The sequence below is a fragment of the Arachis ipaensis genome, chromosome B7, assembly GCF_059453495.1.
Source record: "Arachis ipaensis isolate K30076 ecotype BB chromosome B7, ASM5945349v1, whole genome shotgun sequence".
NCBI classification, from domain to species: domain Eukaryota; kingdom Viridiplantae; phylum Streptophyta; class Magnoliopsida; order Fabales; family Fabaceae; genus Arachis; species Arachis ipaensis.
Genome location: NC_142442.1, coordinates 130,111,388 through 130,255,566, shown reverse-complemented (window position 1 = coordinate 130,255,566; position 144,179 = coordinate 130,111,388). Strand labels below are relative to the sequence as shown.

At 35.5% G+C, this 144,179-nt stretch overlaps 6 protein-coding genes, 1 long non-coding RNA gene and 5 pseudogenes across 13 annotated transcripts; 4 read left to right on the top strand and 8 right to left on the bottom strand.

Moving 5' to 3' along the window:
• Nucleotides 1-10,044: 10,044 nt before the first annotated feature.
• Nucleotides 10,045-11,719, bottom strand: LOC148554127 (uncharacterized). The gene is made up of 5 exons (XM_088495001.1): nucleotides 11,513-11,719; nucleotides 11,222-11,445; nucleotides 10,714-11,104; nucleotides 10,410-10,533; nucleotides 10,045-10,160 (listed from the first exon to the last, which is right to left on the bottom strand). The coding sequence occupies exons 1-5, from the start codon at nucleotides 11,717-11,719 to the stop codon at nucleotides 10,045-10,047; spliced, it is 1,062 nt and encodes a 353-aa protein (XP_088351127.1).
• A 20,712-nt stretch (nucleotides 11,720-32,431) lies between these two features.
• Nucleotides 32,432-34,792, top strand: EMB1796 (Pentatricopeptide repeat (PPR) superfamily protein). The gene has a single exon (XM_016307838.3). The coding sequence runs from the start codon at nucleotides 32,700-32,702 to the stop codon at nucleotides 34,605-34,607; it is 1,908 nt and encodes a 635-aa protein (XP_016163324.1). The 5' UTR covers nucleotides 32,432-32,699; the 3' UTR covers nucleotides 34,608-34,792.
• A 391-nt stretch (nucleotides 34,793-35,183) lies between these two features.
• LOC107605899 (E3 ubiquitin-protein ligase SINAT5) lies at nucleotides 35,184-37,691 on the bottom strand. Its single transcript, XM_016307837.3, has 3 exons — nucleotides 37,020-37,691; nucleotides 35,998-36,384; nucleotides 35,184-35,799 (listed from the first exon to the last, which is right to left on the bottom strand). Exons 1-3 carry the CDS (start codon nucleotides 37,239-37,241, stop codon nucleotides 35,437-35,439), a joined length of 972 nt encoding a protein of 323 aa, XP_016163323.1. The 5' UTR covers nucleotides 37,242-37,691; the 3' UTR covers nucleotides 35,184-35,436.
• Nucleotides 37,692-39,928: 2,237 nt separating this feature from the next.
• LOC148554126 (uncharacterized) lies at nucleotides 39,929-40,975 on the top strand. The gene is made up of 2 exons (XM_088495000.1): nucleotides 39,929-40,566; nucleotides 40,672-40,975. The coding sequence occupies exons 1-2, from the start codon at nucleotides 39,929-39,931 to the stop codon at nucleotides 40,973-40,975; spliced, it is 942 nt and encodes a 313-aa protein (XP_088351126.1).
• Nucleotides 40,976-43,021: 2,046 nt separating this feature from the next.
• On the bottom strand, nucleotides 43,022-45,657 carry LOC107605896 (uncharacterized; annotated as a pseudogene). The gene is made up of 2 exons (XR_015892322.1): nucleotides 45,525-45,657; nucleotides 43,022-45,103 (listed from the first exon to the last, which is right to left on the bottom strand). The product of XR_015892322.1 is annotated as an uncharacterized LOC107605896 (transcript).
• An 8,487-nt stretch (nucleotides 45,658-54,144) lies between these two features.
• On the bottom strand, nucleotides 54,145-59,195 carry LOC107607685 (uncharacterized). The gene is made up of 4 exons (XR_015892323.1): nucleotides 58,713-59,195; nucleotides 56,509-56,586; nucleotides 55,206-56,077; nucleotides 54,145-54,531 (listed from the first exon to the last, which is right to left on the bottom strand). It is a non-coding gene; the product is annotated as an uncharacterized LOC107607685 (long non-coding RNA).
• Nucleotides 59,196-67,697: 8,502 nt separating this feature from the next.
• LOC110264357 (pentatricopeptide repeat-containing protein At4g17616 pseudogene) lies at nucleotides 67,698-98,139 on the bottom strand (annotated as a pseudogene).
• On the top strand, nucleotides 82,841-84,728 carry LOC148554125 (pentatricopeptide repeat-containing protein At4g17616 pseudogene; annotated as a pseudogene).
• A 5,500-nt stretch (nucleotides 98,140-103,639) lies between the features above and the next one.
• LOC148554124 (uncharacterized) lies at nucleotides 103,640-116,821 on the top strand (annotated as a pseudogene).
• A 1,066-nt stretch (nucleotides 116,822-117,887) lies between these two features.
• LOC148554123 (uncharacterized) lies at nucleotides 117,888-120,465 on the bottom strand (annotated as a pseudogene). The gene is made up of 3 exons (XR_015892027.1): nucleotides 119,906-120,465; nucleotides 119,146-119,656; nucleotides 117,888-118,315 (listed from the first exon to the last, which is right to left on the bottom strand). The product of XR_015892027.1 is annotated as an uncharacterized LOC148554123 (transcript).
• Nucleotides 120,466-121,417: 952 nt separating this feature from the next.
• On the bottom strand, nucleotides 121,418-128,516 carry LOC107605895 (pentatricopeptide repeat-containing protein At4g17616). Of its 3 annotated transcripts, XM_016307833.3 has the most exons (6): nucleotides 128,169-128,516; nucleotides 125,677-125,792; nucleotides 125,502-125,592; nucleotides 123,930-124,237; nucleotides 123,417-123,723; nucleotides 121,418-123,329 (listed from the first exon to the last, which is right to left on the bottom strand). In XM_016307833.3, the coding sequence occupies exons 5-6, from the start codon at nucleotides 123,681-123,683 to the stop codon at nucleotides 121,632-121,634; spliced, it is 1,965 nt and encodes a 654-aa protein (XP_016163319.1). In that variant the 5' UTR covers nucleotides 123,684-123,723; nucleotides 123,930-124,237; nucleotides 125,502-125,592; nucleotides 125,677-125,792; nucleotides 128,169-128,516; the 3' UTR covers nucleotides 121,418-121,631. The 3 variants fall into 3 exon arrangements, with proteins under 3 accessions (XP_016163319.1, XP_016163318.1, XP_088350224.1); XM_016307832.3 differs by having other exon boundaries at nucleotides 121,418-123,723; XM_088494098.1 differs by having other exon boundaries at nucleotides 121,418-123,723; nucleotides 123,930-125,592.
• A 771-nt stretch (nucleotides 128,517-129,287) lies between these two features.
• Nucleotides 129,288-143,426, bottom strand: LOC107605898 (CLP protease regulatory subunit CLPX1, mitochondrial). Of its 3 annotated transcripts, none has more exons than XM_088494054.1 (15): nucleotides 142,565-143,258; nucleotides 142,409-142,470; nucleotides 142,171-142,274; nucleotides 141,754-141,833; nucleotides 141,599-141,649; nucleotides 141,077-141,151; nucleotides 140,906-140,983; nucleotides 140,697-140,753; nucleotides 140,517-140,587; nucleotides 140,324-140,423; nucleotides 140,119-140,223; nucleotides 139,720-139,782; nucleotides 130,084-130,206; nucleotides 129,643-129,795; nucleotides 129,288-129,559 (listed from the first exon to the last, which is right to left on the bottom strand). In XM_088494054.1, exons 1-15 carry the CDS (start codon nucleotides 143,081-143,083, stop codon nucleotides 129,491-129,493), a joined length of 1,710 nt encoding a protein of 569 aa, XP_088350180.1. In that variant the 5' UTR covers nucleotides 143,084-143,258; the 3' UTR covers nucleotides 129,288-129,490. The 3 variants fall into 3 exon arrangements, with proteins under 3 accessions (XP_088350180.1, XP_088350179.1, XP_088350181.1); XM_088494053.1 differs by lacking the exons at nucleotides 129,288-129,559; nucleotides 129,643-129,795; nucleotides 130,084-130,206 and adding exons at nucleotides 138,529-138,904; nucleotides 138,988-139,140; nucleotides 139,427-139,549 and having other exon boundaries at nucleotides 142,565-143,426; XM_088494055.1 differs by lacking the exons at nucleotides 129,288-129,559; nucleotides 129,643-129,795; nucleotides 130,084-130,206 and adding exons at nucleotides 138,529-138,904; nucleotides 138,988-139,140; nucleotides 139,427-139,549 and having other exon boundaries at nucleotides 142,171-142,266.
• Between the last annotated feature and the right edge of the window lie 753 nt (nucleotides 143,427-144,179).

Here is a 144,179-nt window from a genome sequence, read left to right as displayed (position 1 = left end):
TAGGGCATCAACTGTGCTTTTTATCTCCAACAAGTACTCGCTCACCGAACCAGAGATCTTGATCGAACTGAGTCTGTTCTTGAACTGCATCACTTTTGCCTTAATGTGAGAAGAAAAATGTGCTTCTAGTCACTTCCAGACTTGATGCGTGAACACACACCCAACCATTCTTGTTGTAAACGGTTTGGTCATGGAAGCAAGCAACCAGGACTTCAACAGTGCATCATGTCTCTTCCATCGCGTATAGTCAGGATTGATAGATTCAGAACCAGTAAGATACATCGTTGGAATGTTCTCACCGGTGAGATGATCAAGGAGTTCGTTTCCTTCAATTGTTGATTCAGCTTGATCCTTCCATTGCAAGAAGTTGTTTTCATCGAGCTTCATTGAAATTGGTACTCCTGTGAAAGTGTTTGCTTGTGCAGCAGAAGCCATGGTATTCAGATCGAAGCTCTGATACCATGAAAGGTATCAGATCTTGAAACTGATATAAAGCTTCAGCGAGAGAGAAGGGAAGAATCAAAGAGAGAGAGAGAGAAGAGTGTGAAATGTTATTGAATCAAGCCAATGTGTGCAGTTACAATTAGGGTATATATACAGTAGCTAAGCCTAACCAATAGTTGTTAAATTGGGCGTAACTGCCTAACAACTCTTCTTCTATTTTGTATAGTCTACATACTCATCTATGTTGGTTATTGTGGACTCACATACAATATCAGGTTGATCTCAACAATTTTGTGAATACGAACCGCCATTGAAAAAAAATAGAAAAATTTTAAAAAGAGTAATTAATTGTACTAAACAAGGGAGGTGTGGTTCTATAAATTTTTAATTCGTACTTTTATAGTTGACTCATAGTTAGAATTTTCTAAAATCTAATTACCTTTTATTTGAATTTAAAATATAAATCCTAACAAGACGATATAATGCAAACTAAATTATTATTGTTATACAAAAATTAATTAAATAATTATTAATTATTATTGTTATTACATCAAAATTAATTCATACTTAGTTATAAATTCTAAGTGATAAAATTAATTCACACTTAATTTAAAAGAAGACAAAAGTATTTTTTATTTAGTTATTTAAATAGAGTTATTATTGTTTTGACGTGAACTGCTCCCTTATCTTTCTATTTAGTTTATTTAAATAGAACTTAGTTTTTTCAAAAATCACAATAATTACATAAACTTATTAGTTTAAGAATAAATTCATATTAGTTTTATTGAAAATTTTAATTTATTAGGTTAGGAATATGAAATAACCACAATAATTAGTAATTACGTGAACTTATTTAGGACAACCTAAATAGATAATTTAAAATTTAAAAAATAACAACTTAAACAAAACAATCTAAGTAAATAACTTAAAATTAAAAAGTAACCAGCCAAGTAAATAATAATTTATAATTTAAAAGAGTAATCTGCAAATAACTTAAAATCTAAAAAGTAACGGCCTAAATAAATAACGTAATATATAAAAAATTATAATCTAAACAAAACAACCTAAATAAATAACTTAAAATTAAAAAGTAACAATTCAAGCAAACAATAATTTATAATTTATAAATAAAATTTTAAAAAATTCTAGCGAACTACTTAGACATATAATAATTTATAATATTTAAAATTTTTTTGTTACGACACCTAAGTAAATAATTAGTTTAACAATATCAAAAACCTAAATACTTAATAACCTAAAAAAACGTATTTAAAAATTTTAAAAATAACAATTTAAGCAAATAATAAGTTATAATTTATAAATAAAATTTTAAAAATTTTTAATAATGATATTTAATCAAATAAACTCCCAAATTTAATATATAAGTGCTACATCAACAAAAAAATTTTTCATTTGTATTATTATTACTATTACTATTACTATTGTGTTATTGTGTATACTTTTTTTTTCTACTTTTAATGATTTAATACTTTTCCTATTTAGACAGTGAGTTGCTTTTTTCTAACAAAAAAGTTCTGCTTTCTATTCTTTAATAAAAACTTATTTTTTAAAGTTATATATACTTATGTGTTGCTTTATGTAATTTTTACATTCATTTAAATCATGGATTTTAATGACCATTGACCGAATACAAATTGAGTTTCATATACTACTTAGTTGTATTGTTTATAAAAATCATCCGATTGGCCTATTTTATAAACTTTCACCATTTTGCACCGATATTGAAAATTTTTTCTCACTTTGTATTCATATATACTTTTTTTTACACTGCTAAAAGATTGTTTATATTCATACGCTTTTAATTTTTAAAATTTTAAAATTTTAAATATGAGAGAATTGAATTGTTGACTTAGTTTATATTTGTTTTATAGAAAAAACAATTAGCCTACTGATTTTATTTTGTTTTCCTAGAGGAAACAGCTTCGGTAAAGTGGATTCCATATATATTTTTCTTTAGATACTGAACTATTCAATTATTCACCAAAAGATAAAAGGAACATCCATTATATTATCTTTGTCTTTAAAGAGGACTAAACTCCTAAAAAGTGACATCTATTATATTCTATTATTGTCACCTTTAGTGTGTTCTAAAATGGAGCCACTAATTTTATTTTATTTTCATTTGACTTGCAATTAAAGTAAAGCAACTAGTTTGTGAAGAGTCCATATCATCTATCATTTTTCACTTGATGAGTGTATATGTATGATGAAGATCGTGTACTTATATGAATCACAATTTATTCTACTTGAAATAGATCAACGTATATATGACGTACCATATGTCTAACACTTGGATTTTTATAATATGTGACGACTTAGCAAATCCTCAACCATATATTAAAGAAATAATGCAGCCTAACTAATTTGTTTTTTATTTTTCTGGGTCGCTTCCTAACAACTGGTAAAAACATAATCTTATTGCTTCCCAGTTCATTTTTTAATACACACAAAGATAAAATGCTGGTTTACATATATACCAGCAGGAGCGGAGCTTAGTTAAGACAAGGGGTCATGGTCCCTCAAACTTTTGTTAAAAAAATTAGTAGTACTTCTTTAGAAAATAAAAAAAGTTTAGTTAGCTCAAATACTTTAATTTATTATGACATAAAATATTAAAGTTCAATCTTTATCTCTTACTTTTATTGCACAATAGTTTTTTAGTTTTAAACATTCAAATCTTGTTGGATTTGGACTGAACTGAGTTTATTTGCATTTCGCAGCTCTCTATTCAATAAGCAACACTCCCTCTACCTTTGAATTCAAATATAAAAAATTAGGCATTTTTTATTTATGTAATTTAATATTATTTTATATTTTACTGTTTATTTAATTTAATTTTTTATATGATAAAAAATATTAGAATATTCAATAAGTATTGATATTATTATATTTGTATAAATTGATAAAAAATTTAATAAATATTATAAATTTTAATATTTATCCTTCTAATTTCTTTTTTACATATTTTACAGGATATATATTCAAATTTTTATATAAAATAATCATGAAAAATCAAAGAATTGATGCATTTTTAAGAGGAAGGCTAATATTCAAGAAGGAGAACATATAATTTTTACAATAGGAAAAGTATAGGTAGACAATGAAAATACTAAACAATGTGAACAATGGATAGGTCGGATGTTCATTTCACTAGGTGTGCGGATGATTATTCTAATATTAAGATTTAGGTGGTTAATTTGGAGGTGTAGTGTGTTTTAATTTGATTGGTAGTTGTTCATATTGTTTAAAAAAATTATTGGTTACCTAGCATTACCCTTTACAATATCAACACCTGTGATAGTTTTTCTACTTTAATAAATCACGAAGAAAGTGAGATACAACCTTCAAAAGTTCAAAGATCTGATGAGTTTGACCTTAATTCTTTAGAACGAGACACTGAAAAACGGCTTTAAATTTAGCAATATCACCCAAATTAGAGAGATGAGATTAGGCGAGATTATCTTAAATAGGATCCATATCAAAAATATTTTAACAATTATCTTCTATCTAACCCTCCAAAATTTTATTTCAAGTTCCGTCACTATATACCAAAGCGACCAAAATACTTGTTTGCTTTATTGTTAATAAAAAATATTACCTGCATATCATCAAAAAATAAATACTAAATTAATTATTATATATTTATGTACAAATAAAAATATATATTATATAATTTATTTTTAATATATATTTTATAAGACTAATTGATTTAGTGATTAATTTTTTTTATATATAACTTGATTGATTATTCAAACAATGGCATACAATATTGTTATGAATAATCCAAACCGACATGATAATCGTTAGGTTGGATTACCTCACAAAAATAATAGGAAATATCGCATGAACTATATATTATTAATTATTAGTTAAATATTTTAAGTGTTTGTTTGAATATCATTAAATTGATAAAAAAAAATTTAAATTTTTTTTTTATTTTATAATGTATTTAATAAATTTTTAATAGTAAAAATAAAAATACTAAAAAAATAAAAAATATATTTTTTTAAAAAATTATAATTTATATTATTTTTAATTTTTTTATATAAAACATTTAAATATAAAATTATTTTTATTTTTATAATTTTTTTTTTAAAAATTATCATTTAATTTTTTTTTCCGAAAATAATGTCCAAACAAACCCTACATATAAAATAAAAACATAGCAGAATAGGGGGCGGGGCGTAGAGCATTGTCTTATATCTTCGCGTCCTCAAATTTGTTTTGAAGCTATTAATTAATATTTTACATATATTATACTAATATTTTTTAAATATTATACAAAAATATGAAAAATGATTTTGACCCAAAAGATTTATGTCAAAGGCCACTCAAAATCTTACATTTTTTTATATATAATTTATATACGAATAATAATGCGAGTGTAATTAATTAGACATCTATATATCAGCACGACCAATGTCGACCATTATATTTAAGTGTTAAAACTTAAAAAGCAGATTGCATGGCTTATAACACTTATCACATGACAAAAAGCAGAGTCAATGACGAAAATGACCTTTCTGTTTTTTGCTTTAATTTGTGTCCCTCTAGTTTCATTTTGGGATAAAGAATATAGAATATAAGATACTCTTTTAATCAATCAAATATTTTGAATATTTCCCCACCACCATGTGCTCGTGTCAAGGAACTGACAATAAAAAAGCTAAAAATGACTTAACTTTTCAAAAAGAAAAAGCCTTCTATATATGAAATATGAATGGATGATGTGAAAAACCTCTATCATTGCAGTATATATATAGAAGGAGTTAAGACTCCTTTAATCAAGAAACCAAGACTAACATATAATAGAATCAACTTTTACCAACTTATATATCAGTAGTGTATAAATAGTTTTAAGTAACTACCCTTAATAGAGTTAAATAAAAGGAGAAATTATTTTAAAAAATAAAATAAAATATGATTGTTTTGTCGATTTAATTTTTAAGCGAAACCTATTCCTCTTTTGTAGGTACCAATTTTTTATAAATGCATCAAATTAGCTTCTTCGACTAGACTAGGAGTAAAATAACAAGTAAATAAAAGTTTTGTAAAAAGATAAAAAAAAGTTAAAAACAAGCAATTCGAAAGTTAAATTGACTGAAATCGAAAAGATTGCGTTAAAATTAAAGGAAAGCGGTAAAGATACCTTCGACTGGGTCAAAGGACTTTTGACATGAAAATTAAGCTTGAAACATAAATTTGACAAGAAAAGTAAAGTTTACAGAAAATGTAAATGGAATTTAAAGACAATGGAAGGAACCCTACAGAAATTAAAAAGTTCCAACATTTATTCCCTAAAATTTTCTAATATTTATAGTCTACTCGTTGTAACCGATTATTGATTACATGGTGTTGTCTTGAATGTGCACTACTTGGTAACCGTTCCCACTCTTTTGCTAATGAAACGTTACCCATCAATTCCTCACGTGACGAAAACCTCCAACTTCTCCACTCACGTAACTGTTCGATTTGCTATTCGAACCATTATTTGATTTCTCCTTTCGAATACTTATTCGACAGACCCGTTCGATTCGGCAAAGTGTTTGAAATCGAATCCGTGTCAGGTACCTTCAACCAATGCCTGCACGTACATCTTTTCGACAACAACCCACATCTCAATCGACCTTTTCACTACCTCGAACCACCTACCTTAATCAAAAATATTTTTCGATTAACAAATTGCCCCCTTAGATTAATGTGTTTGCCTTCGATAACATTATTGAAAGATGAAACACTTAATCCAAATTCAAATTTCAATATCTTAAATCAGTAATAATTACCATTTAACTTTCCCATTAATACTGATCCACTCGACACGTTTCTCGAGACATACGGTTTCTCTCTCCACTTCTTCGCCTTCTTCGAGAAGTTGCCTCTTTTTGCATTCCTTCTGCAATAACGGGCACAACAACACTTCCTTTAAATTCGACATTTTCACCCTTGTTCAACTTTTCTCGAACCCTTGCTCTCTGAATTCTACTCGCATCAGTCTTTCTTGCGTAACCCTTAACCTTTTAAACTTCCTTTTCTCTGTTCTGCAATGGCCACTTCATCATCTCATATCACCACTCAAGACAAAGGCAAAGGCCCCGCAATTGAACCATTGGCTCCACCAGTACTTCATGTATTGAATCAAGTCAATGATGAAGTCATTGGCGACCCCCAACTTCAAGTTGATGATAACAGAAACCTAATCCCTTTTACAGTGGGTGGAGATGTTCATTATTTCCTTGAGCCTATCGAAACCATGGAAAGGGCTAACAAAAAGCTACCTTTCTTCCCCAATACTCAAGGGGAGGATTTATTGATCAAACAAGCCCTAGACATCTCCTTCTTCATCAATCAAAAACCCTTCAGGAACAATCCAAAAATTAACCATCGAGGAGACGATTTACAGCCTGGCTTCAATGCCTCGCTCCTTCAAAGAATGCTGCTTGGGGAGCTCTGAGGATCCAGGAACTCCTAAGGCTTTCCCACTTCTCACCCTCGACACTCCCCTGGATGATTGGGGCTGTGACTTGTTTTTGGAACAGGACGACCAACAATTTCCATCTCCCCTGTGGAATGATTGGTATGTCTCTTTTAGATGTGGCCGCTATTACAAGGCTTCCCATAAATCCTCCAGATTGCACTCCTGACATGCAACCTAAACGCCACTACAACATTGCCCCTACTAATTCTTATAATGATTTCATTGCTCACCAGATGGGCAAAGAGGGCACTGCCGTCACAGATGACGAGCATGTAGCCTTTCTATTCTATTGGCTAAATGCCATTATTTTCTGTTCTCAAAGTGTCCAGATGTCAAAGTTTTTCCTTCCTTTGGCTGTTCTGCTTCATGAAGGAAATACCCTTAAGTTGGCTAAGCTTCTTTTAGGGCATGTTTTCGAAGAGCTTGAGCAATTTGTATATTGTCTCCGAAACAATTGTCTAATCAGTACCGGTGGCCCCCTCTGGCTTCTTCAACTATGGCTTAATGCCATTTTCGAAAAGTTTATGACAAAGCCTGGAGGTGGCGCTACTGACAAGCAACACATCGAAGGCTTCCGACTGGCTGACTACAAGCCAAACTTCCCAAATATACAATCGGATGAAGACCGATTTTGGGCAATTTTTTCTCTCTTTCATTCTTGTAAAGATTTTTATAATAAAAACCTCAATTTCGCCCCCTTTTTGCGTCGAAATTGTGGTCCTGCATGGCTCAACCACTTGCTTTTTTCACATGATACTGAGAAAAATGAACTGGCTAATCGAAATTGGACAAACTTGCTAGCTGTTCAAGTAATCCCTACAGGGCTACCTCAGAACAAAAAAGAAAAATTCAAGGTGACTCTGTATGCCCCTCACTTCACAGCTAGGCAAGTGGAATTCTCACAGGCCATTCCAACCCCTCTTCCTCAAAACAACAAACTATTTGCCACATCACTCTGACTTCTCAAAGTGAACTTGATTTCTGTCTCTTAACAAATCAACAACAAAGGGAGCATTTCAATTTTCTTGTTTATGATCGCATCTCATATATCACCAAATCTTGTTTTGAATGGTGGACTGCTTACTACTCAAGGTACAGTCGTACTTTAGAGAAAATTCAGCAATCTGCTATTCGAATAGCCCCTGCTGTTAAAGGTTCTCCCAAAAAATCTAAAAAAAGAAAAGATGACACCACAGCCTCCTCACGACAACCACAACAAAAGAGTCGGAGGACTCCCACCAGGACTTCAAGAAGGGTAACTATTCCTACACATACCCATGCACTTTAGATCGAAATATTCTGAAAATCGCATTTATTTAACGACTCTTAACTTCGATTTTTCTATCAGTTACGATTGCAACCATCAAGTGAGAGCTCTGAGGGAAGCGAGCAGTCCATCCGGAACATCCTTGCTGCTTCTTCTCAATTAGAAGATACAGTTGACTCAGATCCTGATCCTCAATTAATTCGAAAGCCAAGACCCATTCTGGTAACACTATTATTTCTACATATACTTCATTTGAATTAGAATAAATCATAATTTATAACTGTGTACCTTTCATATCAGCCTACCACTGCTGCTTATTCAATTACATCTTCTGTGGCACCTGATCAGCCACTCTTACAACCACATCATGATCCAAGGCATTCCACATCTCATGATTCCATCCAGGCTACAGAGTCTGTTGAACCACTACATGTTGCTTTCCCACCTCCACCTGTAACACAAGTGGTTGATTTAACAAAAGACCATTCACAGCATTCTCCAACACAGACTCAAATCCTCGGACCAACCTCACCAAACAACCAGGCTACACTTTCTACTAAAAACCAAGTAGCCCCAGACTCTGACTCTATCTCTCGAGTTGCTGAAACTGCCAATTCAGATTCGTCTCGATCCAGAGTCTTAGAAACTCCCCAAGGATTCTCCAGTCCCCCTCAACAGACCGAATTCCAAACTCCTCCTGAACAAAGATCTGAGAATTTGGGAGTTTCTACCACACCTTCAAGCACTACATTGGTCAACCTGATCTCTGTTTTAAATCGAGTCATCCAAGAGGACGAAGTACCTGTTTCTGCACCAATACTTCCCGAACCTTCTATATCTAGCCCTCCATTCGAGTTAGATGTTGATACTCGAGAGCAACTTCGGTCACTTCTTAAACTCTTGGATCATCCACCTGCTACATGGATCAAGGATGCCTTTCTCAACTAACTTTTATCTGATCTTTTGAATTCTACCTTTGATTTTCTGGCTTCTACTCCATATTCTTCCATAATCCAACAATTCAGACAGTTTGCCAACAATAGTGTAGCTTTTCAAAATAAACTCCAAGAGATTGAAAACGAAGAAGCTAAGTTCAAAGTTAAAGTAGATAATTGTGCCTCTGCTCTTCAACCGAAAAAAGCTTCCTATAAAAAATTCGATCTGAGAATCTCTCAGGCTATTTCTATTCAAAGATTTTATGACAAGGAAGAGATAAGACTTGAAGCAGAATTGGCCCAGATCAATGAAAAGCTTGCCAAAGTACGCGAAAGACGGGCTGAAATAGCCGCACCTCTAACTACTGCCTAGCAAGAACAACAACAAATCATTCAAGAAATTGTTTCTATTGAGACCAGGCAAGAAGTGTATGGAAAATAACTTGACAAGGTCCAATATGAAAAGTTCAAGCATGCTGAGGCACTTTCAACTTTGGACAACAACAGGGCAAAGCTACGCTCAGACTTGGCAAGACTCCTGGCACCTTATACCTCTTAGATTTCAGTATTTGTAATAAGTTTATTTTCTTTTGAACTTATGCATCCTGACTTCAATTTGGCAAACAAAAATATTGTTTCAAGTATTTCCCATTAATTGAGTCAATTATATTTCCCGATTCGATATCTTTAATCTGATATGCATTTTCCGAATACAATCCTATAACTTGGAAGGGACCTTCCCAAGTATGGGACCATTTGCCAATAAATTTTGACTTCTTTTCTATTGGCAAAATAAATTTTAAAACCAATTCACCTATACTGAAATACTTTTCTCTTATTCGACGATTATAACTTCGAGCAACACTCTCTTTTTGTCGAATCATACTCTCAAGTGCCAGGATTCACTCTGAATCCAATTCATTCAACTCATCCAACATTGCATTCCAGTAATCATCGACTGGCAAATCATTCTGTTTCGATACTCTTAAAGTATTCAAATTAATCTTCAGTGGTAGTACTGCATCATGGCCATAAATAAATTTATAGGGTGAAGTACTTGTTGACCCTCTTGGTGAATTTTGATAAGCCCATAATACTTGGCTTAAAGTTTCATGCCACGTTCGGGGTCTATTCCCGATATGCTTCTTGATCAAATTTATCAAGATTTTATTTGCTGCCTCCACTTGCCCATTAGCCTGTGCATAATAAGGAGTTGAGGTAACCATATTGATATTCCTCGAGGTTGCAAAATTCTTAATTCACTGACCAGTAAACATAGTCCCTTGATCAGTGCTCAATGTTTGGGGAATTCCAAATCGATGGATAATATGTTCCTCAATATAGTCTATTATTTCATTTTGACAAACTTCTATTAGGGGAACTGCTTCAACCTATTTTGTAAAATAATCAATTGCTACTAAGATAAATTTATGCTGTTTTGATGAAGGAGGGTGAATTAAACCAATCAAATCCAAAGCCCAACCTCTAAATGGCCATGGTTTTATGATCGAATGCAACTCAAATGTTGGGATCTGTTGTATCGAACCATGCTTTTGACATTCCTGATATGCCTTTGCATATTCAATACAATCTTTGATCATAGGTGGCCAATACATATGATTGCGATATAACACCCATTTCATCTTTTTTCCAGCCTGATGGGCCCCACATATCCCTTTATGGACTTCGCCCAAAGCAATATTTTGATCATCTTGGCTTAAACATCTCGACAAACTTCCATCAATTCCTTTCTTATACAATTCATCAGCCATTAAGACAAAATTTATCGCCTGTAATTTTATCTTTCTTTCAACCAAAATGCTGGGATCTTTCAAATATTCAGCAATAGGCTTTCTCCAATCACTATCTTTCCATTCATCTATGCACAAAGCCTCTCTTTCATTTGCAGGCACCAATATTTGATGGATACTAGCCAATTTTTTAAGAGTTTTTAGACCGATTCTATATCTCGAAGCAATTTGAGCTAATTCATTAGCAATTTCATTGTGAATCCTTGGGATGTGAATCAAAGAAACTTTTCGAAAGGAGGTTAACAACTCTCAAGCAGTTGTTAAATACTTTTTCAACTTCTCATTATTGCATTTAAACTCCGTTGATAACTGCTTCAAAACCAACTGAGAATCCTCGAATATCTGGACTTCCAAAGCCCCTTTACTAATTAATATTTCGAGACCCAGAATCAAAGTTTCGTACTTCGCCACATTATTCGAGCAAGGATATTTTAATTCAAACAAGAATTCAGATGGAATCTCCTCTGGTGAAATAATAAGAATTCCAACCCCCTGCACCATCTTTATGCTTCGATCCATTAAAATATAACTTCCAACAATCGATTTCAATGTCGATTACATTTGCTCCCTGGTCATTCAGATTATTCAAATTATCGACAAGAAAATCTGCAATGACCTGACCTTTCACAGCTTTGGCCGGGATATATTGTAAATCAAACTCAGTCAAAGCTAGCATCCATTTCCCTAAATGTCCCCGTAACATTGAGAAATTTAACATATATTTGATGATATCAGTTTGTGCTATAACTTTCACCGATTTAGCCATCCTATAACATTTTAATTTCATACAGACATAGTATAAAGACAAGCATAGTATAATTTCATAGGAATATATTTTATCAATTTTTATATGTTAATTTTAATTTTAATTATTAAATATTAATTTTTACTATAAAATTTATTCATAAAATTTATTTAAATATTTAAATTAAACTAATAAACTAATATAAAATAATTTTAGTATATTATTTTCTCTTCAACAAAAAAATTGTATATTCCAAAAAGTGCGAAAAAAGAGAAATAAGTGACATACACTGGTCTAAGTGACATCACATAAATGTAAATAAATACATAAATAAATATAGATCCAAAATTTATCATATTATAACAAACAAATCAAAAAATTGGATAGAACGTTAACCTTGAAAATAAAGAATCCTCAAATATAAGAACAAATCCTCAAAAAGAGAAAAATTTAACCAAATCAGGTAAATGAAAAAGAGGAGATGAAATCGAACAAGAAAAAAAAAAAGGGAAAAAAAACACAAACACAAACAACGTTAACATATTTTAATAGAAACAAATTCAAAATGTAATAAAATCATCACATAAATAAAAATAAATACCGATCCAAAATCTATCACAACTTTAAATTTAAAAATAAAGAATTCTCAAAAACATATGAAAGATCCTCAAAAACAAGAAAAATTTAACAAAATCAAGTAAAAAAATTAATTGAAAGAAGGAGACTCTTCTTTTTTATGTTTAGATGCCTTTTTTATTCTAAAGTCAAAGTAATTTTAGTTCTCAACGTGTATTTACAAGAAGTTAGAAGTTATAATTTCTGCGTCTAAAAAATTCTGTTGTAATTGAATTTATTTTTCTTGTTAATTCTACCATTTATTTTTTTTTTATAGTCTCTTTAGTACTCAAATCTTTTAAATATATAATTATATTATTTTGTAAAATTTTTCTTTTTTGTTTTGTATAAAAAATATTTTTTGTTTGGCTCTGTTAAAATTTATAAATATAATTCTTGTATATTAGTTTATTATTATAATTTTGTTATAATATAAATTATTGATTCCATTAAAAATAAATAAATAAATAAATAATTAATTATAATTAATAATAAAATCATAAATAATTAAAATTTATAGTTTAAAATTATATTAAATATAAAAGTACTGATAGTATTAAAAAATTATAAATAATATAATTTAATAAAGCATATTTTGATATATTATTTATATATTACTTTTATTTTTGATATAAAATATATTTTGTTAATTTTTATATGTTATTTCTAATTTAATAATTAAATATTAATTTTTATTATAAAATTGATTCATAAAATTTATTTAAATATTTAAATTAAATTAATAAAATAATATAAAATAATTATTTAAATTTATATATTTTTAGTAAATTTTTACTTAAAAATAATTTTGAACCATGTGATCCAAACAACATTAACTTTATTACAATTCATTTGATATAAAGATGTAAAATATAAATCATATTTAACATTAATTCATTTTTAACCAAAATCAATTTTAAAAATTAATTTTATATAAATTCTCATTTACAACTTTAATCCAAAACACGCTTAGTTACACAAACTACAACTCTTTTTATACTAGAAGTACTTACCCCTAACAATTTTTTTATCATAATGAATTATTGGCTTATTCTAACTGCATGCAAACACCTTTTATACCAAGATGACATGAATTTATGATCTCTTAGCTTTCCATGAATGCTTGCTATGTTGTTAGTATAATATAATACTCTATAACATTTAGAAATAACATACACATCATGATTCACTATTATTGAAAGTTGAAAAAACTCTACACACGTACTTCACATTATTTATGGAAGTCAATTATTGTATGCTCATCATGCACATTCAACGTCTTCAATTCACACTACTGGATTTGATTGATACTAAAATAAAGTTAATGACATGAATCTCATTTTTGTTATCAGCGTCAAACAAGTTAATCAAAGCAGTATAGTAAACAAAAAAATCTAGAATTCAGTGGTGGATTTATTAGAAGAAAAAATACAACAACAACAACAAAGCCTTGTCCCACTAAGTGGGGTCGGCTACATGAATCAAACGACGCCATTGTGCTCTGTCATGTATCATGACTACAGAGAGACCATTTACATGTAGATCTCGTTTGACCACCTCATGGATGGTCTTCTTAGGTCTTCCTCTGCCTTTCGCCCTTTGTCCATCTTCCATCTCATCCACCCTCCTGACTGGATGTTCTATCGGTCTTCTTCCCACATGTCCAAACCACCTGAGACGCGATTCAACCATCTTTTCCACAATGGGTGCTACTCCAACTCTCTCCCTTATATCTTCATTCCTTATTTTATCCAATCGCGTATGACCACTCATCCATCTCAACATCTTCATCTCTGCCACACTCAACTTATGTTCGTGCTCCCCTTTAGCCGCCCAACACTCCGTACCATACAGCATAGCCGGTCTTATAGCGGTGCGATAGAATTTACCTTTAAGTTTTAAAGGCACTTTTTTGTCGCATATAAAACCAGATGCACTTCGCCATTTTGACCAACCTGCTTGGATCCTATGATTTACATCCTGTTCAATCTCTCCATTATCCTGTATGATGCACCCAAGATACTTAAAACTTTTAACTTTTCGCAGGATGTTTTCTCCAATCTTCACCTCTATATTGGAGTTTTCCCTTCTCAGATTGAACTTACATTCCATATATTCCGTCTTGCTACGGCTTATGCGCAGACCATACACTTCTAGGGCTTCTCTCCATAACTCCAACTTCTTATTTAGGTCTTCCCTTGACTCTCCCATAAGGACGATATCATCGGCAAAAAGCATGCACCATGGCACAGGCTCTTGGATGTGCTCTGTGAGTACTTCCAAGACTAATGTGAAAAGGTATGGACTTAAGGATGATCTCTGGTGTAATCCTATACCAATAGGGAATTCCTCTGTCACACCACCTTGAGTCTTCACACTAGTTGTGGCCCCATCATACATGTCTTTAATTGCCCGAATATATGCGATCCTTACTCTCCTCTTTTCTAAAACCTTCCATAAGACCTCCCTTGGTACCCTATCATACGCTTTTTCCAGATCAATAAACACCATGTGTAGATCCCTTTTATTACTACGATACCTCTCCATCATCCTTCTTAATAGGTATATCGCTTCAGTGGTAGATCTGCCTGGCATAAATCCAAATTGGTTCTCTGTTACTTGTGTCTCTTTTCTCAACCTCCGTTCTATCACCCTTTCCCATAACTTCATAGTATGACTCATAAGCTTAATCCCTCTATAGTTTCCGCAACTTTGTATATCCCCCTTATTCTTGTAGATAGGTACCAATGTGCTCTTTCTCCACTCATCAGGCATCTTCTTTGACCTTAAAATCTCATTAAAAAGCTTGGTTAACCAGTTGATGCCTTTTCCTCCAAGACCCTTCCAAACCTCAATCGGGATATTATCAGGTCCTACTGCCCTGCCATTTTTCATCTGCTTTAGAGCCTCTTTTACCTCGAAGTCTCGAATCCTTCGATAGTAGTTAAAGTTTTGATCTTCTTCCCTTGTGCATAATCGACCAAGGCTCGGAAGAGTCTTCTGTCCCTCATTAAATAACTCGTAGAAGTAGCTCTTCCACCTTTCATTAATCTTCTCCTCTTGAGCCAACACCTCTCCATCCTTATCCTTTATGCACTTAACCTGATCCAAATCTCTCGTTCTTCTTTCCCGACTCTTTGCGATTCTATATATACCTTTTTCTCCTTCTTTCGTGCCCAAAGACTGGTAGAGACCCTCATATGCTCTTGTTCTTGCTTTACTTACAGCCACTTTTGTCTCTTTCTTAGCCGCCTTATATTTTTCCCAGTTATCTGCATTGCGGCATAAAGACCACTCTTTAAAGCATTCCCTTTTTATCTTTATCTTTTCTTGTATACTCGCATTCCACCACCAGGACTCCTTGTCTCTTGGTCCTATTCCTTTAGATTCACCAAAACTTTCTTTTGCTGTTCTTCTAATAACTTCTGCCATCTCCCTCCACATCTCTTCCGCGCTTCCATTCCCATCCCACTTTGCCTCTTCTCCTACCCGTCTTAGGAAGCTTCTTTGTTCCTCCCCTTTCATCCGCCACCACCTCGTCCTTGGGTTCTTCGTATGATGTCTTTTCCTCAACTTTTGCTCAACGCGAAAATCCATGACGAGCACCCTATGTTGTGTTGTCAAACTCTCTCCCGGGATAATTTTACAGTTAATGCAAAATTTTCGGTCGACTCTCCTCAACAAGAAGAAGTCGATTTGAGAGCTTGTCATGCCACTCTTATAGGTTATAAGATGTTCGTCTCTCTTTTTAAAACATGTATTTGCGATGAGAAGATCAAAAGTTGAGGAAAAGTCCAAAATAGTTTTACCCTCGGCATTGATCACCCCGAAACCATGGCCTCCGTGAATACTCCCATATCCAGTCACTTCTCTCCCAACATGGCCATTTAAATCTCCTCCTAAGAAAATCTTATCTCCCAAAGGTATGCCTTGAACCAAACTCTCTAGATCCTCCCAAAACCTTATCTTGTGTTGTTCGTCCGAACCCACTTGCGGTGCATAGGCACTAATCACATGGAAAGCACCTCCCTCCACCACAAGTTTGATAGAGATGATCCGATCTCTCACCCTCTTGACATCCACTACGTCTTTCTTCCACTGCTTATCCACAATTATTCCAACCCCATTCCTATTCTTCACCTTTCCTGTATACCAAAGTTTGAAACCAGAAGTATCCAACTCCCTAGCCTTTGCACCAACCCATTTCGTTTCTTGTAGGCACATAATGTTAATCTTCCTCCTTGTCATGGTGTCCACCACCTCCATAGACTTTCCTGTTAGAGTGCCTATGTTCCATGTCCCAAATCTCAACCTTCTGTCGCTTCGACCTTTACCTTTTCCTTTGTGAACTAGCTTATTTACCCTCGTCCGTTCACGAAAACGCGAGAACCCTTGCTCATTTAACACTACATCCGGGCACCGATGCAGCGGCTCTTGCTTCGACACCGTACTCGAGCCATACGACGCGTTGCTTTCGGGCAACGACCTAACTTTAGCGCAATAATGTCTTTGATTCATGTCATGGGAGTTCGGCTATATTCTTACATTGCCATCGTGCGCTTAATTCAATAACGCATACGTAATCACAGTTTCAAATCTCACAAAGTTGATTCGATCCACTTTTCCAAAAGTAATAACTAATTAACTATTCCATCTAATATCGGTGCATGCATGGAGTTGGATCTATCGTTACTTTATGACACACATAAATACATAACAAAAAATTGGTGTTAACTTCGGTGTGATAATAAATGTATATGTATTCATATAATAAAAATATGAAACAATAAAAATAAGATACATAAATTATATTATCTACGTTAGTATTTAATTTTTTTATTTAAAAATGTACTATATCATTACTGATATTAAAATTAAGTAAAAAAAGGCAAACATATTCTTTTAATTATTTTTTTTAATTTAAGCATATTTTTTTATCTTTCATAAATGGAAATTATTCAGATAAAAATACTTAAAATATCTTTTTTTAAAAATATTTTTTAATAATTAAAATTTAATACATATAATTAATTAAACCGTATAATTTTTATTAAAATTAGATCAGACAAATTGATTTGGCCAAAAAATTGATGAACTATACTTTGAACCAATCTAAATTAATATTTTTTATATAAAATAACTACAATATTTCTATTATAAAAAATAACTAAAATATTATTATTATTATTATTATTATTATTATTATTATTATTATTATTATTATTATTATTATTATTATTATTATTATTATTATTATTATTATTATAACCCTAAATTCTAATCCTTCTCTTCTCTCAGTGTCGTTATAAGATTTAGAACTTTTAAAATTAAAAAAAGAATATATATAATAAGAGTATTTTAGTCATTTTCTATAATAGGGTTATTGTAGTTATTTTCTATAAAAAAGAATATTAATTTAGACCAGTTTAAGATTTAATTTACCGATTTTTCAACCAAATCAATTTGTCTGATTTAATTTTGACAAAAATAACATAATTTAATTAATTATATGTATTGAATTTGAATTACTAAAAAATATCTTAAAAAAAATATTTTAAGTATTTTTATCTAAATAATTTTCTTTACAAATATTATATACTTTTAAATTCAACAAATATTAAATTAAAATCAAATTAAAATTTTGAACTCTGAAATTTAAATAATTTAGAACAAAACAAAGAAACAAGGTCTCATAACAAAAAATACTCTTCATCTTCTTCCACTTTCTAATAACTTTTAGTATGCAACCACTGTGGCTTTAATTTAGCGGTGGCAAAAAACAAAAAAACTAGATCTCAGAAAAAACGAATGGCTTTGGCGGCGTCAAAAGGAGAACCTAACTATACATCTTCGTTTTTCTCTTCATTATTGGCAATCTCAAAGTCAATAATCGCGTGGCTGATCCTCATGTTTAATAAGTTCTTTTAAAAATAATAGTTTAAAGGATGTTGTTGTCTTTTTTAATTAATTATAAGAAAATTTTAGTATAAATAATGAATAATATACTTTTAAATAAAAAATTAAATATTGAAGTAGATAATATAATCCACATATCACATTTTATTTGTTAATATTTTTTATCATATCAAATTATCAAAACATATAAATTTATCATTATATTGTACTAAAGCAAACATCCATAAAATTAAATTTAGGGTAGTGCTAGGTAACCAAAAAGTAATTACAATATAAAAATGTTACGAAAAAATTTTCATTCTCTTGATAAGCAAGTGAGATACATCTCCTTATCACCCACTCTCCTTATCATTCACATTTATTCTGCGTGGTTAGAGTTATTAATGTTCTTTCTAAAATTAGTTTCAGTTTCTCTCAAATCAAATCCCTAACATCCCTCAATCACATTATTACTTATTAAAATGCAATTTCTCGACAGAAATTATGGAGGTTAAATTAAAAAATTTTAACTACTTTTACTATACAACTCATATTTTACATATAGACTATTAGAAAATAAAAAATAAAATATAAAATATAAACAAAAATTAAAAAATAAATTTTTAGAAATAATTATTAACTTGTTATATTAAAATCAATAAATAAGCATACATATGAATATTAAATAAAAAATATTAATAATTAAAATTATGACTTATTAGTGCACATGAGATAATTTGAAGAATACAATAAGACGCATAGTTTAAAATTTGGTAATATTAATTATAAAAATTTATTAATTATAGACATCATAAGTATGAAATTATGAATATTATGTGCACAAAATTATGGATGTTATTAATATGAAATTATGGATATTATGTGTATAAATTTATGGATGTTATGAGTAAATTTATCAATTAAATAAATTAATTTAAGAATTTGACATTTTTTAAATTCAATTATGATAAAATTTAAACATTTGTAGTAACTTGATAGTTACTTATGCAATAACTAAAAAATGATATGTGTATGGATGTAATATCTAATAAACATGAATTTAATTTTTAGATGTTAGTTGTATGTAATTATAGATGTTATGTATATGAACTTATGAATGTTATGTGTATGAACTTAGTTAGTACAGTATAATTATAAATGCACATAAAAACACAAAAAAAATTATATCAGTTTATTACCATACCTCATCAAAGTTAATGTAATATTTTCGAAAATTAGTTGACTGACAACAATTTCATTAAATGAGTCCGTCTGTTGTTCAAATTATTCTTCAGTTCCTTCTTACATAAGTACTGTGTTAAGGTCGATTTCAAATATCATACTATTTAAAATGATAAAAACGATTTTTTATAAATTTTCTTGACCTATTCCAATTATGCTTGTAATTAACTAGAATTGTGTTTGTTGACTTCTAACCTATACGACCTACAATTCATGATCCTTGTAATAATGATAAAGGTATTAAACAAGGTTTTCACGTTTTCTAATTTCTGAAATGGTAATAAATGAATTAAAGGAAATAAAAATTAAAGTGAATTACAATTATTTAATGTAATTGATATTATAATTACCATTCTTAAATATAATTATTATTAATTTTTATTGTATTTTTATATATAAAAATCAAATTATAAAAAGGAATATTAAGTATTGATTATAATAGTGCCTAATAAAAAAGGATATGATTTTATAATTAATATCATTAATAAGCAGATTTAATAAGAACGGTGATAAGTAAAATGATAAGAGAGTGGAGTAAAAAATAAAACTGTTATTAAGTGATATAAATGAAGTAAAATATAGAAAGTTTTGGCTAATTATGGCTGAAAAATTTTGGTTACCAAACTTTTTCCTTAAATTTATATACTACTGAAATGATGGATCAAATAGGATTTATAATAATAACTCAGTAAATATCACATGCTGATGTATATTATTGTTGTGATGATCTATAATAGTTTTGTTTAATATAATTTAAGATATTAGTTATTTATAAGTGATGAACATACAACTCAAATAATTAAATAATAGATGTCTATTATTTTATTATTAATAAAATATCAATTAATAACAATTTAATTAAAAAATAAATATTCTAATATTCTCTTATATCTCCCTTAAATTTAAGTGGCAATTTTAGTTTGCAAAAATACAAGTTATTTAAAATATAGTAGAATAAAAAAATTATATGAACTCAAAGAACAAATATAACATTCTATGAGTTTAAAATTTAAATCAAATATAATTTATTATATTAAATTTAAATTGTAATCACATTTACAATTTATCTAACTGATTATTTGTACTTTTGTAGTGTAAAATGATGATGGTGATGAGAGAAAATAAAAGAGAAAAAAAGCTTTTTAACAAAGTATTTTGTCTTGTATGAACTTTCTATACTTAAAACAAATAATCTAAGTTAAATATATGTGTAGTAATATTATCTAATATAATTTCCTTTTAAAGAAAATATGTCATATAATATTACGATGCTATATTGTTTTTTCGAATACATTTTTTATTTTTTAAAAATTAATCCTTCAAAATTATTCACAAAAAACCTCCTAGCCATACGTAAAATAAATCTATAAAAAAGAAATTCAATGTAATATCATGTCCACTTGTATTTTGAGTTTTGACTCGCATTGTGCTTGAAGACATATAGCCGCTAATGTATATTTCACATCAATTTAAAAAAATATGCTCAAAACCAAATTCAATGGCCATCAATAAATTGATTATATAACAAGATTGTTTCTAGCATGGGACGTGTTTGATATATGCCATTTTATGGAAATAGACACATATAGTTGGTTTGCAGTCAATTTTCATTACCCTGTCTCCTTATATAAATAAATAAACACTACAATTACGTTATCTGTTAATAGAGAGTCAATTATATAATAATATTACTAACATATATATATATATATATATATATATATATATATACCCTATTAAGCTGTGGAATTCAAATAATGAACGAAAGCTACGGAACAATATGTAGTTAAAAAAATAATTAAAAAAAGAGTATATATATTAGGCTCTATTTGCTGATGCCACTTTAGAGGATAAATGGTCCATGTTGGCAATGTGTGGTTACGATAATAATACAATTGAGTACACGTTAATTAATTAGCTAGCGCTGGACAGAAGGTAGGAGTTAGGTGGCACAACAATAGTATATAATTATAATTTGACAACATAGTTGAATTATTTTTGCAACGTTTTTAATTTCAATGTTTGAAAATTGACTTTACGATATTTAATTATGATAATAACGTATAATAATAATATGCTATGATAATAACATACGTTATTACGTTAATACGTTATAATATATGCAGAGTATTTATTTATTTTATTTTTGGCATTTGTTTTGGAGTATAGCTTGGTAAGTTGATAAGTTCCGGCGATTTGATAAGTCAGCTTCTCACAACTTGGTGAAGTTGAAAGAAGCATTTGTCGATTCCATCTCTTTCAATGAGATGGTGCATTGAAAAATAAGCATATGTCTTCAAGTTGCACGCACGCAGATCAGACCATTTCATGAGGAGACAAATATCATGTTTTAGGTACATATATTTAATAAAAAAAATTTGATGATAGCGTTTTCATGAATATACGGCACACGGTCGTAATTATCTCTTGATCTCGCGACCTCTTGATAAGTTTTATTTTGAGTTTGAAAAAGGATAGGTAAACAACTCTTAATTAATCAACTTTCAACAATTATAATTAATAACTATTAATTTTATATTTTTTTAAAAATAAAATTTAAATAATTTTTAATTAATGACAATTAATTAGTATGGAGTGTGTTCTAGACAAATAGTAACATAACGGAATGACGATTAAATGAGAATCCGATGCTACAATATAATACTAAACACGACACAACGGCAATGCGATTAAGTCTGATGTCAAATTTCGCCATTAAAGACGTAACTTAAAGGCACTAAATGTTGGAAAATAGCACAACTCAAATAGACAAAGATAAAAGAAAAAGACACTCAACAGATAAGACATGTTTCATATCACCTAAAAGACTAGTGACTTTACCATTAGAGTGTCTTGCTAGTTGTCCACCCGGCTTGGTTCTGTGCACGTCGAAGTTAGGATCTTCGATCTTCAACCTTTCAGTTCGTAAACTCACTTCAGGTACAAACATTTGGTGTCGTCTGTGGGGATCCTACTTTGCCAAGGATCATGGCCGAACATCAAATTCATTCTACAATCAATTTAGAGACTCCACTGAAGGATCAACATTGGGAGGATGGACACGAAACTGATGTTACCCCAAGTCGTGAAGAAACTTTCCCCGGGAATGAAAATCAAGGAGTCCCTAATCCGGAACCCCGCCACACGGAAGCTCGTCATTTCACTGGCCTAGGGGATGACTAGGGGTGGCAAGCGGGGAAGCCTACTTCGCCCCGCCCCACCCCACCAGAAACCCACCCATTTGGCGGGTTGGCCCGCCTCGCCCCGCCCCGCCTAGTGAGGCGGTCCTAAAATCCCACCCCGCCCCACCTAACTGCGGGTTGGCAGGCTAAGCCCGCCAAAACTTCTTTTTTTTACTATTAACTACTAAATAATATATATAATTTCACAATCATATTAATAAATTTATAATTTCTAAAGGCATAAAAAATTATATTTTTTATATTCATAAACATTAAAATCTTTGTAATTATAAATATCTAATAAACATAATTATAAACCAAGTTTTCATCCAAAACATAAGTATAAATATTCTCTCCAAAGCAAAATAAACATAATTTAAAACATAATTATAAATATTGTCTCCAAATTAACATAAACATAATCCAAACCACTCAAATTTTATCTTCATATTCTTGTAAGTTAGGTTGGGGGAAGTTAGATTTTGGCCAAAAAATTGTAAAAATACCCTCTCACTAAAAAACCACTAAGCCCGGCGAGGAAGTCCGCCCCGCCCCGCCAAAGCCCGCAGTTTAAGCGGTGCAGGTTAGACGGGGTTTTGCTATTTGGCGGTCCCAATTTTTCAGCCCAATCCGTCTTTTTTGGTGGGTTACGTGGGCCGGTCCGGTGGGTTTAGGCCCGTTTGCCACCCCTAGGGATGACTACCATCACACCATACAAGAAATGCGACATCGGATACAAGAGTTGGAATGCCACCATTTGGAACTTGAACGATGATTGGCTGAACGCTCGTTGTCTAGGCAATTGCGCTCCCGAAGTCACGTAGCCAAGGAACGTGAAGAGCGCAATCCTAGGAACCCTGAACAAAGGCGAGGCCTCAATTGACGGGATTCATGTTCACCCCAACGTCAAAGAGAGGAGAGGAGGTCACCTCGACGGTGTGGTGATTCTCAAGATGCAGATAGGCGAGCAAGGAAAGAGTTACAATCTGCCCAGTCTAAAAGGAGGTAAACTCCGCAGAGGAGTCCAAGCCCTAAAAGGCACAGGAAAATCCGAGAGCATGTGATAATGGGACAAATCTCATTTTCTTCCCACGTCCTTCAGGTACGTTTGCCAAAATATTTCGACAAGCCTACTGATTTGAAGTATGACGGAAAGACGGATCCTCAAGAGCACATTGATTCCTTTGAGGCGAGGATGAACTTAGAAGGAGTTGGAGACACAATCCAATGTAAAGCCTTCCTAGTGACTTTGTTGGGACTAGCTATGGCGAGGTTTAATACGTCACCTTCCGGATCAATCTCCTCCTTTGTTGATATTAAAGTGAAATTTTAAGCCCATTTTACCACTAGGAGAACCCAGGCTAAGCCCCCTATCTCTCTATTGGGGTGGAACAAAGACTAGGAGAAAGTATTTGAGATTATCTGAACCGCTTCAATAAAGCACTCCTAGAGGTAAACACGTGAACCCTAGAGGTCGTGTGCTTGTGCTTGATTGCTGAATTGTTGGAAGGAGACTTCCGTAGACATCTAACTTCCAAGAATGTGAAGTCAGTGGAGGAAATTCATCAGATCGCTCTAGAGTACATACGAAATAAAGACGTTTTAAGGTTCATTTCAACAAAAAGGAAAATTTTAGTGCCGTCACCAAATAAAGCCGGGAATTCGGCACAAACCTCATCCCCAAAGTAACCAACCCCATGAGTTGGAAAGTTTTCTTCCTACACCCCTATAGTGACCTCAATTACCGAAGTATATCAATGAGTCTGTCATCAAGGCATACTACCAAAAGCAAGACAGATTCGATCTAGAGCCTCGTTAAACAAGTCTCAATACTATGATTACCACAAATCCTATGGTCACAAGATCAAGGATTGTATTGCTTTAAAGGATGCTTTGGAATAAGCGATTCAAGATGGTAAGCTCCCTGAATTCGTCTAGCACGTAAGGCCGCCTAGCGGCACAACAAGGATGAAGATCGGGAAACCAGGAACCCAAGAAAATCCAAACATTTAGATAACATGGAAGACACAGCCCAAGTCGTAATTAATGTGGTTGTTGGAAGGAACGGATTGCCAAGATCCAACAATGCCGTTAAAAGGGATGGCAAAGCTGCAACCTTTGAGGTTCTCAAAGTAACTAGCATTCTAGCAATACAATTCTAGACAGAGGATTTTCAAGTTGCCACATCCGAAGATGATGAACCCCTGGTGATTACTGATAGGTTGGGTAATGGCATTGTGAAGAGAATCCTCATTGGCACAGGTGCAAACTCAAACCTTTTCTTCAGGAATGCATTCGATGCTCTAGGTTTAAAGGATCAACATTTGAAGCCCCATCTCCCAGAGGTTGTTGAGCTTGGAGATCATTATATCAAACCTAATGGGGCCGTTGACCTTCTCTTCACCATGGGAGAAGGTGTCACTATAAGGGCGGTACAGGCTGAGTTCGTCATCCTTCAAGATTTTACATGTTGTAATGTGATCTTAGGAAGGAAGACGTTCAATGATCTATGCACATTTATATCAACAAAATTTTTTGTCATGAAGTTCTTGATGGCAAAAGATAGGGTTGCAACCATCCGAGGAGATCAGGTACCTGCAGTTAAATGCAACAAGGCTAGCCTCATACTCCATGATAAAGCTAAAAAATCCATAGGGATGTTCCTTGTTGACCTAGACTCCCGACTACAGGGAAAACCAAAACCAGAGCCCAATGGACAGGTGGAGAAATTCCAAATCAGTAATGTGCCGGCAAAGTACACTATGATCATCAAGGAACTACCTTATCCCTTGAAGTTATAATTTCAGAATTTCTTGAGAGGTAATGTGAATTTATTTGCTTGAGAACTTGCTAACATGCCTGGGATTGATCCAACATTCATGTCCTATCAGCTAGCTATTAACCCAGAGTTCAAGTCGATTTCACAACAACGTCAAAAGATGTCGGTCGACTAAGCAGCCGAAATTAAAAGCTAAGTTCAGGGGTCATTGGATGTTGGGTTTATTCAGGAATTAACTTACTCAATATGGTTATCTAATGTGGTTATAGAAAAAAAGTCTAACGGAAAATGGCAAATGTGCGTAGACTATACGGATTTAAATACGGCCTACCCAAAAGACTGTTTTTCTCTACCTAACATTGACAACATGATTGACTCTTCTTTGGGATATCAGATACTAAGCTTCCTAGATGCTTATAGTGGTTATAAGCAGATTCTGATGCATAAAGCTGACGAAGATAAAACAACTTTTATCACCTCCGAGGGAATTTACTGCTACACTGTAATACCTTTTGGTTTGAAAAATATAGGGGCAATGTATCAAAGGTTAATGGAAAAAGTTTTCAAACAGTAGATCAGAAAGAATATGGAAGTCTACATCAACGATATGTTGATAAAGACAAAAGACAACTCCGACCTAATCGCTAACTTGCAGGAAGTTTTTAATTGCCTCTGATTTCACAATATGAGATTGAACCTGGCAAAATGTGCATTTGAAGTTTGGAGAAATAAATTTTTAGGGTTTATAGTCACCCAAAGAGGCATAGAAGCTAATCCAGAGAAATGCCGGGCAATTCTGGACATGTCGAGTCCTCGGAATCTTAAAGAGGTTCAAAGGCTCGCAGGTCGATTGGCCACATTGTCGAGATTTTTAAGGGCTTCTACAATAAAAGCCAAACCACTTTTTAAAATTGATGAGAATGGATGTGGAATTTGCCTGGACTGAGGAATGTGAGGTAGCTTTTCAATAGTTTAAAAACTTGCTCTCATCCCCTCCCGTCTTAACAAAGTCGAAACATGGGCAATCCTTGTTCTTATACCTATCCGTGACTGAAGAAACTCTGGCTTTAGCCTTGGTTATAGAGGATCAGGATAAGCGTCAACGTCTCGTGTATTTTGTTAGCAAGGTTTTTCAAGGACCCGAGTTACGATATTCAAAGATGGAAAAACTTGCATTTGTTCTACTCACATCGGCTCGTCAGTTGCGCCAAAACTTCCAAAGTTATTTGGTAATAGTGCGAATCGACTAACCAATCCAAAAATTTTTATAAAAGCTCGACCTGGCAGGTTAGATGATGAGTTGGTCTATTGAGCTATCTCAGTTCAATGTACATTATAAACCATGCTCCCCCATTAAGGCCCAAGCGATGGTAGATTTTCTAGTTGAAAAGACACACCTAGCCTCCGACATACCGATATAGGAGCTTCATGTGGATGGAGCTTTCAACATCAGCTATGGAGGGGCTGGCCTCATCCTAACCAAGGGTGAGGACTTGGTGATCGAGGCCTTCATTAAATGTAATCTCCTTATCTCAAATAATCAAGTTGAGTATGAGGCCTTGCTTGCAGGATTGGCGTTGGCTCGGGATGTCAAAGCTACAAAAGTGGTCGTGTTCAGCGATTCACAATTGGTGATATCCCAAGTTAACGGGGAATACCAGGCGCGCGATCCGCTATTGCAACAGTACTTGAAAAAAGTACAAGAAGAGGTGCAATCCTTTGATTATTTTTTTAATCAAGCATGTGCCTAGGGAACAAAATACATGAGCTGATGTGTTGTCCAAACTCGCAAGTACTAAGCCTGGAACAAGAAACTGTAGTTTGATACAGGAGGTGCTCACAAAACCTACTGTAAAAAAATCCGACGTCCTGATTTTCTATTCCTCCAATCTTAATACTTGGATGAACCCAACTTGTACATACCTAGAACACGGGACCTTACCCAGTGATCCTAAGGAAGCAAAGAAGTTACGACTTAAAGCGGCCAAATATATAATGATAAATAGATAATTGTACAAAAGGGGCATGTCCCAACCATTGTTAAAATGCTTAGATGACCAACAAACAATGTATGTGTTGTGGGATGTACGTGAGGGTTGCTGTGGACATCATTTGGGAGGAAAGTCGTTAGCTTAAAAGATCAACCGAGCCAGGTACTACTGGCCCACTCTCATTAAGGATGCCATGAAGTATGTGAAAAAATGTGACAAATGCCAGCTGCATGGCAACCTCCACCAAGTACCTCCTCACAAGCTTGTATCTGTCACCCGACAAGACCATTTGCTAAATGGGGCTTGGATTTATTGGGACCTTTCCCATAGGGACCATGCTAGGTAAAATATCTTATAGTTGTTATAGATTATTTTATCAAGTAGATTGAATCCATGCTTCTGTCTAGTATCAGTTCTGCTCAACGTCGGAAGTTCGTTTGAAGAGAAATTATTGCAAGATTTGGAATCTCCAAATCTATTGTCATGGATAATGGGACTTAATTCATGGACTCGAAGTTTCAGAAACTATTTTTAGACTTAGAAATTCGTCAAATATTTGCGTCGGTGGAGCACCCGCAGGCAAACGGACAAGCTGAAGCTGCTAATAAAATGATTTTGAATAAGATAAACAAAAGATTGGATGAGTGTCCAGGTTCTTGGGCTGACGAGGTATGGTCAGTACTATGGTCATATTGAACTACAGTACAATTCACCACCAACGAAACACCTTTCAGACTCACCTATGGTGAAGAGGCAATAATCCTGGTAGAGCTCATGGAGCCAAGTCCAAGAATGCTTTTGAAAACCTCGGTAACTTATGAAAGTTTGGACCTAATTGATGAAGTCAGAAATATGGCTAACTTAGCTGAGCAAGCTTTAAAGCAATGGGTGGCCAAAAGATACAACACCAAGGTTCGATCAAGAAGTTTTCAAGCTGGGGACCTAGGGTTAAAACAAGCTAATGCTAGAACCTCAGGAGCTCAAGGAAAGCTAGCTCCGAACTGGAGAGGACCCTTCAGGATAAAAGAAGTATTGGAAAAGGGAGTATACAAGCTTGAAGCACTGGATGGTTCCGAGGACCTGAGAACTTGGAATGTGACTCATTTGAAGAGGTATTACTCTTAGAAATCTTTTGGCTATGAATAGAATACGGGGAATCTTTTCCTAGGCATCTAGGTTTTTAATGAGGTCTTCTTTGTATTTAGCAAACAAGTTTTATTCGCAACTAGTTTTATTCGCAACTTTGTGTTATGTTTTGATAAAATATGGATTTCCAATATGAAATTTTATGTTATGAATAAGTTGTGTTGAGCTTCTTCACTAGTATAAAAATTGAATTTGGGTCGTAATTAAAAACTCAAAAACGGTTAAATAGAACCTAATATTTAATCAAAACGGTAAAACGTTAAGAGTCATAAGTTAGTCCCGAGCATAACAGTAACACATAAAAGTGGTCCCGACAACAAATGGGAAAAAGTGCTATCAAAAGTACGAAAGTTCGAACTACTAAGTTCACAACACTTATCAAAATAAGTTCAAAATTATAAAATAGAAATAACCTTCCCATCCACGACCTTTTGAAGGCATCGACTTCAAAGACGTCCTAGTCGGGAGCCCTCAATTTGATCTGGTCAAGGATATTTCGCTCTGCATCAAAAGCTCCATCCACGACAGCTTGCTCCGCCTTTCTGACTGAGAGCTCAAGCCCATTAATCCTTTCAATCAGCTCGAAAACTTGCTTCTTCAAGTTTTCTCCTCTCAAGTCAAAAGTAGTTTTGGCCTCCTTTAGAGTTTTTACCTCAGCCTCAAGGGAAGTTTGCTTCTCCAAGAGAGACGTAACTGTAGAATTCAATTTCTGAATTTGAGAGTTGGCATCAGTAATTACCTTATCCTTGGATAAGAAGTAAAAACAGAGGTTGCCAATTTCTATTTTGGCATCACGGACATATGCCGCTGAATGAAGAAGCATTCTTTGGACTCGGGAAAGGGTGCCCTCCAAGGACATCTTGGCATGCACTAACTTCATTTTTTCATTCGTGAAATGTTGGTCCACAAAGTCAGAAGCTCGGAATCCTTTGTCTAAAACGTGCTTGAGTGATGAAGGAGACGGAACATTGACATCCTCCTTACCAGTGCCTTTTAATCTTTTTCTTGAAGGAGAACGAACCAGGGAATCCCCCTCCAGGTCATGAACCTTGACCTCGGGACCCCTTACCTCCCCACTTTTCTCAACTCTACGAGGTTTTGGTTGGTGGCTGATGGTGGAGAAAGAGAAAACTTGATCCCCACTAACATTGATTGGGGGTTGACTTAAAAATCTCTTCTTCATTTCGGTGATAGCGGCAAGTCCCCCAGCCATATCAACTGAAATAGGAAATTGTTAGTAATATGAAGTCGTGAAGTATAAACTAAAGAGACTGTGAATATAAAACTTACTAATAGCGCTTCGAGCAGCTTATTCGTTTATGAGAATGTCCCTAGCTCATTCCACAACATTATTAACAATTTGATACTTAAAAGTTCGTTAACATTGACGCCAGAAATTCATATTTTCGGAGAAGAAATATTATAATTCCAATATAAGTTAAATCTTTTGGCACCCTCCAAAGTAAAAAAGAAGGGAGTCGTGCCTTCTACCCCTTCAATCTTAACGAACTTGTTTTTGAATCCATGATAGGATTCCTCAAATAAAATAAATATTTTCGTATTAGGAATGCCTCGAAAAGAGATGAAACCACGGCCCTGCAACCTAAAGGGGATGGTGAGAGTGAAGAAATGAAAGAAGACTCTAAGAGTAGGCTCAATATCTAGAAACAAGCACAAAATCTCGAAGTCTCGGAAAATGGCCCAAGAATTTGGGTGAAGTTGGGAAGGAGCACATCCAATATGCGTTAGTAAGCTTATCTAGAAATCAGAAAAAGGTAGGCGAACCCCAATCCGAAAAAACAAGGTCTCGTATATCCACAACCAATCTGGAACGGTACCGGCATGTTCGTTTATATGGAATAGTTGATCTCCAGACCTCGGAACAGAGAAGACGTAAAGATTGCTTAGGTCAGAATCAAAGATAACCCGAGCCTCCCCCAAATTATCAAGTTCTTCACGAGTAATCGTAGAAGGAGTATCATTGACTTTTTCGAAAACCCAAATGTATGTATCCACCTCTAGTTTAATTTTCGTTCCCGGAGTGGAGGCAGGACAGGGTCTCGGCAGATTAGCAGCACCTCCATGCCCTCGGTTCACAATAACCTTTTTTCTGGCCATCTTGTGAAAACCTACAGGGGTATCACCACTATGTTACAACCATTACATTGCCAGAAATAAAAAATCCTAAGAATATAAGTCCTATAGCTATAACTCGTTCAAAACATAGAATGAACTTGCAAAATGCAGGGAAACTACGAAGAGTAGGATAAACAATAATCATCAACTATTTGGGAACTAAAAATAGTAGTGCCCTTACTACAAAAAGCATATTTAGAGATAACAGGCGTAAAGAAAAAGCAAGAGAAATGCCAAACGAAAGGGATAGCATGCAGAATGAACAAGGATTCAAAGAAATTTCTCTAGTAAAAACACAAAATGGGGAGAAACAGAAGCTTCACTAACCTCAAATGACGATTGCTGCAGAAATTGCTAATAAATGTCACTAACCCTCCTTAGCATAGCAAAGGACACAACGGCGACAGGGAGCAAAGCAAACCCAACACGGGAGATTCGCAGAGAGAAAGAGAATAGACTGTTCGTATGGTTTTGAAAATGAAATGATTTGGAAAGTGGAAATGTAAAATAAAACCTATTTAAACTCAAGTTAAATGTTGCATTTAAACTTAAGTTAATGTTACATTTATCACAGGAGAGAAAATGTGAGAGACGGCTGACGGTTTGCAAAACGAGGGGACTATAGCCGCTCCAGTAAAACTAAAAAAAATTGTTCAGTTTCCTTAAAGAACCCTTTAGGGTCCCATCAAAAGACCAAACCCCAACATCATAAACTCTAATACCCGTGACAAGAATTGGGATCCAAGAATCTGAGTTGGGGGCACTGTTCTGGATAAATAGTAACTTAACGGAACGATGATTAAATGAGAATCCGACGTTACGATATAACACTAAACACGACACATCGGCAGCGCCATTAAGCCTGAAACCGTCAAATCTCACCATTAAAGACGTAACTTAAAGGCACTAAATACTGAGAAATGGCACAACTAAAAGAGACAAAGATAAAAAGGAAATGCACTGAGCAGGTAAGACACATGTTCCATATCATTTAAAACACTACTGACTTTAGTATCGGAATATTTTACAGGTTGTCCACCCGACTTAAATTCTGCGCACGCCAAAGTTAGAATCTCCAATCTTCTTCTCTTCAATTCGTAAACTCACTTCAGGTACGAATAAAATACATTTCAAAAATGCTTGTTAGTTTATTATTGGCTAGACCCTTATTGATTATCTAGCGGAATTATTCCAATTTTCTTTAACTGTTTGGGAATATATATTTTATTCAATTATGATACAAAATGCGTTTGCCTCTTTCTTGGAGGTATATCATTGCAGGGTATTTATACGATACATATAAATTTTATGTATAAACATTCAATAGTATATGGTTAAATCTGTAAAAATAATCAATTTTTGAAAAAAATTATCTAAATTTTCACACTCGTTATTTAAAAAATTAACTAAATACATAAATATAGTTAAAAAATCTAATAATACTTTTTATAATATTAATATATCAAAATTAAATTTTTAATATAATATATTTGGTATTTTAAATTTTTGTTAAATAAAATGGTGGAGTTTCAAAATAGATATATCATTATCACTATATTTGACAACTATTTATTTCTTAATGTATTCTTTTGTAATTTACATTAGTAAACAAGAGTTCAATTATAATCAAAATTTAAATGAAATGTATAAAAACCAGAAGTAATGTGCATGTAGGTGATGTAGTTAAAGATTGTTGCATCCACTGGTAAATAGACTGATAAGTAAACTATTAGATTAACTCAAGTTGGGTATGCGGTTCTGATATGAAAGTATAATCTCCTTTCTTTTTGTCTTTTAATTGTATGGGTTAACATCCTTTTTTTGGGGGTTACAAGAATGGAATTGCCTTTTCTTTTTTGTAGAATGTTAGAATCAAAAGTGATTATTGTAAGATTGGGCCTTCACAGCCCAACAAAAACGGTTATCCGAAATCTTGGAAATCCTCACACTCCATCCTCTAAACCCCTCTCTGAACCCTATCTATGTTCTGAAACCTTCCGATCAGCATTGCAACAATGGCTCTCTCAAAGGCTACGTTTTTTACCCACCTTAGAGCCGCCGTGATACAGCACAAGCACCGCCGTCCTCCATCCTCCACGGTATCCCTCCGCCTTCTCTCATTCTCCTCCCCAGAAGAAGCCGCTGCCGAGCGCCGCCGACGCAAGCGCCAGCTCCGCATCGAGCCCCCTCTCTCCGCCCTTAACCGTTCCCAACAGCAACAACAACAACAAACTCAGAAATCGCAATCCCCTCCGTACTACCTGAACCCTAACAATCCCAAACTACCCGAACACGTGTCAGCACTAAACGGCAACCGTCTCAACCTTCATAACAAAATCTTAACCCTAATTCGCGAGAACGATCTCGACGAGGCGGCGCTCTACACGCGCCACTCCATTTATTCCAACTGCCGCCCAACGATTTTCACCATCAACGCTGTACTCACCGCCCTCCTCCGCCAGTCACGCTACTCCGACCTCCTCTCTCTCCACCGCTTTATCACCCAGGCCGGCGTCGTTCCAAACATCATCACGCACAACCTTGTCTTCCAGACCTACCTTGATTGCCGGAAGCCTGATACTGCATTGGAGCATTACAAGCAGTTCCTCAATGATGCACCGATGAACCCTTCCCCAACGACGTACCGGATTCTGATCAAGGGTTTGGTGGATAATGGGAAGCTTGAGCGTGCCTTGGAGATCAAGGAAGAAATGGATTCTAAGGGTCTTGCAACTGACCCTCTCGTTTATCACTATTTGATGCTTGGTCATGCTAGGAATTCGGATTCGGATGGCGTGATTAGGTTGTATGAGGATTTAAAGGAGAAATTGGGCGGGGTTGTTGAGGACGGTGTCGTGTTTGGGTGCTTGATGAAAGGGTATTTCTTGAAGGGGATGGAGAAGGAGGCCATGGAGAGTTTTGTGGAGGCTGTTGGGGAAGGTTCTAAGAAAAAGATGAGTGCTATCGCTTTTAATTCTGTGCTGGATGCCTTGAACAAGAATGGGAAGTTCGACGAGGCATTGAAGCTGTTTGATAGGATGAGGAGCGAACACAATCCACCATGGAGGCTGTCTGTGAATTTGGGGAGCTTTAATGTCATGGTGGATGGGTATTGTGCTCAAGGAAGGTTTAAGGAGGCCATTGAAGTTTTTGGGAAGATGGGGGAGTATAGGTGCAGCCCCGATACACTGTCGTATAACAATTTGATTGAGCAGTTGTGTAACAATGGGATGCTTGTGGAAGCTGAGGAGGTTTATGGGGAAATGGAGGGGAAGGGAGTGAACCCTGATGAGTTCACTTATGGCTTGTTGATGGATACCTGCTTCAAAGAGAGTAGGCCTGATGATGCTGCTGGGTACTTTAGGAAGATGGTGGATTCAGGGCTCAGGCCTAACTTGGCCGTTTACAATAGGTTGGTTGATGGATTGGTGAAAATCGGAAAGATCGACGAGGCAAAGTCTTTCTTTGACTTAATGGTGAAGAAGCTCAAGATGGATGTTGCTAGCTATCAGTTCATGATGAAGGTGCTAAGTGATGAGGGAAGGTTGGATGAGGTGCTTCAGATTGTTGATACGTTGTTGGACGACAATGGGGTTGATTTCGACGAGGAGTTTCAGGAGTTTGTTAAGGGGTTGTTGAGGAAGGAAGGCAGAGAAGAGGAGTTGACGAAACTGATGGAGGAGAAGGAGCGGCAGAAAGCTGAAGCAAAGGCTAAGGAGATTGAGGCAGCTGAGGCTGCAAAAAGAAGTGCTAGAGCTGCAGTTGCTTCATTGCTTCCTTCCAAGTTGTTTGGGAATAAGGATGCTGATTCAGAGGCTAAAGAGAGCAATGATGCAAATGCTTCTGAGCCAGAGTTGGCAGAGAGAATAACTGAAACTGAGGGTTCAGTTGATGGAGAGACTAAAAATGAGGTAACCGCTTGAAGTTGCAACTTCATTAACCTTGATATGCTTAGATCAGGAAATGTAATGCATGTGTTTCTTCTTTATCAAAAATAGTTTTGAATCATAAACTTATGTTACCAAATTTTCGATTAATTTTATATGTAATTAAATTGTTGGGGAAAAAGGATTATGCAGTTATTGAGTTGATCAATTTCACATTGAAACTTCCTTTTCCTTTTCCCCTCTATAGTGCTGCAGCTACAAGATTATGGCTTTTGGATTGTGACTTATTTTATGCCTAGAAATGAGATAATGTTTCTCTGGAAATTATACTGAACTTTCTTAAATTGTAAGTGAAGCAACATTGATTTTGTTATTGACAAATAAAGACTAGACAACATGGTTAGAAGAAAGATGAAGCAAACTTTAGTTACCTCGCAATTGTGTAGTAAAAGTGAATACTATAGTACCTCCAAAGCTACTACTGCTAAAAGCAAATAATTTCGTACGCAAGTGAACTTTTATTTATAATTTTATATATAGTATTATTATTGGTGGCAGTTAAAGTAACACGATATAGTTGGCGGCAAGTGGTAGCAAAGTTAACATCAGATGTGAGGCCAATTATGATGACATCCAATCTCCATTGTAAAATTCTGATCAAGAATCAAGCAATTTTTAAAGTTAAAAAAAGCTCTTGTTCATTACAAAGCTTAGTAAAAGTTATAAAAAAATAAAAAAAAAAGCTTGAAAGCAACTTTAGTGCCTTAAGTAACCTATTACAACATGATAAAAGTTGGTATAAATACAGAGTTTTCAGAAGAGTATCCGAAACACAAAAGGGACAGAATACTCTTCAAGTAACATGTCAGCTACAAAGATTTGGTATGCACACTCCACCATCTGGATTCTGTTGTTCCTTCCATATTCTTCCAGTGACTCTGAGCTTCAGCTCCTTCCTATCCCCACCAGAGAAAAATAGGGCCATGTTTCGTTGAATAATGAGGCCATCATGACTATCCCTAACTTTCCGGTGGCTATCCCGAACACTTCTAGGCGTACCCTCCCAGATGAGTTTCCTGCCATTGGCCCCAACCTCTAGGCTATAGCTATAGTTCCGAGCCTCATTCTCATCACCCATAAAACGAAGGAATGCCATGTACACAGGAGCCATCCCAAGCTGGAAAGCTTCAAAGTGGAGGCAGAAGTACTGACCAAAACAATGAAACACCTATCACAAAAAATATTGACAAACAGAAAAATCAGAGACAGTGAGGAATGAGGGGAATATATGCTAGATTACACTACATTTGCAAACCAGAAAATGAATCAACATTAATTTGTACCTATACATCGCAATTCAACATTAAAAAGGGAAAAACAAAAGGAAATTGTGTTAACAGCAACGTATATTATCTGATATACTTACTGTGAGCATCCAGGTTGCGTTCTCTACTTCCCTGGGATTTGATTTCACATATCTATGGTTGAATGTGCATCCTGTGTGCATGTCCACTTTATGATCGTCCCTCAAATGAGCGACGAGGAAGGGAATATCCCCAACAACAGAACACTCTGATCCAGCATAAGGACAACTGTATGGCCTAAAATTGCATACAGTCTCATGCTTAAGCTTGCTGTAGTATGGAAATATTTCTGGACATCCAAGGGAATAGTACTTGCATGGTAACTCAAGTGATTCAGCCACCTTCTCCAAGGCTAGGCACCTGATATCTCCAAGCTCTTGTCTACAAGTGGGGCACCGGTTGTGTACCCTTGTTTTACATGTGGAACACAGCGTGTGCCCATTGTGGCACTGCAAATCAATCAACTTGTTACAACTTTTATACCCCATTTTGGCAAATACATACAAGTTTTGCAGCTTGAATAAAAACAATATCAACTTTTGCACACATCAAATGAGGTATAGCCAACGTTTTAAAGACAAGAACAAATTTTGGCATAGTAAGACAATACATGTAGACATGATATTTACATGGCATGTGTTCTGAACATATTACAGGTGTCCTGCAAATTGAACAAAATTTTGGTAACTTGCTAAAACCAAATTCATGACTCAATTCTTCAAATGCATAAAACAAAATAAAAACAAAAATTTCACAATATAATAAATTCCCTACTACAAATTGCAAGTATTGCCATAATTACACAATCATCATTCAAGAGTCACACCAATTCCAAATCTCCAATCAAAACAGACACAAGCAAAGGTTTTACAATTATAACCCCTTCCATCATGTAAGGAAAATCCAAACTCCAAAATCAAATCTGAGGTATCTTGCTCTCCCTCACCAATCCCCCATCGAATCTGTTTATGCAAATGGGATCAATCTAACCCCAGAAACAAAACTTACAAACAGAACTCATATGATACAATGCAAATAAGATTTAAGAGAACATAAAAAAACCTAAATTGGCAAAAGGACAAACCTGATGAATTGGGGGGTACATTGAATTTGTACATACGGGGCATTCCAGTAACTCATGGACGCTGGTTGCAGGAGTTATGGCATTGGGACCCACAGAATTGTTGTTATTGGCTCCTCCATTGCGAGGTTTTGTGGAAGGAAACTCAGAATGATGGTGAGGGTGGATCTCATCCTCGTCCATGCCATCCGAGGATGACACACACTCGATGCTTTCCAAGTCCATCACAACCCACCAAAACCCTCCACCTCTGAAGAAGGAACCAAAATAAAAGAGAAAGAAAAAGGAAAAAAGGAGAAATACCCGGTAATCAAAATCGGATTTTTAAGCCAAATTAATTACCTGGGTATTCCCCATTTTTTGGTTTCAATCTTCTATCCCCTCAATTCTCTCTCTCTTTTTGTTTTTTCTTTTGCTTTCCTGGAAAATTTTACCAGGGAAAAAAAGAAAGAAAGAGAAGGAGAACAGAGAAGAAAGATGATGGGAATGGAGAGAGATAAATGTGTCACAAACCAAAACAACTCCTTTCGGAGGAAGAACAGGTTCTTTTCTTCCGGGTCTATCTCTTTCTCTCTCTATGGAGGTTCAAGTTTTGGGTCGTGTATGAGAGAGAGACAGGGAAACGAGAACCGTTAAATTTCAGAAATTAGATAATGCGGGTATTAATCCAACGGTAACTAAGTTTAGTCTGATGTGTAATTTCTAATTTGTTTATCCTAAAAAATAATTAATATAAGGTAAAATTTCACGCCGTAGTTGATACCGAAAGTCATTAGATGAAAATTTAATCAAATCAGTTAAGTCATTTAACAACTTTCAAATACTAATTTTAAATAAAGTCGACTGCATTAAGTTTCCACCTTAATATAAATATTTCAATATTAATTCTTTTGAGGCGGAAGCTTTTATCTTTATTTTTTTCTAAATTAGGAAAAATTCTTTAATTCTAAGACTATATCCACGGCCCATACATATTTTTTTGATATTAAATCCATAAATAATCAAGGTAATAAAATTTAAATAGTTATCAACTATACTCATAACTCATGGCACTAATTTTAATTTTAAGGGATAAGTATTGTTTTGGTCCCTAACGTTGAGGGTCAAAATTGAAATCGTTCCATTGTAATTTTTGCATTAAAATCATCCTTAAAATTTTTTTCGTATTAAAATCGTCATTTTTAATAAAATTTTTAATTTTATTCCTAAACTACCCTTATTTTAATAAAAAATATAAAATTTAAAAAAAAAAAAGAACACGTTTTGGGGGAGGGGGGAAGGAAGGAAACGCGTTTTTGTTGGGGGAGAGGGGGGAAGGAAACGTGAAGGAGGGAGGGGAGGAGGCCATCGCCTTCACCGCAGGTCTTCGCTTTCACTGCGGGTCTCCACCATCGCTTCTTGCCATCGCCGCCACCTTTGGGTCCTTCGCCACCGAGCACGAACAGCGAGAGAGGAGATCTGAGAAAGATCCGACACCTGCATCGTCGCCGGTCTGCCCACGAGCCGCCGCTAGAACTGCGAACAGAGAAAGATGTCGCCGCCGTTCATGCATGCTTCTGCCGCCGCCGTGGAGTGCGTCGCCGGGAAGGGGAGCCCGAGCTGCCGATCTACCTAGCTGTGGAGTGCGTCGCCGCTGTTCATGCATGCTCCTGCCACTGCCGATCTACCTAGCCGTCGTCGCTCCGTCGCCCACGAGCTACCGGTGGTCCCGCTTCGGCTTCTGCATCTGCTTCTTCTTCTGCGTCTGCATCTGCTTCTGCTTGTGTTGATTTTTTCTGCTTTCTACGTCTGCTTGTGTTGATTTAGTTATTGAATTTGTTGAATTTGTGTTGATTTGTTGAATTTCTGATTCCTTGATTTGTTGAATTTTTGTTGATTTCATTGATGTTGTTATTTTTTGTGGTGTTGGTGTTGTGCAGTGCTGGTGCTGGAGGTAAAGGTGCCTGTAGTGGTGGAGGATATTTGGTAGTGGTGAAGGGTATTTTTGTCCGAAAAAATTAAAAGGACGATTTTAATACGAAAAAAACGTTAAGGATGATTTTAATGCAAAAATTACGATGGGGACGATTTCTATCTTGACCCTCAACGTTAGGGACCAAAACAATACTTATCCCTAATTTTAATTATTTGCTCAAAACAATACAATCTATGTTATGAGGAAACAAAATGAGATAAAGTTTAATGCAGTAAAATATTCTAGGATAAAGTAAACTTTTTGTTTCTGAAGTTTGATAAAAGTTTTAAAAATATCTCTAAATTTTATTGTCTCAAAAGTTTTCGATTTGCATCAAATATACTCCTGACGGCTAATTTTTCAAAAAATTTAAAACCAATTCAACAATTTCATAAGAACAACTCTCAACACAAGCAAATCAAGCATATTTTCATGTATTATACTATTGTTGTTAGATTGGTCTTAAATTTTTTGAAAATGTAGCCATTGGGGATATATTTGATGCAAATCGAAAATTTTTTAGATAAAATTAAAACAAAATAAAACTTAGGAATATTTTTAAAATTTTTGCCAAATTTCAAAAACAAAAAAATACTTTACCCAAAATTTTAAAAATTATCAAATCATATCAGGTGATTATTTACCATAATATGGCAATTACTTGAAAGTTTATTAAATTAAGGGCAATTTACCCATTTAAATAAAGTAGGCTCCAATATTACCAGAATACACATTATGCAAATTGGATACTGAAATGCATTTTTTCCCTAAACTATGAAAACCGCGACAGGGGTATCGCGGTTTACAATTTGAACGTAATCCGCTACAGGGTGTCACGGACTATGTTGGCATTGAACCATAACATAAACCGCTATAATGCTTTGTAAAATTTGCCTATAAATACCAAGGAAGATAAGGAGCGAGTTATTTGAAGAGAGTCATTTTCACATTTTCACAAATGGATAGAGAGAAAAGCTTGATGGTTCTAGTCCACTGTTCTGGTAAAATTAAAAAAAGTAACAGGCATGGTGTTAAGTTCACGGATAAAGAACCGCTGAGCATTTTTATCCGATCGACTGATACTTTGTCTGATCTGAAGAGGAACATATTGCAGAAGGCAGGGTTAGCTGGGGCCAAGTTGATGAAGAAGGTGTTCTACAAGATTCTGATGGCGGTCGTGTCGAGTGGTGTGCAGTATGAAACATTTGTCATAAGGTCAGATGAAGAGATGGGGGTGTTGTTTCATTGTCGGCAGAGTTTTCTGGAGGCTGAGTTTGAGTACTGGTTTGATATTATGAGGATTGAGAATCCGGTCATGTGTGATTGGGCCAACCGGCTGGAGTACGATAAGTGGACCCAACACCAGGATGGAGGCAGACGGTTCGGCCACATGACGACGAACATATCCGAATGTGTTAACTCTGTACTGAAGGGGACACAGAATCTTCCGGTAACTGCACTTGTGAAATCCACATATGGGAGATTAGCAGAGCTTTTTATCGTCCGAGGGCAGATAGCAGAGGCGCAGTTGGAATCAGGCCAACGGTTTTGCCAGGCCCTGGTCAAGGCGATAGAGCGCAACCTAAAAGATGCGAGGTGCTTCACGGTTACTCTGTTCGACAGACATTAGTCTAAGTATACCGTGGCTGAGACGACTCCTACTGGGAACTTCTTGCTCGGGACGTATCGGGTTTCCCTCAGAGATCGCACTTGTGACTGCGGGTACTTTCAAGCTCTCCATTACCCTTGCTGCCATGCGATTGCATGCTGTGCTCAGTCCCGGTTAGACTGGGCTACGTACATCCATGAGGTTTATACCATGAGTAAGGTGTTCAACGTATATCGGATGGGATTTTTGCCACCTATTCTAGAGGGTCTCTGGCCAACATACGCCGGTCCTACTATCATCCCTGATCCTAACATGAGACGTGCCAGAGAAGGGCGACCAATGTTAACAAGAATCCGTAACACCATGGATGAGGCCGATACTGGTCGGCCGAAGTGATGTGGGCTATGCAGATAGACAGGACACACTCGCAGGACTTGCCCTCAGCGAGAATCCGCCCCCAGTGCCGAGGCATAGTTGTCTTTATGTCGTCAGGACCTCATGCATTTTTCTCTCCTTGTTTGTGTTCTTCTTTTTGTTTTAGTCGTGTTTACTATTAAGTGAACTTGTATTTGTTTATCGATTCTTTATGTACTAATGATTCTCTCTGGGTTCAAATTTTCTTGATAATTCTATGAGTACACAGGCTAATTTCAATTAAATCAAATCACCAACCTATGTTGCGCTATACAGAAGTTAAACTTTCATCCAAAAACTCATTTTCCATGAAAAATGACCTAACTTCACACTAATAGCGGTTTATGCACGTATCACAAACACGCATAAACCGCGACACCCCTGTAACAGATTACGTTTAAATTGTAAACCGCAATACCCTTATCGCGGTTTATATAGTTTAGCAAAAAAAGGCATTTCGGTATCTAATTTGCATAATGTGTATTCTAATAATATTGGAGTCCACTTTATTTAAATGGGTAAATTACCCTTAAATTAAAATGTAAGATCAGCATTACATTTTGTATTAATAGTGTATGAATTTTAATCTATACCTAATTACTTGAATTTGATACTCTCTCTCCCCGTTTTATTTTGCTTTTGTTAGAAGCAAGGTTTTTTCACTTAAGTTTTTATTGGAAGCAATGATCATTATTTTGGTGGTCTACTTTTGTGCATTCTTAATAATCTCCGCCAAGTAAACAAATAGTACTTAGTATGACTCTGCAAAAAATTCAAAATTTTAAACCCAATCTAAATCAGATCATTAAAAAAAAATCAATATGAAATAAAAAATTCCAAATCAAATAATATTCATTTCTCTTTTTTTTTTTTTTTTTTTTTTTTTTTTTTTCATCCTGTTGTTTCTGTTGTCCGCATTTATTGTCTCCACCGCAGACGGCGCTGGAGAAGGCAGCTGGCACCGCAATTTCGTAGCTGCCACCACCACCACAAATGCGTCGCTTCACTGGTCGTTCCTCCGCTTCTTCTGCCCTTGCTGCCGCCTCGTGTGCCTCTTTGGATCGTCGCCGCGCCGCCGCTTTGTTCTGCCGTCTACTGTTCCGCCGTCCACCATTCCTCGCTGTGACCCAGTTCTGTTCTTCTTCATTCTCTGAAAGCTCGCTTCGCGGTGCAAACTCTAGTGCTCTGATATTTCTCGTCTTCTGAACTTCCCAATCCAAACATGTTAGTTGAATTACATAATACAACAGTTATATTATAACACTTGCCTTTAAGTGGATTCTGTTCTGCTTTAGCAACAGATACATATGTCAATAGAACTCCTGTTTTATTTATGTACAGAGATTAGGCAGCTTAGGCCACATTTTTTATTGTTAAAAGATCTTTATAGTTTTTAGTTCATATAAGTGCAAAACCAAAAGAAATGCATTATTAACAAACAATTATCAAACCAAAGACCTATTTATTCAAGTTAAAAAGCAGTCGCTCACCTTGTACGATGTCCATGAATAAAATCACCATACTCTAAGAAATCTTTGCATCTTTAAAAGCGAAAACCAAAATGCTAAACACAGCCATGGATTCAGCATTACCATGTAACCTGAATCACACGTACAAACCAAAACACCAAATCATTGGTGAATCCAACAGATTAAAGTAACATATCCCTTTGTTCCAATAAGGTATATCAATAGAGACTAGCTAAGCCACAATGTGCTGATTACTAGAAAAAACAAAATGCCAAGTTTACGAGCTAAATTCATCAACATAATATTTCATATGAATTTCCCCTATAACAATTATTTTCCTTTGGTTGCAAGTTGCATTAGAACAAATTAACTCTAATTGTATCTATATCTCTCTTTATTTAGGGTCAGAATAGGTCAATTCATAACCTAGGATTATATTATATATGAAGCAGCAAAATAATAATACCAACAACAAATAGGAGATCGATTCATAACCTTAACCTATGCCACATGACAACACAGTGAATAAATATATAGAATAGTTAAAGGGGAGAAAAAGTTATATCAAGGCCCTGTATATATAATGTTGTATAAATAAACATATAGAATAGTTATTGGGGAGAAAATTGAAACATTAAGGGTATTTTAATCAAATTAAACGTGACAGTACCAAATTAACACATTGGGGACATACGCTATAAATAACATGAGATAACAGAAAAAGAAAGAGAGTCATGTTTGTTGCAACATCAACTACCACAGATCACTTATCCATATTCTCAGTAAGTCAACATACTTCCTTGAAGTAGATTCGTAGCAGAGTTGCAGCATCATAGCTTCTCAGTCAACCTGATCATGAATGAATTTACAGTGGAAGAATCAAGAAGAATCCATGATGACTCAAACAACTCATGGAAGAACTCTGCTCCAATCTCCTCAGCAGCGTTTCTAAATGCAATCCCAAATGCATTCCACTGAGTTCCGATCAGGCAAGGCCTCCCATAAACGCCTACAATCAAAATCCTATTGGGTTCTTGAGACAAGCAAGCACAAAGCAAAGGTTTCATCCTTGCCCCCTTCTCTCTCAAAGCATCCATAAGGAAATAACAGAACTTAGTCAAAGCCTGCGGATAACCAAGCAACTTGGTGTCAGCCGAATCCTCAAGCTTCACCCACCGAAACTTCCTCCCACTTCTTATGCACCCATTCTTCGTAATCGCAGTGCTACCTTGCCTTAGAATAGCTCTCTGAATCCTAATTGCGTGTTGCATCCTGGCCTTGAGCTTATCAAGATTGCTTAAAAGACAATGCATCGTAAGCCACCCCGAATTGCTTGGATGCACAAGAAACATCTGATTTCAAAAACGATTCAAGCAGGGCAGTCACTCAATACACCACATCCGCGGCAGACACCCTTGAGCTATACCCATGTATCAAGAAACTCCTATAATAGAAATCAGTGAGTCCATACTCTGGCAAAAACCGCTCAATTCATGTTTAATCTTCTTCTTTACCTCCATACTCATGTACTGGAACTTCTGCTGGCAATCCATGAGCGCAAACCCCATCCTAGCTAGCAGAAGGTTCAGCTTCTTGACCCCATTATCGCTCCAAGTCTTCAACTTGGTTGCAATGTAAATGAGCACAACATTGAATCAAACAAGCTCCACTCCTTCAACAACATAAGCCTAAGCTCATCCTCACAAGCAATCTTGCACGAATGTGGCGCCCGTATCTTAGTCCCATCCTTGAGAGTAACTGATGTAACCACATCCAAGTTCCCAGCACATCTAATTCGGTCCTCTAGCTCCGCCACACCGTCACGGTACCTCTCATCACTCAACCTCTCATGAACAAACTGGTCAGTAAGAGACACACAAGACAACCACAACACTTCATTGGTGTTCTTACGTAGTGAATTAGCCAGTTCATACATCAAACACCCGGAAGGCTTCCCGTGAAAAGTCCCCAACTTATAATACTTCTTAACCTGGTTCTTAAAAAGCTGAACCGGATCAGAATCCGAAACCCTTCTCCTCTTTCTCCTAGACCCCTGTTCATCTTCATCATTGTCGCTATTTTCGCTATCTTCCTCATCCGATTCATCCGAATCCTCTTCGGATTCTTCCAATTCATTGCCTTCCCTGCACATGTAGCTCGCATTGGCCAACTCAGCAAGGGTAATATCAAAACTGTAAACAAGATCCGCTATCTTCTCATCCTCATTAGTAAACAAAACAACTACCGATTCATTTTCTTGGCTGATATTGTTGAGATGGATGGGACGGTGGCTATCAACAAAGACACGGGAAGAGGGTGGCAAATTGAGAGTCTTCTGTAGGTCCCTGTGGCAGCCTCAGTTGATTAAGAGCATTGAGACATAGTCGCCAGTTTCAGCGGCAGAGGTATGCGTGGCGCCGGCGTAATTATGGATCTCGTTGAAGGAAGAGACCAGATAGCAGGCGTATTGGAAGCCGTCGGACTCGAGGATGTGGAAGATGATCTTGAGGGCGCAAAGTGAGTCGACATCGGAGGTTGAAGGGAAGATGAGGAGTGGCGTGGAGGATGACTTGGATGCCGACTCCCGCAGCTTGTTGTAGAAGGAAACGGCCGTTTGCTCTCTCACCATAATAATAACAACCTACAATCTCATCACATTATAATTAAAGAACGAAAGAAATATAATTTAAAATAAAGGCAGATGTACCAAGTACCAACACAATATATAGAACTGTATTATAGACATATTTTTGTAGACAGTACTATTTACAGTTAGCTTTTTGTTATCAACCATCAATGATTATAAAATATTTATCTAACCACAAAAAGATAAATGAAAAGGTTAAACTCAGTGGCCAGCTACTTTTCATTATTTTCCACATTAAGAACCAATATGATGCAGGATCCATGGATAACACCTACACCAAATGGTATTAATCTTGGATGTTGCTTATCCCAGATATAATCACCTCAAAATCATCAAGATTCAGAGCAAACAAGCACAAAGATGTAGGACAAACCCTTAAGTGCAACAGATTACAGAGAGGGAGAGAGTATTAAACCTGAAGTGAAGTGAAAGTTGAGGAGGAGGAGGAGGAGGGGCAACTGGGGCTGCAGCGGCGATACTGTTGACGGCAGACGGCGACTTCTTTTGAGCTGACGCGGTGGGGAGACACAACGCAAAGAACAGTGGACGAGGTGGGCGAACGCGACAGAAATAGCTACAACTTGTTTGTTGCCGGATAAAGTTCCAAGAGATTAGACCAAATGCACCAATATTCTATCTAGTAAGTTGATTTACCTATCATATAAAAAGAATATAAAATTTGAAAGAAAGCAATTATAATAACAATCATATAATTATTAGCTTCTTTTTGGACACTCATTTGTAATTGAAATTTGTTTCATATTCCGAAATTCAATTTAACAGTGAATCAATCATTAAAAGATGGATAATCAAAATGTCTTATTTGGAGCATTGAACTGAAATATTTAAAGGCAAAAAAATAATGAATGGTCCCACACTCCCACAAGGAAAAATAGTAATGAACGGACAAAACAACGCATTCTAATTGCTATAATAAAATAAAAATGAACAATCTTAAACTATAAATAGATTTTGTCTCAAGCTATATGATTCATTTAGTCTACTAAGTGCATTTCAGAAAACTAAACTTAATACCTTCATGAGTTTGAAAACTCTAATTTAAATTGATGATAATCAAACATTATTAACATAATTAATTACAAAATTATTAATTTGATTTTTGATCATATGTGCTAAACCAAATAATTTTGCTATGCAATTTATGCTTGATGGGCCAAAAAGAAAGAGAAAAATAAAACAAGCCCATTAAAATATCCTCAGCATTGATACAATTGTTTATTGTGGCTGAAACAATGATTTATATATTGGGCCAGATTCAATCATTATTAATTTGAGCCCAAGTTAATACTTCTACTAGAAATCAGCTTGCTTAGTTTGAAACCAATATTGAGAGAAAGCAAGGAATGCTTTCAACGGATCCCATTTTTCTTATCATGAGATGGAATTCAAATTTTATTAAGTGGAGTTAATGCAGACCTTGGAACCATAAGAGAGAAATTACAATTGATTAGATTGATGGCCTTAATGAGGCACGCTACTCAGCAAAAGGGAAGCAAAAGCAACTCATCTTTAATTAATTTGTTCAAATTCATTTGATTGCTTTTCTTTCTACTCTCTCTTCTTTCTCATCTCTCTTGAACTCTCGGTCACTTCTCAGAAAAACATGGAAGCTATGGCAAGCTGCCGTAGAGAAGAAAAAGCAAGCAACAAGACTATTGTAATGATGGCAAGAAAAAGAAAACAAAAAGTATGTTGTGGCTGATATCTTCACCAAAGGAAGTAAGATTTGGTGAAGTAAGCTCAACCTCTCCATACCAAAAATAGATGAAAAAGATTTCGGTCAGAGGAAGAAGATCTCAGAGGGATGACTCGTCTTTACTTTGTGTTCACTCATCACAGAAGGTAGCTAGGGAGGCTACGTGAAGGAGGAAGCAAAAGTGGAGCAGGAGGAGCTGTCATATATCAAGAAGCATCAAGGGTAAGGAGTCCTTCTTGAAGTGTAAGTCAAGTTGGATGGCTCGGATTGATGAAACTTGGTGTAAAGGGAAGACTCAGAGGTAATTGCATGTTGGTTTTAGCATTCGGTTATATCTCCTCTCTCTCTGGCCGAACCGGTTTTATATGAAGAAGAAGAAGTTTAGCTTGGTTCATTTGGTTTCAACCGTGGAGGTTTTCCCCTCTATATATAAAGGAGAACAGCCAGGGCTTAAAGCAAGGAGTGAGAGTGCAAGGCACAGGGTTCTCATAGCTACATAAGCTAACAGAAGTTCTTCTCCTTCAATGTTTTCTGTTTTACAAGTTTCTGTTTAATTTTGTCTGTCTTGAGTCTCATGAAAAAAGGCAAACAGTGAGGTTTGTAAGAAAAAGCCATAAAGCGGAAAAAGGCAGAGTGCGCAAAATTAAAAGAAAAAGCCATAGATGTCCTTAGAGGTCCTTTGTACATCTGTGTTGTGTTTCATGATTTTGAGGGAATCACCTTGCAAGTTGGGTTGGCACTTAGCAGTTGAAAGCTTGGCAGTGACCAAGTCAAGTTCAGGATTGGGGTATTAGATTCTGGACTTGTCCCGAATAGGAAGGGTAGTTCCTAGGGAGAATTGGTGTTTGTAATCAAGGATGATTATAGTGAAATTCCATCATCATTGTGATGGAGACTGGATGTAGGCTGCATTACACTTAGCAACTGAACCAGGATATATCTTGGTGTGATTCTCTCTCTTTCTTCTACTCCATTTCTGTTTCTGCTGCACAGGATATAAAACTAAAAATATCTCGTGCAAGGTTACGAGATAAAAAGAAAAAGTCTCATAGTTGGGTACGAGACAAAAATCAAAAAGTCTCCAGAAGTTGTTTTAAAGACCAGCAAGTGTTATTAAGTGAAAAAGGGCTAAGATTCAACCCCCTTCTCTTAGCCACTGAAAACCATCAATTGGTATCAGAGCTTGGTCTCAAAGAGATCAAGCTTTGCAGCTTGGAGAAAAGATCCAGATGACAGAAAATAGTGGCTCAAACCTGGTGTCTTACAACCTGACAGAAGGGCAGTCAAGCAACAGACCTCCTATTTTCAATGGGAAAAACTATACCTATTAGAAGGAGAGAATAAAGATCTTTGTACAAACAGTGGACTACAGACTCTGAAAGATTATCTTGGAGGGTTCCCAATTTCCAACCACTACAAGTGCTGAAGGAGTGATCTCTCTTAAACCCGAAGCAAGCTGGACCGAAGAAGACGGAAATAAGGTGGAGCTCAATGCCAAGGCTGTCAACTTGCTCAACTGTGCTATCAGTTTCGAGGAATACCGTCGGGTATCACGATGCACAACGGCAAAGGAAATCTGGGACAAACTTCAAATCACTCATGAAGGAACTACCATAGTAAAGAAGACTAGGATAGACATGTTGAACAGAGAATATGAAATGTTCTCAATGAAGGAAGGAGAATCAATAGATGAAATATTTGAAAGATTCAACATCATCATTGTTGGCTTGGATGCTATGGAAATTACGTATCCTGATTTTGTGCTTGTGAGGAGAGTTCTAAGATGTCTTACTAAAGAGTGGGAAACAAAAGCTTTAATCATATCTGAAAGTAGTGGTCTAGATTCCATGACATGTGATGACTTGAGAGGAAACCTACTTGCTTTTGAAAACACTTATTTGAAAAAAGATTCAAAAAAGAAAGGAATTGTTTTTACATCTGTTACTAATCCCCTGGATGATGAATCTAGGGATAATTCATCTGAAAATAAATTTGTGTTGTTTGCCAAAAAATTCAGGAAAATAGTGAAGTTCAAGGAGAGAAGCAAGGGAAGTAGCTCTAGGAAACAAAGGAAAGATCTCAGATAGGTGATATGTTACAACTACAAAGAATCTGGGCATTTCAAGTCAGATTGCCCTAAGTTGAAGAAAGAAGAGAAGCCAAAAAAGGGAAAGAAGAAAGGTCTGATGGCTTCTTGGGAGGACTTGGAAAACGATTCAGAAGATGATGAAGAATCCGAAACCAAGTCTCAACCATGCCTTATGGTAGATCACGTTAAACAGGTAGTCATTCATAACCCTGACACTGAAGTTCTTCATCTTATGATAGACCACCTTTCTGAAAAAATTATATGCTTCTTGCTTGATAACTAAGATCTTGAACAACAAATCACCATTCTTAAAGTAGAAAATTGTTTTATTAAAGAAAAATTAAGGGAGGCTGAAACTGCTGTTGACCTCGTTGAAGAAAACAAGCAATAAAGAGCCTAACTTAAGAGCTGTGAAAGTGATCATTCTGTTGTTGCATATGTAAATTGTTTTAAAGAAAATGAAGGGTTGCTTAAAGAGGTCAAAAGGCTTAAAGAAGACTTAGCCAAGTTCACTCAAAGTTCTGAAAATCTAAATCAAATCTTAGCTAGTCAAAAACTTATTTATGATAAAGCTGGCTTGGATTTCTTTAAATTTGTTGAGAAACCTTATTTTGAAAACATTGTCTCATCTTCTAATGATACAAGGTTTCAAAACCCAACAAGCTTTAACAAAACAGCAACTCCAAGGTTTTGTAGACTATGTAACCGAAATGAACATTTTCCCATTCAATGCTTCTTTGGTGAAAGGATGATTGGTGATAAAGTTTACAAAGTTGTTTTTTATTATAATGGATTGGGATATAAGAGATGGTTTAACGTGAAAGGATCCAAGAAGTTTTGGATACCTAAGGTCACTTGAGCTTGTTTTGTAGGTTTGTTTAGCATCCAAGCGAAAGGACAACATGTGGTACATGGATAGCGGATGCTCTAGGCATATGACCGGAAAGACAATATTCTTCATAAAGCTTGATGAGTATGATGGAGGATTTGTCACTTTCGGTGATGATGGTAAAGGAAAGATAGTGGCCATTGGAAAAGTTGGTAAAAGCTTTTCATCTTGTATAAATGATGTTCTTCTTGTAAATGGTTTGAAACACAATTTACTTAGTGTAAGCCAATTGTGTGATCTAGGATATGAAGTTATTTTTAGAAAGTTTGTGTGTTTAGTTATTTGTGAAAAAACTGGGAATATATTGTTTGAAGCTAAGAGATGCAATAATGTGTATGGATTGACTCTTGAGGACTTGAAAGATAAAAAAGTGACATGTTTTGCTTCTCTTGAATCTGAAAAATGGCTATGGGATAGAAAATTGGGTCATGCTAGTATGTACCAAATTTCTAAGCTAGTCAAGAAAAATTTGGTTAGAGGAATTCCAAATATCAAATTTGATAAGGATCTTACTTGTGATGCTTGCCAATTAGGCAAACAAATAAAATCTTCTTTTAAACCAAAAGATGAAATTTCAACCAAAAGGCCATTAGAGATATTACACATTGATCTTTTTGGTCCAACAAGAACTCAAAGTTTAGGAGGTAAACACTATGGTCTAGTAGTGGTAGATGATTACTCTAGATTTGGTTGGGTACTTTTTCTTGCTCATAAAAATGATGCTTTCCATGCTTTCTCAACCCTTTGCAAAAAAATTTAGAATGAAAAGGATTTAAAAATTGTCCATTTGAGAATTGATCACGGAAAAGAATTTGAAAACCAAGACTTTGAAAAATCCTGTGATGATTTTGGAATTGCTCATAACTTTTCATGCCCAAGAACCCTTCAACAAAATGGGGTGGTTGAGAGAAAGAATAGAAGCCTTCAAGAGATTACTAGGGCCTTGCTATGTGAGAATGAAATTCCAAAATTTCTATGGCCTGAAGCTGTAAATACAGCTTGTTACATTTTGAGTAGGACCATTATTAGAAAAAGGTTGAAGAAAACTCCTTATGGGCTATGGAAAGTAACCCCTCCAAATCTTAAGTATTTTCATGTTTTTGGATGCAAATGCTTTGTACTTAACAATAAAGAAAACCTTGGTAAATTTGATCCAAAATCCTATGAGGGGATGTTTGTTGGATACTCCACCACTTGCAAGGCCTATAGAATTTACCTCAAAGAACATGAGACCATAGAGAAATCCATACATGTCTCTTTTTGTTATTCTAATTCAATTCCCAGTGCTGTGATAGAAGATGATACAGATTGTGAAGATGCTGTCAATAAGAAAACCTGTGAAGAAAATTCCAAGTCTGCTCAAAATGAAGAATCTGTCAGTCCAGTTTTGTCTCGTCAGAATGGAGGAGACATTTCCATTTTGTCTCCTGAGCCAGCAAGAGAATCTGAAACAATAAGACCCACTGAAGCTATCAAAGCTCAACATCACTCCGGAAGCCAAGAGAATGGAAGTTCATGAGGGGTTATCCTCATGACTTTATCATTGGTGATCCCTCTCAAGGTGTAATAACAAGATCCTCAATCAAAAAGTAATCTGAACCTAGCAATTTTGCCCTCTTGTCACAAATGGAACCCAACAATGTAAAACAAGCTCTTGAAGATCCATCATGGGTCAAAGTCATGCAAGAAGAACTTGCTCAATTTGACAAGAATGAAGTTTGGACACTAGTGCCTCATCCGGATGGTAAAAAGGTTACGGGTACTAAGTGGGTTTTCAAAAATAAATTAGGTGAGGATGGAAAAGTTGTTCGTAACAAGGCTATATTAGTAGCCCAAGGTTACGATCAAGAAGGGGGTATAGATTTTGATGAGTCTTTTGCTCCGGTAGCAAGAATGAAAGCAATTAGATTGCTTCTTGCCTATGCTGTCCATAAGGGTTTTAAAATGTTTCAAATGGATATCAAATGTGCTTTCCTTAATGGCTTTATTGATAGAGAAGTGTTTGTGGCACAACCCCCGGTTTTGAAGATAAAGAATTTCCAAACCATGTTTTCAAACTCTCAAAGGCTCTTTATGGTCTTAGACAAGCTCCAAGAGCTTGGTATGAAAGGCTTATTGCCTTCTTATTGGAAAATCAATTTCAAAGGGATACCACCGACACTACTTTATTTATTAAAGCATCTAATGATGATATTATCCTAGTTCAAGTTTATGTGGATGACATTGTGTTTGGGTCGGCCAATGAGTCCTTAGTTTGAAAAACTCATGACTAGTGAGTTTGAAATGAGTTTAATGGGAGAACTAACATTCTTTCTTGGCCTCCAAATTAAACAAACTCATAGTGACACTTTCATTCACCAAGTAAAATATGCAAAAGAACTTATAAAAAAATTTGGCATAAAAGTTCCAAACCAATGGGAACACCAATGCATCCAAACACTAAACTTGAAAAGGACGATGAAGGCAAAGATGTGGATGAAACACGATATAGATGAATGATAAGATCTCTCATGTACCTTACTTCCTCTAAATCGGATATTGTTCAAAGTGTGAGTGTATGCTCAAGATTTCATCTAGGGTTTGGGTGAGATTAAAATTGATTTTCCAACAAGAAGGCACTAAACTTTTCAAACCAAGTTCTTGGAACTTGTCTAAGGCCATAAAGAGCCTTTGAGAGTTTGAAAACATGGTTTGAAAATTCTTTATCTTCAAAACTGGGGGGTTGTGCCACAAACACTTCTCTATCAATAAAGCCATTAAGGAAAGTACATTTGACATCCATTTGAAACATTTTAAAACCCTTATGGGCAGCATAGGCAAAAAGCAATCTAATTGCTTCCATTCTTACTACCGGAGCAAAAGACTCATCAAAATCTATACCATCTTCTTGATCGTAACATTGGGCCACTAATCTAGCCTTGTTACGAACAACTTTTCCATCCTCACCTAATTTATTTTTGAAAACCCATTTAGTACCCGTAACCTTCTTACCATTCGGATGAGGTACTAGTGTCCAAACCTCATTTTTGTCAAATTGAGCAAACTCTTCTTACATGGCTTTGACCCATGAGGGATCTTCAAGAGCTTGTTTTACATTGTTGGATTCCATTTGTGACATGAGGGCAAAATTGCTAGGTTCGGATTGCTTTTTGGTTGAGGATCTTGTTGTTACACCTTGAGAATAACCCCTCATGGACTTCCATTCTCTTGGCTTCCGGAGTGATGTTGAGCTTTGATGAGCTTCAGTGAGTCTTACTGTTTCAAATTCTCTTGCTAGCTCAGGAGACAAAATGAAAATGTCTCCTCTATTCTAACGAGACAAAACTGGACTGACAGATTCTTCATTTTGAGCAGAATTGAAATTTTCTTCACAGGTTTTCTTGTTGATAGCATTTTCACAATCTGTATCATCTTCTATCACAGCACTGAGAATTGAATTAGAATCACAAAAAAAGACATGTATGGATTCCTCTATGGTCCTATGTTTTTTAAGGTAAATTCTATAGGCCTTGCTAGTAGTGGAGTATCCAACAAACATCATCTCATACGATTTTGGATCAAATTTACCAAGGTTTTCTTTATTGTTAAGTACAAAGCATTTGCATCCAAAAACATGGAAATACTTAAGATTTGGAGAGATTCCTTTCCATAGCTCAGAAGGAGTTTTCTTCAACCTTTTTCTAATAATAGTCTTATTCAAAATGTAACAAGTTATATTTACAACTTCAGGGCCAGAGAAATTTTAGAATTTCATTTTCACATAGCATGACCCTAAACATCTCTTGAAGGCTTCTATTCCTTCTCTCAACCACCCAATTTTGTTGAGGGGTTCTAGGACATGAAAAGTTATGAACAATTCCAAAATCATCACAGAATTTTTCAAAGTCTTGATTTTCAAATTCTTTTCCGTGATCACTTCTCAAATGGGCAATTTTTAAATCCTTTTTATTCTGAATTTTTTTGCAAAGGGTTGAGAAAGCATGAAAAACATCATTTTTATGAGCAAGAAAAACTATCCAACCAAATATAGAGTAATCATCTACCACTACTAGACCATAGTGTTTACTTCCTAAACTTTGAGTTCTTGTTGGACCAAAAAAATCAATGTGTAACATCTCTAATGACCTTTTGGTTGAAATTCCATCTTTTGGTTTAAAAGAAGATTTTACTTGTTTGCCTAATTAGCAAGCATCAAAAGTAAGATCCTTATCAAATTTGATATTTGGAATTCCTCTAACCAAATTTTTCTTGACTAGCTTAGAAATTTGGTACATACTAGCATGACCTAATTTTCTATGCCATAGCCATTTTTCAGATTCAATAGAAACAAAACATGTCACTTTTTGATCTTTCAAGTCCTCAAGAGTCAATCCATACACATTATTGCATCTCTTAGCTTCAAACAATATATCCCCAATTTTTTCACAAATAACTAAACACACAAACTTTCTAAAAATAATTTCATATCCTAAATCACACAATTGACTTACACTAAGTAAATTGTGTTTTAAACCATTTACAAGAAGAACATCATTTATACAAAATGAAAAGTTTTTACCAACTTTTCCAATGGCCACTATCTTTCCCTTACCATCATCACCGAAAGTGATAAATCCTCCATCATACTCATCAAGTTTTATGAAAAAGGTTGTCTTTTCGGTCATATGCCTAGAGCATTCGCTGTCCATGTACCACATGTTTTCTTTCTGCTTGGATGCTAGACATACCTACAAAACAAGCTCAAGTGACCTTAAATATCCAAATCTTCTTGGATCCTTTCACGTTAAACTATCTCTTATGTCCTAATCCATTATAATAAAAAACTTTATAAATTTTATCATCAATCATCCTTTCACCAAATAAGCATTGAATGAAAAAATGTTCATTTCGATTACATAGTCTACAAAATCTTGGAGTTGCTGTTTTGTTAAAATTTGCCGAGTTTTGAAATTTTGTATCATTAGAAGATGAGGCAATGTTTTCAAAATAAGGTTTCTCAACAGATTTAAAGAAACCCAAGCCAACTTTATTATAAAGAAGTTTTTGACTAGCTAAGATTTGATTTAGATTTTCAAAACTTTGAGTGAACTTGACTAAGTCTTCTTTAAGTCTTTTGACCTCTTTAAACAACTTCATTTTCTTTAAAACAATTTATATATACAACAACAGAATGATCACTTTCACAACTCTTAAGTTGGACTCTTAGTTGCTTGTTTTCTTCAACAAGATCAACAACAGCTTCAGCCTCCCTTAATTTTTCTTTGAGAAAACCATTTTCTGCTTTAAGAATGGTAATTTGTTGTTCAAAATCTTGGTTATCAAGCAAGAAGCATCTAATTTTTTTAGAAAGGTGATCTATCATAAAATAAAGAGTTTCAGTGTCAGGGTTATGAATGACTACCTGTTCAACGTAATCTGCCATAAAGCATGGTTGAGACTTGGTTTCGGATTCTTCATCATTTTTCTGAATCGTTTTCCAAGTTCTCTCAAAAAGCCATCAGACCTTTCTTCTTTCCCTTTTTTGGCTTCTCTTCTTTCTTTAACTTAGGACAATCTGACTTGAAATGCTCAGATTCTTTGCAGTTGTAACATATCATCTTGCTGAGATCTTTCCTTTATTTTCTAGAGCTGTTTCCCTTGCTTCTCTCCTTGAACTTCACCATTTTTTTTGAATTTTTTAGCAAACAACACAAATGCATTTTCAAAAGAATTATCACTGGATTCATCATCCAGGGGGTTAGTAACAGATGTAAAAGCAATTCCTTTCTTTTTTGAATCTTTTTTCAAATAAGTGTTTTCAAAAGCAAGTAGATTTCCTCTCAAGTCATCACATGTCATGGAATCTAGACCACTACTCTCAGATATGATTAAAGCTTTTGTTTCCTACTCTTTAGTAAGACATCTTAGAACTCTCCTCACAAGCACAGAATCAAAATACGTAATTCTCATAGCATCCAAGCAAACAATGATGATGTTGAATCTTTCAAACATTTCATCTATTGATTCTCCTTTCTTCATTGAGAATATTTCATATTCTCTGTTCAACATATCTATCCTGATCTTCTTTACTATGGTGGTTCCTTCATGAGTGATTTGAAATTTGTCCCAGATTTTCTTTCTCGTTGTGCATCGTGATACCCGACGGTATTCCTCGAAGCTGATAGCACAGTTGAACAAGTTGACAGCCTTGGCATTGAGCTCCACCTTCTTTCTGTCTTTTTCGGTCCCGCTTGCTTCGGGTTTAAGAGAGATCACTCCTTCAGCATTTGTGTGCTGTTTTGAAATTCCAACATACATGTACAAGTTACTTCTTCAATTTAGAGGCATCAGTAAGAACATTCCATTTTTTCCTTTATTAAGTCTCACATTTAAGTAAATAGTTACTTTTTTCACACGGTTATTTATTTAAAAAATCCATAACTATTCAATAAAGTTTTCCTCCACAGTTATACAGCATCAATCAAGAGTCAAGACCTACACTACTCAAAAATTCATTATTGACACCTTAAAAAATAACATTAAAACACACCTCTTTAATTTAAGCTCAACTCAAACCTCAATCCAGATAACACCATAACATTTAGTGTGACTTTGAAATGTTCTTTAAGTGCTGCTAATGCCATCAATTAATTCAAATAAAGGAAATTCATTAAAGATATTCCTAATTGCAAGCATCAGAGGGTAATGAACTAATGATATCATACCTCAAGAAGAGACCCTCCAGTCAAAACTGTTGCACCTTCACTCTTGGTAGTTGAAATAAACGTGAGAACTTTATGATACTGAAACAACCATACAATTCAAAATTTAGATTTCTGCTAAATGCTTCAATCATTTATATAGATTTTCAAGTTACAAAACAAGAAAGAAATCTGATCCAAGCAATTAAAGATATAGCCAACCAAGTTACAGGACACATTTGGCATAATATTTCTTACTTGAAAACTCTATGTGGATTTTATCCTCATTGATTAATAGTTATGTATACATACTGTTTTAATTTATTTAATAAACTAAAAGAATGGTCAATCATCCATTCATAGGAGACAGGTATTGAATAATATATATTCTATGCTTAGCAATTGTTTCTCTTCTACTGACATGTAAATAGATAGAGAACTATTATGTATATTCTGATTTATCTGCCCCCTCTCTATCTCTCTCTGATCTCTTTTCTTTTATAATAATATATAGCAGAAAGCAAAGCCTTGCAGCTTGTATTATGGCATAACAATAGACAAAAATGAGACAGCATAAAACATGCAGGGTGAAACCAGCAGCCATGTCTGTGTATGTGAATCAATGACTGACATAACACATATTTTTATAGACCACAGCTAGATAAAGCTTAGCTCGTTCAATAAATTAATATAATTCCTTCATAAGCTTAGCTCGTTCAATAAATTAATATAATTCCTTCATTATGAAACACTAATACACAACGCTTAATTTGTCAAAGACCATTATGAAACCTTATACCTCCTTTTCTTTATAGTTTGCCAAAATTTGTATACAGTAGTAGACACGGCCGAGAACAAGGGAAAATGCATGGAAAAATTCTATCACTTTCACCGTTGTTACAATAATAGTTGGAATAAACACTGAATTTTAACATGCATATTTGAAAAAGTTTCATGCGACCAATCTGTCTCAAAAAGATTTAAAATAATAAAAATCTAGACTAAAATTGTTAAAAAAAATTAGAGACTAATCTATTTTTGGTGGTGCTAAATGCGGCGGTGGAGAATGCAGGGTTTTAATGGTGTGGCAGAACCTATAACCTTAAAAATCAGAAACAATCAAGGTTGCGAGAATCGAACCGGTCAATGAACTGGTCGAATGACTGGTTCAACGGTCCAACGAAGGTCGAACCGTGATTGAACCGGTTTAATTATATATAAAATACCATTATTAAAAATTCTATATATAATTTCAAAATGCATAATGTTTCATCTTCAAAATAAAAAATTTCTAATTAGTTTCTAATTAACAAGCCAACAACTAAGAAATTAACTCAGAATCAGAACAATAGTACAAAATAACTAAAAAAATTAGGAACAATCAACAATAATTGGAGCAGAAGAAAAACAACAATCAACAATCAACCCCTGGTTTTTTCCAATAGTTACATATAGTGATACAAATGCATGTATATTGAAAAACTCTCTTCATTGTTCCAGTAACAGAAAAGCTTAAGGAAGCTAGAACTGAACAAATATATCTGAGGTTTGAGGTGTTAAACAACCCAATCAAAAGAGTGAGTTCAGAAATGAAAACACTTCTATTCTATCACTAGCATAAATATCTTCATCAAGGCACACTCACATTCAATTAAATAAAACATAGCTTCTGCTACAGCCTACAGGACCTGTAGATTTAATAAATAAAATATATCTCATGTATGCATTGTGGCAATTCAGAAATGGAATAAACATTTAGAAGGATAATATATTAATATTAGCCTCAACTAATATGAAAGAGCAAAAGCTAACTTCCAAAACGTAATATTCCATGATAGTTTTTACAAAGTCAAAATGCTGGAGCCTTAAAATGAAAGATTTGTTGTGCTTCAGAAAAAAAAAAAAGGAATACAAATAAAATTTCATCTCAGTGAATCACAAGTTCAACAAAGTTAAGAAGCAACGATCTCAAATTCCCAATCGTTGTGTATCAGTCGAGTATCAAGAAAAGTTCAACAGAATCATTCAAACCATTATTTCAGAAAATCGGCAACTCAGAACAAGCAAAAATTAACAAAATCAGTATTAACTATTATTAACTCAGCAACTCAGAATCAGACCATCAGTAAACCCAGTATTATTAACAAAGGTATTAACAAAATCAGCAGCTCAGTATTATTAACAAAAGTACAAAACAAGCAAAAATAATTTCAAGCAGCAGTGCTTACCAGCGGCGAGCGAGGAAGGGAAGTGACAGCGACGGAGGAACCGAAGTGAGCTCGGACAGAGAGCGAGAGAGAGCTCGAAGAGACGATGACCGACCAACCCTTGGCGACGGCGAGGCCACGAGCTCACGCAAACCTTCCTGCGACGACGAGGAGAGGAGAGGAGGAACGATGAGAAGCGGGCCGAGCAGAGCTTCCACACGCGACGCGGAACCCACAGTATGTCCCCGCCGGCGGCGACAGCACCCTCTACCGGAGGAGAAGAGTTCGGCGATGACGTTGAAGATGCATGGTGGCTGCGGGCTGCGTTCGAACTTCGAAGGAGGTTCGGGAACTAGGGTTCTTCAATCTTCATTCTTCAGGGTTCAGAGAGAAAGAGAGAACTACGCCGTTTTGAGGGTATACTACCGAACCAGTAACCCTAAAAGAATCGAGTCGGTTTAGCGCGGAAACGAAAGAAAACCCTTGGAAGCTAAGACCATCTCCAACAAGAACTCATCCCGATCCCTATTTATGGCCTATCTATCATAAAAAGTAACTCTACATCAATTTTTATTAAAAAGTAATTCAAAGAATCTCTCTTTTCTATTAGAAAGAACTAATTTTATTATTTGTTGTAATTTCACTTAATTAATTAATTAATTAAAATACTTACAATTAATGTAATTAATTTTTTTAATAATATTTTAAATTTATAAATTTAAAAATAATTCGCTATTAAAAAATATTAATATTAAATAAATTCATACATAATATATAATTCGAAATTACACTAATTTGTAAAATTATTTAATACAAAGAAAAACATAATTAAGCTCTATAGTTGACGACAAGCATTGTGAAATTGTAACGGCTAGTTTTGCAACAATTTAAAATAAAAATTATTTAATAAATTAATTATAATTTAATTTTTTTTACCAAAGATATGAGACTCAAACCCGCAACCTCTTATATGAGTATGGAGAGACTATACCATTTGAGCTATAACTCATTGGCATTATAATTTAATTATTTAATTATGTAAGTATTAGCATTTTAATTATTTAATCTAATTAATTATTATAATTATTAATAAATTAATTATAATTTAATTATTTAATTTATTATTATTTAATTATTTAATTATTTCAAATTTTATATAATTATTTTTTTAATAAATAACTTACAAGTTACAATGAGTTCTTCTAAGCAGGAACTCTTTCTTCTTAAATAATGTGCTAGGACTCCATAATAATATGTTTCAACGGTAAATTTTTTGAAAGTGTCAGAAAAAGTTGAATAGAACCAGCCATTAGAGGTGTTCTAAGAAAAAGACAGTTTACCGCAAAAACGAAGAACAAATTCGTTTAGTGTTTTAGTTTGATATCAAAAAAACACACCCAAAACATAAAAATTAGATTACCCTCGAAAAACATGGTTTTTTATGAGAAAAAGCATAGCTATCATAATAAAGTGTTACTGTGCTAAATCATAATTAATAATAGAACAAGTGTCGATAATGATTTCATTTTGTTGATATTTATTAATTGATTTTGAAACGTAACAAACCGTCCAATTCATGTTAAAAAATATCTTTTATCACATAGATGGAAACTCCAACTCAATCCACCATATAGAAACTGACCCAAAGATCTTTTATTATTGCTTCTTTTAAAACCCTGATCAGCATTGTATTAAATACTACTTACTAACATCATCACAGACAAGGACCTATGTTGTTTTTATTCTATTTTCACTCTTTCACCGCTTCTCTTTTAGGTATGTACACGTGGGTTGGCCTTGCTTAGCTACCATAGTCCATACCATATTTGTTAATTGAGAGAATTCTCAATTTATTTTAACAATGGAAGGAATAAAATATAATTTTTTATTATTAATTTTTGTAAGTGGGATAAAAAAAAATAAAAGAGAGAGTATTAGAAGATTATAGATTATATTTTATTTGTTCAATATTTTTTAACAATTGAGAAAATTCATTTTCTTGCAATAACACCAAATTCTAATATAATTATGTAACGTATATACTAAAATCAGTTATCAAAGTCAGTCACCAATATAAAATATTAGAAGTAGACACGGTTTGAATTTCAAAAATCCAAACTGCATTTACTTTAGAACCAATTTTATGGTTCATGAAATCAAACTGAAACCAAATAAAAAAGAGAAACCAATTCTAAACCGGTTTGGAAAAAATAAAAGACAATTTCAAACGGATTTTAATATTTAAATTCAGTTTTATATATAAACCGATTTTAAATTAAGTTTTTAATATCCAAATTTAAAATTCGGGTTTTTCTAGAAAATTCAGTTTTAAAACCAATTTTTAGAAATCTAATGTCCAAAAACTAGACTTTTTAACCAAAAATTTAATTTTAAAACCAATTTTAGAAATCTAATTTTCAAAATTATAACCATAATTTTTTTAAAAGTAAAATTAATACTAAAATTTTTTTATACAATATAGGTTCATTACAACTAGGATTTGGTTCTTTATAAATTTAATGACAATAGCTAATTTATATAACATTTAATCATTTTTAAAACATCAAAAGAATACTATTGAAAAATTTTCCTAAAATAACCGCCTTAAACTATCAAAAGATGCCAACAAAATCATCAAACAACCACAATCTTGGAGGAAAATATATCTGCATATAAAGCAAGGTACATCACTCAAATATAGTCTTCTGTATGAGGCACTCTGCATCACAAAAAATAAAAAACAAGATTAAAAATGAAAAACATAACCAAAAAAAGAAGAAAAAAATGCAAGAAAAATAATGCTTAAAAATAATTGCAACTTAATATTACTCCAAGTACTTGGTAGACTCAAATGTAATCCGAATTCAGTCAAATGAACAAACTAACAAAAATCCAAACCCAAGGAACACAAATAAGGCATCACTTATTTCGGCGAAACAAAGTTAATGTATCACTATGATCCTAACACCTTTGTCATTTTGTTAACTGCAAAGCCAAAAATTTGTGAACTATGAAACACTCCCAAGGAAATAAAAGGGTTTCAGCAATGCAAATAAATCTGGAGTTGAGAAAAGATTAAATTAGAAAGAAAAAAGCCAAAAAAAGGTGGGTGCCCAAATAAAGTAATTAAGAAAAGAAGTTGAGATCTTTATTGTGAGATATGATTGCTTGATGATTGATTACATCTGAAGGGGATGTTGCAAGTCAAATATGGGTCTCCAAGAGAAGATTGTGACAACGTTAGTACTCCTCACTGTCAAAACACAACCTCAACAACCTTAAAAACAAGTATTTAACATATATCATACCTAAGATCCCCTACAAACCATAAATGACACTTATATAGAACCATCGCCTTTCTAACCGAATCCTAAAATCTTAACCCATCATACTCTCATTTTACCACAAAATATCATAAACTACGCTACCAAAACAATCTTATCTATCTCACATACTAAAATTTGGTGCTAATTTATATGAAATAAACTAGAAATAGCAGCCAATGCTATAAATAGTAGAATAGAAATAATTCAAAGCAAAATACCAGAAACAACAATACTACTAACAACAGAATAGAAACAAAAGCCAATGCAAATCTCAAAAAACCTTTCTGCATTTGGGTAATTTCAATCTCAAATACCACAGTTACAAGAAAAATTTCAAAGTGCATTGCATTCTAGATTCATAGAATTCATCCAGAGACAGAAATTAATGTACATTCTAGTTTCACAAATCAAGTTCATATTAATAGTGAATGCGTGAATTGAAGCTCATTGTTTGTTGGATAGTTACTTATCATCAAAGATTAACTATCGCCAAATGGCTTCTTTTACATCAGATTCTTTCCCGTGAGAATCAATCAATCAAATATGTATGAGATTAGTTACCAGCACCAATCAACTTATTAAGTAATTATCAACTAATTGTAAAGCAATTATCTAACGTATTAAAAAAATTAAATACGAAAGAAGCACGAGCACGACCCAGAGACAAAAAGCACGAGCAGAGGCGAATGGAAAGCAAAAGAACCAGAAACCCACACCTGTGACGACGAGTCGGCGACGGTGAAACCAAAGGATGACGACGGCGAACGAGAAAGGAGAAGACCAAAGGCAGAAGAAGAGAAACAGAGGTGAGGCCGTTGGACGGTTGAAGGAGACAACACGGTGCCGGTGCCAGTTGCCTACTCCGGTGCCGGCTGAGGCGGATTCTACACGGTTGAAGGAGAAGAACCGAAAGAGAAGAGGACTGGATTTGTGCGTGTGAAGTGTGAATTGGTTCTGTGGTTCACCGAATCAGATTTAGGGTTTTTTTTTTGTTAATTTGGATATGGATCTAGATCCATATTTAAAATTGTTTAAATGATTTTGATTAAAAAACCAAACCATAAAATCAATTCAATTTGATTTGGATTTTTTTATTTAAAATTGTTTTTTTTAATGATTTGGTGTGAATTTAGTTTAAAATCCAAAATATGAATTTTTTTGCACACTCCTACTAAAAATATATTTTTTATAAAGATTCTTTGTATAAGTTAACGAGCTATAATTCAAATATCATAGTCTTCTGATACTCACTTAGAGGTCAGGAATTCGAGTCTCACTCCTAATTTTGGTAAAAAAAAAATTTGTATAAAAGTGTGATTTATTTATTTGGCCACACTTTAAATAAAAATAGTATTTTTATAATATACCAAAATCTAACTATACAATTCATCATCAAAGGATTAAAAAGAATAATTTTCACATGAAGACAATTATAAAATTTTCATTTGGAGCACCACCTATAAAATAATTGCTATTGAAATTTCCAACTTACAAATATTTCTAGTGCACAAGAGCCGATCAATCGTTTCTGGAATCAGACTACTATAACGAAATCTACATTTCTTTGGTCCTGGTTCTAACCAACAAGCCGGCCCAAACCTCAAAGAAGGTGGATTGGTTTCCGTATCCGTGCAACCGTTCTTGCTCGTGGCCCTAATCTGCTCCGACAGCCCCACCCCAGTCTCTCACTGTCAAACATATTTCTTTCTCTAGCATCACTCCTATCTTTTCACTGCGGCTGCTGCTATGTCTTTTCTCTCTCGCCGCCTTTGTAAGTTCTCTCCACCTATCTGCTCTCTCCATATCTTGCTTTCTTATTCAATACTGATGACTTGATCTCTTAAGAATATGCATTAGTTCAAGTTTTTATATTTTTATTTTATTGGATTGGTTCTGGTTTTTCCTCTTTATTAGGTGACAATACAGTGTGTGAGTAAGCTTCATTAAATTCAGGGAGAGCTCTTTAATAGCTGTAATTTGCTTGTGTATGATTAAACCTTGTTACTTTATGAAAAAATGAACAATTAACATTTTGGACCGCTAATTTGCTTTTGTTATGCTTGTGATTTGAATTTAATTAAAGACAAATGGAAGGAGATAGGACGTAGTTTGCTTCTGTTTTGCTTGCCATTTAGGTTCACTAATCCATCTTTATCAAACACAATATAGTAAGTGCCTTACATTTGATTGTTCAAAGTTAAATTTCAATGACTAACACCACCTACTGCTACTGAAAATTTAAACTAAAAAAGAAATTAGAGTAATTCCAGGCCTATGAAAGCATGGATTAGGGAACTTGAAATTAATGTGAGTTGAATTTTCTGATAAAGAATAATGAGAGTTGAAATTGTTTACAGCAGAGCTACTGTAGATTAATTGTAAGCACATGAAAGCTTGGATTAGGGAACATGGTTGAATTCAATGTTCTAGATGAATTCAAACCATAAAGTCTGAAACTTATATTTTTGCAAACCTCAACTTCCTATGGATGAGCTTGAGGTTTTCATGCCTTTTTGGTCACTGACATATACGGTGGAGCTTATATCATGATAAACTTGATGACTTAACATCTGGTCTTGTGTAGGAAAAATAAAGATTGGTAACTGCATGAGAAAAGACTGGCCAAATGAAATAGTAAGACGTATTTAAAGTTGACTCCGTGGACAGACCCTAAGGTAAATTATATAATTTCTAATAATATTTGTGCTCTCATTGAATTTGTTGTAGTTGGAACTGTAATTATTGGTTTATATGGAGTTCCCTTCTCTATTAATAGACACATTTTAGTTCCCTAAGCTAATTCTTAGCATTGGTTTAAGCCTTTAGATAGTAATGCTATTGGCTTTAGATATTATTATTACATTTCTTCTGAGTCATCCTTGTTAAACTTTTTGAGACAATCTTTAAAGTTAGTGGTTCCTTTGACATTCATGGTTTTTTTTTTTGAAAAATGAACAAATAACAAATAAATAAAGGAAAAGAAGGGAATGTGCTGCATTGTTATTTTGGACAATTGTAGTCGGATTGTTCTGTTTTAGTCATACTTGCACAACCCAAGTAAGAAAAAACATATATCAAAGGGTATGCATGCTCTTGGTTTTAGTTTAAGTCGCATATATATCACCAACAACTTGGGGAGAGAGAGTTTGATAATGAGACGAATGAGGGCTTCTCACACAAAGAGGGAGAGCGCAGGAAGATGGACAGAGGAGACTGGGGAGACAGAGGAAAGGTGGCTCCATGAAGACTTGCCACCACCATGGTTCGTTCATTTAGATCTTTTAGCGACTCACCAACGATAGTAGACAGCAACCTCATGTCCGGTGGCGGCTCAGATGAAGTAGCCATTGGTGAAGCTGTGCCCCCTTCACTTCCCTTCTCTTTGCTCCTATTCTCTCTTTCCACTATCTTTTCAGTTTTCTTCTTTCTTCTTTCTTCTTGTTTTTAAGATGATGTGATATTGTGCAAGTCACACAGAATTGATTTTCAATTCTCTCACATTGTATTTATTTTCTGTAATGTTTGTGAATTGAAACGTTGTAGAGACGACTTTGTGTATACCCAATATATGTTGTGACTGTGTAAATGACAATGGAGTGTTTTGTGTGATAATTGTGATGGTTGGGTAAATGGAAGTGTGTAAATGACAATGAAGTGTTTGCATGTGATAATGGTGATGCTTGGGTACATGTAAAATATTTGATGTAGAAAAAATAGTTAACAATAAAGAACGAGTGAATTGGATTCTTTTCCTCAAAAGAATGTTTTGCTCTTCTGTTGAGTGATCACTGTTTTTTATAGGTAAAGTTTGCATCAATGATGCACATGTAGGAGAGAAGATTTTCAACTATAGATTGTCCAAATTTCAAACACACTTCTTAATTATTTGAATTTACATTTATTCTCTTTTAATTAATAGGTGCTTTAATTAACTTTTGAAATTTCCATATGTCACCAGCACGTGGTAAGACTTTGGAGACTTTCACCTTTTATCACATTTGGTGATTTTTTAATGCCAATATTTGAAGCACATGTAGACAAATGAGACCAATTCCTATCGCTTTAAGAAAGCAAACAAAAGCATTAGGAAGAAGGCTATCGTGACATATGGAGCTATATGCTGAATTTAAAGGAAAATAAAAATGATAAAAAAAGAAAAAGAAAAGTGAAACTAGATAGACCAAACAATGGGAACTTTTGGGCCAGATACTATTAGTTTTCTAATCCAACTCTGCTTCCACTTGTTCTTTGTCTCACCCCACCGGAGATCTCATCACAATTCCATCTCTCAGCCTTGAGCAATTGAGCCTTCAGGCTTTCACCATTGCTGTTGTCGTTAGTTCTGCAGGTGGCATTCGTCCCTCAACCATCACAACCTCACTTCCTTCCTGTATATTTTATTTTCTTTTGTTTTTGGCATTATGAGGCTTAGTTGCCTAATTCTAATTGTGTATAATGAGAATAATGGATTATGTAATTGTTGCTTCTAAAATTGTTTTTTATTTAATTGATAATATCTCTTTTATTTTGTAACTTCTTACTCTCTTAGGACTGCAGTCGTGTATGCGTCAAGCTCATTAGGTACAGGCATCTTGGAATGGCTCATTAGGTACAGGCAATTGGTGCTTGCTTTCACTTTGGATGGCTTGAATTTGCTCATGACATTTTGGATCATGCAGAGGCTACTGGATATCCAATGGACTGGGATACATATATGTTACTCTTGTCAGCATATTGTAGGCGCAGAATGCAAAGAATAGCAAATGCACTACTAAAACAAATGACAAGGGTTCATTTGGATAATGAATTGGCTAATGATACTATCGACAAACACTTTCACTGTTTGGAAACATCAGATTCACTTGGTAAATCGAATTTGGTCGTCACCTTGGTTCAAATATTGAAGGATGAAGATCAAATTTTTCCTTTGGTGTATGAGTTTAATTCTTCCATCCACTTCTTTTGCATGGCGAGAATGATGGAAGATGCACTAAAGGTGTATAGAAGGATGGTTGAAATGAACATTCAGCCCACTATTAATACTTTTGCTTATCTGCTATGTGGATATTCATCTCTTGGTATGTATTGCAAGATCACAATCTTGTGGGGGGAGATTAAGAGATTCATGAAGGGTTGTGGTTTTCCGGCAAATAGAGATCTATACGAGTTACTACGAATAAACTTTTTTCGCGATGGATACTAAGACATGGCTGAGGCCAATGGTGGGTGGAAGCTCTTAATTTTATGTGCGTGATAGGCGTTATGATAAGTGTTATGATATTGTAATTTCTAAGATTGAGTACGGTCTAATCCACCGTGACAAAAGAAGCTTAGGATTCTGGTTAGCATATAAAGACCACTAAAAAATTTTCATTGGTACTTCCCATGATATAGTTACATAATTAAATCAATTTACATGCATTAAATTACTAAAGTTCTAATGCATGTGTTCATAAATCCCTTCGATATAAGCTTTACTGTCAAGGAAAATCCCCAACAGTACTACAATAATAGTTTAAAAATCATCAACCATAAAAATGATTTCATCTACAAAGGTTGAAATTCGCAACCTCTATGATCAATGAGCAAAGATCAAATGTTGGATCCATTTGATGTTGATAGGATTAATGAATAATACTACAAAAAGTACACCATGACAGATGGATAGTTATTTGAAAACTCAAACTATACCCACCCATTTCCTGAACTAATGAACATGCTCAAGCCTTTTGAGTTGTGCTTCTGTTCTTGCATCTTAAACTCTCATAAAGATCTTTGTGAAGGCTTAAGAATTGAACTTTGTACATCAACTTATCAGAATACATGTTTTGGTCTCTCATATGGCCACTGACTTCCATTACTCGCTCAAAGTATCCACCGTGAAGAAAGTTTATTAGTAGTAACTCATATAGATCTCTATTTGCTGGAAAACCACAACCTTTCATAAATCCCTTAATCTCTCCCCAAAAGATTGTGATTTGCCGATACATACCAAGAGATGAATATCCATGTAGCAGATAAGCAAAAGTATGAATAGTGGGCTGAATGTTCTTTTCAACCATTCTTCTATACACCTTTAGTGCATCTTCCATCATTCTTGCCATGCAAAAGAAGTGGATGGAAGAATTAAACTCATATACCAAAGGAAAAATCTGATCTTCGTCTTTCAATATTTGAACCAATGTGACGACCAAATTCGATTTACCAAGTGAATATGATGTTTACACACAGTAAAAGCGTTTGTCCATAGTATCATCAGCCAATTCATTATCCAAATAAACCCTTGTCATTTATTTTAGCAGTGCATTTGCTACTCTTTCCATTTTGTGCCTACAATATGCTGACAAGAGTAACACATATGTATCCCAGTCCATTGGAGATCCAGTAGCCTTTACATTATCCAAAATGTCATGAGAAGATTCAAGCCATCCAAAGTGAATGCAAGCAACAATTGCATCAGAACACAAACTAGATCCTGCTATTGAATACAGTTCCTCTTGAACGCTAAGTAAAAGCTTTGAAAGTTCACTAATCCTCGCATCTTTCTTGTAACCAGAAATGAATTTTGCTAGTGCTCTATTGCTGAGAATAAGTTTTTGACCCCTATAAAAGATCAGGTCTTGTCTACCTTCAGGTTTAACGATAGAATAATTATACAGCACCTGTTAGTTCAAAGAGAATAAATGTAAATTCAAAGAATCAATAAGTGTGTTTGAAATTTGGACATTCTATTGTTGAAAATCTTCTCTCTTACATATGAATCACTAATATAAACTTTACCTATAAAAAACAGTAATCACTCAACAGAAGAGCAAAACTTTCTTTTGAGAAAAAGAATCCAATTCACTCCTTCTTTACTGTTACCTATTTTTTCTACATCAAATATTTTACATGTACCCAAGCATCACCATTATCACATGCAAATACTTCATTGTCATTTACACACTTCCATTTACCCAACCCTAATAATTATCATACATAAACACTCCATTGTCAATCACAGAGTCACAACATATATTGGGTATACACAAAGTCGTCTCTACAACATTTCAATTCACAAACATCATAGAAAATAAATACAATATGAGAGAATTGAAAACCGATTCTGTGTGACTTGCACAATAAGACATCATCTTAAAAACAAGAATAAAGAAGAAATAAGAAAACTAAAAGAAAAAACAGTGAAAAGAGAGAATAGGAGCAAAGAGAAGGGAAGAGAAGGGGGCACAACTTCACCAATGGCTACTTCATTTGAGCCACCACCGGACATGAGGTTGCTGTCTTCTATCGTTGGTGAGTCGCCGAAAGATCTAAATGAACAAACCGTAATGGTGGCAAGTCTTCATGGTGCCACCTTTCCTCTCTCTCCCCAGTCTCCTATCTCCATCTCTCTTCGCTCTCCCTCTTTGTGTGAGAAGCCCTCATTCGTCTTATTATCAAACTCTCTCTCCCAAAGTTATTAGTGATATATATGTAACTTAAACTAAAACCAAGAGCATGCATACCCTTTGATATATGTTTTTTCTTACTTGGGTTGGACAAGTATAACTAAAACAGAACAAGCCGACTACAATAGTCTGAAACAACATTGCAGCACATTCCTTTCTTTTCCTTTATTTATTTGTAATTTGTTTACTTTTAAAAAAAAAATCAAGAATGTCAAAGGAACCACTAACTTCAAAGATTGTGTCAAAATTTTTAACAAGGATAACTCAGAAAAAATGTAATAACAATATCCAAAGCCAATAACATTACTATTTAAAGGCTTAAAGTAATGCTAAAAATTAGCTTAGGGAATTAAAATGTGTCTATAATAAAGAAAGGAGCTCCATATAAACCAATTATAAAATGTGTCTATAATTTACCTTAGGGTCTGTCCGCAGAGTCAACTTTAAACACGCCTTACTATTTCATTTGGCCAGTCTTTTCTCATGCAGTTACCAATATTTATTTTTCCTGCACAAAATCAGATGTTAACTCATCAAGTTCATCATGATATAAGCTCCATCGTATTTTTCAGTGATGAAAAAGGCATGAAAACCTCAAGCTCATCCATAGGAAGTTGAGGTTTGCAAAATATAAGTTTCAGACTTTATGGTTTGAATTCATCTAGAACATTAAATTCAACCATGCTCCCTAATCCATGCTTTCATGTGCCTACAATTAATCTACAGTAGCTCTGCTGTTAACAATTTCAACTCTTATTATATATTCTTTATCAGAAAATTCAACTCACATTAATTCCAAGTTCCCTAATCCATGCTTTCATGGGTCTATAATTACTCTAATTCCTTTCTTGATTTGAATTTCTAGTAGCAGTAGGTGTGTTAGTCATTGCAATTTAACTTTGAAAAATCATATGCAAGGCACTTACTACATTGTGTTTGATGGGGATAGATTAGTGAACGTAAATCGCAAGCAAAACCGAAGCAAACTAAGTCTTGTCTCCTTCCATTTGTCTTTAATTAAATTCAACTCACAAGCAAAACAAAAGCAAATTAGCGGTCCAGAATATTAATTGGTTCATTTTTTCATAAAGTAACATGGTTTAATCATAATCAAGAAAATTACGGCTATTAAAGTGCTCTCCCTGAATTTAATAAAGCTTACTCACATATTGTATTGTTACCTCGTAAAGAGGAAAAATCAAAACCAATCTAATAAAATAAAAATATAAAAACTTGAACTAATGGATATTCTTAAGAGATCAAGTTATCAGTATTGAATAAGAAAGCAAGATATGGAGAGAGCAGATAGGTGGAGAGAACTGACAAAGGCAGCGAGAGAGAGAAGACATAACACCAGCTGCAGTGAAGAGATCGGAGAGATGCTGGAGAAAGAAATGTATTTGACAATGAGAGACTGGGTTGGGGCTGGCGGAGCAGATTAGTGCCACGAGCAAGAACGGCTACATGGATACGGGAATCAATCCACCTTCTTTGAAGTTTGGGTCAGCTTGCCGGTTAGAACCAGGACGAAAGAAATGTAGATTTTGTTATAGTTGTCCGATTCCATAAATGATTGTTCGGCTCTTGTGCACTAAAAATATTTGTAAGTTGAAAATTTCATTAGTAATTATTTTATAGGTAGTCCTCCAAATGATGATTTTATAAATTGTCTTCATGTGAAAATTATTCTTTTTGATCCTTAGATGATGAATTGTATAGTTATATTTTGATATATTATAAAAATATTATTTTTATTTAAAGTGTGGCCAAAAAAATAAATCACACTTTTATACAAAGTATTTTTTTTTACCAAAATTAGGAGTGAGACTTGAACTCGCGACTTCTAGGTGAGTCTGGAGAGGCTATGCTATTTAAAGCATAATTCGTTGATTTATACAAAGTATTTTTATAAAAAAAAAAAATATTTTTAGTAGGAGTGTGAAAAAAATCTAGATTTTGGATTTAAAACTAAATCCAAACCAAATCATTAAAAAAAATAGTTTTAAATAAAAAAAATTCAAACCAAATTGAATTGATTTTAAAGTTTAATTTTTTAATCCAAACTATTTAAATAGTTTTAAATTTGGATCCATATCTAGATCCAAATTAACATCCAAATTAAAAAAAAACCCTAAATCTGATTTGGTGAACCACAGAACCAGTTCACAGTTCACACTTTGCAAATCCAGTCCTTTTCTCCTTCGGTTCTTCTCCTTCAACCATGTAGTATCCGCCGCAACTGGCACCGGAGCAGGCAACTGGCACTAGCATTGTGTTGTCTCTTTCAACCGTCCAACGGCCTCACCTCTGTTTCTCTTCTTCTGCCTTTGGTCTTCTCCTTTCTCGTTTGCTGTCGTCATCCTTTGGTTTTTCCGTCGCCGACTCGTCGTCACAGGTGTGGGCTTCCGATTCTTTTGCTTTCCATTTGCCTCTACTTGTGCTTCTTGCCTCTGGGTCGTGCTCGTACTTCTTTCATATTTAATTTTTTTAATCAGTTAGATAATTGCTTTACAATTAGTTGATAATTACTTAATAAGTTGATTGGTGCTGGTAAATAATCTCATACATATTTGATTGATTGATTCTCACGGGAAAGAATCTGATGTAAAAGAAGTCATTTGGTGATAGTTAATCTTTGATGATACGTAACTATCCAACAAACAAATGAGCTTCAGTTCACGCATTCACTATTAATATGAACTTGATTTGTGAAACTAGAATGCAGATTGATTTCTGCCTCTTGATGAATTCTACGAATCTAGAATGCAATGCACTTTGAAATTAACTGTGGTATTTGAGATTGAAATTACCCAAATGCAGAACAGTTTTTGGAGATTTGCATTGGCTTTTGTTTCTATTATGCTGTTAATAGTATTACTGTTTTTAATTTTTTACTTTGAATTATTTCTATTCTACTGTTCATAGCATTGGCTGTTGTTTTTAGTTTATCTCATAGTAATTAGCACCAAAATTTAGTATGTGAGATAGATAAGGCTGTTTTGGTAGGGTAGTTTAAGATATTTTGTGGTAAAATGAGAGTATGGTGGGTTAAGATTTTAGGATTCGGTTAGAAAGGTGATGATTCTATATAAGTGTCATTTATGGTTTGTAGGGATCTTGGGTATGATATAGGTTAAATACATGTTTTTAAGGTTGTTGAGGTCATGTTTTGATAGTGAGAAGTACTAACGTTGTCATAATCTTCTCTTGGAGACCCATCTTTGACTTGCAACATCCTCTTCAAATGTAATCAATCATCAAGCAATCATATCTCACAATAAAGATCTCAACTTCTTTTCTTAATTACCTTATTTGGGCACCCACCTTTTTTGGCTTTTTCCTTTCTAATTTAATTTTTTTTCAACCCCATATTTATTTGCATTGCTGAGACCCTTTTATGTCCTTGGGAGTGTTTCATAGTTCACAAATTTTTTGTTCTGCACTTAACGAAATGACAAAGGTGTTGGGGTCATAGTCATACATTAACTTTGTTTTTCCGAAATAAGTGATGCCTTGTTTGTGTTCCTTGGCTTTGGCTCTTTGTTAGTTTGTTCATTTGACTGAATTCGGATTACATTTGAGTCTACCAAGTACTTGGAGTAATATTAAGTTGCAATTATTTTTAAGCATTACTTTTTCTGCATTTTTTTCCTTCTTTTTTCGGTTATGTTTTTCATTTTTAATCTTGTTTTCTATTTTTTTGTGATGCAGAGTGCCTCATATAGAAGACTATGTTTGAGTGATATACCTTGCTTTATATGCAGATATATTTTTCTCCAAAGTTGTGGTTGTTTGATGATTTTGTTGGCATATTTTGATATTTTAGGGTGGTTGTTTTAGGAAGAATTTTCAGTAGTATTCTTTTGATGTTTTAAGAATGATTAAATATTATATAGATTAGCTATTGTCATTAGATTTATAAAGAACCAAATTCTAGTTGTAATAAACCTATATAGTTTAAAAAGACTTTAGTATTAATTTTACTTTTAAAAAAAATTGGTTTGAAAATTAGATTTCTAAAAACTGGTTTTAAAATTGGATTTTTGGTTAAAAAGTGTAGTTTTTGGACATTGAATTTTTAAAAACTAGTTTTAAAACTAGATTTTCTAAAAAACCCCGAATTTTAAATTTGGATATTAAAAGACTGAATTTAAAACTGGTTTATATATAAACTGGATTTAAATATTAAAATTCGTTTGAAATTATTTTTTATTTTTCGAAATCGGTTTAGAACTAATTTTTCTTTTTAATTCGGATTCAGTTTGGTTTCATGAACCATAAAACCTGTTCTAAAGTGGATATAATTTGGATTTTTGAAATTCAAACCGTGTCTACTTCTAATATTTTATATTGATAGCTGATTTTAATGACTGATTTTAGTGTATAAGTAGTATAGTTGTATTAGAATTTAGTGTTATTGCAATATCAATTAACAAATATCAAAACAACATTAAAGTGAAAAAGTGAAAATAGAAGCGGTGAAAAAGTGAAAATAGAATCAAAACAACATAGGTCCGTGTCTGTGATGATGTTAGTCAGTAATATTTAATACAATGCTAATAAGGGTTTTAAAAGAAGCAATAATAAAAGATCTTTGGGTCAGTTTCTAAATGGTGGATTGAGTTGGAGTTTCCATCTACGTGATAAAAGATATTTTTTAACATGAATTGGACGGTTTGTTACTTTTCAAAATCAATTAATAAATATCAACAAAATGAAATCATTATCGACACTTGTTCTATTATTAATTATGATTTAGCACAGTACCACTTTATTTAGATGTAACTTAACGATACAATTAGCTCTATAAGCACCCCTCTCTTGTGATGATGTCATTACCTCTTCTTCTCTGATTAATGACCAATTTTATAGATCCAGTATCTGTTATTAGTAAGACATAAACTCAGACACATGAAATGCATTATAATGCAGATTTCAAACTCAAATCTTAACGAAATAGTAACAACAATTTTCTTTAGATTATTAATCAAATATGAAGTCAGTGGCGGAGCTTAGTTCAGACAAGGGGAGTCATGATCCCCTCAAACTTTTTATAAAAAATTTAGTAGTATTTTTTTAAAAGATAAAAAATAGTTTAATTGACTTAAATACTTTACTATAACTTAAAGTATCTAATAAGTTCAATAAACAACATTTTCTCTATCTTTAAGTTCAAATATAAAAAATTAGATATTTTTTATTTATTTAATTTAATATTATTTTATATTTTAATATTTATTTAATTTAATTTTTTATATGATAAAAAATAATAAAATATTCAATAAGTATTAATATTATTGTATTTATATAAATTGATAAAAAAATTCAATAAATATTATAAATTTTAATATTTGTCCTTCTAACTTCTTTTTTATATATTTTATAGGATATATATTCAAATTTTTATATAAAATAATAATGAAAAATCAAAGAATTGATACATTTTTTAAGAGGAAAGCTAATATTTAAGAAGGAGAACATATAACTTTTACAATATCAACACCTGTAAATAGTTCTTCTACTTTAATGAATCACGAAAAAAGTGAGATATAACCTTCAAAAGTTCAAAAAGTTACATCTGATGACTTTAACCTTAATTTTTTGGAACGAGATATTGAAAAACGATTTTAAAAATTTGACAATATCACCCAAATCAGAGAGATAAGATTAGACGAACTTATCTTAAATGGAGTCCATATCAAAAATATTTTGACAATTATTTTTTATCTGTCCTTCCAAATTTTATTTCAAGTTCCGCCACTGTATGAAGTCAACCAGTAAGGGACGAATGAATCGGTTAACGAAACAAAAATAGAATGATCTAGTTTGATCCTGATGACAGCAAATCGAGAATTCAACGAAGGCATTCCTTTTCAAAAAGAAGAATTAAGTTTCAATAAATAATAACTATCAGTTTATCATCACATTATGTAGTAAGGAGAAACAAAGGAAATAATATATAGGCAATGCAGGAGTAATACGACAAACTTTTTGGTGCTACTACAATAGAACAATTTGTTGTTGTCTAAAATAATTATTTAACTAAATTTTTTTATTGTTAAAAATTATCATAGTAGAATTTGTTGTTGAAAATTACCAATATAATGAATTTATTGCTGTAAAAATAGATTTGAATCTTAATTTGTTAATCATTAAATTATTGATTTATTTTTTATTCATTTAAATTGAAAAAGTATTTTATACTAGTAGTAACTACTAACTAGTTTGTTATCTATTTTTGTATCATTAGTTGTGTTAGAATTGATATTTTATTATTATTATTAGGTAAAAATTTATGTGGACTTAACTTCATGTGAAGTTAATAGTTGAGAATCGTTAACAGATTTGACTAAATTGTCATTTAACGATTCTCAACTATCAAATTTTTTCTACCTTGTTATTAATATGTTTTGTGAAGATATGTATTTTAATTTTTTTATAATTTTATATTTTTATTTAATTATGACCAGAACAATCAAAGAAATTATTGACCCATCAGTTAAACCAATGATTTAATTATATGACCAAGTCAATTATCGATTCAATTTTGATAGCTATGCTTTTTTTCACAAAGGGTTAAGTACGATTTTGATCTCTAATGTAGGGGCTGAAAATTTTTTTCGTCCCCGGCATTTTTTAAAATGATCCCAAAGGTTTCAGTTTGTTTTAAAACCATCATTCGGACAAAAATGCCATTCCTCATTCTTCTCCAAAATACAGAAACAGAAGCAGGCAGAAGCAGAAGCAGAGAAACAACCAACAACAATGAAACAATAACAACTAAAATAACAACACCAACAATAACAATGGATAATAAAATCAGAGTAACAACAAAAGCAAAACCACAAAAACAGAAACAGAAGCAGAAGCAAAAGCAGCAACGGCGAGGAGTATCGACGACCGAGCGAGGAAGAGGAGCAGAAATGGCGAGCAGCACGCAAGTGGCGGCGGCGGCGCTGAACGCGGTTTCCCTCTCCCTTCCGATCTCTTTCTTCTTCCTTGCTCTCTGTCTCCGTCCTTTTCATCTGTGTGTGTTTGTGTGGCAAAGTTCTCTCCATCACAGGCGGCGGCGCGGCAGGACGACAGCGCTATCTTCCCTTCCCCTTCCTTCCCTCCCCCCTCCCCCTCCTCCATTCTCTTTCTTCCCCCTTCGTCGTTCCCTTTCATTCTTTCTTTCTTTTTTATTTTATTTTATAATTTTTTTAGATTGGGATAATTTGGTAATAAAAATAAAAAATTTGGTAAAAAGAACGATTTTAAAATAAACTGAAACCTTTGAGACCATTTTGTAGTGAAAGAAAGGCCGGGGACGAAATAAATTTTTAACCCCTACCTTAAGGAGCAAAATTGTACTTAACCCTCTCACAAAAGACCACGCTTTTCAAGGGTAATCTAATTTTTATGTTTTGCGTGTGCTTTTCTGATATCAAACGTGCTAAAACACTAAATGAATTTGTTCTTCGTTTTCGCGGTAAACTACCTTCTCCTTCGTTCACAAGGGTATTCTTTCAATTTTCGCGCTAAACCAACTGGATTTTTTGAGGGTTACTGGTTCGGTAGTATACCCTCAAAACAACGTAGTTCTCTCTTTCTCTCAGAAGAATGAATAATGAAGAACCCTAGTTCCCGAACCTCCTTCGAAGTTCGAATGCAGCCCGCAAAGGGGTGGGTATGGTTTGGATTTTCAAAAATCTAAAATGTATCCACTTTACTTTAGAACCAGAATTGTGGTTCATAAAACCAAACTGGAACCGGATTAAGAAGAGAAATCGGTTCCAAATCGGTTTGAAAAAATAAAGACCAGTTTCAAACCGATTTTAATATTTAAATCTAGTTTTATATATAAACCGGTTTAAAATTCAATTTGTTAATATCCAAATTTAAAATCTTTTTTTTAGAAAATTCAGTTTTAAAACCAGTTTTTATAAATCTAATTTTCAAACCATAATTTTTTTAAAAGTAAAATTAATACTAAAGTCTTTTTAAACTATATAGATTCATTAGAACTAGAATTTGGTTCTTTATAAATCTAATGACAAAAGATAATCTATATAACATTTAATCATTCTTAAAACATCAAAAGAATACCACTAAAAAATCACCCCAAAACAACCACCCCAAAATATCAAAAGATGCCAACAAAATCATCAAACAACCACAACCTGGGAGGAAAATATATCTGCATATAAAGCTAGGTACATCACTCAAACATAGTCTTCTATATGAGGCACTCTGCATCACACAAAATAGAAAACAAGATTAAAAATAAAAAACATAACCGAAAAAAGAAGGAAAAATATGCAAGAAAAGTAATGCTTAAAAATAATTGCAGCTTAATATTACTCCAAGTACTTGGTAGACTCAAATGTAATATGAATACAGTCAAATGAACAAACTAACAAAGATCCAAAGCCAAGGAACACAAACAAGGCATCACTTATTTCGGAGAAACAAAGTTAATAAAACAAAGTTAATGTATGAATATGACCCTAACACCTTTGTCATTTTGTTAAGTGCAAAGCCAAAAATTTGTGAACTATGAAACACTCCCAAGGATATAAAAGGGTCTCAGTAATGCAAATAAATCTAGGGTTGAAAAAAAAATTAAATTAAAAAGGAAAAAGCCAAAAAAGGTGGGTGCCCAAATAAATTAATTAAGAAAAGTAGTTGAGATCTTTATTGTGAGTAAGATTGCTTGATGATTGATTACATTTGAAGGGAATGTTGTAAGTCAAAGATGGGTCTCCAAAAAAAGATTGTGACAATGTTAGTACTCCTCACTGTCAAAACACAACCTCGACAATCTTAAAAACAAGTATTTATCCTATATAATACCCAAGATCCCCTACAAACCATAAATGACACTTATATAGAATCATCACCTTTCTAACCGAATCCTAAAATCTTAACCCACCATACTCTCATTTTACCACAAAATATCATAAACTACCCTACCAAAACAGCCTTATCTATCTCACATACTAAAATTTGGTGCTAATTGCTATGAAATAAACTAGAAACAACAGCCAACGCTATTAACAGTAGAACAGAAATAATTCAAAGCAAAAAACTAGAAACAACAATACCATTAACAACAGAACAGAAACAAAAGCCAATGCAAATCTCCAAAAACCTTTCTGCATCTGGTAATTTCAATCTCAAATACCACACAGTTACAGGAAAAATTTCAAAGTACATTGCATTCTAGATTCGTAGAATTCATCAAGAGGCAGAAATCAATGTGCATTCTAGTTTCACAAATCAAGTTCATATTAATAGTGAAAATCAATCAATCAAATATGGATGAGATTATTTACCAGCACCAATCAACTTATTAAATAATTATCAACTAATTGTAAAGCAATTATCAACTGATTAAAAAATTAAATACGGAAGAAGCAGGAGCAGAGGCAAATGGTACTAACCCTGTGACCCAGAGGCAAGAAACACGAGCAGAGGCGAATGGAAAGCAAAAGAACTGGAAGCCCGCACCTGTGACGGCGAATCGGGGACGGTGAAACCAAGGGATGACGAGGCGAACGAGAAAGGAGAAGACCAAAGGCAGAAGAAGATAAACAGAGGTGAGGCTGTTAGATGGTTGAAGGAGACAACACGGTGCCGGTGCCAGTTGCCTGCTCCGGTGCCGGCTGCGGCGGATACTACACGATTGAATGAGAAGAACCAAAGGAGATGAGGACTGGATTTGTGCATGTGAAGTGTGAACTATGAACTAGTTCTGTGGTTCACTGAATCAGATTTATGTTTTTTTTTTTTTAAAATTTGGATCTAGATCTAAATCCAGATTTAAAATTGTTTAATTGGTTTGGATTAAAACACTCAAACTTTAAAATCAATTCAATTTGATTTGGATTTTTTTATTTAAAATTGGATTTTTTTAATTGTTTAATATGGATTTAGTTTAAAATCCAAAATTTGAATTTTTTCGCACACCCTAACTAAAAATATATTTTTTATAAAGATGCTTTGTATAAGTCAACGAGCTATGCTTCAAATAGCATAGTCTCCCGATACTCACCTAGAGGTCGTGAGTTCGAGTCTCACTTCTAACTTTAGTAAAAAAGAAAAACTTTGTATAAAAGTGTGATTTATTTATTTGGTCACACTTTAAATAAAAATAGTATTTTTATAATATATCAAAATCTAACTATACAATTCATCATCTAAGGATTAAAAAGAATAAATTTCACATGAAGACAATTATAAAATCTTCATTTGGAGCACCACCTATAAAATAATTGCTAATGAAATTTCTAACTTACAAATATTTCTAGTGCACAAGAGCCGAACAATCGTTTCTAGAATCAGACTACTATAACAAAATCTATATTTCTTTGGTCCTAGTTCTAACCAACAAGCCAGCCCGAACCTCAAAGAAGGTGGATTGGTTCCCGTATTCATGCAGTCGTTCTTGCTCGTGGCCCTAATCTGCTCCGACAGCCCCACCCCAGTCTCTCACTATCAAACACATTTCTTTCTCCAGCATCACTCCTATATCTTCACTGCGGCTACTGGTATGTCTTTTCTCTCTCACCGCCTTTGTCAGTTCTCTCCACTTATATGCTCTCTCCATATCTTGCTTTCTTATTCAATACTGATGACTTGATCTCTTAAGAATATGCATTAGTTCAAATTTTTATATTTTTATTTTATTAGATTGGTTCTGGTTTTTTCTCTTTATGAGGTGACAATATAGTGTATGAGTAAGCTTCATTAAATTTAGGGAGAGTTCTTTAATAGCCGTAATTTGCTTGTGTATTATTAAACCTTGGTACTTTATGAAAAAATGAACCAATTAGCATTCTGAACCGCTAATTTTCTTTTGTTTTACTTGTGATTTGAATTTAATTAAAGACAAGTGGAAGGAGATTGGACTTAGTTTTCTTCTATTTTGCTTGCCATTTAAGTTTACTATTCCATCCTTGTCAAACACAATGTAGTAAATGCCTTGCATATGATTGTTCAAAATTAAATTACATTGACTAACACGACTTACTGCTACAAGGAATTCAAACCATGAAAGGAATTAGAGTAATTCCAGGTCCATGAAAGCATGGATTAAGGAACTTAGGAATTAATGTGAGTTGAATTTTCTGATAAAGAATAATGAGAGTTGAAATTGTTAACAGCAGAACTACTATAGATTAATTGCAAGCACATGAAAGCATGGATTAGGGAGCATAGTTGAATTCAATGTTCTAGATGAATTCAAACCATAAAGTCTGGAACTTATATTTTTCAAACCTCAACTTCCTATGGATGAGCTTGCAGTTTTCATGCCTTTTTCATCACTGACATATACTATGGAGTTTATATCATGATGAACTTGATGACTTAACATTTGGTTTTGTGTAGGAAAAAAATTGGTAACTGCATGAGAAAAGACTGGCCAAATGAAATAGTAAGACGTGTTTAAAGTTGACTCTGTGGACAGACCCTAAAGTAAATTATATCATTTCTAATAATATGTGTGCGCTCATTGAATTTGTTGTAGTTGGAACTGTGATAACTGGTTCATATGGAGCTCCCTTATTTGCTATAGACACATTTTAGTTCCCTAAGCTAATTCTTAGCATTGCTTTAAGAGTTTAGATAGTAATGCTATTGGCTTTGGATATTGTTATTACATTTTTTCTGAGTTATCCTTATTAAAATTTTTGACACAATCTTTGAAGTTAGTGGTTCCTTTGACATTCATGGTTTTTTTGAAAAATAAACAAGTAACAAATAAATAAAGGAAAAAAAGGAAATGTGCTGCATTGTTGTTTTGGACTATTGTAGTAGGTTTGCTCTGCTTTGGTCATGCTTACCCAACCCAAGTAAGAAAAAACATATATCAAAGGGTATGTGTGCTCTTGGTTTTAGTTTAAGTCACATATATATCACCAATAATTTGGGGAGAAAGAGTTTGATAATGAGATGAATGAGGGCTTCTCACACAAAGAGGGAAAGCGAAGGGAGACGGAAAGAGGAGACTGGGGAGAGAGAGGAAAGGTGGCTCCATGAAGACTTGCCACCACAACGGTTCGTTCATTTAGATCTTTCGGCGACTCACCAACGATGGAAGACAGCAACCTCATGTCCGGTGGTGGCTTAGATAAAGTAGCCATTGGTGAAGTTATGCCCCCCTTCTCTTCCCTTCTCTTTGCTCCTATTCTCTTCTTCCTCTGTTTTTTCAGTTTTCTTCTTTCTTCTTTATTCTTGTTTTTAAGATGATGTGATATTGTGCAAGTTACAGAATCGATTTTGAATTCTCTCATATTGTATTTATTTTCTGTAATGTTTGTGAATTGAAACGTTGCAGAGACAACTTTGTGTATACCCAATATATGTTGTGACTGTGTGAATGACAATGGAGTGTTTGTGTGTGATAATTGTGATGGTTGAGTAAATGGAAGTGTGTAAATGACAATGAAGTGTTTGCATGTGATAATGGTGATGCTTGGGTACATGTAAAATATTTGATGTAGAAAAAATAGGTAACAGTAAACAAGGAGTGAATTGGATTCTTTTCCTCAAAAGAAAGTTTTGCTCTTCTATTGAGTGATCATTGTTTTTTATAGGTAAAGTTTGCATTAATGATTCATATGTAGGAGAGAAGATTTTCAACAATAAATTGTCCAAATTTCAAGCACACTTCTTGATTCTTTGAATTTACATTTATTCTCTTTAAAATAACAAGTGCTTTAATTAACTTTTGAAATTTTCATATGTCACCAGCACGTGGTAAGATTTTGGGAACTTCCACCTTTTATCACATTTGGTGACTTTCTGACGCTAATATTTGAAGCACATGAAAACAAGTGAGACCAATTCCTATAGCTATAGAAAAGCAAACAAAAGCATTAGGAAGAAGGATATCGTGACATTTAGAGCTATATGCTGGATTTAAAGAAAAATAAAAATGATTAAAAAGAAAAAGAAAAGTGAAACTAGATGGCCCAAACAGCGAAAACTTTTCGCCCCAGATACTATTAGTTTTCTAATCCAACTCTGCTTCCACTTGTTCTCTGTCTCACCCCACTGGAGATCTCATCACAACTCCATCTCTCAACCTTGAGCAATTGAGCCTTCAGGCCTTCACCATTGCTGTTGTTGTTAGTTCTACAGGTGGCATTCATCCCTCAGCCACACAGCCTCACTTCCTTCCCGTATATTTTATTTTATTATGTTTTTGAGAGTATAAGGCTTAGTTGCCTATTTCTAATGGTGTAAAATGAGAATAATGGATTATGTAATTGTTGCTTCTAAAATTGTTATTTATTTAATTGATAATATCTCTTTTATTTTGTAACTTCTTACTCTCTTGGGACTGCAGTCGTGTATGTGTCAAGCTCATTAGGTACAGGCATCTTGAATGGTTCTTCCTTTCACAAGATATAATCCATTGCACAACTGTTTAGTCAGAAAGGCTTCAACTTTGCAGATATTTTTTACTGGGCCTTTCAATCCCATTTTGCAAAAAACTTCCACTTCTAGTAGTAATGACGGTGAAAGATTACCATGGGAACGTTGTACCTAAGCAATTCTACTAGGGAAGCTCAAAACTACTTTGATAAACCATCAGAAGCATGAAGGATGGGAATCCTTTCAAGATTTTAGGACACTATATGAGAATCCTGAGGTTCAGTTGCTAAACCAGCTCATTGTTCAATTGTCTTATTCAACTAATCATTCTTGGACGAGAAAAGCTTTTTTTTTTGGTGACTCGGACGAGAAAAGCTTTTGATTTGGTTTTGCAGGTGGTTAAAGAGGAGAATAATTCTAGTTTAGTTAATGTTGATACGTTAACCAAACATGCACTTTCTTTGGCAAGGTTGCAAATGTCAACCTCTGCAGCGGAGATTCTTAGATTGATGCTGGATAAGGGGTGTGTGCCCCCTATGAATTTGTTGTGCTTGGTCTTCTTGCACCTTGTGAAAACAGAGATTGGAGCATATATTGCATGTAATTATTTGCCTCAAGTTTGTGACTTTTACATTTGCTTGAAGGATAAAAAGGCTCAATCTGTGGATGTGGTTAAGCCAGATGCATCAATCTTTAGCCTTGTTCTTGATGCTTGTGTGAGGTTTAATTTACCCTTGAAGGGTTTGTTGTTGATTGAAATAATGACACTAACTGGGACAGCGGTTAATGCACACACCATTGTAATAGTTTCACATATTCTAAAGATAAATGGTTTAAGAGATGAAATAAGGGAACTAAAAGATCACTTTGTTAGTGTGTCAGCTGCTTTTATTCGCCTCCATCGACAATTATGTGATAGTTTGTTGAGCTTGCACTTTAAATTTAATGACATTGATGTTGCTGCTAAGCATGTTTTTGATATGAATAGTTCACATAATTGTCATGATAATAAAAAAATAGGAAAGATATTCAAAAGCCTTGCTCTATTGCAATTGGAGCGCGTAAGCTTAGGGTTGGATTAAAGATACATATTGAGTCTGAGCTATTGCAGAATGATTCTGTCGTTAAACCTGAAGGTAGACAAGACCTGATCTTTTATAGGGGTCAAAAACTTGTTCACAATAACAGAGCATTGGTAAAATTCATTACCGGTTACAAGAAAGATGGGAGGATTAGTGAACTTTCAGAGCTTTTACTTAGCGTTCAAGAGGAACTATATTCAGTAGCATGATCTAGTTTGTGTTCTGATGCAATTGGTGCTTGCATTCACTTTAGATGGCTTGAATCTGCTGATGACATTTTGGATGATGCAGAGGCTACTGGATCCCCAATGGACTAGGATACATATATGTTACTCTTGTTAGCATATTGTAGGCGTAGAATGCAAAGAATAGCAAATGCACTGCTAAAACAAATGGCAATGGTTCATTTGGATGATGAATTGGTTGATGATACTATCGACAAACATTTTCACTGTCTGGAAACATCAGATTCACCTGGTAAATCGAATTTGGTCGTCACCTTGGTTCAAATATTGAAAGATGAAGATCAGATTTTTTTCTTTGGTGTATGAGTTTAATTCTTCCATCCCCTTCTTTTGCATGGCGAGAATGATGGAAGATGCACTAAAGGTGTATAGAAGAATAGTTGAATTGAACATTCATCCCACTATTCAAACTTTTGCTTATCTGCTACGTGGATATTCATCTCTTGGTATGTATAGCGAGATCACAATTTTGTGGGGATGGATTAAGAGATTCATGAAGGGTTGTGGTTTTCTGGCAAATAGAGATCTAAATGAGTTACTACTAATAAACTTTCTTCGCGGTGGATACTAACTGATAGCTGAGGCCAATGGTGGGTCGAAGCATTTAATGTTATGTGTATGATAGGCGTTATGATAAGTGTTCTGATATTGTAATTCATAAAATTGGGTACGGTCTAATCCAGCGTGACAAAATAAGCTTTAGATTCTCGTTAGCAAATAAAGGCCACTGAAAAATTTCCATTAGTACTCCCCATGATGTAGTTACATAATTAAATCAATTTACATGCATTAAATCACTAAAGTTCTAATGCATGTGTTCCTAAATCCCTTCGATATAAGCTTTACTATCAAGGAAAATCCCCAATGGTAGTGCAATAATAGTTCGAACATGAACCATAAAAATGATTTCATCTACAAAGGTTGAAATTGGCAACATAATTGCATTTCTGGGCAACGAACAGCAGCTATGATTCTATGATCAATGAGCAAAGATCAAATGATGGATCCATTTGATGTTGTAGGATTAATGAATAATACTACAAAAAGTACACCATGACAGATGGATAGTTGTTGGAAAACCCAAACTATACACACCCTGTTCATACCCTGGGTCGAGCTATCCGACCCGGGATGATCGGCAACACAGCGACCGACCTCTTCAGGTCAGACTACCCGACCTCTTCTAAAAGAGCTCGGCCATATCGACAGGAAAGCCCAATAAAGGGCCCAAATAGAGGAACACGACCCAAATCCAAAGGCAATTCCAGCCTATAGAGATAAAGGCGGTTCCCTTGAAGATAAGCTGACTTCATCCAAAACAGGATAAGATAAGATAAGATAACTAACTTATCTTATCAAAAAGGTCAGCCCACACTACTATAAATACACTGGAGCACCCAGGTATAACTCATACTTTGATTCTACAAAAAACCTGCTTAATACCCGTGCTAACTTAAGTATCGGAGTCTCTTGCAGGTACCCCCCACCCTTCGGTGGCCAAGGATCAGCAGTGTAGCAAGTCCAACAAGTCAGACACAACAGCCCCGGCCGCCACCAGCCAGCCGGACACGTCATCCCCGACCATTACCAAGGATCTCATCCGAGATCGACCTCCAGTTTCAGGTAACCCTCGGAACATTAGCGCCGTTGCCGGGGAACCTGAAAGTCATCCCAAAACCATGGCGGACGGCCATAACAACGACCACGACTCGAATCTGGAGAACAGAACACCGCACAAGAACGCGGACACTACGCTAAAGGATACTCCGGAATCCAACGGGGACAAAAACTCACCAAATCCGGGAGCCATGGAAGCACTTCAAGATCGCTTAAAGCAACTTGAGAAAGAAACCCAGCAACAACGGGAGATCGGAAAGGATCTACAAAGAGAGGTACGGCGACGTCGAGAACTAGAAGAAAAACTATAGCAATTAGAAGCCGACCTCAAATCAAAAGCTCCTCGGACCACTCCTGAGGAAAATTCACACAAAGAACAGGATCCATTCACCAGGGAAATCATGAAGACCAAAATCCCAAAAGATTTCAAGCTCCCGGATATGGTTTTGTATGATGGCACTACAGATCCCAACCATCATCTCAGCAATTTCAGAAGCAGAATGTACCTTACCGATGCCTCAGATGTCGTTCGCTGCAAAGCTTTTCCAACAACTCTCACGAAAACGGCGATCAGATGGTTCGACAACTTACCTCCGAAGTCCATCTCAAACTTCGACGACCTGGCCAAAAAGTTCCTGGCCAGATTCTCCATCCAGAAAGATAAGGCCAAGCACGCACCCAGCTTACTAGGGATCAAGCAAGGAGATCGAGAGAGCCTCCGCAACTACATGGAAAGATTCAACAAAACATGCATAGACATACAAAGTTTACCAACAGAGGCCGCCATCATGGGGCTTATCAATGGCTTACGAGAGGGACCTTTCAGCCAATCTATATCAAAAAAGTATCCTACCTCCTTAGACGAAGTCCAGGAGCGAGCAGAAAAATATATCAACATGGAAGAGAACGCTCGGCTGGGAGAAATCTCAAAATCTGGGGCCTCCTACCGAGACAAAGACAAGGACTCCAAAAGGAAAGAAGATCGACAGGGTGAGAAAATCAAAAAATACCACAACTACACTCCTCTCAAAGCATCCCTGGTCGATGTATACAAAGAAGTCTGCCATACAGAAAAAATCCCCCCAGCGCGGCCACTCAAAGGCAAAAGGGGAGGAGGAAACCGGAAGGAATATTGTGAATACCATCGAATTCGAGGGCACTCTACCAACGAGTGCTTCGACTTGAAAAATATCATAGAAAAATTGGTAAGAGAAGGAAAATTAGATCGATTTCTGGCCACCCGGGATGATGACCAAAGAAAAAGACGGAGAGACGAAGATGATGGACGAGCTGAACGGTCACCTCAGACACCAGAAAGGCACGCCCACATGATACACGGCGGATTCGCAGGAGGTGGGATCTCCAAATCGTCCCGAAAGAGATATCTCAAAGAAGTATATTATGTTGAGGGAAAGGAGGAAGCACCCGACATCCCGGCGATAACATTTACTAAAGAGGACGCATCCGGCATCATCTCGGGACACGACGATCCCATGGTCATCACTATTATACTGGCAAATGCCAATTTACACCGCACACTAGTAGACCAAGGAAGTTCTGCCGACATCTTATTCAAAACAGCCTTCGACAAGCTCGGCTTAGACGAAAAGGAACTTAGAGCATACCCGAACAATCTGTTTGGACTAGGAGACACTCCGATACAACCGCTGGGATATGTATCGCTACACACTACTTTTAGAAAAGGGAACCAATCTAGGACCCTCAAAATAGACTACATTGTGGTCGACGTAAGTTCGGCCTACAATGCTCTCATAGGTCGGACAACACTCAATCAACTCAGCGCAATAGTCTCAACTCCGCATCTATGCATGAAATTCCCAACTACAGAGGGGATAGCCACGATAAAAGCAGATCAAAAGATGGCACGTCGCTGTTATAACGAGAGCTTAAACCTCAAAGGCAGAGGAGAAGAGTTTCATACCATTGAGCTTGGCGGAGCTCAGCGTCGAGAAGAACTCCGTCCGCACCCAGAAGGTGAGGTAGAGAAGGTTCAGATTGGAGACACCTCGGACAAAACGACTACTATTGGCACGGTCCTAAGAGGAGACTCAAAAGAATTACTGATACAATTCTTACGAGATAATGTCGACCTCTTCGCATGGAAAGCCACAGACATGCCAGGCATAGACCCTAAGCTAATGTGCCACAAGTTGGCGGTCTATCCAGGATCGCGGCCGGTGCAGCAGAAGCGAAGAAAACTCGGACCAGAATGATCCCAGGCTGTGGAAGAACAAGTAAAAACGTTACTGGAGGCAGGATTCATAAGAGAAGTCAAGTACCCACTATGGCTAGCCAACGTCGTCTTGGTGAAAAAATCAAACGGGAAGTGGCGCATGTGTACCGATTACACCGATCTCAACAAAGCCTGCCCAAAAGATCCATACCCACTCCCAAGTATTGACGCTCTGGTAGATGCTTCCTCCGGATATAGATACCTCTCGTTTATGGACGCCTATTCGGGATACAACCAAATCCCCATGTATCCACCAGATCAAGAAAAGACCTCATTCTTAACACCAAAGGCGAACTACTGCTACATCGTGATGCCTTTCGGTCTCAAGAACGCGGGAGCTACTTATCAAAGGCTAATGAATAAAGTCTTCTCAGATCACATCGGAAAAACCATGGAAGTCTATGTGGACGACATGTTGATAAAAACACAAAGCGAAGATACATTATTGTCCGACCTGGCTCAAGTGTTTGACACTATAAGGAAGCATAACATGCGACTCAACCCCGCAAAATGCACCTTCGCAGTTGAAGCAGGCAAATTCTTGGGCTTCATGCTCACACAAAGGGGAATTGAAGCAAACCCAGACAAATGTCAAGCTATACTCAACATGAAGAGCCCAACCTGTGTCAAAGAAGTACAACAACTCAACGGGAGACTGGCCGCCCTATCCCGATTCTTAGCAGTAGCTGCGATAAGATCCCTCCCCTTCTATGCTACTTTAAGAAAGGGAAAACAGTTCGAATGGACGACAGAATGTGAGCAAGCTTTCCGAGACTTCAAGGAGTTCTTAGGACGGCCACCTATCCTATCTCGACCACGAAAAGGAGAACCACTCATATTATATCTCGCAGTAGGAAGCCGAGCGATAGCCTCAGCACTAGTCAGAGAAGACGAAAATGGGCAACAACCCGTCTACTTCATTAGCAAAGCACTACAGGGATCCGAGCTGAACTACCAGAAAATAGAAAAATTTGCCTATACTCTCATCCTAACATCTCGACGACTCCGCCCGTACTTCCAGGCTCACACCATTAAGGTTAGAACTAACCAGCCCATAAAAGGAATATTGCAAAAAACAGATTTAACAGGCAGAATTCTACGATGGGCAGTCGAGTTGTCAGAATTCGACCTCCAATATGAAGCTCGGACGGCCATCAAATCACAGTATCTGGCCGACTTCATCGCAGAATTCACAGATACCCTGGAAACTCCCACAGAATGGAATCTCTACATGGACGGTTCCTCAAATAAAACTGGAAGCAGCGTAGGCGTGATAATAGAAAGCAACCAAGGAACCCAAGTTGAGCTCTCCCTCAAGTTTGGGTTCCCGGCCTCCAATAACCAAGCGGAATATGAAGTATTATTAGCTGGTTTGAAGCTGGCTAAAGAGGTCGGAGCTCAAAAACTCAACATTTACAGCGATTCACAAGTGGTCACATCACAAATAACAGGGAGCTACCAAGCTAAAGACCCCACCATGAAAAAATATTTGGATAAAACCAAGGAACTACTCGGACAAATTGGGGAATATAAGATCTGCCACATACCCCGCGAACAAAATGCCCGAGCTGATGCACTCTCAAAACTAGCCAGCACCAAACCAGGGGGCAACAATAGAAGCCTCATCCAGGAAATGTTGCAAAACCCGTCAATCTCGGAAGAGGAAAAAGTCCTGGCCATAACAAGTCAGGACCAAGAATGGATGACCCCCATAATTAACTACCTCAAAGAAGGAACACTCCCCGCAGAAGAAAAGGAGGCAAAGAAGTTAAAAAGGGAGGCACAGTACTACACCATCATAAACAACATTCTGTACAAAAGAGGAATCACAATACCTTTACTAAAATGCGTGCCGACCTCTAACACAAAGGAAGTGCTAGAAGAAATACACGGCGGCATTTGTGGCAATCATCTCGGAGCACGAGCTCTCGCCAAAAAAGTACTCCGGGCAGGATTTTATTGGCCAACTTTACAGAAAGAAGCCACATAATTTGTAAAGACATGTCCACCATGTCAAAAACATGCCAACTTTCACATCGCCCCGCCAGAGGAGCTCATCAGCGTGACTTCGCCTTGGCCGTTTGCAAAATGGGGACTCGATCTTCTCGGCCCTTTCCCACAGGGATCAGGACAAGTTAAATTTCTCATAGTGGGAGTAGATTACTTTACAAAGTGGATCGAGGCAGAGCCCCTAGCCAATGCCACCGCTCAAAGAAGCCGGAAATTCTTATATCGAAACATTGTCACAAGGTTTGGGGTTCCATATTCAATAACCACAGACAATGGCACCCAATTCACAGATGCAGGCTTCAGAAAACTAGTAGCCGACTTGAATATAAAGCACCAGTACACCTCCGTCGAACATCCACAAGCCAATGGGCAGGCCGAAGCTGCTAACAAAGTCATATTGGCTGGATTAAAACGAAGATTACAAGATGCAAAGGGAGCCTGGGCAGAAGAGCTCCCACAGGTCCTGTGGGCATATCAAACAACGCCACATTCCACCACGAAGGAATCCCCCTTCCGATTAGCATACGAAACAGAGGCGATGATTCCAATAGAGATTGAGGAAGGGTCGCCTAGAGTAGTTCACTACAATGAGGAAGCAAACTTCCAACTTCAGAGAGAAGAGCTCGACTTGTTACCCGAAATCCAAGAAAGAGCTCGGATAAGGGAAGAAGCTCTAAAACACCAAATGGCTTCCAGATATAATCAAAGGGTAGTGCCGAAAAATTTCACAGAAAATGATATCATCCTAATCCGAAATAATATCGGAACAACTCGACCAGGAGAGGGAAAGCTGGCAGCAAACTGGAAAGGACCCTACCGAATTGTAGAAGTACTTGGAAAGGGCTACTACAGGCTGTCTGAACTCGATGGACGAGAGCTTCCCAGGTCATGGCATGCCTGCAACCTCAGAAGGTACTACAGTTAGAAAAGATAAAAGATCTCATCATTGGATGCACTCTTTTTCCTGAAAAGGTTTTTTAATGAGGCACCAAGTTGAGACTCAGACAACCCCATATGTATATATTTGCACTTTTCCTTTAAATAAAATATATTTTAGATATTCTACAAAGATTTCAAGACACATTAATCTGAAGCATTCATCGTCCGATTATAAAGCAACAGATCGGCAGAAAGTGAAAAACAATTTCACTGCACGATCACGATAAAGACAACCGTCCGATAAAGGTGAAAACGCGATTCACCCAAAGGACGATCTAGAGATGACAACCACTTTCTACAAATCGGCAAAGATGAACACAGAATAATGTAAGAAGTTATCGAAAGTGATCCAAAAAAGAACCTGACGAGGTCTTACGGATTGCTAAAATAATAACTTAAAGACTGGCCGACGTTGAGAAGTTGGACCAAGTCAACCCAAGTTATAAGTAAACCCTGGAAAGAGGTCTGGCCAACCCTATTAAAGAGGATTACTTTAACTTAGAAGGGCTCGACATGACAAAGTCAGCCCAAAATGAGAAGTTATCAAAGTAGTCCCTGAAAGAGATCTGACAAAGATCCAAGAAAGATGACTACAAATAACTTAAAGGAGACCGATATAACCAAGTCGGACTCCTACTACTTAAAAGTTATCAAAGTAGTCCCTGAAAGAGATCTGACAAAGATCCAAGAAAGAGGACTACAAATAACTTAAAGGAGACCGATATAACCAAGTCGGACTCCTACTACTTAAAAGTTATCAAAGTAGTCCCTGAAAGAGATCTGACAAAGATCCAAGAAAGAGGACTACAAATAATTTAAAGGAGACCGATATAACCAAGTCGGACTCCTACTACTTAAAAGTTATCAAAGTAGTCCCTGAAAGAGATCTGACAAAGATCCAAGAAAGAGGACTACAAATAACTTAAAGGAGACCGATATAACCAAGTCGGACTCCTACTACTTAAAAGTTATCAAAGTAGTCCCTGAAAGAGATCTGACAAAGATCCAAGAAAGGGGACTACAAATAACTTAAAGGAGACCGATATAACCAAGTCGGACTCCTACTACTTAAAAGTTATCAAAGTAGTCCCTGAAAGAGATCTGACAAAGATCCAAGAAAGAGGACTAAAAATAACTTAAAGGGGACCGATATAACCAAGCGGACTCCTACTACTTAAAAGTTATCAAAATAGTCCCTAAAAGAGATCTGACAAAGATCCAAGAAAGAGGACTACAAATAACTTAAAGGAGACCGATATAACCAGGTCGGACTCCTACAACTGGAAAGTTATGAAAGTAATCCCGGGAAGATATCCGACAAAGATCCAGGAAAGGGATTACAAAAATAACTTAGAAAAGGACTGGTTTAAACAACTCGGAGGACTAACTTGAAGAAATCGGTTACAAATCGTCAGAAATACAAGCCGGAGCGAGAACGAACCAAAAATCAAGTTAGACCTACCTAGTCACAACCACAAAGGATTCAAGATACAAAGTACAAAGCAATCCAAAAAGAGATACCAAGTCAAGCACAAAAAGCGCGATATCATCCACAAGGTTATAAAAGCCTCGGAGGCCACCAAAACCTATCTCAAAAAAGCTAAAGCATGCTACCATTTATTTTTCATAAAAAACAAAAGTTGCTAGGCAAGCAACGGGAAAGTGTCAGCAATTAACAAAACATAAAGAGTTTAAAAAAGCCCACAAGCCGGGCCAACTACATATCCAAAATAAAGCTAAAACTAAGGGTCAGAAGATTTTTTAGCAGCATCAGGCCGAGGAGACGGGGGCCGAGTCTGGAGAGGAACGGCATCTACAGTACCGTCATCTCGGTTCAAGATCTGGCAGTCGGGGTCAGAAGCGGGAGGACCAACCTCGGCAGGGACAGCAGAAGTCGACACCTTGGTAGAGGCTACAGGGGGAGCATCGACGTCATCCTCATCCTCGTCATCAGGGACACCCTTGCCATCCCTGACAACGTTCTCCAAGCTAAAGAGGGTTAGGTCGGCCTCGGGAGCAATAACCCGAACTTGTTCCCTCAAGTTCTCATAGGCAGCAGTTACACTGCCAACAAGATGACCTTGGAGTTCGGAATAATTAGCCCGGGCATTCTCCAACTCCTCTTTCAGACGCAACACCTCCCGGTAAGACGTCAAATAACTGTCCTTATGCCGCATAGCCGTGTCCTCGGCCAGTCTCAGAGAACCAGCCAGAGAAGTAGAACTAGCCTTTTAATTCTCCAAGTCTTTCTCCAACTTGGCCACCCTTACTTCAAGCTCCTCCTTCAAGTCCTTCATCCGATCAAATTCCTGTTTGGCCTCCTCCATAAAAGCTTTAGTAGCATGGAGAGGAAGACTTTGAGCAGTTCGATATAGGGCCGCCCCCATGTGTGCCAACTTAATACCACTCCAGGTGATATAATCAAAATGATGAAGAAGCGACACGTCGTCCATAGGAAGAACACCATAAGGGCCGACTTGTTGATCTACAAACTCAACCGTATCAAAGTCAGGAGCATCAAGGTTGAAAGGCTCAGTTATTCTTTGCTTTTTACTAGGAGGGGCACCGGAAGCTGCAACAGAAGATTGTGGAGGATCGACCAAACAGACCCGGGGAGTAGGAATTGCTCTCCTTGGCCCGGGAGAACTCGGTATAGGAGGTTTAACTAGAGGCTGAGAAGATCCCTCTCTGGCCGCCTTGGCCGAGATGTTTAAAGCAGCGGTCGCCTTCTTCGCCTTCTTATAGGCTCTCATAGAATCATTATTCTTCGACATCTCTGAAAAACACAAAAAACAAAGACAAGTTACAACACAGGAGAAACAAATCTCGGGAGCAAGTATAAAAACAAATCAGACAGTACCCAAAGCAGCCCGAACCAAAGAGGGATCACTCAAAAATCTCTTCGTGTCCAGATGGGGAGGCTTCCCCCACAAATCTTCGAGAACAACTACAAAGGCCCGCTTAACCTCACTAAGCATTTTCCATGTGTAACGTGGCACTCTTACATTCTTTTGCCACTCCAGAGGAAAAGCAGGCTCATCATTTTCATCAAGAAAAAAGGGGCGAACCCCCTCAATGGCACGGACTCGGAAGAAATAGTTCTTAAAATCTTTAAACGACTCGTCATACATGGCAAAAACTTTATGCCCCTGGGCCGACCTGAAAGAAACCCAGGAAGCTTTCTTTCTGGAGGAACCTCCAGGTTTGGCCGAAGACAAAAAGATAAAGGAAAAGAGTTTCAGAAGGTGTTATGTCCAACTCCTGGCAAAGAAGTTGAAATATTTTGATAAAACCCCAGGAGTTCGGATGAAGCTGGGACAGAGCAATGTTACAGGACCACAACAAGTCAGTTTCAAAAGCAGTAAAAGGGAAAGTAACGTTTAACTGGCTGAAGAAGTATTCATAAGCATAGAAGGAGGGACGCTCCCCTCGACAGAAGTCGAAAAACAAACTCTCTCATCGGAATCAGGAGCAACAAGCTCATAATCACCCTCGCGGGCACTGTTACCACAAATCCTATGGCGCTTCCTCAGCTCTGTGCAAAATTCAGCATCCACAATAGAAACACACAACAAAACAAGGGAGTCCAGCCAATCGGACATCCCCTCGGGAACTCTGGAAGACATCTCTATAATGTTATTGCGAGAAGACATGAGGCCAACTAATCCTACAAGTAAGAAAAGAAGATGGGATTACTAAAAACATCTCGGACAAGGGAGAAAACAACTCAATACGATACAGGCAAACACACAGAAAAGGAAAACCCCAAGACTCAAACCAAAATCTTGGGGCATCCTTTGGAGGCAGTAATAAAGCAAGGATTCTAGGAAAATCTACAGCTCCCACCCCAGCATTTTTCAAAAAAGAAAAGAACTTTAAACAGCAAGTAGTGTCAAAAGAAAAAGTCATCACAATCTATCAGCAAAAGCATTCCCAAAATCAAGTACGCCAAGAAGAAACCATCAAAGGTGCGAACTTTTTCAGAATCAGGCAAGGCAACCATCAAATAAAGCAAGAAATAGATACGAGTTTTTTCTGGATAAACGGCACCAGAACGGAAACAACAAAGAACATGCAAAACCCTAAAAGCATTAAGCAAAGGCAAAAAAGGACCATGCAGAAAATGAAGAAACTCCCAGAATAATAGGGCATAACAAAACAAAAGATCCAAACTTTCTCTAAAGAAAGGGTCAAAATCAAAGCAAAACAAGGAGAATATATGAAACGGGACTAACCTGGAGACGATGAGAAGCTTCGAGGAGAAAGACGGAAGTACAAAAATAAAAGCTGCCCAAGAAAATCACCAAGCAACGCCGCAACGCAAGGAAGCAGAAGAACAAAATGAAAAACAGAGAGCGAAAAGAGCAGAGAAAAAAGTTACGAAAAGGGCGAAGGAGAGAAACCGTTTTAGGGGTTTTCAAAATCAAAATGAAAGAGCCAAAGGGAAACGGGGAAATTAATGACAAAATTAATGAAAGCATTAAACCCTTGCACGTTCCCAAAGCGCCGATATAAAAGCGCGCGCTTTTAGAGGAAACGTTCTACATTCAAAAGCTGTTTCAAAGGAATCGACAAAATGCTTGAGTTCGGCCTCACTAGACTGAAGTCAAAGAACTCAACCTCAAAAGAAGACCGAGCTCAAGCAGGGGCACTGTTCATACCCTGGGTCGAGCTATCTGACCCGGGATGATCGGCGACACAGCGACCGACCTCTTCAGGTCAGACTACCCGACCTCTTCTAAAAGAGCTCGGCCATATCGACAGGAAAGCCCAATAAAGGGCCCAAATAGAGGAACACGACCCAAATCCAAAGGCAATCCCAGCCTATGGAGATAAAGGCGGTTCCCTTGAAGATAAGCTGACTTCATCCAAAACAGGATAAGATAAGATAAGATAACTAACTTATCTTATCAAAAAGGTCAGCCCACACTACTATAAATACACTAGAGCACCCAGGTATAACTCATACTCTGATTCTACAAAAAACCTACTTAATACCCGTGCTAATTTAAGCATCGGAGTCTCTTGCAGGTACCCCCCACCCTCCGGTGGCCAAGGATCAGCAGTGCAGCAAGTCCAACAAGTCGGACACAACAGCCCCGGCCGCCACCAGCCAGCCGGACACGTCATCCCCAACCAGTACCAAGGATCTCATCCGAGATCGACCTCCAGTTTCAGGTAACCCTCGGAACACACCCATTTTTTGAACTATTGAACATGCTCAAGCCTTTTGAGTTGTGCTTCTGTTCTTGCATCTGATGCTTTTAAAATCTTTATAAAGATTTTTGTGAAGTCTTAAGAACTGAACTTTGTACATCAACTTATCAGCATACATGTTTTGGTCTCTCATATGGCCAATGACTTCAATCAATTGCTCAAAGTATCCACCGCGAAGAAAGTTTATTAGTAGTAACTAGTATACATCTCTATTTGCCGAAAAACCACAACCCTTTGTGAATCTCTTAATCTCTCCCCACAAGATTGTGATTTCGCAATACATACCAAGAGATGAATATCCACGTAGCAGATAAGCAAAAGTCTGAATAGTGGGCTGAATGTTCATTTCAACCATTCTTCTATACACCTTTAGTGCATCTTCCATCATTCTCGCCATGCAAAAGAAGTGGATGGAAGAATTAAACTCATACACCAAAGGATAAATCCGATCTTTATCTTTCAATATTTGAACCAAAGTGACGACCAAATTTGATTTACCAAGTGAATCTGATGTTTCCACATAGTGAAAGTGTTTGTCGATAGTATCATCAGCCAATTCATTATCCAAATGAACCCTTGTCATTTGTTTTAGCAATGCATTTGCAATTTTTTGCATTTTGGGCCTACAATATGCTGACAAGAGTAACATATATGTATCCCAGTCCATATCCAGTAGCCTCTGCATCATCCAAAATATCATGAGCAGATTAAAGCCATCTAAAGTGAATGCAAGCACCAATTACATCAGAACACAAACTAGATCCTACTACTGAATATAGTTCCAATTGAACGCCAAGTAAGAGCTTTGAAAGTTCACTAATCCTCCCATCTTTCTTGTAACCGGTAATGAATTTCGCCAGTGCTCTGTTGCTGAGACCAAGTTTTTGACCGGTATAAAAGATCAGGTCTTGTCTACCTTCAGGTTTAACAACAGAATCATTCTACAGCAGCTCAGGCTCAATATGTATCTTTAATCCATCCCTAAGGTTACGTGATCCAATTGCAGTAGAGCAAGGCTTTTGAAGATCTTACCTATTTTTCTTTATTATCATGACAATTCTATAAACTATTCATATAAAAAACAAGCTTAGCAACATCATCAATGTCATTAAATTTGAAGTGCAAGCTCAATAAACTATCACAGAATTGTCGATAGAGGTGAATGAAAGCAGCTGGTACACTGTCAATATGATCTTTTAGTTCCCTCATTTTATCTTTTAAACCATTCATCTCTAGAATCTGTGAAACTATTACAACGATGTGTGCATCAACTACTGTCCCAGTTAGTGCCATTAATTCAATGAGCAACAAGCCCTTCAAGTGTAAATTAAACCTCACACAAGCATCAAGAACAAATGTAAAAGTCACAAACCTGAGACAAATAATTCCATACAATATATGCTCCAATCTTTTTCTTCACAAGGTGCAAGAAGACCGAGCACAACAAATGTATAGGGGGCACACACCCCTTATCCAACATCAATCTAAGAACTACCGCTGAGAGGTTGAAATTTGCAACCTTGCCAAAAAAAGTGCAAGTTTGGTTAACGTATCAACATGAACCAAACCAGAATTATTCTCCTCTTTAACGACCTGCAAAACCAAATCAAAAGCTTTTCTCGTCCAAGAATAATTAGAGGAATAAGACAACTGAACAATGAGTTGGTTTAGAAACCAAACCTCAGGGTACCCATACAGTGTCCTAAAATCTTGAAGATTCCCATCCTTCAAGCATCTGATGCTCTCTCAAAGTAGTTTTGAGCTTCCCTAGTAGAATTGCTTGGGTAGAACATTTCCATGGTAATCTTTCACAGTCACTACTACTAGAAGTGGAATTTTTTTGCAAAATGGGATTGAAATGCCCAGGAAAAAATCTCGACAAAGTTAAAGCCTTTCTGACCAAACGGTTGTGCAATGGAATGTATCTTGTGAAAGGAAGAACCATTCCAGGATGTCTATACCTAATGAGCTTGACGCATACACGACTGTAGTCCCAAGAGAGTAAGAAGTTACAAAATAAAAGAGATATTATCAAATAAATAAATAACAATTTTAGAAGCAACAATTACATAATCTATTATTCTCATTATACACAATTAGAATTAGGAAATTAAGCCTCATACTATCAAAAAATAAAATAAAATAAAATATACAGGAAGGAAGTGAGGTTGTGATGGCTGAGGGACAAATGCCACCTGCAGAACTAACGACAACAGCAATGGTGAAGGCTTGAAGGCTCAATTGCTCAAGGTTGAGAGATGGAGTTGTGATGAGATCTATGGTGGGGTGAGACAGAAAACAAGTGGAAGCAGAGTTGGATTAGAAAACTAATAGTATCTGGGCCCAAAAGTTCCCGCTATAAAGTGTAACACCCTAATTAGCTTAAGCTTTACCTCGCGTCATAAAGCAAAGGTTAATCAAAGGTTACGACAGTTCTAAGCTCATACATATAATATATAGAAAGAATTAATATAACCTAGAACCCTGATGAATGATATAGCTCAAAAACAGGATTTAAAAAGCGCAAAACGTGCTAACGAAGCTACTAACTTAAAGCACAAGGTATATATATAACAAGAGATAATAGTATAATATCATAAAAATCTAGCCACGACTTGCGGAGTTTAAGCCAGTTAGCTGTATATACAAATAAAACCAAATCAGAAGTTTAAAAAGACTTATACAAGTTTTGCTCTCTCAATACATACCTCTTGGCAAAACAAAATACAAAAGTGAGAGATGTGTAAACAAAATAACTCAAAAAGACTCCAAGAGTAACAGGATCCTCTGCTTCTATCACCATCCAAAGCAACTCACCGAGATGGGTTACGACCTGCATCTGAAAAACACAACAAAAATATGGTATGAGGACCGGAGGTACTTAGTTTGGTAACAGTACCCAGTGATATAGGATATAAGGCACCGGGATGCCAAAGGCAATCCTAGACTCCATATCCATTATAAGATTCCATCTTAAGGCATACTAAAATAGTAAAGCATATATACAAATCTTAACATAAATAAACAGGGTAATCTATCTTAGGGGATTTCTATTCTACCCAAATACCGCTGTCCCACAGTCTTCACCAACCTATCCTCCATGCGATCCCATCGCCACCGCTTTCTGAACCTCCTCAATCCCAGTAGAAATCACAATTATATACAATGCAAGTAAAACACAAGTAGAAGCATATAAGGCAAGTAGTTCAAGTAAGCAAATAGGCATGTTATTCAATTAGGCATACAATTACAAGTCGACAAAGCAGACAAACAGATAGAAAATGCACATGATGAATGCCTGTCCAATTGGATGTGATATCACATTGTCGGTTCAACTGCCAACCCGACATATCTCCATGGAGATGTCGCTCTTCAGAATCATCATTGGGAACCCCCGAAATATAGTGCTCGGATCACTGTCCCGTGGTTTTGTGCCTGCACGCTCTATTCATCCGAACGGATGCGAGCGGGATACTCTTGCCACAGACCTCACATCTCAACGCAAGCGAGACGAACTACCACCCTTACGCCGCCGCCGCTACCTCGACAGGCGGGATCCAACCGCCGTCCCTGCCAGGCGCATAGCGTCTCATATTCTCAATATAAAACAATAGTTCAATGGTTTTTCAGAAAACATTTTCAATTCATTGACGACTCATCATTGCACATTTGAGTCCTCGACTCGTCACCACTGTCAAATCAACATTTCAGTTCCGAACACATTAGTTCATTAGTTCTCATCTCATATATCAATCATTCTTCACATGCCATCAAACCATCCTCAGTATACCCGAAACCTAATCCTCCGTTTTCTAATTTCTCATAAGAATATCAATTAAAACCCTTAAATTATTTCCCATTTTTAAAAATGCCCAAAACTAGGCCCAATAGTCTTAAATTGGTGTCACAGAAGCTTACAATTTTGTTGGAAAGGTGGAATAGTTGAAAACAAAGTTAAAATTTGAGAAACAGGGCGTGTGCGTATGCACAGGGGTGTGCGCACGCACGCTCTGAAGAAGTTTTAAAATGTGTGCGTATGCACAGGTGCCAAAATTCACATTGTCTGTTCGCTCGCACAACCTGTGCTAGCACCTTCAACAGGCTGACCTTCCCAACGTGTGCGTGCGCATAGGGCTATGCGTACGCACAGGTTGTAATTCCTTATTGGGTATGTGCACGCACAAGCTGTGCTAGCGCTGCAAACAGGAAGCCTCCCTCTGCGTGTGCGTACGCACAGGTCTGTGCATGTGCATAGATTTAAATTTTCACAGGGGTGTGCGTGCGCACATACCAGAAATCACAAAATTCTGCAACTTTGTAGAATTTCAGATTTTTACACCAATCTTTGAATGATCATAACTTCCTCCACAAAATTTCAAATTTTACAAACTTTATATCGAATTGAAGAGTTTTCAATAAACTTTAATTCTAAACCAGTTTCAACAGATTTTGAAAACTGAGGCATAAATTATGATCAGACAAAGTTCACCAAAAATTAACTTTTACCAAAATCCACAACTTTCACAATTTCTTGTAAACCACAACCCAAACCATACCAAACCATTCCAACTCCATTTTTCATCAAAATCTACTCTTTGTGTCATATTACCCCAATCTTACCACATATCCCTTCACATTTCATCATTCTCAATCTCAACATCAATTATATAACACTCCCGAACAATCCACATTCAAATTTATCATTTCATCAACCTCAACATTACATCTATCATACCAACCCACTTTTCAAATCCACACAATTATTCATCATCATCATATCATGATAAATCATCATAATTGAACTCAAAATCCATCAACCCAACATAAATCATCATACATCAACATTCAACAACTCATCAACCATTTTAAATTCAAACCTATTCTATAGGTCACTAGCCTAAGTGTCCATGAATATTATATACTACATAGAGAAATCCGAAACCATACATTGGCCGATTTTCTATATGTCCTTCACCCAAAATAAGCACAACATTGATCACCAACAAGCTTTCCAACACAATCAAAGCCACCAACAATCACCAAAGGCCTCCAAACTCATAATAATCAAGCTATATATGCATAAACCACCACAAAAATCAACCTAGGGCTCAAAATAAACATAATCTCACAATGGTTCACTGCATCTTACCTTGTCCAATAGTTTTGGTAGCCAAAACCCAATGCTAAGCAAGGATTAGAGTGAACTTAAACACCCAAAAATCACAAAATCTTACTTAATCAAAAGCCCTAAACTCGAAATTTTGAAGAGAATAACTACGAGGGATTCGAGCTTTCCTTACCATTTTATTGTATGGGTCTTGTAGAGCTCTTCACAAGAAACGCGTAGCCGCAAACGGTGCGGCGATCGGAGCTCCGTAGCTCAAGATATGAGCTTGTGAAGTTAACAATGAATAGTAACTATGGGGGTTTCTCCTCTTCCCCTTTTTCAGCTGTGTGAGTGTGTTTGTTTGTGTGTTATGCTGAAATGGGTTCACTTATGAACCTATTTATATGTTAGGCTTGGGCCAACTTGGACCCGGTCCAACCCGTTAGCGTTTTTATCCCGTTTGGCCCAACTTTGAGCCAAACCTTTAAAACTAACGCCCGGTTTTTGACTTCTAATATTTTTCTAAGGTTCTTGACTGTTCTCACTTTTTCTCGCGCAGTACCGGGCAGACTTGAACCGATTCAACCGGTTTAACTGCCGGTTCATAATTTTTTACGGTTTTTCGCAGAAAATACATTTTCTGACTCAGAAAGACTTACTGAGTCCAAAAATCACATTTAAATCCTCAAATTCTCACTCTAACTTTTCGGGGCCTAATTTGGGCAATATTATTTACTTAATTAAATGAGTAATTAAGCTCGGTTCTTACATAAAGGCCATCTAGTTTCTCTTTTCTTTTTTATCATTTTTATTTTCCTTTAAATCCAGCATATTGCTCCACGTGTCACAATATCCTTCTTTCTGATGCTTTTGTTTGCTTTCCTGTAGCTATAGGAATTGGTCTCACTTGTTTGCATGTGCTTCAAATATAGGCGTTACTTACCATGTGCTGATGACATATGGTAATTTCAAAAGTTAATTAAAGCACCTGTTAATTCAAAGAGAATAAATGTAAATTCAAAGAATCAAGAAGTGTGTTTGAAATTTGGACAATCTATTGTTGAAAATCTTCGCTGCTACATATGTATCATTGATTCAAACTTTACCTACAAAAAATAGTAATCACTCAACAGAAGAGGAAAACTTTCTTTTGAGGAAAAGAATCCAATTCACTCCTTCTTTATTGTTACCTATTTTTTCTACATCGAACATTTTACATGTACCCAAGCATCAACATTATCACAAGCAAACACTTCATTGTCATTTACACACTTCTATTTACTCAACCATCACAATTATCACACACAAACACTCCATTGCCATTCACACAATCACAACATATATTGGGTATACACAAAGTCATCTCTGCAACGTTTCAATTCACAAACATTACAGAAAATGAATACAATATGAGAGAATCGAAAACCGATTCTGTGTGACTTGCACAATATCACATCAGCTTAAAAACAAGAATAAAGACGGAAGAAGAAAATTGAAAAACAGTGGAATAAGAGACTAGGAGCAAAGAGAAGGGAAGAAAAGGGGGCAGAGCTTCACCAATGGCTACTTCATCTGAGCCGCCACCGGACATGAGGTTGCTATCTTCCATCATATATGTCAATGATGAAAAAAGCATGAAAACCTCAAGCTCATCCATAGGAAGTTGATGTTTGCAAAAAATAAGTTCCATACTTTATGGTTTGAATTCATCTAGAACATTGAATTCAACCATACTCCCTAATCCATGCTTTCATGTGCTTGCAATTAATCTACCGTAGCTCTACTGTTAACAATTTCAACTCTCATTATCCTTTATCATAAAATTTGACTCACATTAATTCCAAGTTTCCTAATCCATGCTTTCATGGGCCTGGAATTACTCGAATTCCTTTCTTGGTTTGGATTTCTAGTAGCAGTAGGTGGTGTTAGTCATTGCAATTTAACTTTGAACAATCATGTGCATGGCACTTACTACATTGTGTTTGATGAGGATGGATTAGTGAACCTAAATGGCAAGTAAAACAGAAGTAAACTAAGTCCTATCTCCTTCCATTTGTCTTTAATTAAATTCAAATCACAAGCAAAACAAAAGCAAATTAGCGGTCCAGAATGTTAATTGGTTCATTTTTTCAAAAAATAACAAGATTTAATTATACACAAGCAAATTACGACTATTAAAGAGCTCTCCCTAAATTTAATGAAGCTTACTCACACACTGTATTGTCACCTCATAAAGAGGAAAAACCATAATCAATCTAATAAAATAAAAATATAAAAACTTGAACTAATGCATATTCTTAAGAGATCAAGTCATCAGTATTGAATAAGAAAGCATGATATGGAGAGAGCAAATAGGTGGAGAGAACTGACAAAGGCGGCGATTGAAAGAAGACATAATAGCAGTTGCAATGAAGAGATAGGAGTGATGCTGGAGAAAGAAATGTATTTGATAGTGAGACTGGGATTGGACTGTTGGAGTATATTAGGGCCATGAGCAACAACGGCGACACGGATACAGGAACCAATCCACCTTATTTAAGGTTTGGGCCGGCTTGCTAGTTAGAACTAGGACCAAAGAAATATAGATTTTGTTATAGTAGTCCGATTCCAGAAACGATTGTTCGGCTCTTGTGCACTAGAAATATTTGTATGATAAAAATTTCATTAGTAATTATTTTATAGATGGTTCTCCAAATGAAGATTTTATAATTGTCTTCATGTGAAAATTATTTTTTTAATCCGTGGATGATGAATTATATAGTTAGATTTTTATAAATCATAAAAATACTATTTTTATTTAGAGTGTGGCCAAATAAATAAATCACACTTTTATACAAAGTATTTTTTTTTACCAAAGTTAAGAGTGAGACTCGAACTCGGGCTAAAAAATTTGGATATGGAAGTAGGATGAGTGTTATATCATAACGTGATCATTTTTGGTGTTTTTTTAAACTATAGGAGGTACACAAATCGGACCCTCCGATTTGTGTTTAAAAATTTTAAAAATTTGGGGTACACAAATCGGACCCACCGATTTGTGTTTAAAAAATTAAAAAATTTGGAGTACACAAATCGGACGGTCTGATTTTTGTACCTAAAAATCGAACGGTCCGATTTCTGTATCTCTTAAAAATCAGACGGTCCGATTTGTACTCCGTAAATTAAATCATCCCACATTTTAGAAAAATACCACAGTAGATCACAATTTAGAAAATCACCATTTTTAACCCAATATTAAAAATAAAATGTGTCGAACTCGACCTCTAAATCGATTCGGTGAACCACAAAACTAGTTCACAGTTTACACTTCACACACACAAATCCAGTCATCTTCTCCTTCGGTTCTTCTCCCTCAACCATGTAGTCTCCGCCACAGCCGGCACTAGAGCAGGCATCTGGCACCGGCGCCGTGTTGTCTCCTTCAACCGTTCAACAGCCTCACCTCTGTTTCTCTTCTTCTGCCTTTGGTCTTCTTCTTTCTCGTTTGCCGTCGTCATCCTTTGGTTTCACCGTCGCTGACTCGTCGTTACAAGTGTGGGCTTCTGGTTCTTTTACTTTCCATTGGCCTCTGCTCTTGCTTCTTTCGTATTTAATTTTTTTAATCAGTTGATAATTACGTAATAAGTTGTTTGGTGCTGGCAAATAACCTCATACATATTTGATTGATTGATTCTCACAGGAAAGAATCTGATGTAAAAGAAGCCATTTGGCAATAATTAATCTTTGATGATACGTAACTATCAAACAAATGAGCTTCAATTCACGCATTCACTATTAATATGAACTTGATTTGTAAAACTAGAATGCAATGCACTTTGAAATTTTCCTTGTAACTCTGTGGTATTTGAGATTGAAATTACCCAAATGCAGCAAGGTTTTTGGAGATTTGTATTGGCTTTTGTTTCTGTTCTGCTATTAGTAGCATTGCTGTTTCTAGTATTTTACTTTGAATTATTTTTGTTCTACTGTTAATAGCATTGGCTGCTGTTTCTAGTTTATTTCATAGCAATTAGCACAAAATTTTAGTATGTGAGATAGATAAGGCTGTTTTGGTAGGGTAGTTTATGATATTTTGTGGTAAAATGAGAGTATAGTGGGTTAAGATTTTAGGATTCGGTTAGAAAGGTGATGGTTCTATATAAGTGTCATTTACGGTTTGTAGGGGATCTTGGGTATGATATAGGTTAAATACATATTTTTAAGGTTGTTGAGGTTGTGTTTTGACAGTAAAGAGTACTAACGTTGTCACAATCTTCTCTTGGAGACCCATCTTTGACTTGCAATATCCCCTTCAAATGTAATCAATCATCAAGCAATCATATCTCACAATAAAGATCTCAACTTCTTTTCTTAATTACTTTATTTGGGCACCCGCCTTTTTTGGCTTTTTCCTTTTTAATTTATTTTTTTCTCAACCCCAGATTTATTTGCATTGCTGAGACCCTTTTATATCCTTGGGAGTGTTTTATAGTTCACAAATTTTTGGCTTTGCACTTAACAAAATGACAAAGGTGTTGGGTCATAGTCATACATTAACTTTGTTTTATTAACTTTGTTTCTCCGAAATAAGTGATGCCTTGTTTGTGTTCCCTGGCTTTGGATCTTTATTAGTTTGTTCATTTGACTGAATTCGGATTACATTTGAGTCTACCAAGTACTTGGAGTAATATTAAGCTGCAATTATCTTTAAGCATTACTTTTCTTGCATTTTTTCCCTTCTTTTTTCGGTTATGTTTTTCATTTTTAATCTTGTTTTCTATTTTTTGTGATGCGGAGTACCTCATATAGAAGATTATGTTTGAGTGATGTACCTTGCTTTATATGCAGATATATTTTTTTCAAAGGTTGTGGTTGTTTGATGATTTTGTTGGTATCTTTTGATATTTTGGGGTGGTTGTTTTAGGGAGATTTTTCAATGGTATTCTTTTGATGTTTTAAGAATGATTAAATGTTATATAGATTAGCTATTATTAGTAGATTTATAAAGAACCAAATCTTTGTTGTAATGAACCTATATAGTTTAAAAAGACTTTAGTATTAATTTTACTTTTAAAAAATTATGTTTTTTGGAAATTAGATTTCTAAAAACTGGTTTTAAAACTGAATTTTCTAAAAAACAACCGAACTTTAAATTTGGATATTAAAAAACTGAATTTAAAACCGGTTTATATATAAAACTGGAGTTAAATATTAAAATCGGTTTGAAACTGATTTTTTTTCAAACCGGTTTAAAACCGTTTTCTCTTTTTAATCTGGTTCCAGTTTGGTTTTATGAACCACAAAACTGGTTCTAAAGTGGTTACAGTTTCATTTTTTGAAAATCCAAACCATGCCCACCCCTACGACCAGCTGTGAAAAGTACAGCTTACCATACCCATGTTCAACTCTCCATTGTACTTAGGGGTGAATGCGGATCGGATCGGATCGGATCAGATATGGCCAAATTTTCGATCCGATCCGCACTAAAATTATCATATCGGATCCAATATCCGCAGTTTTTAAGCTTGGATCCGATCCGATCTGAACATTTGCGGATCAAATTGGATATCGGATATATCCGCAAAACACAAATATTTTTAAAAGCTTATTTTTATTTAAAAAATATCAATAAAATTGATCTTTTTCATTCTTATAAATATGTTTACTCTTAAAATAATATTAAACATACTTTTCTTAAACAATAAATTAAAATAATACAACATATATGATAATTATTAGTTGAAATAAAACATAAAAAGAATATTTATTTATTTCTTTATTTTTGCGAATACGCGGATATGCGAATACCTACCCAAAATCCGCAATCCGATCCTATTAGTATGCGGACCAGATCCGATCCGATCCGATAGCCTTGCGGATCGGATCCATATCCGTAATTTTCGGATCGAATTTGGATAAACACCGCGGATATGCAGATCAGATCCGATCCATGAACACCCTTAACTGTACTATATGTTCATCACTAATAATAAATCAATATAATAAATAATTTCTGATTATTTAGACCTTATTTCTTTCTGTTTCTTATAATACCAAACTTTTAAGAAATTGTAGTGTGTCATTTGAACCAATATTATCTAGTTATCATGGTGCTAGGTTCAAGTTCATTATCTTAAATATATTCATGTTTCATTATTTATATTTATTTAGCCAGCTACAATTTTTCTAATATTTAACTTTATAATAATTATCATAATTCTATGAATTGTAGATGATAATGGTGGTGACGACTATTAATTGATTACAATCACTTTGGATAGATGAAAAAATGAAAATGGTGGTGGGCGGATTTTGGGCTGAGGCAGAATTGTATGTTTGAGAAAAAGCAATATAGGAAGAACCTTGAAAGTTTTTATCTATGCTCAAGGCAGTTATACAACTGCCACTGTTATCTTGAATTCAGTTGCCATGAACTTCTACCTCCACGGCCAAATCTTGCTCCACGATCTCTTCTACCATTGAATCCACGATTTGAAAAAGAAGATTGCATCGAATTCTACGGGACATAATGTATTTGAGCTACACCAAGCAAGGTGTTTTTAAACTTTTCAAGAATATCCTCATGTGGTATAGTAAGAGAAGAGCTTTAACTTCTCCAACTATGTAAATTTCTAGTTTTGCTCGAACTGTTGTAGTAACAGAAGAAAACTCATTCGAAAAAGTTCTCACAGATTGCCTTAATATGATCTTTAGGAGAAATGTAATGGCCAAGTGTAGAGAGTAAATCGAAAATTTTTTTTCCTTGTTCAAGAATTCAGATACAGAAAATGATTTTAGTATTCCTTTCTTGGTTTAACGTTACCCAAAAAGGTGAACAAAAATGTAAGTATATAATTCTCTAAAATTATTAACCTAAGATAAACATAATGAATTGGAAAGAAATTAAGGTTTATGAGTATGTAATGCCAAAAAAGTTTTTTTTTTCAAATTATATATACATTATTTAAACTTATTACAGTAGTCTCATTTTTATAGTATAAACTAGCCTTATTCTCCATATCTTACACGAGAGATTATATTGAAATTAAAAGGATTAATTGCTTTCTTGGTCTTTATAATTTTACTAAGTTTTCAATTAAGTTTCTATATTTTTTTTCTTTCAATTAGATCCAACCCTAACTATGCTACACCTGCGGTACATAGCCGGTTCTGAGCCCAGATAAAGGAGGAGAGTTGTGTTAAGCCTTCGACAGCCAACATAAAAACTTAGTCGAATCTTCATGACATGGATCAAAGACGTTATTGTGCTAAGGTTAGGTAATCGGAAGCAATGCGTTGTATGGCTCGCGTACAGTGTTAAATGAGCATGAGTCGCTGCATCAGTGTCCGGGTGTAGTGTTAAATGAGTAAGGGTTACCGCATCTTTGTGAACGGACGATGGTAAATAAGCTAGTTCACAAAGAAAAAAGGTAAAGGTAAATGTCAGAGTAACAAAACGTTGAGATTTGGATATGGAACATAGGCACTCTAACAGAAAAATCCATGAAGGTGGTGGATACCATGACTAGGAAGAAGATTAACATCATGTGCTTACAAGAAACAAAATGGGTCGGCACGAAGGCTATGGAGTTGGATACCTCCGGCTTCAAACTTTGGTATACAGGAAGGGTAAAGAATAAGAATGGGGTAGGTGTTATCGTGGATAAGCAGTAGAAGAAGGACGTAGTGGATGTCAAGAGGGTGGGTGATCGGATCATCTCTATTAAACTTGTGGTGGAAGGAGGTACTTTTTATGTAATTAGTGCTTATACACCACATGTGGGTTCGGACAAGCAACACAAGATAAGCTTTGGGAAGGATTTAGAGAGTTTGTTCCAAGGTATACCTTTAAGAGAAAAGATTTTTAGGAGGAGATTTAAATGGCCAAGTTGGAAGAGAAGTGACTGGGTATGGAAGAATTCACGAAGGCCATGGTTTCGGGGTGGTTAATACTGAGGATAAAACTATTTCGGACTTTTTCTCAACCTTTGACTTTTTCATCTCAGATACATGTTTTAAAAAGAGGGAAGAACGTCTTATAACGTATAGGAGTGGCCTGACAAGCTCTCAAATCGACTTTTTCTTGTTGAGGAGAGTCGACCAAAAATTTTGCATTAATTGTAAAATTATTTCAGGAGAGAGTTTAACAACACAATATAGAATGCTCATCATGGATTTTTGCATTGAGTAAAAGTTAAGGAAAAGACATCATACGGAGAACCCAAGGACGAGGTGGTAGCGGATGAAAGGTGAGGAACAAAGAAGCTTCCTAAGACGGGTAAGATAAGAGGAAAAGTGGGAAGGGGATGGAAGCGCAGAGGAGATGCGGAGCGAGATGGCAGAAGTTATTAGAAGAACAACAAAAGAAAGTTTTGGTAAATCTAGAGGGATAGTACTAAGAGACAAGGAGTCCTGGTGATGGAATGCGGGTGTATAAGAAAAGATAAAGGCAAAAAGAGAGTAAGAGTGGTCTTTGTGCTGCAATGTAGATAATTGAAAAAAATATAAGGCGGCTAAGAAAGAGACAAAAGTGGCTGTAAGTGAAGCAAAAACAAGAGCATATGAGGGTGTTACATGTAGAATGATGGAATGGTGAATGTAAGAATTTTAATTGGGAAAAAGTTAGTTACGGCAAAAAGACACGTAGAGAATGAACTGTTGCATCAAGGAACAAGAAGAAGTGAGAGAATTAGAATTACAAATACTCGCTTGGAAGGCTACGAGAGGGCAGCGTGATGTGGTACTCCTTGGTACTCCTCCCCCCCCCCCCCCCCCGATATTTCTGAATTGCTTTCCTCTCTCTCAACTCCTTATTTTCTTCTTAATTCTTTCTTTTCATTCCCTTCAGGTATCCAGAACTCCCAATTGACTCTATGGCTTGACTTCACAACTATTCCCTTAATTCTATAATTTCTGTCAATATATTTTTCTTGTTCTATTTCTTCCTCCAATTACTTCTCAATTATATGTTACTGTTACATTGATTGAGAATTTTGAATACTCAGTGTACCACCTTACCAATTCACATCAATATATATATACGCATATTTCATCCTCCTTACAATTGGTGCTTTCATTCTGCCATGGCTGTCGCCGATAACACTCCATGAAAAGTTTGGAGGTTGAGGTCAAGAATTTGTTTCATATGATCGAAGCGATACGCGATGAGAAAAGAGTCGAATATGCTCGCGCTAATAAGGCGGCAAAAATCAAATTTGATGAGAGCCAGTTATCATTGACTCAGCTTTTACAAGATTGGGCTCGCAGTCGTTCCCCTTCACAAGAGCACACCCATGGTTCTAACTCGGGGGATGACTAACAACCTCATGTGGGGTTGAATCAGAGGGTGAATTTTGATCTTCCCAAATTCGATGGCTCAGATGCATTGGGGTGGATCTTTTCTATGGATTAGTACTTCAATTTTTCAGGATACCAAAGGAAGAGCAAATTGGCATTGTTGCAATTCACATGGCGAGACCAGCAATCCCTTGGTTCCAAATGTCTCAGCGCACAGCTCAGTTTCGTTTATGGAACCAATTGAAGAGAGCTCTGGAGCTGGAATTTGGGCCTTCTCTCTTTGAATCACCCAAGGAACTCTTATTCAAATTACAACAAACGGCCACGGTAGGTGAGTATTATGCCGAATTTGTGTCTCTGGCCAATCATACTAGTACGGAGCCACTTGAGGCCTTGTGCAATTGTTTCATTAGTGGATTACGATAGAGATTCGCCGTGAGGTTAAGGCTCAGTTCCCCCCATCACTGATGTGCGCACTCACCTTAGCCCGCCTCTACGAGGATAAGTTTGCTAAGTGTCGAGAGCCAATACGAGACCTACCGACTATCGCGCACCTATTACAACTCCAAATCTGGCTCTGCCTCGAGATCCAGTGTGTAGTGCCTTGCCACCCCTGTTACCATCTCCGCCACAGCATCCAATACAACCACCTACCAAATCCCTTATTCGTCGTCTAAATCCCACAGAAATGCAGAGTAGGCATGACAAAGGGTTATGTTACTGGTGCGATGAAAGGTTTTTGGCTTCTCATCATTGCTCAAATCGTCAACTCATGATTTTGAAATTTGAGCAGGATGAGGATCCTCCAACTGCGAACGTGCTTGTAAAGGTTCCAAATTCCGACGATACAATGGCACAATTGGAACAAGTATTGGAGCATCATCTTTCCTATAATGCTATGCACAACACTACTGGGCCTGCTACTATTAGAATGACAACTTCAATTAATGGAATGCCAATTCAAGTTCTTTTAGATAGGGAAAGATCTGATAGCTTTATTCAACCTCGAATAGCAAATTGCATGAAGGGAAGTTTCTCACAGTTTATGGTGACAAAAATCCCACACTTATACAAGCACAATATCATCACATTAGACGATTCGTGAATACTGATGCTATAGCAGAATGCTTTACATTACAGGTCCAACATGCTAATCAAGAGGATAAGGGTGGCTTGAAATTGCCTAGTGGCATGCAACCTGACTTGGCAGCCTTACTATGTTCACATGCTGCTGTATTTGATACACCTTTGGGCCTACCTCCTCCAAGACCCATGATCATGTCATTCCGTTGGTTAAGGGTGCTGAACCTGTCAAGGCAAGAACCTATAGATATCCCCACAATCACAAGGCACAAATTGAACTTATGGTGCAGGATATGTTGAAGGAAGGCATTATACATCCTAGCAAGACTCCATTTTCATCTTCTATTCTATTGGTGAAAAAGAAAGATGGATCATGGCGCTTTTGTACCGATCATCGCGCTTTGAACAACATCATAATCAGGGACAGCTTCCCTATCCCAACAATAGATGAATTACTTGACAAATTGTTTGGAGCTACTGTGTTTTCAAAGCTGGATTTGTGTTCTGGATATCATCAAATTTGGGTTAAACCAGAAGATCGCTTTAAGACGGCTTTCCAGACCCACCAAGGCCTCTACGAATGGTTGGTCATGCCCTTCGGTCTAACAAACACTCCGGCTACATTTCAAAGCCTTATAAATGATGTTTTTCGTCCTTACTTGAGAAAATCCATGCTAGTTTTTTTTATGATATTTTAATATATAGCTCAACATGGGAGGCTCATTTGCATCATTTGAAGCTGGTGTTGTAGCTTCTTCAGCAAGAATGCTTGTTTGCAAAATTTTCAAAGTGTCTTTTTGGGGTGTCTACGGTGCATTACTTGGGTCACACAATCTCAGGGAATGGAGTTCACATGGACCTGGATAAGGTTCATGCAGTACGAAGTGGCCAACACCTTCTAATCCTAAACAGCTTCGAGAATTTTTGGGGTTGACTGGATATTATCGCCGATTTATTCAAGGATATGCTTCTTTAGCAGCCCTTTAACTGATTTATTAAAGAAAGATGCATTTGAATGGACTTCTCTTGCAGCTCAAGCCTTTGAGAAACCCAAAGTGGCTATCTCTTCAAGACCTGTTTTGGTATTAAAACTTTGACTTGCCCTTTGAACTGGAAACTGATGCTTCGGGTATGGGAATAAGTGCAGTACTCTCACAAGGTAAACACCTCGTTGTTTTTTTCTCTAAGAAGCTGTCCTCGTTGATGCAAAGGCAGTCAGCATATGTCAGGGAGTTTTATGCAATTGCTGAAGCCGTGGAAAAATTTTGCCACTATTTGCTTGGTAAGAAATTTGTGATCTGAACTTATCAGAAGAGTCTCAAGTCTTTGCTAGAAGAAGATCTGCATACACCTGAGCAACACAAGTGGCTCCATAAGCTGTTGGGTTTTGATTTTGAAATTCAGTATAAATCAGGTCCAGAGAATATCCCTGCTGACGCTCTTTCATGTTGCTATTTTGGGGCTTAGTCTACACCTAAGTCTGATTGGTTAAAGATTTTAAAGCAAGAGGTTGAAGTAGATGCCACACTATAAGAGATTCTGTGACAATGCCATACTAATTCCTTGAGTGATCATAATTATTCTTTGAAGAATGGGGTACTTCTTTGGCGTGCCCGGGTAGTGGTACCTGCCAACAGCAATTTAATTCAAGTAATTCTCAAGGAATAGCATGACGATGCACTAGGAGATCATGCTGGGATAGCTAAGACAGTTGAGCGTATTTGTTCTTCCTTTTATTGGCCAAATATGCAGCGCGATATACGCCGTTATGTTCTCTCCTGCTCCATTTGTCAGCGAGCTAAGGTGGATACCAAGTTGCCTGTTGGGATGCTACAACCACTACCAATTCCGTCACAAGTTTGGGAGGATATAGCCATGGACTTTATTATGGCTCTGCCTCCGGCTAATGGCTACTCGGTTATCATGGTAATCATTGACTGTTTGACAAAATTCTCCCATTTTATTCAACTTAAGCATGATTTCTCTAGCAGAACAGTGGCTGAAGCATTTATCAAGAATATAGTGAAGATTCATGTGCTTCCAAAGTCAATTGTATCAGACAGGAACGAGGTTTTCTTGAGTAACTTTTGACAGCAACTATTCAAACTCCAAGAGACAACACTGGCAATGAGCTCAGCCTACAACCCTCAGTCTGATGGCCAAAATAAAGTTCTCAACAAATCCCTTGATATGTATTTGCATTGCCTCTGTTCCGATTAGCCTCGAAGATGGCTAGAGATGCTTCCTTGGGCCTAATATTGGTATAATACATCCTTCCATAGTAACATAAAGATGACTCCATTTAAAGCCTTGTTTAGCCGTGACCCCCCATCTCTTGTGCGCTATGAATTCTTTATCGATGATGAACCTTCACTACAGGAGTTGTTATTACAGCAGGACAAGCTTTTAGATTCTCTCAAGATGCACCTGTCGCGTGCACAACATTTTATGCAGCAATTCGCTAATTGTCATCGTCGTCATGAAGAGTTTGTTGAAGGCGATTTGATGCTGGTCAAGTTGCAACCTTATCAGCAACACTCGTTGGCCTTACGAAAGAACCAGAAATTGGGAATGTGCTACTTTGGGCCTTTTCCGATCAAGAAGAAGCTAAGTGCTGTCGCATATAAGTTAGACTTGCTACCGGCGGCAAAAATTCATGATGCTTTTCGCATCTCTGCATTAAAGAAGTTTTGTGGAGAGCCGAGCCCTTCATACTTGCCACTACCGCTTCGGTCCAATGAAGTTGGTCCCATACTGTAGCCACATGCAATACTTGAGGCGCAAACAATAATCAAGGATGGTCATGAGAACTCTGAGATCTTGGTCCAATGGGGTGAAGGGAAGATGGGTGTTTCAACTTGGGAGAATGTTGACACTTTTGCCAGAGTTTTTTCTCAATTCAACCTTGAGGACAAGGTTGTTCTTTATGGGAAGGGTAATGTTACATGTATGAATAAAGGAGCAGCACCCATAGTAGGCCACGTAAAACAGAAGCATGATGGAATGGTGAATGCAAGCATTTCAATTGGAAAAAAGTTTGTTACGGAAAAAAGACACGTGGAGAATGAACCGCTGCATCAAGGACCAAGAACAAGTGAGAGAATTAGAATTACAAATACTCGCTTGGAATGCTACGAGAGGGCAGCATGATGTGGTACTCCTTCTCCCCCTGATATTTCTAAATTGCTTTTCTCTCTCTCAACGCCTTATCTTCTTCTTAATTCCTTCTTTTCTTTCCCTTCAGGTATCCAGCACTCCCAATCAACTCAATGGCTTGACTTCACAACTATTTCCTTAATTCTATAATTCCTGTCAATATGTTTTCCTTGTTCTGTTTCTTCCTCCAATTACTTCTCAATTATATGTTACTGTTACATTGACTGAGGATTTTGAATACTTATTGTACCACATTACCAATTCACATCAATATATATAAGTATATTTCATTCTACTTAAAGAGGGTTTCTACCAGTCTTTAGGCATGAAGGAAGAGAAAAAGGTATATATAGAATTGCAAAGAGTTATGAAAGAAGAACGATAAACTTGGATCAAGTTAAGTGCATAAAGGATAAAGACGGAGAAGTTTTGGCTCAAGATGAGAAGATCAGTGAAAGGTGTAAGAGCTACTTCTACGAGTTATTTAATGAAGGACAGAAGACTCGTTCGAGCCTTGGTCGATTATGCATGAGGGAAGAAGATCAAAGTTTCAACTACTATCGAAGAATTCGAGACTTCGAGGTAAAAGAGGCTCTAAAGCAGATGAAAAATGATAGGGCAGTAGGATCCGATAATATTCAGATTGAAGTTTGGAATGGCCTTGGAGAGAAAGGTATTAGTTGGTTAACCAAGATTTTTAATGAGATGTTAAGGTTAAAGAATACGTCAGATGAGTTGAGAAAGAACACATTGGTACCTAGCTATAAGAATAAGAGAGATACACAGAGTTGTGAAAACTATAGAGGGATCAAACTCATGAGTCATACCATGAAGTTATGAAAAAGGGTGATAGAACGGAGGTTGAGACAAGAGACAAAAGTAACAGAAAACCAATTTGGTTTTATGCAAAGCAGATCCATCACTGAAGTTACATAACTGTTAAGAAGGATGATGGAGAGGTATCATAGTAATAAAATAGATCTACATATGTTGTTTATTGATTTAGAAAAAGCGTACGATAGGGTGCCAAATGAGGTCTTATGGAAGATTTTGGAAAGAAAGAGTAAGAATCACATATATTCGTGCAATTAAAGACATGTATGATAGGGTTACAACTAGTGTGAAGACTCAAGGTGGTGTGACAGAGGAATTTTCTGTTGGTATAGGATTACACCAGGGATTATCTTTAAGTCCGTATCTTTTCACATTAATCTTGGAAGTACTCACAAAGCATATCCAAGTGCTTGTGTCATGGTGCATGCTTTTTTCCGATGATATTGTCCTTAGGAGGGTCAAGGAAAAACCTAAATAAGAAGTTGGATTTATGGAGAGAAGCTCTAGAAGTGTTTGGTCTATGCATAAGCCAAAGTAAGACGGAATATATGGAATGTAAGTTTAGTTGCCGAAGGAAAAACTCTATTACAGAGATGAAGATTGGAGAAAACATCCTATGAAAAGCTAAAAGTTTTAAGTATCTTGGATGCATCATACAGGATAATGGAGAGATTAATCAGAATGTAAATCATAGGATCCAAGCAGGTTGGTCAAAATGGCAGAGTGCGTCTGGTTTTATATGTGACAAAAAGTGCCTTTAAAACTTAAAGGTAAATTCTATCACACTGCTATCAGACCGGCTATGCTTTAAGGTACAGAGTGTTAGGCGGCCAAAAGGGAGCACGAACATAAGTTAAGTGTGTTAGAGATGAAGATGTTGAGGTAGATGAGTGGTCATACGCGATTGGATAGGATAAGAAACGAAGATATAAGAGAGAGAGAGAGTTGGAGTAGCACCTATTGTGGAAAAGATGGTAGAATCGCGTCTCAGGTGGTTCGGACATGTGAGAAGAAGACCGACAGAGCACTCAGTCAAAAAGGTGGATGAAATGGAAGATGGAGAAGGGATGAAAGGCAGGGAAGACATAGGAAAACTATCCATGAGATGGTTAAACGAGATCTACATGTAAACAGTCTCTCTGTAGACATGATACATGATAGAGCTCAATGACATCGTTTGATCCATGTAGTCGACCACTCCACCTAGTGGGACAAGGCTTCATTGTTATTGTTGTTGTTGTCAATTAGATCCCTACATTGCTTTTAATTTTGTAATTAAGTCTTTCATAATGTAAAAAATATTAAAATTAACTGAATATTTCTTTGCAAATTGATAATATTCATAGTTAAAAACCTCACTAGATTTTTGACCGCATGTATTTTAAGAGAAAAATTTTGTTAATTTTAACATTTTTGATATAAAAAGAACTTAATTACAAAATAAAGTAGTATAGGAATCCAATTGAAAAAAAAAAATAGAAACCTAATTGAAAATTTAATAAAACTATAAGGACCAATTGAGTAATTAAACCAAATTAAAATATCATTTTTCACAACTACAAATCACATTAATTTGTTAAATATATAACGGCTTGTTTGGGCACCATTCTCAAAAAGATCTTTTTTTAAATGATATTTTTTTAAAAAATTTTTATAAAAATAAAAATAATTTTATATTTAGATATCTCATGTAAAAAAAATTTATCTATTAATTATGTTTGAATAAATTAAGATAAAAATACTTTTTTATTCATTTATTATGTAAAAAACATCTTTTTCTAAGAAAAAAATCTTTTAAAAAAATGTCAATTATAATTTTCCAAAAAAAAAATACTTTTTTATTTTTCTAGTACTTTTATTTTTACTATTAAAAATTTGCCAAACACACTAAAAAATAAAAAAAAAATCTTTTTCATTTAAAAATTTTTTTATTGATTTAATAACGTCCAAACAAGCACAATATCTTATCCATAATGTTTTGGAATAGACACAATAGTTTGTTAAGAATGTAGTTCAATATTCAAAATGTTTTTCGAAGAATTCATTGTTGATATGAAGTGACAGATGTCACTGTTAACTCCATATCTTATACTGTGATTAATGATTGACAAATAACAAATATAATTTAAAAACTCCACGATGATTCAACACAATGGCCAAAACATGTTGCAGATGATTTCATACTCCACGAGTAAACTACAAAATCCTTGCATTAAAACAGCAAAGGAACTTTGATATGTGTAGAACTGTCTCGGCTATAATATTGAAAACACACATCTAGTTAAATATACACATAGACACCAAGGTGAGATGTTCTTACCATAAAACAGAATCTCTACCAAAGATTATGCAATATCTACACATCTGATTCCCTGAGACAAAGTTAAGATGCTTAGTGTTTAATCATCAGAAAAGTATCTCTCCTCTGCATCAATATTGGCTTCCCTCATCCAGTGATCATCAAGGGTCTCATCATTATCTATCTTAGTGTAATCTAGATGTTCATGATCTTCCCCTAATAAGAACTTCTGCTGCATAATGTACGTAAATTGGTTCATGCGGTCTTCCAGCTCTTCTGCGGATAGAGATGATTCCTGACTCTCTCTCTGGCTGGATCGGAAGCACCACCATCATCACTTATATCGGGTTGATTTAAGTGTCTCTGCTAGAGCAAAAACAAATAAAATTGTTTTAAGTCCAAAAACAAAGATTAGCGCAACACACAATTCAAATGAATCAAATCAAACAAAATTTCACCCCCCACAGTGATTTTGCATGTGTAAGCTACAAGAGTAGATTATGCAAGACAAAGTTAGTCAAATTTAGTAGAAAGTTCATAGACTCAATTATAAATGGTGGTGTGCAGTTGAGATTGCGTATAAGAATTGGATAAGATTATGCAACTAATCACTTCAAACTCATCTGTAGAATCTAATTCATCAACATACATGACCAAAAAGCAACTTGAAGAAGCTGGAGAACATAGTTGAACTAGATGGTATCCTAAAATTTAATTTGCCATTTCTTTGCTCCACAGAATTTTCTTGTTCTTGATCAATTAAATCTCAGCATACAAATATATAATGCATATGTGATTGCTGCTTGCCACAGGCATACATATTAATACATATCATATCCCTCTTATTTAGAGAGAACAGCCAAACAAAGACTGTCCTGAACCCATGACCATGAATAAAGATGATGCAATGTCCCAATTCAAATACATTTATTTAGCAGAATATCCAAATACAAGTAAAGTACACATTAAGAAACATTGTAACCAAAGTACCAGAATGCTCATGCTTCTAGATCAAATACAACACATAACTCCTTAACCGAGCTGAGCATAAAGACTATATAATAAGCTTACAAATTAAAACCTAACTATATCATAAGCAAGGTGTTGCAAGATTATCCTGATAGACAACACCAAAAATAGAATTAAACAAAGCAAACTTGCATTGAAACAGATTAAGAAAGTTTAAAGAAAAGTACCTCAGCAGACTGTGTGTTGCTTCCATCTTTTTCCCTTTCTTCATTCTGCTCCTCCTCCTCTTCCTCTTCCTCTTCCTCTTCCTCTTCCTCTTCTTGAAACCCCTCATTACCGACCCAGTCCCTTTCAGGAACACCCATCCTCTGCTGCTCCCCTCTAATCTTGGCAACCAGCTTAGCTTCCTCACATCGTCTCATTAAGTCTCAGACCAGCGCTCCCCGGGCCTAGCCATGCCCCTGCTGCTCTGGTCCTGAAACTTCCCAACATATTCATGGTGCATATAAGGCTCCCTTTCCCTCATGGCGTCTTCGGAGAAGTAATGCCCATCACACACCAATTTATCCAGGTAAGCCTGCCTTCGGTTCTTCACGGTCACTGACCGCATCCTCAACTCCTCCGAAGTTGGGCTCATTATGCTCCTAATCCCCTTTAGATGCCAATTAACCTCATAGTCGTCTTTCATGGAATCAAACTCTCCCAGCTCATCGCTAATAAGCTCAGAACCCTATCTTTCTAGTACAAACACAGATTATAACCTTATTAAGGATACAGTAATAAGTTAACAACAAAACCCTAACTTAACTCCATTGTTTTCTCAACAGTAAGCATAATCAACTTTGAATTAATTTCTATATTCACTCTCGATATATACCAAAAGTTGCAAGAAAGTGTCCAATCAAAATAGATAAATAACAAGACATTACAACACCTTTGATGCTGAACTTCGTTGATGGAGAAGAGTAAGGGTTTAGAATTAGATACCTAAGAAGAGAGGAACGTCTCTGGAGAGATTTGCTTGCGCTGGGCAGGGAGAGTGGCGGTGGATTGGAGGGCGCGTGGGAAGTACAGGTTCTCCAAACACGATAGCCTCTCCGATATTTTCTCCATCGCTTCCGAACTCATCACCTGCTTCTTCTCTTTCCATCTCTCTTTCTCTTCTCTCTGTCTCGTTGTTTGGCCATGGAACTGGATGTTTGTTTTTTTTTTTGTTTGTCAAGTGAATTGTACAATCCCCAATTCTAGGTATCACAATATACTCACACTAGGCACTCACCCATACAACACTTAAGGGTTCATATTCAACACTTGATAGACTCACCAAAATTTAAACTTGGATGCAGCGTATTAAGAAGCATATGAATTAATCAGTTGAGCTAGGGCTCAGCTGCCTGTTTGTTGTATCTGCCATCTTCTCATGCTCATGGGCCACCTTAACTTGGCCTCTCACATACACTTTCTTTTCCTTTTTTGGGTCTTATACACTCTTATCTTTATGTTAATGGACTTCCTCATGTACCTAGGTTGGATTGAAGATACTTCGGTCTTCATGACCCCAAAAAAGGATACTTTGGACTCTTAAAAACTAGCTTTACGTTAAACTCCTTATTTTTAAGTTATCTATGCAAATAAGCTTTGGATTCGCACATGTAATATATCATATTTAATATTTATAAAAAATTTTAGACTTTTAAAGTATTTAAAATATACAAAAGTCTTTGTAATTAAATATAATAAATTTAAAATATTTTATAATTTTATTAATAATAAAAAATTATTTATATATGTAATTATGTGTTAATAAGCTCAGACAAACATGACAGGATAATAAAACTAATTACTATTAGTGAATCTGAACTTGGTCTATTAACATATTAATGCTTTTATATGAGTCTAAGGCTTTTTAAATATTATTAGGAATTTCACACACATTATTAGAGATTGTGCACACAAAAGCATATAATTTGCATCTATATTTACTAAAATTTTGCATACATACATTAATACAGTTTACACTTATATTTTTTAAAATTTATACATATAAATTAATAAGATTTATTTGTAAAAGACAATTTAATATTTATACTATCAAATAATAATTAAATATACTAAAAATTGATGATCCTCCAGAATTTCTCAACAGAAATTCCTTATCTTGCAATATGTGCACTTGATCTAAGACATAGCTGAGGCCAATGGGTGGAAGCACTTAATGTTATTTGTGTGATAGGTGTGATAGGCATTATGACAAGTGTTCTGATATTGTAATTCCTAGATATTGTAATTCCTAAGGTTGAGTGCTGTCTAATCCACCGTGACAAAAGAAGCTTTGGATTCGGGTTAGCAAATAAAGGCCACTGAAAAATTTCCATTACTCCCATGATGTAGTTACATAATTAAATCAATTTACTTGCATTAAATTAGTAAAGTTCTAATGCATGTGTTCATAAATCTCTTCGATATAAGCTTTACTGTCAAGGAAAATCCCCAATGGTAGTGCAATAATAGTTCGAACATCATCATCCATAAAAATAATTTCATCTACAAAGGTTGAAATTGGCAACATAATTACATTTCTGGGCAACGAACAGCAGCTATGATTCTATGATCAATGAGCAAAGATCGAATGATGGATCCATTTCATGTTGATAGGATTTATGAATAATACTACAAAAAGTACACCATGACAAATGGATAGTTATTGGAAAACTCAAACTATACCCACCCATTTCCTGAACTCCTGAACATGCTCAAGCCTTTTGAGTTGTGCTTCTGTTCTTGCATCTGACGCTTTTAAACTCTTATAAAGATTTTTGTGAAGCCTTAAGAACTCAACTTTGTACATCAACTTATCAGCATACATGTTTTGATCTCTCATATGGCCAATGACATCCATCACTAGCTCAAAGTATCCACCGCGAAGAAAGTTTATTAGTAGTAACTCGTATAGATCTCTATTTGCCAGAAAACCACAACCCTTCATGAATCTCTTAATCTCTCCCCACAAGATTGTGATCTCGCGATACATACCAAGAGATGAATATCCACGTAGCAGATAAGCAAAAGTCTGAATAGTGGGCTGAATGTTCATTTCAACCATTCTTCTATATACCTTTAGTGCATCTTCCATCATTCTCGCCATGCAAAAGAAGTGGATGGAAGAATTAAACTCATACACCAAAGGAAAAATCTGATCTTCATCTTTCAATATTTGAACCAAGGTTACGACCAAATTCGATTTACCAAGTGAATCTGATGTTTCCACACAGTGAAAGTGTTTGTCGATAGTATCATCATCCAATTCATTATCCAAATGAATCCTTGTCATTTGTTTTAGTAGTGCATTTGCTACTCTATGCATTCTACGCCTACAATATGCTGACAAGAGTAACATATATGTATCCCAGTCCATTGGAGATCCAGTAGCCTCTGCATCATCCAAAATGTCATGAGCAGATTCAAGCCATCCAAAGTGAATGCAAGCACCAATTGCATCAGAACACAAACTAGATCCAGCTACTGAATATAGTTCATCTTGAACGCTAAGTAAAAGCTTTGAAAGTTCACTAATCCTCCCATCTTTCTTGTAACCAGTAATGAATTTTGCCAGTGCTCTGTTGCTGAGAACAAGTTTTTTACCTCTATAAAAGATCAGGTCTTGTCTATCTTCAGGTTTAACGACAGAATCGTTCTGCAGCAGCTCATACTCAATATGTATCTTTAACCCAGCCCTAAGGTTACGCGATCCAATTGTAATAGAGCAAGGCTTTTGAAGATCTTTCCTACTTTCTTTATTACCATGACGATTATGTGACCTATTCATATCAAAAACAAGCTTAGCAGCAGCATCAATGTCATTAAATTTGAAGTGCAAGCTCAACAAACTATCATAGAATTGTCGATAGAGGCGAATGAAAGCAGCTGACACACTATCAATGTGATCTTTTAGTTCCCTTATTTCATCTCTTAAACCATTCATCTCTAGAATCTGTGAAACTATTACAACTGTGTGTGCATCAACCACTGTCCCAGTTAGTGCCATTAATTCAATCAGCAACAAGCCCTTCAAGGGTAAATTAAACCTCACACAAGCATCAAGAACAAGGCAAAAGATCGATGCATCTGGCTTAACCACATCCGCAGATTGAGTCTTTTTATCCTTCAAGCAAATGTAAAAGTCACAAACTTGAGACAAATAATTACATGTAATATATGCTCCAATCTCTGTTTTCACAAGGTGCAAGAAGACCAAGCACAACAAATGCATAGGAGGCACACACCCCTTATCCAGCATCAATCTAAGAATCACCGCTGCAGAGGTTGACATTTGCAACCTTGCCAAAGAAAGTGCAAGTTTGGTTAACGTATCAACATGAACCAAACTAGAATTATTCTCCTCTTTAACCACCTGCAAAACCAAATCAAAAGCTTTTCTCGTCCAAGAATAATTAGATGAATAAGACAGTTGAACAATAAGCTGGTTTAGCAACTGAACCTCAGGGTACCCATACAGTGTCCTAAAATCCTGAAAGGATTCCCATCCTTCATGCATCTGATGGTTTCTCAAAGCAGTTTTGAGCTTCTCTAGTAGAATTGCTTGGGTAGAACGTTCCCATGGTAATCTTTCACCGTCACTACTACTAGAAGTGGAATTTTTTTGCAAAATGGGATTGAAATGCCTAGGGAAAAATCTCTGCAAAGTTGAAGCCTTTCTGACCAAACGGTTGTGCAATGGAATGTATCTTGTGAAAGGAAGAACCATTCCAGGATGCCTGTATCTAATGAGCTTGACGCATACACAACTGCAGTCCCAAGAGAGTAAGAAGTTACAAAATAAAAGAGATATTATCAATTAAATAAATAACAATTTTAGATGCAACAATTACATAATCCATTATTCTTATACACAATTAGAACTAGGCAACTAAGCCTCATACTGCCAAAAACAAAATAAAATAAAATATACACAAAGAAAGTGAGGCTGTGATGGCTGAGGAACGAATGCCACCTGCAGAACTAATGACAACAGCAATGGTGAAGACCTGAAGGCTCAATTGCTCAAGGCTGAGAGATGGAGTTGTGATGAGATCTCCGGTGAGCCATCTAGTTTCACTTTTCTTTTCTTTTTTTTATCAATTTTTTTTCATTTAAATCCAACATATAGCTCCACATGTCACTATATCCTTCCTGATGCTTTTGTTTGCTTTCCTATAGCTATAGGAATTGGTCTCATTTCTCTGCACGTGCTTCAAATATTGGCTTTGGAAAGTCACCGAATGTGATAAAAGGTGGAAGTCCCCAAAGTCTTACCACATGCTGGTGACATGGAAATTTCAAAAGTTAATTAAAACACTTGTTAGTTCAAAGAGAATAAATGTAAATTCAAAGAATCCAGAAGTGTGTTTGAAATTTGGACAATCTATTGTTGAAAATCTTCTCTCCTACATATGCATCATTGATGCAAACTTTACCTATATAAAACAGTGATCACTCAACAAAAGAGCAAAACTTTCTTTTGAGGAAAAGAATCCAATTCACTCCTTTACTGTTACCTATTTTTTTTCTACATCGAATATTTTACATGTACCCAAGCATCACCATTATCACATGCAAACACTTCATTGTCATTTACACACTTCCATTTACCCAACCATCACAATTATCACACACAAACACTCCATTGTCATTCACACGGTCACAACATATATTGGGTATACACAAAGTCGTCTCTGCAACATTTCAATTCACAAACATTACAAAAAATAAATACAATATGAGAGAATTGAAAACCGATTCTGTGTGACTTGCACAATATCACATCATCTTAAAAACAAGAATAAAGAAAGAAGAAGAAAACTGAAAAAACAGTGGAAGAGAATAGGAGCAAAGAGAAGGGAAGAGAAGGGGGCACAGCTTCACCAATGGCTACTTCATCTGAGCCGCCACCGGACATGAGGTTGCTGTCTTCCATCATTGGTGAGTTGCCGAAAGATCTAAATGAACGAACCATGGTGGTGGCAAGTCTTCATGGAGCCACCTTTCCTCTCTCTCCCCAGTCTCCTCTCTCCATCTCCCTTCGCTCTCCCTCTTTGTGTGAGAAGCCCTCATTTGTTTCATTATCAAACTCTCTCTCCCCAAGTTGTTGGTGATATATATGTGACTTAAACTAAAACCAAGAGCATGCATACCCTTTGATATATGTTTTTCTTACTTGGGTTGGACAAGCATGACTAAAACAGAACAAGCCGACCCAAAACAACAATGCAGCACATTCCCTTCTTTTCCTTTATTTATTTGTTATTTGTTTATTTTTCGAAAAAAGCCATGAATGTCAAAGGAACCACTAACTTCAAAGATTGTGTCAAAATTTTCAACAAGGATAACTCAGAAAAAATGTAATAACAATATCCAAAGCCAATAGCATTACTATCTAAAGGCTTAAAGCAATGCTAAGAATTAGTTTAGGGAACTAAAATGTGTCTATAACAGAGAAGGGAGCTCCATATGAACCAATTATTACCGTTCCAACTACAGCAAATTCAATGAGCGCACACATATTATTAGAAATTATATAATTTACCTTAGGGTCTGTCTGCAGAGACAACTTTAAACACGCCTTACTATTTCATTTGGCTAGTCTTTTCTCATGCAGTTACCAAACTTTATTTTTCCTGCACAAACCAAATGTTAAGTCATCAAGTTCATCATGATATAAGCTCCATCGTATATGTCAGTGATGAAAAAGGAAAAAAAACCTCAAGCTCATCCATAGGAAGTTGAGGTTTGCAAAATATAAGTTCCAGACTTTATGGTTTGAATTCATCTAGAACATCGAACTCAATCATGCTCCCTAATCCATGCTTTCATGTGCCTGCAATTAATCGATAGTAGCTATGCTGTTAACAATTTCAACTCTCATTATTCTTTATCAGAAAATTCAACTCGCATTAATTTCAAATTCCCTAATCCATGCTTTCATGGGCCTGGAATTACTCTAATTCATTTCTTGGTTTGAATTCCTAGTAGCAGTAGGTGATGTTAGTCATTGCAATTTAACTTTGAACAATCATATGCAAGGCACTTACTACATTGTGTTTGATGAGGATGGATTAGTGAACCTAAATGCCAAGCAAAACAGAAGCAAACTAAGTCCTATCTCCTTCCTTTTGTCTTTAATTAAATTCAAATCACAAGCAAAACAAAAGCAAATTAGCGGTCCAAAATGATAATTGGTTCATTTTTTCATAAAGTAACAAGGTTTAATCATACACAAGCAAACTACGGCTATTAAAGAGCTCTCCCTGAATTTAATGAAGCTTACTCACACACTGTATTGTCACTTCTAGGGGTGGGCATAGTTTGGATTTTCAAAAATCCAAACTGTATCGACTTTAAGACCAGTTTTATGGTTCATAAAACCAAACTAGAACAGGATTAAAAAGAGAAATGGATTCTAAACCGATTTGGAAAAATAAAAACCGGTTTCAAACCGGTTTTAATATTTAAATCCAGTTTTATATATAAACCGATTTTAAATTCAATTTTTTAATATCCAAATTTAAAATCCATTTCTTTTTGAAAATCCAGTTTTAAAACCAGTTTATAGAAATCCAATTTCCAAAAACCAGACTTTTTAACCAAAAATCAAGTTTTAAAACCAGTTTTTAGAAATCTAATTTTCAAACCATAATTTTTTTAAAAGTAAAATTAATACTAAAGTCTTTTTAAACTATATAGGTTCATTACAACTAGGATTTGGTTCTTTATAAATCTAATGACAATAGCTAATCTATAAAACATTTAATCATTCTTAAAACATCAAAAGAATACCACTGAAAAATCTCCCAAAAACAACCACCCCAAAATATCAAAAGATGCCAACAAAATCATCAAACAACCACAAGCTTTGAGGAAAATATATCTGCATATAAAGCAAGGTACATCACTCAAACATAGTCTTCTATATGAGGCACTCTGCATCACAAAAAATAGAAAACAAGATTAAAAATGAAAAACATAACCGAAAAAAGATGGGAAAAAATGCAAGAAAAGTAATGCTAAAAAATAATTGCAGCTTCATATTACTCCAAGTACTTGGTAGACTCAAATGTAATCCGAATTCAGTCAAATGAACAAACTAACAAAGATCCAAAGCCAAGGAACACAAACAAGGCATCACTTATTTCGGAGAAACAAAGTTAATAAAACAAAGTTAATGCATGACTATGACCCCAACATCTTTGTCAATTTGCTATGTGGAAAGCCAAAAATTTGTGAACTATGAAACACTCCCAAGGACATAAAAGGGTATCAGCAATGCTCTGGGGTGAAAAAAATTAAATTAAAAAGGAAAAAGCCAAAAAAGGTGGGTGCCCAAATAAAGTAATTAAGAAAAGAAGTTGAGATCTTTATTGTGAGATATGATTGCTTGATGATTGATTACATTTGAAGGGGATGTTGCAAGTCAAAGATGGGTCTCCAAGAGAAGATTGTGACAACGTTAGTACTCCTCACTGTCAAAACACAATCTCAACAACCTTAAAAACATGTATTTAACCTATATCATACCCAAGATCCCCTACAAACCGTAAATGACACTTATATAGAACCATCACCTTTCTAACCGAATCCTAAAATCTTAACCCACCATACTCTCATTTTACCACAAAATATCATAAACTACCCTACCAAAACAGCCTTATCTATCTCACATACTAAAATTTTGTGCTAATTGCTATGAAATAAACTAGAAACAGCAGCCAATGCTATGAACAGTAGAACAGAAATCATTCAAAGTAAAAAACTAGAAACAGCAATACTATTAACAGCAGAACAGAAACAAAAGCCAATACAAATCTCCAAAAACCTTGCTGCATTTGGGTAATTTCAATCTCAAATACCACAGAGTTACAGGGAAAATTTCAAAGTGCATTGCATTCTAGATTTATAGAATTCATCAAAAGGAAAAAATCAATGTGCATTCTAGTTTCACAAATCAAGTTCATATTAACAGTGAATGCGTGAATTGAAGCTCATTTGTTGGATAGTTACGTATCATCAAAGATTAATTATCGCCAAATGGCTTCTTTTACGTCAGATTCTTTCCTGTGAGAATCAATCAATCAAATATGTATGAGATTATTTACCAGCACCAATCAACTTATTAAGTAATATCAACTAATTTTAAAGCAATTATCAACTAATGGTAAATACGAAAGAAGCACGAGCAGAGGCAAATGGTACTAACCTTGTGACTCAAGGCAAGAAGCACGAGCAGGAAAGCAAAAGAACCGGAAGCCCGCACCTGTGACGACGAGTCAGAGACGGTGAAACCAAAGGATGATGACGGCAAACTAGAAAGGAGAAGACCAAAGGCAGAAGAAGAGAAACAGAGGTGAGGCCGTTGAAGGAGACAACACGGCGCCGGTGCCAGATGCCTGCTCCGGTGCCGGCTGCGGAGGAGACTGCACGGTTGAAGGAGAAGAACCGAAGGAGAAGAGGACTGGATTTGTGCGTGTGAAGTGTGAACTGTGAACTGGTTCTGGAGTTCACCGAATCAGATTTAGAGTGTTTTTTTTTAATTCGGATATTAATTTGGACCTGGATCTACATCTGGATTTAAAGCTGTTTAAATAATTTGGATTAAAAAATTAAATTATAAAATCAATTTAATTTGGTTTGAATTTTTTTATTTAAAACTGGTTTTTTTAATAGTTTGATTTGGATTTAGTTTAAAATCTAAAATTTAGATTTTTTTTTTTACACATCTTTATAAAATACATGTTAAAATATAAATACATATTAAAAATAAATTAAATTACACACAAATACATTAGTGCTAATTTTAATTTGCAAATAGCATTTTTGATATAGAAACGAAGAATCATGAAGATATCTCCATCATAGTATTCTATCGAAATCTCTTTCTTTTTCTAAAATATTGGATACTATTTTTGGGCTACATCCAGGTAAATATTAAAATCATCTTTCAAATTTTAAAATGTACGAATCGTTTGTTCATTAATTATGAATTGATTTTATTATTTCACTATCAAACATTGTATAAAATTTAACATCAAGGTTTAAAAGGGTGCATTGAACCCGACGGCTTAAGAATTGTTCAATGAATCATCAAAACATAGCCACCAAACTTCACTTATAATTTTTGCCCACTAATTCATTATGCAGCAGATGATGTTACCCGTGTAAAGGAATTATGAACTTTTCTAAAGCACACACTAAATAAAATTCCCCAAACAAGAAACAACTCGCCCATTGTTTCAGTATTCAATAAATTATGTAAAAGGCATTGGTGGGGCAAAATCTAAGTGATGCACATTGCTCCATCAATTCTGCACAGAACTTGTGTACATGAATCAGGTATTGTACACTAAAAAAGTGGTATGGGACAATTAGTTTACCTTGCTGTAATTTGTTGGAATGACCATAGAAGCTAGAAAGTTACTATAAGATATTATTACATTATGTGACTTGGACCCTTCTATATTATTCAAGAAATGTATCAACTTGCTATGTACAAAGATAAATACAGTAAACTTCAGCAATGGATTACATGCTTGCAACAATGGAAGGAAGTTCCGCCTCTGCTTCATGCTCTCCGGCTGGTGCCTCTGTGGTCTACATGCACAATAAGCATGATTAGGGATTTAATTAAAAAGAACCAACGTGGAAACTTTGATGCCATTTCAACTGATGCATACCTCTGAAATATTCTTTTGAGCTAAAAGATAACGCTCCAATGCACCTTTGCCATAAAGGATCTTGGCCCCTTTCCCACGCTCCTCACCACCAACAGCCCCTTCATCAACAACAACAGCCTCTATAATATCATCTCCTGTTCTTGTATCGGGGATCTGCACAAACATTTAACAAACTAAGCAATACAATAATACAGTTCATGAAAAACACATTCCAATTTGCTAAATTCCTAGTGAAGAGCATAGGTTTGTAGACCAATGCACACCCCATCTAAATTTTTTTGGTCAGGAAGTTACTAGTTTACCAAAAGCCATCTATTCTGACTATGCTTTTCTAAATAAAATAGAGAGAGATCAAAATACATGAGTGATATTAACAGTCAACACACGTACTCGATGTCATACATTACATACAAATTATTCAGTCAAAGAAAACTAGCATACCTCGTACATGGCATCTACCAGCACACTCTCCAATATTGATCGTAAGCCCCGAGCACCGGTGTTTTTAGATATTGCTTTTCTAGCAATTGATCTCAGAGCGCTTTCTGTAAAATGCAGCTTTACCTGAAAACAAAATGTTAATTGTTGTCGAAACAAACAATTTCCAGCCAAAAAGCCCATGAGAAAGTATCAAAATCTACATGAGAAACCAAATCCCTTTTTCCCTTGTAACTATCATGACATATTATCTGTTTCCCTAGATAAAGATGAGAAGGTTCATAAAAGCTTACTCCATTCATGTGGAACATCTTCTTGTACTGCTTCCCTAAAGCATTCTTAGGCTCTGTGAGGACCTATAGAACATATTGAAAAATAGTGAAGTTAGAGGCATCGGTGGCACCCAAAACGACTATTAAAGTTGACAAAAAAAAAAGCATGTCTTAAGAGAAAATTTCTGCCACCACACAAGCCAGGCTGCCAGGGTCAATTACATTCTTTCTCACCATCTGTTGTTCAATTTTGTAGTCATCAACAGACAACAGGTACTTGATTTACTACCTCATTCATTTGAGAACTCAGCTAAATGGGAGAAGCATTCACAGTTGGAAGATGTACCAAGTACCAACACAATATATAGAACTGGATTATAGACATTTTTGTAAACAGTACTATTTACAGTTAGCTTTTTGTTATCAACCATCAATGATTATAAAATATTTATCTAACCACAAAAAGATAAATGAAAAGATTAAACTCAGTGGCCAGATACTTTTCATTATTTTCCACATTAAGAACCGATATGATGAGGGATCTATGGATAACACCTACACCAAACGGTATTAATCTTGGATGTTGCTTATCCCAGATATAATCACCTCAAAATCACCAAGATTCAGAGCAAACAAGCACAAAAATGTAGGATAAACGCTAAGTGCAACAGATTACAGAGAGGAAGAGAGTATCAAACCTGAAGTCAAGTGAAAGTTGAGGAGGAGGAGGAGGGGCAACTGGTGGCTGCGGCGGCGATGCTGTCGACGGCAGACGGCGACTTCTTTTGATCTGACGCGGTGGGGAGACACGACGGCAAGGTAGAGCACAGAGCAGTGGACGAGGTGGGAGGCGACAGCAATAGCTACAATCTGTTTGTTGCTGGGTAAATTTCCAAGAGGTTAGACCAAATGCACCAATATTCTATCTAGTAAGTTGATTTAGCTATCATAAAAAAAGAAAATAAAATTTGAAAGAAAGCAATTATAATAACAATCATATAATTATTAGCTTCTTTTTGACACTCATTTGTAATTGAAATTTGTTTCATATTACGAAATTCAATTTAACAGTGAATCAATCATTAAAAGATGGATAATGAAAATGTCTTATTTGGAGCATTGAACTGAAATATTTAAAGGCAAAAAAATAATGAATGGTCCCACACTCCCACAAGGAAAAATAGTAATGAACGGACAAAACAACGCATTCTAATTGCTATAATAAAATAAAAATGAACAATCTTAAACTATAAATAGATTTTGCCTCAAGCTATATGATTCATTTAGTCTACTAAGTGCATTTCAGAAAACTAAACTTAACACCTTAAAAAAAAAAAAAAAAAAAAAAAAAAAAAAAAAAAAAAAAAACAGAGAGGAGTGACAAAGTACTAGGCAGGTTAGTACAACTTTGGTGAACAATTTGTGTGCTGTTTTGAAATTCCAACATACATGTACAAGTTACTTCTTCAATTTAGAAGCATCAGTAAGAACATTCCATTTTTTCCTTTATTAAGTCTCACATTTAAGTAAATATTGTTACTTTTTTCACACGGTTATTTATTTAAAAAATTCATAACTATTCAATAAAGTTTTCCCTCAAAGTTATACAGCATCAATCAAGAGTCAAGACCTACACTACTCAAAGATTCATTATTGACCCCTTAAAAAATAACATTAAAACACACCTCTTTAATTTAAGCTTAACTCAAACCTCAATCCAGATAACACCATAACATTTAGTGTGACTTTGAAATGTTCTTTAAGTGCTGCCAATGCCATCAATTAATTCAAATAAAGGAAATTCATTAAAGATATTCCTAATTGCAAGCATCAGAGGGTAATGAACTAATGATATCATACCTCAAGAAGAGACCCTCCGGTCAAAACTGCTGCACCTTCACTCTTGGTAGTTGAAATAAACATGAGAACTTTATGATACTGAAACAACCATACAATTCAAAATTTAGATTTTTGCTAAATGCTTCAATCATTTATATAGATTTTCAAGTTACAAAACAAGAAAGAAATCTGATCCAAGCAATTAAAGATATAGCCAACCAAGTTACAGGACACATTTGGCATAATATTTCTTACTTGAAAACTCTAAGTGGATTTTATCCTCATTGATTAATAGTTATGTATACATACTGTTTTAATTTATTTAATAAACTAAAAGAATGGTCAATCATCCATCCATAGGAGACAGGTATTGAATAATATATATTCTATGCTTAGCAATTGTTTCTCTTCTAGTGACATGTAAATAGATAGAGAACTATTATGTATATTCTGATTTATCTGCCCCCTCTCTATCTCTCTCTGATCTCTTTTCTTTTATAATAATATATAGCAGAAAGCAAAGCCTTGCAGCTTGTATTATGGCATAACAATAGACAAAAATGAGACAGCATAAAACATGCAGGGTGAAACCAGCAGCCATGTCTGTGTATGTGAATCAATGACTGATATAACTCATATTTCTATAGACCACAGCTAGATAAAGCTTAGCTCGTTCAATAAATCAATATAATTCCTTCATTATGAAACACTAATACACAACGCTTAATTTGTCAAAGACCATTATGAAATCTTAAACCTCCTTTTCTTTACAGTCCGAGAACAAGGGAAAATGCATGGAAAAATCTATCACTTTCACCGTTGCTACAATAATAGTTGGAATAAACACTGAATTTTAACATGCATATTTGACAAATTAGTTTCATGCGACCAATCTGTCTCAAAAAGATTTAAATAATAAAAATCTAGACTAAAATTGTTAAAAAGAATTAGAGACTAATCTATTTTTGGTGGTGCTAAATGCAGCGGTGGAGAATGCAGGGTTTTAATGGTGTGGCAGAACCTATAACCTTAAAATCAGAAACAATCAAGGTTGCGAGAACCGAACCGGTCAATGAACCGGTCAGGTGACTGGTTCAATGGTCCAACCAAAGTCAAATCGTAGTTGAACCGGTTTAATTATATATAAAATACAATTATTAAAAATTCAATATATAATTTCGAAATGCATAATGTTTCCATCTTCAAAATAAAAAATTTCTAATTAGTTTCGAATCAACAAGCCAACAACTAAGAAATTAACTCAGGATCAGAGCAATAGTACAAAATTAACTAAGAAAGTTAAGAACAATCAACAATAATTGGAGCAGAACAAAAACAACAATCAACAATCAACCCCTGGTTTTTTTCCAATAGTTACATATAGTGATACAATTATACAAATGCATGCATTTTGAAAAACTCTCTTCATTGTTCCAGTAACAGAAAAGCTTAAGGAAGCTAGAGTCTAGAACTGAACAACTATATCTGAGGTTTGAGGTGTTAAACAACCCAATCAAAAGAGTGAGTTCAGAAATGAAAACACTTCTATTCTATCACTAGCATAAATATCTTCATCAAGGCACATTCACATTCAATTAAATAAAACATATCTTCTGCTACAGCCTACAGGACCTGTAGATTTAATAAACAAAAGATATATCATGTATGCATTGTGGCAATTCAGAAATGGAATAAACATTTAGAAGGATAATATATTAATATTAGCCTCAACTAATATGAAAGAGCAAAAGCTAACTTCCAACACCTAATATTCCATGATAGTTGTTTACAAAGTCAAAATGATGGAGCCTTAAAATGAAAGATTTGTTGTGCTTCAGAAAAAAAAAAGGAATACAAATAAAATTTCATCTCGGTGAATCACAAGTTCAACAAAGTTAAACAACAATCTCAAATTCTCAATCGTTGTGTATCAGTCGAGTATCAAGAAAAGTTCAACAGAATCATTCAAACCATTATTTCAGAAAATCAGCAACTCACAACAAGCAAAAATTAACAAAATCAGTATTAACTATTATTAACTCAGCAACTCAGAATCAGACCATCAGTAAACCCAGTATTATTAACAAAGGTATTAACAAAATCAGCAACTCAGTATTATTAACAAAAGTACACAACAAGCAAAAATAATTTCAAGCAGCAGTGCTTACCAGCGGCGAGGGAGGAAGGGAAGTGACAGCTAAGGAGGAACCGAAGTGAGCTCGGACAGAGAGCGAGAGAGAGCTCGAAGAGGGACGTTGAGCTCGGACAAAGACAGGAGAGAGAGAGCTCGAAGAGACGACGACCGACCAACCCTTGGCGACGGCGACGCCACGAGCTCACGCAAACCTTCCTGCGACGACGAGGAGAGGAGGAACGATGAGAAGCGGGCCGAGCAGAGCTTCCACACGCGACGCGGCACCCATGGTCTGTCCCTGCCGGCGTCGACAGCACCCTCTATCGGAGGAGAAGAGTTCGGCGATGACTTTGAACATGGATGGTGGCTGCAGGCTGCGTTCGAACTTCGAAGGAGGTTCGGGGACTAGGGTTCTTCAATCTTCATTCTTCAGCGTTGAGAGAGAAAGAGAGAACTACGCCGTTTTGAGGGTATACTACCGAACCAGTAACCCTCAAAACATCCAGTCGGTTTAGCGCGAAAACGAAAGAAAACCCTTGTGAACGAAGGAGAAGGCGGTTTACCGCGAAAACGAAGAACAAATTCATTAGAAAAGCACCCAAAACATAAAAATTAGAGGAAAAATAACCATTTGTACCCATCAAAAAAGAAAATTAATATTGTATCTATTAAAAGATAAATTTTATACCATAAAAGTGTCTAAATATTAAATTTATGTTGACTTTTTAATAAAATTTTAGAATTATTCCACCATTATTTTCAACCTCTTTTCTCTTTTTTTCTAAATCTCAAACACCTTGGTTGCCTAAAAACCCTAATCTCAATACCTAAAAATCCTAAACTACCATTTTTTCCCTAATCTCAATATTCCTTTCAGCAAATTTCAACCCTTTCTTTATTTTTTTCATCAATTTTATCATCTCTTCCACCAACACCATCATCACCACCACCGTCACCAACCGTCAGCCTCATTTTCCTCCTTCTCCACTGTCAGCCATAAACAGCAACAACTTTACTCTAACTTTTAATTTTACTTCTCATCATCACTTCTCCAATCTCAAATCCTATCAACACTTTATTACCGCCATTACCATCACCACCCTTCCTCCATCACTTTCAATACAATGTCGAAAGAAAAACCTTTGGATGCTAAAAATTGAAACTTTGATAAGATCGTTTTGGTGGTGATTTGGGAGAGTGAGAAAATTCAACTTCGTTAATTATATAATAAATTTGTAATTTGTACTGTTGTAAATATAGGACATTTTTCCATGGAGTCCATGAGCTTGAAGTGGATCTAGGAGGAGTTGAATCACACCACAGGACCTTGCGCGCTGGATCTCGGTTCAGTCTCACTTCCGGAACTTCTCCATCTAGCGTTGCGTGGGAATGGATGGATTGCCTGGTTGCCTTGTTGTCGTCTTTGTCATCATCAGCGTGAAAAGATAGGGGCAGTGGTGGTTAGTAGAGTAGTAGAGAATAGAAGGTGGTTAAGGTAGTGGCAATGGAGGTGTTTGAGATTTGGAAAAGAAGAGGGAGGGGTTGAAGATAAATGATAGGGTAATTTTGGAATTTTATTAAAAAGTCAACATAAATTTAGGATTTGGGCATTTTTGTCGTAGGGAATCCATCTTTGATGGATACAACGTTAGTTTCCTTGTTTAATTGATACTTTTGTCAGCGTTCATAAAGTTTATACGTACAAATGATTATTTTTCCAAAATTAGATTACCCTTGAAAAGCATGGTCTTTCACTCTTTTGTGAGAAAAACATAGCTATCAAAATTGAATGGATAATGGATTTGGTCATACAATTCAATCAATGATTTAATGGATAGGTTAATGAATTTTTATCTGTTCATAATTAAATAAAAATATAAAATTATAAAAAAAATTAAAATATATATCTTCACAAATATATTAATAACAAGATAGAAAAAATTTGATAGTTGAGAGTCATTAAATGACAATTTAGTTAAACCTGAACAATTGTCAATTATCAACTTCACATGAAATTAAGCGCACATAAATTTTCATCTAATAATAATCAAATATCAATTCTAACACATAACTAATGATACAAAAATAGGCTAAAAAATTTAGATACAGAAATAGTAAGAGTGATATACCTTAACATGGTAATTTTTGGTGTTTTTTAAAACTGTGAGAGGTACACAAATTGGACTGTCCGATTTGTGTTTAAAAAATTAAAAAAATTTGGGGTACACAAATCGGACCGAGTCCGATTTGTGTACTTCAAATTTTTTAATTTTTTTTTAACACAAATCAGACGGTCCGATTTATGTACTTATACAAATCAGACAATCCGATTTCTACTTCTCTAATTAAACGGTTCCACATTTTAGAATAATACTCCAATAATCTACATTTCAAAAAAACACCACTATTATTCCAATATCAAAAATTAAAAAATGACAAAAATAGATAATAAATTAGTTATTAGTATAAAATATTTTTTCAATTTAAATGAATAAAAAATAAATTAATAAATTAATGATTAACAAATTAAAAATAAAATTCAAATATATTCTTACCGCAGCAAATTCATTTCATTAGTAATTTTTAACAACAAATTCCACTATGATAATTTTCAATAACAAAAGAATTTAGTTAAATGATTATTTTAGCAAGATACAACAAATTGTTCTATTGTAGTAGCCACCAAAAAGTTTCTCTTATTACTCCTGCATTGCCTATATATTATTTCCTTTGTTTCTCCTTACTACATAATGTGAGTATAAATTGATAGCTATTATTTATTGAAACTTAATTCTTCTTTTTGTTGAATTCTCGCTTTGCTGTCATCATATCAAACTAGATCATTCTGTATCTTTGTTCCGTTGACCGTTTCATTCGTCACTTACTGGTTGACTTCATATTTGATTAATAATCTAAAGAAAATTGTTGTTACTATTTCGTTAAGATTTGAGTTTGAAACCTGCATTATAATGCATTTCATGTGTGTGAGTTTATGTATTACTAATAAGAGATGCTGGATCCATAAAATTGGTCATTAATCAGAGAAGAAGAGGTAATGGCATCATCACAAGAGAGGGGTGCTTATAGAGCTAATTGTTTTGCTCAAGCCTCCTAATTCTTCTCATTGGCCGCTTGATGATCATAATCTGAAAACCAACAGCAAGTTATTCATCTAGGCATCGATATTCATGTGCCGTGTATCGTTAACTTACATCTAAATAAAGTGATACTGTGCTAAATCATAATTAATAATAGAACAAGTGTCAATAATGATTTTATTTTGTTGATATTTATTAATTGATTTTGAAAAGTAACAAACCGTCCAATTCATGTTAAAAAATATCTTTATCACATAGATGGAAACTCCAACTCAATCCACCATATAGAAACTGACCCAAAGAAAATGAGCCCTCTTCTTTTATTATTGCTTCTTTTAAAACCTATTAGCAATGTCGTATTAAATTTAAATATTACTTACTAACATCATCACAGACAAAGACCTATGTTGTTTTGATTCCATTTTCACTTTTTTCACCGCTTCTCTTTTAGGTATGTACTATGTACGCGTGGATTGGCCTTGCTTAGGTACCATATTTGTTAATTGATATTGCAATAACACCAATTCCTAATACGACTATTCCTAATACGACTATGTTAAGTATTCAACAAAATCAATCGTCAAAGTCAGCCACCAGCACAAAATACATATTAGAATACAAATATACATTAAAAATAAATTAAACTACACATATATTTATATACAAATACATTAGTGACTGATTTTGGTTTATGAATAGTATTTTTGGATCCTCATAATAAATAAGAACGAAGAATCATGAAGATATCTCCATCATAGTGATCTAACGAAATCTCTTTCTATTTCTAAAAAATTGGATAATATTTTTTTGGATACATCTAGGTAAATATTAAAATCAACTTTCAAATTTTAAACGTATGAATTGTTTGTTCATTAATTATGAGTTGATTTTATTATTTCACTATCAACATTGTATAAAATTTAACATCAAGGATTAAAAAAGTACATTGAACCCGACGGCTTAAGTATTGTTCAATGAATCATTAAAACATAGCCACCAAACTTCACTTATAATTTTTGCCCACTAATTCATTATGCAGCAGATGATGTACCCTTGTGAAGGAATTATGAACTTTTCTAGAGCACACTCTAAATAAAATTCCCCAAACAAGAAACAACTCACCCCTTGTTTCAGTATTCAATAAATTATGTAAAAGGCATTGGTGGGGCAAAATCTAAGTGATTCACTTTGCTCCATCAATTCTGCACAAAACTTGTGTAAATGAATCAGGTATTGTACACTAAAAAAGTGGTATGGAACAATTAGTTTACCTTGCTGTAATTTGTTGGAATGACCAGAGAAGCTAGAAAGTTACTATAAAATATTACATTATGTGACTTGGACCCTTCTATATTATTCAAGAAATGTATCAACTTATGTACAAAGATAAATACAGGAAACATCAGCAATGATTACATGCTTGCAACAATGGAAGGAAGTTCCGCCTCTGCTTCGTGCTCTCCGGCCGGTGCCTCTGTGGCCTACATGCAGAATAAGCATGATTAGGGATTTAATTAAAAAGAACCATCAAGGAAACTTTGATGCCATTTCAAATTATGCATACCTCTGAAACATTCTTTTGAGCTAGAAGATAACGCTCCAATGCACCTTTGCCATAAAGGATCTTGGCCCCTTTCCCACGCTCCTCACCACCAACAGCCCCTTCATCAACAACAACAGCCTCTATAATATCATCTCCTGTTCTTGTATCGGGGATCTGCACAAACATTTAACAAACTAAGCAATACAATAATACAGTTCATGAAAAACACATTCCAATTTGCTAAATTCCTAGTGAAGAGCATAGGTTTGTAGACCAATGCACACCCCATCTAAAACTTTTTCGTCAGGAAGTTACTAGTTTACAAAAGCCATCTATTCTGACTATGCTTTTCTAAATAAAAATAGAGAGATCAAAATACATGAGTGATATTAACAGTCAACACACGCACTCGATGTCATACATTACATACAAATTATTCATTCAAAGAAAACTAGCATACCTCATACATGGCATCTACCAGCACGCTCTCCAATATTGATCGTAAGCCCCGAGCACCGGTGTTTTTAGATATTGCTTTTCTAGCAATTGATCTCAGAGCACCTTCTGTAAAATGCAGCTTTACCTGAAAACAAAATAATGTTAATGGTTGTCGAAACAAACAATTTCCAGCCAAAAAGCCTATGAGAAAGTATCAAAATCTACATGAGAAACCAAATCCCTTTTTCCCTTATAACTACCATGACATATTATCTGTTTCCCTAGATAAAGATGAGAAGGTTCATAAAAGCTTACTCCATTCATGTGGAACATCTTCTTGTACTGCTTCCCTAGAGCATTCTTAGGCTCTGTGAGGACCTATAGAACATATTGAAAAATAGTGAAGTTAGAGGCATCGGTGGCACCCAAAATGACTATTAAAGTTGACAAAAAAAAAAAAAAAAAAAAAAAAGAACAGAGCATGTCTTAAGAGAAAATTTCTGCCACCACACAAGCCAGGCTGCCAGGGTCAATCACATTGGTCAATCACATTCTTTCTAACTATCTGTTGTTCAATTTTGTAGTCATCAACAGACAACAGGTACTTGATTTACTACCTCATTCATTTGAGAACTCAGCTAAATGGGAGAAGCATTCACAATTTCACACAAGGATTCAATGACCAAGTTGAATGGTTACTCGAATATAGCCTACCTGAATGAGTTGCTTTTCAGTTAAAGCTGACAAACTGACAAGGATAGGAAACCGCCCAACGAATTCAGGTATTAAACCATATGCAATAAGATCACTACTTTCAACCTGCCAAATATAATTATTTTCAGTGATACAAATGTCCAACCTGAAACTAGTAGATTCATAGAAGCTGGTGTACTTAAAAGTGACATAACATGTGACTTACAGTTCCTAATAAAGTTGATGTAACAGCAGCATCTGTTACACCACCTGTTCTCATGTTTGAACGTACAGGTGCCCCGAATCCAATTGAAGAATCGTGACGCCTGAAATGGAATCAAGGGAATTACTAGTCACAAAGTGTTGCACACCCAACATTATTGATATCATTGGTATTCAATTTACAGCATTTGTCCAACCTTTCTGAGATAGTTTTCTCTAAGTCAACAAAGGCTCCTCCACAAATGAAAAGTATGTTCTTTGTGTCAATCTGTTAAGAGAAATAGATGGCACAGCAGTTGTAAATAATAGGCTCATTCACCATAGGCTGCTGGTCTCTTTAAGTATACACAAGTACGTCAACTTGTAGTATAGCATACCTGAATACTGTCACCTCTTGGATGCTTTCGAGCTCCCTTCTCAGGAAGATTGACAACCTTGAATGGAAAGAATGCAACAGATCAATATTACAATGAATTGATAAAGATACCGAAACAAAAAGTAATATAACTAGCTTTGACTTTTTACTGTTTCAACATCATGTTTGCAGCAGTATCAAATAGCTAAAAGATTCACGAGAAGAACTAACCGTTCCCTCAAGCATCTTCAATAATGCCTGCTGAACGCCTTCACCAGAGACATCTCTGCTGATGTTAAGGCTCTCAGCCTGAAATACGAAGATCAGACTTAGAAGACAGTGGGAAAAAAGTTTTGGGATTTTGAAGAAAGAAAAGAAGGGGGGACGTAAGAAAAGGGGAACCTTCTTGGTGATCTTGTCAACTTCGTCAATGTAAACAATGCCTCGCTGTGCAGCTTCCAGATTATAATCTGCAACCTGGAAATATATGTATGAAATGTTGATTCAGATGCTATGATTGTTGACTTGAGTATTTCATTAAACTGCAGCTAGTCCATGGCTACATAAACTCAGAAGTAAGACTTAAGTATGGGTTATTATGTTATTTCCGTCCGTTTATTTCAATATACATGTAGCCATTTTAAATATTCAAGCCAGTAATAAAGTTTGTTTAGCAGTGGTATGATTTTTTAAGTTATTGTCGTATATTTGTGTCAATATACATGTAGCCATTTTAAATATTCAAGACACTGTAATCTTCCTCCAACACTCTATGCTACAAAAGCTAGACAAAAAAACCTATTTTATTCCCAATATTGAATCACACCGTTTAAACCTGGTCTATATTCCTGCAAAAACTAGTTTTGTTTGGGCTTAATGACAAATCTCAAATTGCTATGGTGTATGAAAATGACAGGTGCTTACGGTGAGTAGCTTGTATAATATGGACTCCACATCTTCTCCAACATAACCAGCCTGCACAAAGTTGGTACTGGGGCATTTTCAAATTGGACAAGCAGAAATGCATCTGGTATATAACACTCAAATTTCTTAGCGGTAAGAAAATCATATTAACTTGCCTGAGTTAGTGTAGTAGCATCTGCAATAACAAAGGGAACATTTACAAACCGTGCCAAAGTTTTGGCTAGTAATGTCTTCCCTGTCCTTGAAATGGCATCAAAAAATAACAAGTTAGACTAGAAACATGTCATCCATGATAAATAAAGTTGAAGTGAAAAAGGGAGTCCTATACTTGGCTGCCACTTTCATTTATATTATAAATGATTCCACAGTCAAATTTCTAACCAAGGGATTTGGCACAAATAAATGCACCAGTGCAACTAAAAACGAAACAATAACTTCTTGTAATTCCAACAGCTGAAGGATGATAAATTATGCCAAAATACCATGAAAAACAATAACACAAAACTACGAGTTCTATGCAGATACAAATACTAGAACAGAAGGTAAAGGTTAAAATAAGTAAACTGGTTTACCTGATCCTGTTGGCCCCATGAGAAGGATATTGCTTTTCTCAAGTTCAACTCTATCATCATCAGATGCATCAGCTTCACCATTGCTGCTGTAACCTCCTGCAGGCCTAGCATTCCCAATAGTAAGAACAAGAGAAAAAGCAGCAGCATCATCAACCAACAACTAACGAAATAGTTAAAAACAGAAGGCAAACTAACTAGAAACTACTTCACAATGAAGTATTAAGTATAATATACCAACCACTTGGGTGAAGATTCATGAAATATCCTCTTATAGTGGTTATAAACTGCCACAGAAAGCACCTGGAAAAAAAAAAGCCAAAAAAAAAAATCAATAAGCATTCAATCTCTTTCATCACTCAATCATTCAAAAAACAATTCAAAAGAAGAATTCAACCTTCTTGGCCCTCTCTTGGCCAATCACAAACTTGTCAAGCCCCTTGCAAATCTCCTTTGGCGTTGGAAAACTATTCCCAATAGTGGTTCCATCCCAGCACCCATCCTTTGAATCAAAAGGCCCCGAATCGCCGGAACCGGCCGCACCACCAGCGCCACCTCCGCCGCCACTGCCACCGCCACCACCGGCATCAAAACTGTTATTAGAACTCCTGACTACAATCCCGCCGCCATTCCAGAGCTCGGGAGGGTCCCCATAAGAGTCGAGAACCTCGTATCTGGTTGGAGAAGGGTTTGGGAAATTGCCGCGGAGAGAAAGGGGCTTGAAGGAGGTGAAGTGGTAAGGAGTGTTGGAGAAAGGGTGGTCCCACTTGGTGGTGGCCGGAGGGAGGGAGATTGGGGTGGTGCGGCCACCGTGCATGTGGTGGCTGAAGAGGAGGAGCTGCCTAAGGTGGGTTGTGGCTTCCCTGTAAATGTGAGGATTCTTCGATCGAAACGCTGCTGCTGCTGCGGCAGCCATGGAAGAAGGGAAATTAGTTAGGTGTGGTCAAAGGTGGGATTGGAAAGTTAAGATTTTTGGTTATGGCGGTGTGAATCAGTGGTGCTAACTCATATGGGGGTGTTGTCAGATATTTTTTGGTGGAAGAAGACGTTGATTTTTTTTCTTCTTATCTGAAATCACCTCCTAGAACCACAACCTTACCACCAAATAGTTGATGTGTCTTATGTTGATCAGTAATTAACATAAGATCTCTGAGCGTCCGATCAAGTGCTTCAAAGCACATTTTATTGAGCATTGGAACTTCATCCTAAATTATTAAACTACTTTGGATGAGCAGCTCAGCCTTCAAACTATCATGCTTGGTATTGCAAGTAGATTCATCAGTAATTGTAATGGGTATTGAAAATTTAGAATGAGCCATTCTGCCACCAAGTAAGAATAAAACAATCTTTTCTCTAGACCGAATAGCAGAAGAAAATTCATTCTAAATAAATGTCTTACCACACTCACCATGCTTATAAACGAAGTAAAAAACCACCAAAGTATGCAATAACAACATTAAGTATCTCATCAAATACTAATATTTTTTTACTCATGAGTCATCTTTTGTTTCGTATATAAGTTTGTGTGAATCAACTCATTTGTGTCATTTGCTAACTCTTTCTCTATCAGCTTATTCTAAAAAAATCAAACATCAGACATCTTAAGATATAATATTGATTGATAGTCTCTTAAAAATCATGTATTGCTATTGAGTATCTTCTCAATCTCAATAAGGCAGAAATTTTTTTCATTCGTCATCAGTCATGTCCTAATAAAAGCACATGATGGTTTTGTGATATTTAATAAGTAATTTCAAAATAAAATTTATTAATATTATTAATAAAAATAAAAGTAATAACAAAATACAATCTTGATATAAAAAAAGACATAGTGAAATATCTTGATTTTTTAATGCTTTTCTCTTCTCATATAGTATCCTGTCAACTAATAATGTCCAAATTGCATTCTAAATATGATCTAATTTGCTAACGCTATTAGATATCAGTAGCATCACAAATAGTTTTTTTAATTGATGACCAAATGCAGGTTTAGCTACCTCATTAATAGCTGC

Excerpts from the sequence above, each read along its gene's own strand:
- LOC107605898 (XM_088494053.1), bottom strand. The coding sequence starts at position 143,083 with ATGGCTGCCGCAGCAGCAGCAGCGTTTCGATCGAAGAATCCTCACATT. Across the intron at positions 142,275-142,408 it reads CATGAATCTTCACCCAAGTG|GCCTGCAGGAGGTTACAGCA; the intron begins GTTGGTATATTA and ends TGGGAATGCTAG. Across the intron at positions 141,650-141,753 it reads ATGCTACTACACTAACTCAG|GCTGGTTATGTTGGAGAAGA; the intron begins GCAAGTTAATAT and ends AACTTTGTGCAG.
- LOC148554126 (XM_088495000.1), top strand. The coding sequence starts at position 39,929 with ATGGATAGAGAGAAAAGCTTGATGGTTCTAGTCCACTGTTCTGGTAAA. Across the intron at positions 40,567-40,671 it reads CGCAACCTAAAAGATGCGAG|AGATCGCACTTGTGACTGCG; the intron begins GTGCTTCACGGT and ends GGTTTCCCTCAG.
- LOC107605895 (XM_088494098.1), bottom strand. The coding sequence starts at position 123,683 with ATGGTTCTTCCTTTCACAAGATACATTCCATTGCACAACCGTTTGGTC.
- LOC107605899 (XM_016307837.3), bottom strand. The coding sequence starts at position 37,241 with ATGGACTTGGAAAGCATCGAGTGTGTGTCATCCTCGGATGGCATGGAC. Across the intron at positions 36,385-37,019 it reads TGTACCCCCCAATTCATCAG|TGCCACAATGGGCACACGCT; the intron begins GTTTGTCCTTTT and ends ATTGATTTGCAG. Across the intron at positions 35,800-35,997 it reads ACGCAACCTGGATGCTCACA|GTGTTTCATTGTTTTGGTCA; the intron begins GTAAGTATATCA and ends TTTTTGTGATAG.
- LOC148554127 (XM_088495001.1), bottom strand. The coding sequence starts at position 11,719 with ATGGCTAAATCGGTGAAAGTTATAGCACAAACTGATATCATCAAATAT. Across the intron at positions 11,105-11,221 it reads AATAATGAGAAGTTGAAAAA|AATCGGTCTAAAAACTCTTA; the intron begins GTATTTAACAAC and ends TTCGAGATATAG. Across the intron at positions 10,161-10,409 it reads TCAAGGGACTATGTTTACTG|TACTACCACTGAAGATTAAT; the intron begins GTCAGTGAATTA and ends GCCATGATGCAG.
- EMB1796 (XM_016307838.3), top strand. The coding sequence starts at position 32,700 with ATGGCTCTCTCAAAGGCTACGTTTTTTACCCACCTTAGAGCCGCCGTG.